The sequence below is a fragment of the Xenopus laevis genome, chromosome 2S (genome assembly GCF_017654675.1).
Source record: "Xenopus laevis strain J_2021 chromosome 2S, Xenopus_laevis_v10.1, whole genome shotgun sequence".
Classification (NCBI taxonomy): Eukaryota; Metazoa; Chordata; class Amphibia; order Anura; family Pipidae; genus Xenopus; species Xenopus laevis.
In genome coordinates this window covers 152,582,212-152,713,814 of record NC_054374.1, presented here as the reverse complement: position 1 = coordinate 152,713,814, position 131,603 = coordinate 152,582,212, and the positions used below count along the sequence as shown (strand labels likewise).

At 40.3% G+C, this 131,603-nt stretch overlaps 2 protein-coding genes across 4 annotated transcripts; one reads left to right on the top strand and one right to left on the bottom strand.

The window, feature by feature from the left end:
• Positions 1-35,201: 35,201 nt before the first annotated feature.
• Positions 35,202-46,405, top strand: LOC108709143 (sarcolipin-like). Its single transcript, XM_018248752.2, has 2 exons — positions 35,202-35,309; positions 45,830-46,405. Exon 2 carries the CDS (start codon positions 45,920-45,922, stop codon positions 46,013-46,015), a length of 96 nt encoding a protein of 31 aa, XP_018104241.1. The 5' UTR covers positions 35,202-35,309; positions 45,830-45,919; the 3' UTR covers positions 46,016-46,405.
• A 7,376-nt stretch (positions 46,406-53,781) lies between these two features.
• On the bottom strand, positions 53,782-122,227 carry elmod1.S (ELMO/CED-12 domain containing 1 S homeolog). Of its 3 annotated transcripts, none has more exons than XM_041584565.1 (12): positions 122,095-122,227; positions 103,649-103,735; positions 86,559-86,704; positions 84,794-84,822; positions 81,349-81,446; positions 78,088-78,217; positions 76,053-76,186; positions 74,976-75,044; positions 66,363-66,386; positions 61,224-61,274; positions 55,584-55,717; positions 53,782-54,622 (listed from the first exon to the last, which is right to left on the bottom strand). In XM_041584565.1, the coding sequence occupies exons 2-12, from the start codon at positions 103,663-103,665 to the stop codon at positions 54,450-54,452; spliced, it is 1,005 nt and encodes a 334-aa protein (XP_041440499.1). In that variant the 5' UTR covers positions 103,666-103,735; positions 122,095-122,227; the 3' UTR covers positions 53,782-54,449. The 3 variants fall into 3 exon arrangements, with proteins under 3 accessions (XP_041440499.1, XP_041440500.1, XP_018105812.1); XM_041584566.1 differs by lacking the exon at positions 122,095-122,227 and adding an exon at positions 114,397-114,415; XM_018250323.2 differs by lacking the exon at positions 66,363-66,386.
• Positions 122,228-131,603: the final 9,376 nt, after the last annotated feature.

The following is a 131,603-nucleotide window of genomic DNA, read 5'->3' as shown; positions in this document are numbered from 1 at the left end:
TTTTTCTGCACTTTGCGCATTGCATTCTGTTCCATGTTTTCCATTACGGAGCGCAGAGACATGCAGTTTCCCTAATGACTGCATTGGTCGTTGAAAAATTTTTTATGCAATCTTTTTGTTCAACCCACTGAATTAAAGCTGAAAGTCTGCAGTTCAACTGCATCTGAGTCGTTTCATTTAAAATTCATTGTGGTAATGTACAGAACCAAAATTAGAAAAAAAAAGTTGTCTGTCCAAATATTTATGGACCTAACTGTATATTGGTAAGGAGAGGCATGTATGATAAGGTGCACATGTTTCTTAATTATATTTTTTTATGTAGACTAGCTTTTTAAATTGTTCCCAGCCAATATTAAAAAAAACCCAGAGTAAATAAATATGCATAAAAAAACAACATGTTCCATCTATCTGTATGTAGCCATATCTGATTGGACACAGTACATGCATTAATAGATGACAGCAGATACAGTCACAGGAATGTATATGTTACCCATCTGCTTTCTGACCTTCAGCCAGTTTATTCTGATTGGAAAAGAGCTCATGATGACAGGTTGTGGGTAACTTGAACCACTTCTATTTTCTTTTTCTATGAATAGCACATTCTAGGCTTGTTGCCTCCTATGTAAGATTACAGCTGTTTACATGACAATTCTTCCACCTGTTTTAGAATGGGAAAGGTATTCTTTTTCTTTCTACAGTCTGCTGCTTACATTCAATACAGAGTGCGGGCTGCTCAATCAGACACCTGATACAGGGGAAGAAACGCCATACTGAACGACATACTAAACTCGTTTTTCGACATGAAATTGCTGTTTCTGCATGATTAACTTAAAGAGTAGTGATGGGCGAATTTATTCGCCAGGCGCGAATTCGCGGCGAATTTGCGTGATTCGCCGCCAGCGAATAAATTCGCGAAACTCCCGCGAAAATTAGCGGAAAAAATTCGCCAGCGTCAAAATTTTTTTTTCGAAAAACGGACGCCGGCGTCAAAAACGAGACGCCGGCGCCGTTTCGCGAATTTTTCGCCGTTTCGCGAATTTCGCGCGAAATTCGCGAATTTTTCGGCAAAGCAAAACGGCGCAAATTCGCCCATCACTATTAAAGAGGTTGTTCACCTTTGAGAAAACTTTTAGTATGATGTAGAGAGTGATATTCTGAGACGATTTGCAATTGGGTTTTCCTTTTTATTATTTGTGGTTTTTGAGTTATTTAGCTTTTTATTCAGCAGCTCTCCAGTTTGCAATTTCTGTAATCTGGTTGCTGTGGTCCAAATGACCCTAGCAGCCATTCATTGATTTGAATAAAAGACCGGTACACGAATAGGGGAGGCCTAAATAGAAAGACGAGTAATTAAAAGTAGCAATAACAATACATTTGTAGTAGGGATGCACCGAATCCACTATTTTGGATTCGGTCGAACCCCCGAATCCTTCACAAAGGATTCGGCCGAATACCGAACCCTAATTTGCATATGCAAATTAGGGGTGGGAAGGGGAAATTTTTTTTACTTCCTTGTTTTGTGACAAAAAGTCACGCGATTTCCCTCTCCACCCCTAATTTGCATATGCAAATTAGGGTTCGAATTCGGTTCAGCCAGGCACAAGGATTCGGCCGAATCCGAATCCTGCTGAAAAAGGCCGAATCCTGTCTGAATCCCGAACCGAATCCTGGATTCGGTGCATCCCTAATTTGTAGCCTTAAAGAGCATTCGTTTTTTTTAGATGGGGTCACTGATTCCCATTTGAAAGAGTCAGAAGAAAATAAAAAGATATAAAAAAATAAATAATGAAGACCAATTGAAAAGTTGCTTAGAATGAGACATTCTATAACATACTATAAGTTCATGGAAAGGTGAACCACTCCTTTACAACAATCAGTTGTTTTAGGGTAGGGGCCCACTGGGTGATTCGGGGAGATTTAGTTGCCCGGTGACTAATCGCCTCGTCTTTGCAGTGACCAATCTCCCCAAACGAAGCGCCACGTGTGCTTCAGCGCAGACGATTATACATTTTAGCTGGCGCAAGACAGAGGGAAGGCGTTCGGGGAGATTGGTCGCTGAAAAAATTAGGCAATTAGTCGCCAGGTGACTAGTCGCCTGAGATAATTTTGGTGAAATGTAATAGAAGTTGGTAAGGGAAAAATGTTCACAATGTGATCAACAAATTTTCCTTTGCACACATTTAATAAAGCTTTTGCAAGCCCAGGATATTTTCCAACAGTGCAAGAAAGATTGGGAATTTTATAGTTTGCACCAGTGCTCAGTGTATGTAATAAAACTTCTTATAGAAAAAGTTATGTTTGCTCCAAAAGATTACAACACCTTCAAGCACTTCGTAAGGGTGTGCAATTAAAACTCACAATGCAATAACAGTCTAATGAATATTACATGATGAAATGCAAATTTCTATTGTTATTTGTCCAAACTTTTATTACATTTCCTCTTTGAATTGAGACTGAGTAAGAGGGGCATAAGCCACCCCCCTCCTGTCTCTATTCCTTGCTGTTATCCTGCATAAAAACAGTAAATATGAAACATGGAACTTGCTTTCAAAAAGGCCTGGGTTAGATAACAGTAAAACAGTGATAAAGCACGTGTAGGCAGTGTTATTTTTGCACTTTTGCATCTCTAATTATGTTTAGAATGCCTTCTATGGACAGCCCACTAGGGCAATGAGAAGCTTTATAGATGTTTTACATCCTACACACTATTATTAGCATGCGTCCAGCCGCTTTGTGGGGAGCACTGGGGACGTGCAGCTCCCCAGTGCTCCTGCGCTTGCAATGCTGGGTGAAAAGTTGCTAGCGTTAGCCACTTCGCTCTTTATTAAATCTGCCCCCAAGTGTTCTAGGAAATTAAAGGGCATGTAAAGTCTAAAATAGAATTAGGCTATAAATGCTACTAAATATAAACATGATCTTACTGCACCACAAAGTTGGCTACAGGGGGTCACCTTCTTGTAACTTTGTTAAGCATCTTTGCAAGACCAAGACTGTACACATGCTCAGTGTGGTCTGGGCTGCTTAGGGATCGTCATGAACAAAGCTGCTTGAGTTCTGCATGGCTGGGAAGTAAGGTGGGGGCTCCCCCTGCTGTTCATAAGTATGATTGTTTCCCTGCTCAGCAGTTAGGGACCGTCTGACAATTCCTATCCACAGCAATAAATGAAGGGAGATTTTCACTGCATACAGTCAGGTTTCTTATAAAAACGGTACATATTTTTAAATTAAATTATATTGGAGATAGGTTTCTTTTTCATTAAAGAAAGTAAAAATGGGATTTTATTTTTTTGCCTTTATATGCCCTTTAAGCATTATATTTGTGTTGCATTTAACTTGTCAATGTGATCTGGTGTATTTTATATAAAACTGGCACAATATTAATGCTGGAGTGTGTTCTAGGTGGTATTATGCATTTAAGTCGCCACTGCAATTCTCATGCCATGTGTTCCAGGGTGTTATAAATGTAATCCGCCGCAAATTGAATCCCTCACAGCCTGATTGAGCATTTGTTACACACTAATGTGTAATGGTGTTATATGACATAGGACTCACTGAAGAGACTGCAAAAGGAGCAGTCACTTATAAATATGACAGGGACATTTAGCTAGAGTACCTCTTTTTTATTCAGTTACTGCTCCAGACCCCACCAGGAAGGACATTTTATAATCAGATTCCATTATATTATCCTGTTCATCTAACTATTCGATATATTAGAAGGGAACCATTTTCACTATGGATTTTATAGGGGTCATTTCAAAATAGAAATGTGTTTTTATTGGGCATCTGACAGTGTTAAATCCCAAGGGCACTGAACTAGAAGTCTGTTGAATTCAGACCAAGTCAGCACTAAATCCTCTGTAGGCTGGAAACCTTTTAATTAATTCAGCTTTGACTTACGATGTGGGCTTTAAACATTTTCATCAAGGATTGAATGGTATGTGTGCACTTCCATTGGGCAAAATTCCTCCGTTATAGTCCTGCCAACCCTGCCCATTTCAGCAGAAAGCAACTGCTCATTTGGTTACCTGTTTAATCCCTTCAGAGATTTGGGAAACAAATGGCAGTACAATTGTTTTACAAGAAGCAAGAAGAGATACAGAAGAGATACAGCATGCAAAGCTATTTTGAATCCATATCAAGCCCGTCAAACGTCCTTTCAAACATTCATTGGTTTACTAATAGAGTATCAGTGTCAGCAATAACAGTAGTACTGCCTTGTGATATATATATACAGATTTATATTTATATAAATGGATTTTGAACATACTTCTTTTATAACAAAGACCATGAGAAAGTTTTCATAAGAATTCCAAAGCCAAATGGCATAAGTCAAAAGCAATAACCTAATCAAGGAACATTTATTTCCCAGTTCCTCATGAGATATCATGCTTTTATTTTATTGAACTTGATGAGGATTTATGAATTATAATGTATCGATAGATTGGATATCCTTTATCTTTTGAATAGTAATGGATGGTATACATTGTTGCTTTAATGATAACAACCTGAACTTAATGTATCAATAAAAGTATTTTAGCAACATTGTGTGGTTCCTATTACCTTTAATGGGTTGGAGGTAACAGTCTTCCATTTTTCTTATTGAGTCAAATATCTATATATTTTTTAAAGTTCTGTATATTTTAGCATGGTGTTAATTATCCTGCCATTGAAGGGTCATATGTTTTGGATTATTTCGTAAGGGAATGTAAAGGTTAATGTGTTTTATGGGCGGAGTGGTGCCTTTTTAAGGAAAATGGAGGTATGCTACATTTAGCTTCTGAGGAATTGGCGTGTTAAGCGAGCAGCCTATGATATGTCCGAGGCATGCGATTCATGACTTTTAATGATTTTGAAATAAACTTCATTTTTTAACTGACAAATATCGGCTTTCCTGGTGCTCCGCTAATTGAACAGTTCCTCAATGGACATCTGTCCTGTGCCCAGGGGTGTAACCACAGAGGAAGCAGACCCTGCGGCTGCAGGGGGGCCCAGGAGGTATAAGGATCCCAGGCAGGGTCGGACTGGCCTGCCGGAAAACCAGGAAAAACCCGCTGGGCCCCAGAACCAGTGGGCCCTCTTTGCCTTTTGTTCTGCTGATGTCAATATCCGTTATGTTTTTCATTATCATCGCTACATTTTACAAGTAAAGTGGGCACACAGATGTTAGTTTAGGGCTGGGCTCAGCTGCCTCCACTCGCAATCTCTCCTCCTGCTTTGGAGCAGGCCCCCTCTGTACTGAAAGGATCCTTACCAGTTTGCCCTCCTGACTTCAACGTTTCTACTTGTAGGACGGTTGCTCTGGCTGAAGGTGCTGGAAGGTGGAATTTGTGCAAATATTTCAGGTACATAAAGAAGCGACAGATCTACTGAGAGTAGCGTTTTCTAACGGAGACAGTCAACGACTGCACAAATTGTATTCATTGCACAGAGGTCACTCTCCTGCCTTGCAACTCAGATAACCTATTGCCCTAATTATTTAGCTATGATTATTATTAGCTGTGATTATATTAGTTAGCCAATAAAGGTATCACCTTTATACCACTTTGTTATTTTTTTATTTCAAAAGGGTTGACTTGTAATATTTTTACTGGCTAACACCAGTGTCGGACTGGCCCGGCGGGACACTGGGAAAAAACCCGGTGGGCCCCGACCCTCGTGGGCCCCCCGCCAGGCCAGACCCCCTCTACCAATATAAAAATTTTGAAAAAAAAAGTTTCCGCGCATGCGCACCGAGAAGCACCGCTCGCGCATGCGCACCGAGAAGTGCCGCTCGCGCATGCGCATGGTGCCGTTAGAGCGGCGCATACACACAGTCGCGCCGTTTTCGGCACATCGCAGTAGGGGGGCGGGGGGCCCTGGACCAGCAGTCCCGGTGGGCCCCTAGCCCCCCAGTCCGACCCTGGCTAACACAGTACAGCAACTTTACCTAATTATTTACAAGCCAAACTTTAGCAATATATCTGTCTTAACTGACCATTTGCACACCATCCCCTACAGCTCTTTTACAGGTTGTCTGTAGTTTATTGTCGGCATTTGGATCAAACAAATTCCCCATCCACTAGGATCTTACATTTAACTATATAAATTACATTAAAAATTCCTTAAGTTGCCAAAACACAGACACACAAATTTCCACTACCATCGATTAAACTAGGCAGCCCAAGATGGGAGTGCCAGAGAGATAAAGGGAACTTCTTCATCTAAAAGTACCGGATTCCACAGGATATATCAGCCTAAAGGGAAAAATAGTACCTATAGGGTAAATGACACATAGAGTTTGACTATGTTTAGCTTTTGTGAGTATGCCAGAAAAAATCCTGGTGGGCCCTTTGGGGGTAGGGGAGTATTGCCCAGATGGGGGGGGGGGGTTTGGAGGATCTATAAGCAGCAGGTCCCTGGGGTCACGCTTCCCAGTGGGCCCCAGGTACCCCAGTCCAGCACTGATCCCAGGAGGTATCGGGGCCCCATTGAGGTCCTACTTTATATACAATTTCAATAAATATTGGTAAAACAGATCAACCTCTAGACATTTTGGGGGCCTGAAAAAATAATTTGCTGTAGGGCTCAGTAATATCTAGTTATCCCACTGCCTGTGCCCACCTTAGTTTTCCAATTGGTCTTCTGTGCTGTTGCCACCTCTTTCAGCCATCTTGTATCTCTTTCTGACTTCCCATGAAGAAAATACAATCTATGCAAAGAAAAGAATAAAGGGAACCTACCAATACATGTTTCCAATGAATATGCACAAGTGGATGCCCTTCATACATTTACTGGATCCTTAGTGATGTGACTAAGTGCCCTGAATGGGTGCGAAATGCGTAGGGTGGATGGAGATGCAGATTTATATACTTTTAACTTTGTATAAATAAATTATTCTTTTAATTCAATTTCTCCGGTCCTGTGGATCCGCAGATTTATCAAGGGTCGAATAGTAAATTAGAATTTTTGAGTTTCAAAATTCACACATTCAAATTTTAATCCCCCTATTCGACATTCGGCATTTTTATTTTGCCGCCCCCCGCCTCCCCCATGGCACTCACCTTCAGCGCCGGACGGGGGTCGGGGGGTCCACGTCGCTAGTGTGCAATTGCGCTCTCTGCACTAGAAGAGCCGAATTTCCGGAAATTCGGCTCTTAGTTACCAGGAGCAGCATTTTTGCCCTGGGCAGAGGTCTGTTGAGCCATTTGAAAATGTTAATAGCCTTCCTGACAATCGAGTTTCTTTTTCAAGAGAAAAATTAGATTCGTACAAATCGAACACAATTAGAATTTTCAGGTCGGAACCATTTGATCGAATATTAGACATTCTAATTTTTTCTTAAATAACCTCCCAGTCGAATTGTGAGTATATTCGAATTAATAAAAATTCATATGAATTTGAAATTTGACCCTCGATTAATGGGCCTCCCAAGTGTAGGTATAAAGGTGCAAAGAGAGATTACATCAGTACCCAGGGCAGTCATTAGGGGGTACTGTTCACTTTGTTTCAAAGTGCCACAGTTATTTCCCTTGAATCGGAAACCCAGATTAAATAGAGGGGTTTTGATATGCAATTCCTACCAGTGTCATGTATTAGCTGAACTTCAATGTTAGGCTTATGATAATAATATCATAGGATTTATTATATCTATATACTATATAGTTGGGGTACAAGGTAATGTTTTGGTATCACAGAGAAAAAGAAAATACGTTTTACAATTTGTAATTATTTGATTAAAATGGAGTCTATAGTAGATGACCTTCCTGGATAAGGGGTTTCTGGATAATGGATCCCATACCTGTAAAATTATAAGGATATTGGCAGTCACAGCTGAGTTGCGTGATCATATAAAGGCAAGAGGCAGCAGACTGAGTGCTTTCATAGAGGTCATAAAATTCAAAGTTGACTTTTAACAGTGTCATATTATTATTATTATTATATTGCTACATTTATAAGAACTGTTTATATGGATATATATATGTTACAGGTTATTCTTGTTTTGTGTAAAATATATATTCAAATATTATTGGTATATCAGTGTTTTGACATCAGAGTGAATGAACAATTTAAACTTGAATAACCTAGAATTCACACTGCCTTTTCAAAAACACCCCTCCAAATGGTACATTCCACTAAAGCAGCAGCTACGACTTCTATTGATATCCAAACACCCAACTTCTGGGGCTGTAGAAGTATCTGTAGGGGAACTTTGTTTAGGGGGACATAAAGGGAAAAATAATATTGCACTAAACAGATTAATAAAAGAGTTGAGGTTGAAAACAATGTTGAGATTCCTATTAAGGCGATAACAGCTGCTCCTGCAGTTTATTAATACACATCTATTTATAGGTACGATCATCAGCTTCAGAGTGCCCTTAGCAATAAACACATGTCATATTTTCATATTATTTGATTAAAGGCTCACCCTGTCCTTCAAGTCCAGTAAGCTGAGTTAAAAGCCCCAGACACGGCAAGTGCCGATTATTAAAGTCTAATCTGTTAATGCCATATATGCATTCTTCAGCACTAATGGGAACAGCGATGGGCACAAAAAACTAACTTGAAAGGAAAAAAATCATAGCAATGTTCAAATTACAGTGGATTATGGGAGATGTAGTGTAGCGTCAGGTTAGGGATGTCCTTTTTCTTCAATCCACTTTGTCATTGATCTGCCCTCGGCTCAATACCTGGCACCACTGGGGTACCCAACGTTCCCTTGCAAGAACTGGGAGATAAGCTTGGACTCCATCCCATTTAAGGTCATTATACAGTATATATCTTGTCTTCTATTCTAACAAAAATAGCAACATGCCAATTTTGACATTGTCCATTTTATGGCCACACCCCTAATTATCATGTTCATTTTATAAAATTTGCCCTTTAGCAGTAAAGATCTGTGTCTCCAAAGATGCCCCAGTAGCTCCCCATCTTCTTTTCTGCTGATTCACTGCACATGCTCTGTGCTGCTGTCACTTACTGAGCTTAGGGACCCACTCACAATATACAGTACACATAGAATAGACATGTCACAATATAAGGCTGATTAGTAATTAATACAGATAATTACTACATGGCAGAACAGAAACCAGTGCAATTAGCATCAGAATTTAATAATCAGCCCTGTAGCATCAGCTTATATTACAGGGGAAGCTCATTTTCTGCTGGATAATTAGTGACGACCCCTAAGCTTAGCTTCTCAACAGCCAATCAGAGCCCACTGAGCATGTGAGTGTCACAGACACTTTCCAAGATGGTGACCCCCTGTGACAAGTTTGGAGTCCTGGATCATTGCTGCTATTGACAAGCTGAAACTTTAGCCTCGTGCAATAAGTTCATTATATAAAACATGGCATTTTTAGCCCTATTCATTTTTAGGGTTTAGTTCTCCTTTAAGCAATTTACCCAAGAGACCTGCTTATCTTAAATAGTTATAATTGTTTCTTTGCTTATCGTAAAGTGTTACAAATGTATCTAAGTGCAGCCACTCAAGTGGTCCGGGCTCTCTGCCAAAAAGCTTCTTATTTTAATTACGTTTCAGAAACTTTGTACCTTTTCTGGCATCAGTGCAGGAGATCAAAGACAAAATCAGAACATTTCAGTGAGAAACCCAGGACTGCAGGCTGAGCTTTCAAAATCAGGACTGTCCCGCAGAAAACAGGACAGTTGGGATGTACATCAAAGTCCTGTGCATCACTAATTACTCCTCATCTCAGCCATTCCTTTTACTGGGGCTCTGGGCTCACATGTAACAGTCTGTCATTCTCCTTCAATGTCCCCACTAACAATCTTCTCATCTACAAATACTCTCCCAATTGTTCCTCCAATGTCCACCCCTCGCCTTGTCTCTAACCAAGCCTTATCAATGGAACTTGTACCCTGTACCATCTATACATAGCATGTATCTCCCATTTCTTTTCCCTTAATACAACAAAAGGACTGCCCATATGTCATTACTGAAGTCTAAGGAGATTTCTCCTTAGTGAACAATTTTATTAAAGGGGTAAAATAGGTGAGAATAGAGAGACTTAGTAATTGGGTTACAGATAAATGTCAGCCATGATGTAAAACGAGTGCCACACACTCCAGGAAACGATCATTCGAGAGTGGCCAATCACCTTTTGAAATTAATTTCACATGTGCTGAGTTTTTAAAGTGGACCTGTCACCCAGACACAAAAATCTTTTTAATAAAAGTCCTTTTCAAATTAAACATGAAATCCAATTTCTATTTTTTATTAAAGCATTCATAGCTGTTGTAAATAGGGATGCACCGAATCCACTTTTTTGTATTCGGCTGAACCCCCGAATCCTTCGTGAAAGATTCGGCCGAATACCGAACCGAATCCGAACCCTAGTTTGCATATGCAAATTAGGAGTGGGAAGGGGAAAAAATATTTTACTGCCTTGTTTTGTGACAAAAAGTCAAGAAATTTCCCTCCCGCCCCTAATTTGCATATGCAAATTAGGATTCTGATTTGGTTCGGCCGGGCAGAAGGATTCGGCCGAATCCAAATCCTGCTGAAAAAGGCCGAATCCTGGATTCGGTGCATCCCTAGTTGTAAACCCATTTAAGAATCTCAGCTGGTGAAATTTTAGGGGCGACATGCAAGGAAATCTGTCCCTGCCCTCGATCTATATCAGGCCAAAAATCGGCCATGTATGGGGCAAGTTTGATTTTTTTCTTCTATCCAGGACCGCTCTTCTTCTGACTCTTTCCAGCTTTCAAATGGGGGTCATTGACCCCATCTAAAAACAAATGCTCTGTAAGGCGACAGATTTATTGTTATTGCTACTTTTTATAACTCTTCTGTCTGTCCGGTCTCTCCTATTCATATTCCAGTCTCTTATTTAAACCAGTGCATGGTTGCTGCGGCAATGTGGACCCTAGCAACCAGATTGATAAAATTGCAAACTGGAGAGCTGCTGAATAAAAAGCTAAATAACTCAAAATAATAAAAATGAAGACCAACTGCAAATCATATATCATCCTACTTAGTTAATTAGATAATAACATTATCTCAAATGCGAACAACCTATTTAACTATAAGAGGATTTATTTGTGAAGTTATGTATTTGTGAGTAACACAGGAGAAGTTGAATGTTTTCCAGAAGAACGGAAGAATCAAGTAACAGGATGAATGACGATGACTGTGCCAGAAGTTGGGATTAGAAAGTGAAGACTGCTAGGCAGGAGATGGAAAGTCTAAAGGTCCAGGGTTTGGAAACATATTAAAAAAAAGTCTTTGCTTTTCCAAACTGCCACACAAGCATAGGAGGTGTCATATTAAGCACCGGCAGGTGTAAAAGCTCAATATAGGCTGTAGCATTCTCCTGGGCCGAAGGGAATGGCAACAGATGTAGCAATTTACATAGGATATCTCATTAATTCCGTGCGGGGTCATGGTGTGCACTATATAGATTCACTTTTCCTCCTCTGTGTCAAGTAGGGTAAACACACTATCTGGTGAAGCAATGTCACGGGCACACGAGTGCCACCAAATGGAGCAATTAACACTTTAGGGGACACTGTGGCAGATCAATTTCACATTCCATCTGTGTAAAGCAAAGCCGTTTTATCTAAGAGGAGCTCTGTAAGGACACGACAATATCAACATAAATGGCAAATATTTGGATCTAAATGATTGCACAGGGTGTAGAAACATACTACCCTTCCCAGCTCCCACCAAAGAAACCTTAATAAACACAATATGTTTGCTGCCGTACCCTGGTCACAGCATTCTTCTTCCAACTACTGTATAGGAGTATAGTTCAGTTATGATCCCATCCACTTATCACTACTTGTGGCTAAATCTGGTGTCGGAACTGGGAAGGGAGTAGGATACCATTATTGGGTACATACTGGGACTGTGATGAAATCCAGTGCCTAGGGCAGCATCCAACCTAAATACACTAGTGTCATAACTGTACTGAGAGTTAATTAATTTTACACTTACTAAAATGGCATCTAACACTTTCTTCTATTATCTAATGTAACTTCCAATTTCACAACTAAACACTTTAAAACCTCTCTTAACCAAGATGTTTTCCTTTTTTAATTTAAATGATTATATAATTTAAACACTTGTAGTTCCTTTCCTAACTCTCCCTCGCTCTTTTTTCTCCTTCTTTTTCTCTCACACTCTGAGCTCTCACCACACTTATTTTTTACTCTCTACAAACCCTCAACAACTTTATTAACTCATCACACTTGCAAGAATAATAATAATGTAGCGCTATAGTAAATTGAGTGCACCTTGCTCTATTATGGGCTTCACTCCTAGTAAATATGCTCCGGATGAGACCTTAAACCTTAGGGAGTGAGCCTTCGCATCAAGGTGGAAGCAGGGTGTAGTGCAACTGTAACAGTAATCAGGGTGCAAAGAATTGGGCGCCAGTGGTTCTTATAACTTAACCAAATAACAGATTTATTGAGCACAGTATACAATCCTCAGTGGAGTGTACATAAATCAGAACATTGCAGGTTCATACAGTACATTGAATAGGCAGTACTCACAACACCTTTGGTCAGTATGATTCTCCTCAGAGATAGGAACAATACAAGCAGCTTTGAGGAGGTACACCCAGCTTTCAGCCTTTTCCCTAAGTGGAACCTGAGGGGAATCTATCTACCCTAGGTCTGTACACTTAGTCCCTACTTCTGGGCAATGAGTACCCTGGGATCTTAATCCCACTACAATCCTCGTAGGAGCCTCAGACTGCTCAACTAAATAATCTAACTGTCTGTCACTCCTAGAGGATATAAACTACACTGACTAGACTCTATTTAAGTTTAGGTTCCACAGGGGTCCTGTCTACTTACTCAGACCAGGACTAACACAAAATGGACGACTCAAAGCATGGCTTCGGAGCCTTTTATATCCCAGCACAGTGCCATCTGCTGGTCACTGTTAGAAGTAGCAGGGGCCTAGCTTAGAGCAGAAAGAGCAAAACAGTACCCCTCCCAACTGTATTTTAGGACCCAATTAGGTGTCCATAACATGGAGGGACTGCCTGCACAAAATACTAGGGGTGGCTATTTACACATCCCTACAATAATAACATTAGTAATCCCCAGCATTCCTCTTCCCAGTAGACTGCATTGAAGCATGTGGCACACAATGTGTATATTACACTATTGATTTCAAAGGGATAAAGTGTGTGGCCGTGGCTGTCAAATACTTCAAGAAAGACTGGTCTGTAAGGTATCTATGGTGGCAACTTTGAGTGGATTCCCTTTTTCTCTCTTTTTTAGATCCCAACTGGTCTGTCAATGTTATCTATTCCATAAATCGTAACTAATCTGAGTTTAGTGGCAAGTTTACATCAGTCCCCCCATCTTTGCTCCTCCTAGGGGTGATTTTATGCCTCTTGCCACCTGAGGTGACTCCTCTGTTTTTGCTCAGGCGCGGGTCCATGGGAGCACCTCCCCCATCCTGATTATTGATGGTGATGTTTCTGGCATGTATCAAGTACCAAAGCAACATCACACATCTAGAGAAGGGACAGGAGGCTTGCCCTGGTGCAGTTGAACCCCAAGTCCACCCCTGTACTGGATTGGGCATCAGTAAGTCATGGAAACAACATGGCCACATCACCCTGACACTTCCTTTCTTACCCTCTCGTTGAGGCCATTAGTCAAAGAACCAGATCATTGGTATCTGTCCAAATATCTGGCAGTCTCTTACCTCTGACATAGAAGGCTTAGATTTTACTTACTTAATTTCCCATTACAGCTGGCCTTTAGGTTTGATTGTAACCCCTACGTTCTATTGAAAAATAAATTCTGTGTATAGCTTATAATTAGCCCTATATACAGTAAGGGGCACATTTACTAAGGGTCAAATATCGAGGGTTAATAAACCCTCGAATTCGACCCTCGAGGTAAAATCCGCAAATACTGCGATCGATCGATCAAAGGAAAAATCGCTCGATCGAACAATGAAATCCTTTGAATCGAATGATTCAAAAGATTTTAATCCATCGATCAAAGGATTTTCCTTCGATCAAAAAACCCTTAGAAAAGTAATGGGGAAGGTCCCCATAGGCTAACATTGTAGCTCAGTAGGTTTAAAGTGGCGAAGTATGTAGTCGAAGTTTTTTTTAAAGAGACAGTACTTCGACTATCGAATGGTCGAATAGTCGAACGATTTTTAGTTCGAATCGAAGTCGTAGTCGAAGGCCATAGTAGCCTATTCGATGGTCAAAGTACCCTAAAAAAACCTTTGAATTTTGAAGTTTAGCTTACTAAATGACAGTATTTTAATAAATAATGATTGTGTACTAAAAGTGCTACCATCTATTTCTCTTTATCGTTACTAGATCTCTTTAAAACAGAGGCCTCCTTATGTTATCAAGCTATTTTTCTTGTATTCTTTTTCTATGTTGTTTTTTATTTTTTCCTCTGTATATATGGAAATGGCTATTGCCCACGTACATAACAGTCGGCCTATAACAAAAGGGCACCCAGTGTTTTATTGCCTTTAAATAATGTAATGTGTTGCTTTGTTTAACAATGTTGTTGTCTCGACAGTTAGTCAGACAGTATCGGCTTGTCAACTTAAAATAGACCAAGTTCGGCACCAGGGTTGCTCCCATAACAATAAATAAAGTGGAATGACCGGTAAAGAGCCTTGTCAAACATGTTCAACGTCCTACAAGCCAAAGAACAGTGGTCTGCATTCAATAAAGGTTAGTAATGTCCAGAATGTAAAATGATCCATATGAGTTTATGTCAATACCTCCCACTGATTTATTGGCTTTCAATAAATATTTTTTTCCAAGCTGTGTTTATAGGGAGGTAAGCACTTAAATAACTGTTTTTCTCCCACTGAAGAGGCAAAACGAGATTCCAGTGTTTACTTGTTGCTCATGCCAGTGGCTGCTACGTGCTTCTTCTTCTCAAGTCTTGGAACCATATTTGACCGTCAGCAGTGTTATAAATATAGAGCAAACACACCAGCCGTGGATATGTAAGGGATGGGCAGGAAATTCTGCAGCAGCATCTGTGAAAGGTTAGAACATCAACATGAGTGCAGGAATGATAAGCCTTGCCAGAGAATACCCAGCACATATTATAAGCATTTAGGTAGCTCCAAGTGTGGGGTTTAAACGAGGCCTGACATGATTTCCTTTGCCATTTGTCTTGTGGTATAAATAAAGCACATTTGTTTGGTGGGTATGGGAAACTAACATATTGATAAATCTAAGCTTATTTATGATGATGGTGATAGATGAGCTCTACGACTCATTTATGTCCACACTCAGGCCCGGATTTGCGGCAAGGCCGTATAGGCCCGAGCCTAGGGCGGCAAAAAAATAGGGGCGGCATGCTGCCCAGCCGCATAATGGGGACGTGTGTGTCCCCATTCAATTACAGCAGCTGCGCCGGCGTTTTTTCGCCAGCGCGCTGGGAAGGGGAGGTGTAGGTGGGCGCTAGGACAGTGCGGCCGCCTGGTCGGACCTAGGGGCGGCCGTCAATGAAATCCGGCGCTGTCCACACTCCACAGCGAATTGCATCTAAACCCACTTTCATGCGTCAAAATGTGCTCTTCACACTTCCATATACTATAGTTGTGCTCGGCAAAACTCAGTCCTGCTGCACTTATTGACGCAAACCTGGAGTTACCACCTGGTCAGAAGATGGGGGAAGCTTCAGGGTTCCCCTAGTGCCCTGTGTCAATTTCCGCAGCGCAACTGAGCCTACAGAATCAGGTTTATGCCGAATGCCAGAAATGATGCCAGACAGACTTTAAAAATATTTGGTGCAACTGTTTCTGATCTGTGATGAAGTGCATCTGGAGTGGACACACTTGCGCCAAGCAAGTAAATGTAGCTTTTTGCCATAATACTGTAGAAGTTATAGGCACTTTTCTGCTTGTGTGAAGCGCAGTCGTGGGTCGGCCTGAGATGTGTGGAAATACTATGGCATGTGTGACTGACTGCCAGTGGTTCCCGGACACTCTTGTGCTGTGGGCAACTCCCAGCAGTTTAGTGGCCCCTTTACGTGTTATTACAGTTTTACTAATGAAGGTAAATTGCCCTTTAGGGTGGTGGCACACGTAGCGTTCCAGGGAGATTAGTGTTATGTTTTGGTAACCGAGGATGAGTAAAGTATAACAGTGCTTTATTAATGTCATGCAGCCATTACACAACAGTAAGCAACTCTAACACCACAAGCTGTATAGTTGTCCAGCAACAAATCTCCTCTTCTTTGGGCGACTAATCTCCCCAAAATCCGAGTGCCATCCCGCTGGCAATTCACATTCTGGCCAGTGGAAAGGCATTTTTGGGAGATTAATCACCTGAAGAAGAGGAGATTTGTCGCTGACCAACACTGTGTGTACCACCACCCTAAAGCTGCAAGTCACAGTTTCCCCAAGAGACCTGCTTATCTTAAATACTTACAATTGCTTCTTTGCTTATCTTAAATTGTTACAAAAGTATCTAAGTGCACCTGCTACATATTCTGGGCTCTCTGCCAAAAGCCAATTAAGTTTCAGAAACTTTGTATCTTTTCTGGCTGTTCAGTGTAGGAGATCAAAGAGAAAGTCGGGACATTTCAGCAGGGCCAGACTGGATCTTAGGGGGCCCACCAGAGCTGCAAAACAAGGGCCCTCCTGGCAGTCCCGGGGGCCCTTTCCTACCTGTAAACCTGTCGGCACTGGCACGCTCATCCACAAATGTACGGCAAATGACGTTCGGCGCACATGCACAGAAGATGCGCCGCTCCAACACTGCCGCGGCTAAGTTCTTTTTTGGGAAAGCCAATGGAGCAGGTCGGGGACGGTGGACGCCCACTGGATTTTTTCCCAGTGTCCTGCCGGTCAAGTTGGACTCTGCATTTTAGTAACAATCCGGGAGGGTTGAGCTGTCAAAATCGGGACTGTCCCATGAAAAATGGGAGAGTTTGGAGGTATGATTCCAGATATTATCTTGTTGATAGCTTTTTCTCTTATTGAAGAGTAGTGCAGGCCTCTGATATTCTGCTGGTGATGTATGATTTCATTTTCATCCTCTTTAGCCAAGTAATTATGTGACTGAAAGAAGACCACAAGAAGAAACTGTAATACTTAACTAAGATGCTGAACTCCATATACAGTTCCACTCTATGTACATGTATGTATATAAAGGTGCTTATAGACTAACTGAGGGCACCCGTCATGCTTTTCTTAAATTAAATGAAACACCAAAAAACACAATTATTATTTATTTATATTTTGTAGTTAGTAGACACATTCATTTTTGTATCCCTAATAAAAACTGACCACTGTTAGTGCCCCCAAATTTGTAAAACAAAAGAATAGCTTATCAATCAGGACGAGGCTTCTCTGGAGTTAGATGTTGCCCACAACACACATGTAATATTAAATCACTTTACACAAATTATTAAATTTCTTGTAGATTCCATGGCATTAGCCGTTGTTCAGGGTTGCCCTCAGCTGATCTGTTCAGGTAGGGTCAGACAGAAGGGCAAGCCTCATTTATCGATACAGGAAGCATCTCCTGATACACATTAAGACAAAAAAAAATAAACAGAAAAAAATGCAAATTGCAAAAGTGCTGAGCAATTTTACATTTAAGGGCCGATTCACTAACTTCGAGTGAAGGATTCGAAGTAAAAAAACTTCGAATTTCTAAGTTATTTTTTGGGCTACTTCGACCATTGAATGGGCTACTTCGACCTTCGACTACGACTACGACTTCGAATCAAAGGATTCGAAGTAAAAATCGTTCGACTATTCGACCATTCGATAGTCGAAGTACTGTCTCTTTAAAAAAAACTTCGACCCCCTAGTTCGCCATCTAAAAGCTACCGAAGTCAATGTTAGCCTATGGGGAAGGTCCCGATAGGCTTGGCTAACTTTTTTTGATCGAAGGATATTCCTTCGATCGTTGGATTCGAAGGATTTTACAGTTTGATCGAAGGAATAATCCTTCGATCGTTCGATCGTACTATCTGTGCTAAATCCTTCGACTTCGATATTCGAAGTCGAAGGATTTCAATTCCCAGTCGAATATCGAGGGTTAATTAACCCTCGATATTCGACCCTTAGTGAATCAACCCCCTAGTTGGCTATAGGTACTGCATGCCAAAAATGATGCCAGACAGACTTTTAAAAAACATTTGGTGCTTCTGCCACAGTAAAATTGTATCAGATTCAATGTCCCTTTGTGCAATGACGCTGGAAATTTGGAAAAAATGTTGCATTGGGAGGAAGAACATGGCGATTGCGATCAGAATTGCACTTTGCTCACTGCACTTGCCGATGTAATGTGGCTGCTTCCCAGAATCGTATTCTGGGAATTATATAACATCCAAACTGCACATGAGTGGGGGGCAACCTGATAATGTGTTTACACACATAATGCCGCCACTTGATCCTGCTGAGATATTTACTAAGGGAAACCGACTACTGACCAGATTTGTTGCAGAATGCCACAAACATACTGACATAGGGTAACCCCCATTTTCAGCATTAGTTCAATGCCTATTGTTAGCAATTTGCTCAAAAAAAGAAACTTTGGTCGCCGCAATCCGGGGTTTTAAAACTCACGGCAGTGAAATAAGGAGCAAATATAGAGGGTTATTCAGTGCACTGGTGGTGTTTTTACCTTATTATTATTATTACTGTATTAATATTAAAGCGGTTGTTCACCTTTGAGATACCTTTTAATATGATGGAGAGAGTGATATTCTGAGACAATTTGCAATTGGTTTTCATTATCATTTTTTATTAGGGATGCATCGAATCCAGGATTTGGTTTGGGATTCGGCCAGGATTCGGCCTTTTTCAGCAGGATTCGGATTCGGCTAAATCCTGTCCGGCTGAACCGAATATGAATCCTAATTTGCATGTGCAAATTAGGGGCGGGGAGGGAAATTGCATGACTTTTTGTCACAAAAACAAGGAAGTAAAAAATGTTTTCCCCTTCCGACTCTTAGGATTTGGGTTCGGTATTCGGCCGAATCTTTCATGAAGGATTCGGGGGTTCGGCCAAAATGGTGGATTCGGTGCATCCCTATTTTTTATTATTTGTGGTTTTTGAGTGGCCATACACGGGCAGATTTTTTACTTCCAACCGATTCCAGAACGTTGCGATAATATCGATAACCTATCGGATGGTTGATGGTGTACGAACGATCTTCGAACGAAAGATCGTCTCGACATTATCGTTCGCAAAATTGATTGGATAAGTTTAAAAATTATAGACGTTCAGGGATAAAATCGGTCAGTGCATTTGAATTGCAGATATTTGTCGTAGAATTTGTCGTAGAATGATCGTTCTTTGCACATGTCAGGATTGTAGAACACGCCAACGAATATATACGGAAGGACCCGAAATGTTCTTTGCTCAAAACTTCATTTGTAACTATATGAACTATGTAAAGAAATAAATTGGTGCTGACTGCAGGGATATCACCCTATCACCTCATATGTGAAGGAAGTTTATTATGCCATAGCAAGACATAAATCCATATATCTGCATGGAGCAGGGAAGAGAAACTGACTATATACTACAGATAGTGACACAATGCTGCACCACTCCTCATTTGTTGAACAACGTTCGCCCGTACACAAAGGAACTTTCGGCCGGCCACAAACCATCCACCGACGACTAATGTTTTACATCACTTCCTGTATGCTGTTTATATCGCATTGTGCGTCGATGTATAATCTTTAGTTTCTTTTGGCAAACAATACAATTATATCTGTTCATATAATCATTCTCCGTGGATGGCATATCGTATGGTAAAATAATCATCAGACGATCGTGTAACGATACGATCGTTCATCGCAGAACGATAAAAGTATGCCCGTGTATGGCCACCTTTATTTAGCTTTTTATTCAGCAGCTCTTTAATTTGCACCTTAAGCAATCTGGTAACTAGGGTCCAAATTACCCTAGCAACCATGCATTGATTTGAATAAGAGACTGGAATACGATCAGTAATAAAAAGTAACAATAACAATACATTTGTAGCCTTACAGAGCATTTGTGTTTAAGGGTAAGGGCACACCTGGCGATTCGGGGAGATTTAGTCGCCTGGCGACTAATCTCCTCTTCTTTGGGGCGAATAATCTCCCCGAATGGCTTCCCCCTGTCTTCTGCCGGCTATAATGAAAAAACGCCTGTGGCATGGCATGCCTCACGAGGAAACTTCGAAATACAAAGCGCTACGTGTGCCATGCCTCACAGGCCAGGATTTATGGAAAGGCCACCTAGGCCCGGGCCTCGGGCGGCAGGATTTTAGGGGGGCAGCATGCTGGCCAATCACACCCACATTGGTTCAAAAACACTGGGGATGCGCTGGAGATACGATCATTTTTTAAATTTACTATGCGCCAATCCCCATTGATGATGAAAACTTGCACGAATAAAGAGGAGGGGACAGGGGCGACGAACGGCAGTGGGCCTAGGGGCTCCCACTATGTAAATCCGGCTCTGATGCCGCAGGCGATTTTTCATTATAGCCGGCGGAAGACAGGGGGAAGCCATTCGGGAAGATAAGTCGCCCCAGGCGACTAAATCTCCCCGGATCGCCAGGTGTGCCCTTATCCTTAGAAGGAAGTCAGTGACACCCAATTAACAGCTGCAAAGAGTCATAATAAAAATATTTCTAAATATAAAAAATGAATAATGAAAACCAATTGAAAAGTTGCTTAGCATTGGCCATTCTATAACATAATATTAAAGGTGAACTGTATCCCATAGACTCCATAATAATGAAATAATCCAAATTTTTTAAATAGGTTTCCATTTTCTCTGTAATAATAAAACAGTAGCTTGTACTTGATCCAAACTAAGATATAATTAATCCTTATTGGAAGCAAAACCAGCCTATTGGGTTTATTTAATGTTTAAATGATTTTCTAGTAGACTTAAGGTAAGAAGATGCAAATTACGGAAAGATCCGTTATCTGGAAAACCCCAGGTCCTGAGCATTCTGGATAACAGGTCCCATACCTGTATTTCCTTTGGAAAGGTTCAGCATTCAGTAAAGGATCGTTTGATATGGTTCCATCCACCCAGTAGAAAAGGAACCAATAGCACACAGGACTGGTGAAATCTTCCAATTATTTTATTGTGCAAGCGGAGTGCAATGCAACGTTTCGGGGAACAATACCCCTTTGTCAAGCTTGACAAAGGGGTATTGTTCCCCGAAACGTTGCATTGCACTCCGCTTGCACAATAAAATAATTGGAAGATTTCACCAGTCCTGTGTGCTATTGGTTCCTTTTCTACTAAGAAGTCTGTGAGGTTGCCGAGCCTCTACCTTTGTGCACCAGGCATCTCTGTTTGAATTGAAGGGTGTGCGTAGTCCTACATTGTTGTATCCATCCACCCAGGTCATGATATAAATTATCTAGTAAAACACTTTGCCACTCATCCGAGCAGGTTCTTCAGGTCACCCTAGTAGGATAGAATTCATTCACATATCAAATTCTTTTTAATAGTCACTGCTTAATACAATCCTAATACAATCACTGTAATGCAGTCTCAATGGTCTCGTGGAATCTCTTAGTTGCATTGAGCCAATGATCCTTGAGGTTCCTCAGCTTTTCCCCACTGTCTATTAAAGAAAAATTCAACCCTAACGTTAAAAAAAACCCTACCCCAATACCCTACATAGACCCCCTTCCCTCCCCCCCCCAGCCTAAGTGTTACCCTGGGCAAATGCCCCTAATGTTTTACTTACCCCTTGGTGCAGATTCTGGCATCGGAGTTCACGGGCGCCATATTCTTCTCTTTGGAAATCTTCCGAAGAGACTGGCGTGGCGGCACATGTGCAGTTGGAGCAACTTTCTGTTTTTTGCAACAACTGCGCATGTGTCGAGACTCATGAAAATTGACGAATTGTCGGTCTCATTCCGAAGATTATCGAAGCGGCTGAAGATGGCGCCCGTGAACTCCGATGCCTGAATCTGCACCAGGGGGTAAGTAAAGAGTTTGGGGCATTTGCTGAGGTAGCAGCGAGGCTGAGGGGGAGGAGGGAGGGGAGTCTATGGGGCAAATTCACTAAACGACGAAGCGCCTAACGCTAGTGTGAATGCGCCAGCGTATCGCATTTTCGTTAATTTGCCGATTCACTAACTGACGCTGGTGTAACTTCGCTAGTGTTACTTCGCACCCTTGCGAATTTGCACAACGGACGTAACTATGCACATTCACTGACGTGCGAATTATTCTGAACGCTACCTTTTACGCCAGACTTCTTTCGCCACCTCAGACCAGGCGAAGTGCAATAGAGTAGATAGGGATTGCTTCAAAAAAAGTTAAACATTTTTCTAAGTCCCAAAAAATGCTGGCGTTTTTTCATTTTTTATGGGTGATAGGCTGAAAAAGATCGAAATTTTTTTTGGGGCTCCCCTCCTTCCCCCCTACATTTCCTAACTCATGGCACCTTAACTATACAGTGGGCACATGTATAGGGCAAAATAAAAATTTTATTTGCTGTTTTGAAGGTTTCCCAGGCTTGTGTAGTGATGCTACATATACCTCCATTGTAACTTCAATTTGGTGCCATATGCAAATTAACTATCGCTATCGTAACTTTGCTTTGCGAATTAACGCTAGCGCAACTTCGCAATCTCACGCTTCCCCTGAGCGCAACTTCGGATTTTTGTGAATTTGCGTAGCGCTGGCGAAAATACGCCTGGCGAAGTGCAGCGAAGCGGACGCTGGTGCAACAATGAATGTAGGATGGGGGTAGGAGTTTTTTAACTTTTGGTTTAGTTCTCCTTGAAGTAGTGAGTTTGCACTGGACTAGTAAATATCTCAGGGTCATTGTCCACAGTGAATCTGGTCAAGCTTGGATTCATTCCTAAAGATAAGTGCTGAGAGACCTTAAACCAGCGATGAAGGGAATTTGTGTAATTTGATGTTAAAGCCTACAGGAAGATTCAGGGTGAACAACATTATTGTTAAAGGTTTAAGGGCACATAATCCATTTGACTGAGTAGCAATACTGTAAACTTGTCGCTTGCTCTCTCTTAGGTTACATGAGAGGAAACTGGAGAGGCCCTGGAGTCTATTAAAGGAACTGATGACAGCAACAGGTGCCGGAGAAGTGCTGCTTTTTGTGCCTTTACTGTACACAGATAGTGGGAAACATAACAAATCCTTGTTTTGTTGCTTTTTTTAATCTCAGTTTTCTTTAATGCACGCCATGAATTGTGATAACACCTTACATTATCAGCCTTTAGGTCATTTGGATCTGTTGGACATTGCTAGATTAGTTGTGGTCATTAAAATGCTAGGAATAAGCTAAGCATCGATTGCAATCCATACACAATGATGATAAGTGCTACAGCTCCTGGTTTTTAAATATTTATATGATGTGCACTATTCTCAAATGTTCACATTTAGTGCAACCTAGATCAAAAACGGAACTAGAGGGGGGCGGGCCCTGGCGCAGGACGCGCAGCCGGGCCCCCGCCCCCCTCCGTAATCCCGGAACTGGCTGCCCCCTGAGGGGGTGCGGGCCCTGGCCCGCTCGCACCCCCTGCTCCCCTGGTAGTTCCGCCCCTGACCTAGATAAAGTTTTGATCAGGAAGTGATTGCTTCCTAGTAAACATCAATGAAAAACACACCCCAAAGATAGGGGCATAACTACAGAGGAAGCAGACCCTGTGGCTGCAGGGGTGCCCAGGAGGTATAGGGGCCCCATGAGGCCCTAATTCATTTACAATTTCAATGAATATTGGTAAAACAGGTCAACTTCTAGACCTTTTGGGGGCCTGAAAAGTAATTTTCTATGGGCCCCAGTAATATCTAGTTACGCCACTGCCCGAAGAACTTTCTTGTCTTGTGATGGAAGCTATCCATTGTTCCAGAGTGGTGGATTCTTTTTGTGGCCTTACTTCCTGGCCACTTCTCGTGAGCCCACTTGGTTGCAATTGGTCTTTCTAGACAGGACAGACTATATGCCTGTATGATGCAGATCTGAAATTGAGCCACAGTTTTCAGTTTATTTCATGCGGACCAATTGCTCTGGAACCCTTAATATTGGCTCGTCTATTGCCTTTACAACTGCCACATTGCCAAAGGTAGACATATTTGTCATCATCATTTTTATTTATTATTGGAAAGCTGCTGTCTCAGGTAGCATGTATTTGGCCCAACACATGGGTCCCCAAATTGGGCAAATTTCAAAGCTGATCATTCTGTGTATGGTCAGATTTATAGTAGTTACAGGGTCACCATAAAAGCTCTGCAGAAAAGCATATATATCATAAATAACTCTACACACAGATGTGGAATGGCAACACATCATGATATATGACTCTTACATATGACATTAAGCCATCTCACCCATTGGCCATAGCTGTCATTGCACCTCTAAGATTTTTTAGTAGCTCCAGCAGCACAAAAGCTGGATTTTCATTAAAATAGGCCTGCCCCAACCTGCCACTTACACAGGCAACAAATACTCTAAAAATTCCGCAAACTGCTCATTTATGCTAATAGGCAATCATTTTACATGAATGAAAGCCCATTAATATTAATGGTTAAGAGTAACCACCAAGCCATTATAGTTAAAGACACCTTAGGGGTCATTTACACACACAAGTGCAGTTGTAATTTTAATTGCTTGCCTCTAACAGCCAAACTGTTCTTAGTGGGGGAAGGATAGTAAATAAAAATATATTCCTCATCCCCAAACAGGGTGCACACAAAAGCCTTTGTTCCATCACAGCAAGCATTTTAATCTCCATATGAATAATACTTAAACTTCTCAAACTATTTTTTTCCCATTTGGAATCCAGGATGAGGCCATTAATATTCAATTGATAATCTCAAACATTGTGAAATAAGATGATAACCTAAATTATTTAGTATCCATTTAGTATCCAGTATCCCGTCAGCCAATTACAAGACATGCCATGCGGATCATGTGATTTGGCTGCATACTCCAATGAAAGGTCCAATACCAGCTTAAATAAAGTAGGACACCTGTCCCCTTCAGCTATTCTTGGGAGGCAGGAGAAAGATAATCTCTTGGTCATTTTTATATTAGGACCCAGGGTTGTACTTGACTACACAAATAGAAGTGCAACAGGTACATTTTTATTGAATTTAATATTTAAATAGGCACAGTGGACCATTGTTTACTCTAGGTTTATGTAGAGAGTGAGAGTTACATCATGAATGCCCATATACTACCAGCAAGTAAGGTGGGTGAGGAGTCATAGGATAGTGGGTTGTTTAAAATACAGAATCCTCAACGTTTTGTTAATTAGATGGCAAAGGTGAAAGATGGCCTACAATTTTATTTATAACCTCACCTTCCCCCTGTCATTCTTTAGTAAACATGGATGCCTTCCCCCAAAGTATTGAGCTATGAGTGGAATCCTGGGAGTTGTAATTTAACTGTGTCTGGAAGACTGCCCTTTCTTATCTTTGTTCCCGCCAATCTACAAATGTTTACAAATCAAGAAATGATTTGATATTTGCTACCTGATTCTAAAAAACCAGATAAGGGACATAAGAGAAAGAGTCAACCCAGTAGTACCATGCGCTGGTCAAGGTACCCATGGAATACCCGCAAAGTGGTTGGGTTTTTGGAGGTAAAGTCCTGATTTCCCAAAGTTATAGACAGCCCTCTGGGACCATGCGTGTTGGCCCTTTCCCCCTTTTTGGGAGAGAGACGTTTAGTGGTTTGGATCTTGGTAAAACCCCCTGCAAGTTGAGTAGTTGGTTCATGTGGGTTATCATTAAGAAATGGGCATGTGGGTCAGACCTGGGTGTCCCTAACTCGACACTAGACCAGTGATCCCCAACCAGTGGCTCGCGAGCAACATGTTGCTCACCCCTTGGATGTTGCTCTCAGGGGTCTCAAAACAGGTGCTTATTTTTAAAATTTCTGGCTTGGAGGCAAGTTGTATTTGCATGAAAACCAGGTGTTGTGACAGATAGAGCCTCCTGTAGTTTGCCAGTCCATATAGGTGCTACCAAATAGCCGACCACAGCCTTTATTTGACATCCCCGGGAAAATGTTTCATGGTTGTTTTGCTCCCCAACTCTTTTTACATCTGAATGTTGCTCACGGGTAAAAAAAGGTTGGGGACCCCTGCACTATACTATGCCTAACATGCTGGATTTATTCGATTCAGAAGATGCAATGACGCAATGTGCTTATTATTTGGCTTAAGAATAGAGGACCTACCATGATTTCCAACTAGTGACGTGTGCTGGTGGGATGGGAATAACTATGTATTTATTAGAAGAGTAGCCATGACCTGATGGTCTAATGTTTGTAAAAGGACAATGACTCAGATAAAGAGGATAAGAGTCACTTTAGGAATTTTTCTTCTCCAAACAACACTCAGAAATAAAATACTGTTTAGGGTCCCTTTACTGCTACTGTAAATATAAAAAAGATATAAAAGATAAATTTCCATAAAGTGGGGTCGGCCAAGCTATGAAGTTAAAAAAATTGCCATATATATATATATATATATATATATATATATATATATATATATATATATATATATCTGACATCGTGACATCATCAGATTCCCTGCCAGTTCACTCCCTCCTTGTACTTTAATTCCTCCACGGAGGCTTGTGAATCATATTGCACAGGGAGGTGGGAAGAGCAGCCTCTGAGAAGGGATTGATACCCTCTGTTACCTAAAGGCTAAGGCTTTCTGTCTCACTAGTTCAGGTAATTCCATCATGGGAATTCTCTCTCTATATATCTTAGTATAAATTCAACTTTCTCCTTTTATACTAGGAGAGATAGTAATGAGCATGCATATTTAACTTTATCTTATTCCACATATCTATTGTGTGTATGGTGTCTCTGTTATAATTACATTTACTGCATTTTGGGGGGATTGGTTGCATGAATGAGGCATGCTGGGTCAGTGCATAATCACAGGCCTCTGGAAAGAACACTCTTCTATTGTAGCCCTGTTGATGGAGTTGATTGATAAGTATGCAGTAATAGTTACACTGTGGGTATCTGGGAAAGGAATTACTTTAATAAAGGTTCTATTGCCAATAAAGGATCCACATTATAGACTAGGGAACCAAGAAGGCAGTAATGCTGCCAGGATGGATAAATTGCATGTATGGTACCGGCCGGGATGGATAAATTGCATGTATGCTGCCAGGATCGATAAATTGCAAGTATGCTGCCTGCCGGGATGGATAAATTGCGTGTATGCTGTTGGGATGGATAAATTGCATGTCTGTTGCCAGGATGAATAAATAGCATATATGCTGCTGGAATGGATAAATTGCATGTATGCTGCTGGGATGGATAAATTGCAAGTATGCTGCCGGGATGGATAAATTGCATGTATGCTGCCGGGATGGACAATGCTTAGATGGAATATCTGTAAGCACAGTGCTTGCATGCATTAGTTGCACGTACACTGGGATGGGTTCAGTGTTTGCCTAAAATTGGGATGCATTAGTTGCATGCACAATGCTGGGATGGATAATAATTCACATGCAAAGTGCTGCAAGGGTTACAAATTCAATCTCTGAGCACAGTAAATTGCATTATTTAAAGCTCTTGCTGCCTTGTGATGTTTTCTAAAGTTTATATACCTATGTCCTTGTATTAGAAACTTGTACAATAACTAATAGATACCAGGGGACCTTGTTCCCACTTGATAAAATATCAGTGTGGAACTGCAATACTTGTCTTGCAATTGGGATTTAGATGCATAAGTAACCCTTGTACTTATGCCACAATGGGAGATTACTACAGGTATAGGATCCTTTATCCGGAAACCCATTATCCAGGAAGCTCAGAATTACGGGAAGGCCATCATCTGTAGACCCCATTTTAATAAAATAATTCACATTTTTAAAAATAATTTCCTTTTTCTCTGTAATAATAAAACCATACTTGAACTTGATCCAAATCGTAATCCTTGTTCGAGGCAAGACACTCTTATTGGGTTTAATGAATGTTTATATGATTATTATAGTTGACTAAAGGTATGGAGATCCAAATTATGGAAAGGCCCCTTTACTGGAAACCCCCAGGTTTCAAACATTCTTGAAGTCCCATACATGTAACCGTGATTATAAGCATTATGTAAGCATTGGGGTGGTCATAGTTTGGTTATATTTTTTGTGTCGACTTGTTAGTCTAGTGGAGAACAAGTGTAGCCAAACACCAACTTCTGAAACTCTAAAATTATATTTAAATCTTTGTGCACTATTTTAAAGTTCAACTGTTTTTTTCGAGGGACTAGTCCGATTGCCATATTGGAGTCAGGAAGGGTTTTTTCCCCCTCTCTGAGGCAAATTGGAAAGGCTTCAGATGAGTTTTTTTACCTTCCACTGGATCAACTGACAGTTAGGCAGCTTATATACAGACTTAAATGGTTGAACTTGATGGACGTGTGTCTTTTTTCAACCTCACTTACTATGTTACTATGTTATTATATTATAGTGTATCCCTGTTAATACTGAGAACAGAGCCTACTACTAGTATCAGGCAGGGTGTGTTACCCTTATTTCTGAGATGAAAGCATTCTCTTAACATAAAGTTTCTAGCACAGATACAGTCTAATGGTTCAGAGCCATGTATCCAAACTTGCAGACAGAATGTTTCGATCTTGTTAGATCTCATCAGTGCAAGATATTGGAACATAATATAAAAACTGGGGCAATTATTATAACATAGTACCTGAATACACGGCCAGATGAAATATTTACTGTATGTGTAGACAATGATGTTAGATTCCTAAATTCTAAACATGCTTTTAAAATAATCATTGTGCAGTATAGACCATGTTGTACTTCCTATATATCATATTCATATGGTGTAATGTTTATAAGAGTGAGAGTGATGTACCGAATCCACTTTTTTGTATTCAGCCGAAACCCTGAATCCTTTGTGAAAGATTCGGGCAATACCGAACCGAATCCAATCCCTAATTTGCATATGCAGTGGGGAAGGGAAAAGAGCCATGCACGAAGTGCGCAGCTAAAACTGTTTTTACTTCCTTGTTTTGTGACGAAAAGTCACATGATTTTAAGGATTCCCCCAAATTGAATCCTGCTGAAAATGGTCAAATACTGGCCAAATACCGAATCGAATCCTGGATTCGGTGCATCCCTAGTACTTATCATATTGTGCATGCAACTATAGCATGTCCTACATTACCCAGAATGTTAATCGAGGTCCCCAAACTTTTATACCTGTGAGCCACATTGAGATGTAAAAAGAGTCGAGGGGCAACACAAGCATGAAAAAATGGGTTGTCAATAAATGCTGTGGTTGGCCATTTGGTAATGTGGACTGGCAGCCTACAGGAGGCTCTTTTTGGCAGTATATCTAGTTTTATGCAACCAAAACTTGCCTCCAAGCCTGGAATTCAAAAATAAACTCCTGCTTTGAGGCCACTGGGAGCAACATCCAAGATGATGAGCAGCATGTTGCCTATGAGCTACTGGTTGGGGATCACTTATGTATATGAGCATGGTACAATGCATATAATACAGCATACTGTATATACCATACAGAGCAGAGATTCCTCATTTATGGCTCAGTCCTTGCTTGCTCATAACTCTTTCTGCAGTGCTTGTAACTCCTGAGCACCTGTCCTCCTTCCACTCTGGACTTTCCATTCTCTTGAACTTTAGTACCACATATCCTTGGCAGCCAAGTTCATTTATGACAAACCGAGTGCATTTGCTCTAGGTTTCCAGTCTCAGGGAGTCTCAGTAAATCTAAATCAATCAAGGATTCACTACTTGAGCTTTTTTATGGGCATTACCTATGCCTGCATTGTTTCATTGGGGGATTTTAATGAAGTCTTGGAGAGGCTAAAGGTGGCCACACAAAGGCCTGTTATGTGTTCTGGCATGTATGAAATTGCAGCTATGTTTTGGGTTATTATATATGAAACTAGTGGCACAATTATACAGTAAGTTGTTGTGAATGGCATTTTCCTATGAGTTCGATCGCAGCTAGTGCCATAAAAAGACTTTACAAGAGTTTGAGGGCTGACGTATAACCCTATCCCTGTTTCAAACAAAAGGATTTTGATGTTCTTCACACGGAATTGTTTTAGAATTGCAACATCTGTCAGGGAAGAGGAAGTTCCTCTAAGGGGCACATTTACTTAGTTCGTATGACGGAATAGAATAAAATAAACTTCAAATTTAGAATTATTTTTTTGGCTACTTCGACCATCGAATTGGCTACTTCGACCTTTGACTACGACTTCAACTCGAACGATTCGAACTAAAAATCGTATGACTGTTCGACCATACGATAGTTAAAACCTACCGAGGTGCAATGTTAGCCTACGGGGAAGGTCCCCATAGGCTTCCTAAACTTTTTTTGGTCGTAGAAAAATCGTTCGATCGATGGATTAAAATCCTTCGAATCGTTCGATTCTAAGGATTTAATCGTACGATTTTTAGTTCGATCGAACTAATTGCGGTAAATCCTTCGACTTTGACATTCGAAGTCGAAAAGATTTACCTTCGGCAGTTGAATATCGAGGGTTAATTAACCTTCGATATTTGACCCTATGTAAATCTGCCCCTAAATGTGGAGATGCCTGTTAACATTTGTTTGAAATGTTTGAATAGAATTGACAAATCATCTATCTTTCTTTCCTCTGCAGGAGACTGGTCAGATCTGAAGACACTGCAGTGGATTTCTAGGTGTCTCTTTCTTGTGACTCACCACATCCTAACACTTGAAAATGGAGCGGTCCACACAAGAGCTCTTCCTTAACTTCATGATTGTGCTGATCACTGTGCTTCTGATGTGGCTTCTTGTGAAATCTTACCTAGAGTAAAAGACAAAAAGGACTTGATTTGATGTAGCCAACCATGATATTAGCCCCTTCAATGCTGAGGCCTTCAGCACGGAAGGGGCTTTGTACATAAGCCGTCGGCACTCAAGCAATTTTTTTTACATATCAACATCCAAGTACACAATAGTGTTCTGCTCATGACCTGCTTCTGGAGCCAATGAGATTTGCCTTCTCATTTTGAACATCATCATAAAAGATGCTTTCTGCTAAAATGGTGTCAAAAAAGTTTTATTTGAGTCCTTTCTGAGCAGTCACACCTTGTTTCCTAGAAATCTGTATTAAAAATTCCTTCCTGATAAAAAACACACGTTGAAGCAAATTGGGACACAATAAGATGTCAGCTGAATAAAAAAAAAGTTCTCATATCCAAACTTGGTTTTTATTGTTTATTGTTTTGATTTCACTAAGGAAATGAACTTAAAGAGCATGTGAGTTTCTAGTGGTCCGTGGGTATCATACCTAGGTACCTGGGCCAATTGCAGGTTTATCTCTCCCACCTCCCAAAGTTAAAAGTAAAGTTTTCACCCTGACCTGGTTGATCTGCCTCCAGAGTGACATCTCTTCCAGTTTGCTTGGGCTCAGGTAGGGTTGCCATCTGCTCGGTATTTTACTGACTGGGCCGGTAAAAGTGATGGTAGATCCCAATGTTATTAATAGGGAAAAAAGATAAATATATAGGAAGGCCGGTATCCAGAAAAGGTGCAAACCCTAGGTCCAGTTTAGGTTGGACCTAGGGTTGATCATTGGATAACATGGAGTCTATGGGAGCCATTCTGTAATTCAGATATTTCTGGATAACGAGGTTTTGGGTAACGGATCCCATACCTGTACCTGGATTCAGAGGGATAGGGAAAAAAGGAGGTGATGGGTTTAAATTAAGTTTTAAAGGAAAACGAAATCCCCAATGATGTTAAGTCCCTACTGGCCCCCCTCCCTGCCTCCCCTCTGCACAGTCATACCCCAGAATTCTGTCCCTTCTTGAAATAGTGACCGCACATGCATAGTGAGCGCGGTGGAGCTCACGGGTCGGGCGCAAAGGAGTTGGTGAACAACATGTTGCTCACTGGTTGGGGATCCCTGCTATAGACTATAGGCAAATTTGGGGCAAGTTTAATTAGTAGGAGGTTACAGTTATCCAGACAGGCCCGGATTTGTGGAAAGGCCACCTAGGCCCGGGCCTGGGGCAGCAGGATTTTAGGGGGGCAGCATGCTGGCCAATCACACCCAGATTGGTTCAAAAACACTGGGGATGCGATAGAGATACAATAATTTTGTACATTTCACATGCGCCAATCCCCATTGTTCTGGTCCAGATGATGAAAATTTGCACGAATAAAGGGGAGGGGACAGGGGCGACGAATGGCAGTGGGCCAAGGGGCGTCCACTATGTAAATCCAGCCCCGTATCCAGACATTGACTGGAGGAATATTACGGGTGGCACAGGTAATGGCAAACATTTTACAAATGTTCTCTATAACAAATTCATGTCACTAGTTGTCGAGGACTAAACCAGAAAGGACTCTATTTTGGATCTAGTGATCTCTAACAACCCAGAATGGATAACAAATGTACAAGTACTGGAACATCTGGGTAACAGTGTCCATTATACAACATGTAGACTCATTTACTGTTTGTTGCAAAAAACAAAAAAACACACACATTGGGTCAACAACAGATCTTCAAATTTCAGGAAAGCAAACTTTAGCGCCCTAAAAATCCTTACTTTAGTGGATGGTTTGGGAAAGGAGCGTTTTAGCTCAAAACACAGAACAGAAATGGCTGTCATTTAAAACTATATTAAATGTATTCCCCTAAGGAAGAAATAGTGTTTAGGACCACCTGTAGTGTTTGTCTCTTACTTACAGGTCATTTGACATGGGGTGCCAAAACTTTTGCATTCAACTGTAATAAGACAAGGCAGACAGGGGTCTGTGAAAAATATTACACTGGCTGCTAATTGGGGCTCATTTATCAACACTGGGCAAATTTGCCCATGGGCTGTTACCTATAGCAACCAATCAGATTGCTGCATTCATTGTTCTTCTTGCAGCTGGCTTTAAAAAGCTAATCACTGATTGGTTGCTATAGGTAACAGCCCATGGGCAAATTTGCCCAGTGTTGATAAATGAGCCCCAATTGGGGCTAAATCCCATTCTTAAAGTGTATACTAGTACTGTTATACAGGGGTGGGAACAGTTATCCAGAATGCTAGGGCCGTGGGGCTTTCCGGGGCTACAAATCTTTCCGTAATTTGGATCTTCATACCTTAAGTCTAGTAGAAAATCATGTAAACATTAAATAAACCCAATAGGCTGGTTTTGCTTTCAATAAGGGTTAATTATATCTTAGTTTGGATCAAGTACAAGCTACTGTTTTATTATTACAGTGAAAAAGAAAATAATTTTTAAAAATTTGGATTGTTAGGATAAAATAGAGTCTACGGGAGACAACCTTTCTGTAATTTGGAGTTTTCCGGATAACCGATCCCATACCTGTACAAATACAAATATATACAGGTAGTGCTATATTAGATATAATAAATATATATATATATATATATATATATACTGTATATGTTCCAAATGCACAGGCTGATACTTTACCAAAGCCCATCAGCAAATTTCTTCTACCCAAAATTAAAACCCACACTTACTATGAATCTCCTTGTTCTTTCTAGATCATTGGAGTGCAGATTCTCTGCTGACGAAGGCAGGCAGGGTTATTATATTTGGAGTGCTGGACAGCACAGAAGATATGGTCAGCCCTGACTTCATTGGAGACATTTGTGCAATACCCGAATAGCTTCAGATTAAAATGACCATCTGCCATCAAGGGTTGTATTGTACTTTAGGCTCTGCCTTGATAACTGCTCTTCCCCTAATTGTGTGTCCTTCTAAATTACTTGTGTATACATTGTCACTGGGACACCTAATGTTAGGATCTACTCAACGAGCCCTTGGAAGTCCTTGGCAAGTCGTTCAGGTGTCAAATGAATAACTGAATCTTTGTTGTCTTTTTAGTTGTTCTGAACATGGTACAGCGAAAAATTCAGTTAGAAACGGAGCACCAGGGAGGCCGATGTTTGTCAATTAAAAGGTGAAATTTATTGAAAGATTATTAAAAGTCACAATCACTCGGACATATCGTAGGCTGCTTCACGCTTAACGCGTTTCGTGGCTACCAGCCACTTCCTCAGAAGCTAACAGCAGCCTACCTTTATCTTCCTTAAGAAGGCACAACCCTGCCCATAAAACATATTAACTCCTACATTCCCTTAAAAATAGTCCAATCTATATGACCCATCATTGACAAACATCGGCTTCCCTGGTGCTCCGTTTCTAACTGAACTTTTCATTGAATCTGGGATCACAGTGGATGTGAAGCACGTTGGAGCCGAACAGTGACCGGCAAGTGCTCCCACTAATATACTTTGCTGACCAAACATGGTACAGGTATGGGAATCCGTTATCTATAAACCCATTATCCATAAGCTCTGAATTACAGAAAAGCCATCTTCCTTAGGCTTTTATACAAATAATCCAATTTTTTAAAAATGATTTCCTATTTCTCTGTAATAATAAAACAGTACCTTGTACTTGAGAACTAGAATTTAATCACCCTTTATTGGAAGCAAAACCAGCATATTGGGTTTAATGTTTACATGATTTTCTAGAAGACATAAGCTATGGAGATCCAAATTATGGAAAGATCCATTATCTGGAAAACCCCAGGTCCCGAGCTTTCGGGATAACAGGTCCCATACCTGGACTGAATTATGAGTTCTCTTCATTTTATGGCCTCCTATGGTCTTCCTATTATTTTATGGGATAAAATGACCTGCAAACTGTTCTAACTGGGACATTTATAAGCAGAGACACCCCATGTGATTCGCTCCGGTCCAGATTATGAAAATTTGCACAAATAAAGGGGAGGGGACAGGGACGATGAAAAGCAGTGGGCCTAGGGGCGCCCACTATGTAAATCAAGTGATTCGGGAAAAAACTCAGTTTTATAGAGTTTGTTCCCAATCCGATTAAATCGTGCTTTTTTAATAATAAATAAGGTCCAATCGTGGATTCTAGTTTGTTATTGACTTTTTTATATACATACATTGGAAAAATTCTGATTTTGATAAATAAAAAAAGTCTGTATCTCATACGCTGGGAGTCCAAAAGTGGAAGCCAGAATATTATTTCCCAGTAGCAGAACTAAAGAAAAGGATTGTCCCATCATCTATGAAACTGGCCAAAGAGCAACTTTACTGAGCAGAGAATAGAAACATGAGCTGACAAGAGATAAAGCCCAATCGTATTGCACATCCGACACAAGGGTGCACCAAAATACATGCCTTTCTGATATACTGTCTGTGACATCATAACCAATTAGCTTAATGCCCTCCTCCTTCCAACTATTTTAGTTCTAACACAGGGATTAGGATTCCACAGAATCAGCAGAGCCTTTGCGGAGAAGGAACAATAACCACCACTCATCTCCAAACTTCCAAAGCCCAACAGGCAAGTCCAAGGTAAAACTAGCAGCTCCCTTTCTATTCTTACCCATTGTTCTAACACTGCCCATTATTGGGGCCCACGGTATATATATATATCTCTTGGCTAAAATATTTCTCCTGATGATGCAGCACATTATTAAGCAGCTTTTTTGGAATTGTTCTTCCTACCTTCGTTTCTAGGAGTAGGAGAGGCAGTCACTGCAGCTTTGATCTTGGGAGCCATGGAAAATCATGATTATGAGATGTTATCAAACAGCTTTTGGCTGTCGGTGAGATGCTGGAAGTTGTAGTTACCAAGATTTGGGGGACGGCCAGGTTTTTATTGCTGCTATAGTGCATGCTGACAGATTTAGCTGTGATGTTTTCTTGCCCTTTGTGCATAATACTGAGCGGTTAGTTTACAAGGATGTTATGTTCTAGTATTCTTTCATCACAATAACTCTACTCAACTTCTTGACATCTACACTTTAACTGACTCAAAGATGGATATGTTTAGTGACCAGTATTATGTTACTGAAAGCAGGGGAGCATTCTCTTAACAGCACCCACACAATGCTTTACTGAAATACAAGTATAAGTGAAGCAGGAGTGCAGGTTGCTGAGAAATCATAACTGACAGTTAGCTAATGAGCTGACAACAAGGATTTGCTGTATCCTTTTTATTACCTGGGTGGAGCAAAAGATGCAGCAGACACATAGGGGCAGATTTATGAAAGGACGAAGTGAAAATTAGAATTTAAAAAAAAAAAAAGTTTTTTTTTTTTGCCCAAATAGGTCAGTTTTCAACCAAGTTCGAATCCTACGAATTCGAATTTTTCCAAAAAAAAACTTTGATTTTCCACCAATTGACTCCAGATATGTTCTAGGAGCTCCCTAGAGCTATTTGTTTTGTGTACTTCGACTAGGGAATAGTCCAAATTCGAATTTCGAAATGTATCATGTACTGTCTCTTTAATATTCAGCTTCGACTATTCGCCATCTAAAACCTGCCGAATTGCTGTTTTAGTCTACGGCGGACTACCTAGAACCTTTTTGGAGTCAATTGCTGGACTCTGAAAAAGCTAAGGGTTTTTTTTGGAAAAATTAAATTTAGTACGATTCAAACTTGATTGAAAACGGACCTATTCGATCGAAAATGGACCTATTTGGCCAAAAAAACTTTGATTTTTGATAAATTGATTTTTATTCGAGTTTGAAAAAAATTACAAAATTTAAATTTCTAAATTCATCATGTACTGTCTCGTTAAAAATTCAACTTCGAACATTTTCCATCTAAAACCTGCCAAATTGCTGTTTTAGCCTATGGGGAACCTCCTAGAATCCATTTGGAGGCGATTGGTGGACTTTGAAAAACCAAAGTTTTTTTTTTTGAAAATTTTCATTTTTGAAAACGGACCTTGAAAACAGACCTATTCGACCAAAAATATAAAACTTCGATTTTTGGATAGATTTCGATTGGAGATCAAAAATGAAAGCTTATTTTATCCAGGAAAGCTCTTACATATGTTGTCAGATAGAGTTTAAACTATTGGCATATGGAGTATTCCTAAAGCATCCAGGCAGCAAATGAATTTTAGGGGTACACTAGTATTTTTGACAATAATCAAACATTTTAACCCTAGTAGACAAAACTGCATCTTTTTTAACCTCTAAAGCTGGTAAAGGTGTGGGACCTATTATACAGAATGCTCGGGACCTGGGGTTTTCTGGATAACGGATCTTTACAAAATTTGGATCTTCATGCCTTAAGTCTACTAGAAAATCATATATATATATTAAATAAACCCAATAGGCTGGTTTTGCTTCCAATAAGGATTAATTATATCTTAGTTGGGATCAAGTGCAAGCTATTGTTTTATTATTAAAGAGAAAAAAGAAATATATATTTTTTAAAATTTGGATTATTTGAGTAAAATTGAGCCTATGGGAGATGGCCATTCTGTAATTCGGAGCTTTCTGGATAACGGATCTTTACGGAATTTGGATCTTCATACCTTAAGTCTACTAGAAAATCTTGTAAACATTAAATAAACCCAATAGGCTGGCTTTGTTTCCAATAAGGATTAATTATATCTTAGTTGGGATCAAGTACAAGCTACTGTTATTTAGATAGAACTCTGTTATTTGTAGCGTTGCGCTGAATACTGGAGTTGGTCTGTGATTTGGGCAGAATCCAAAGCTATTTTTACCAGGATTCGGCCCAACCAAATCGGAACCCTTTATAAAAAAATATATGTTAAAAATTGGTGATTGTGTGCCTCAGGTTTTTCCACCCATGCAATGGCTTTTACGACGCAGATGAAGGGTTCTGCTTTGGTTTGGTATTCGGGCGAATCCGTAACCCTAGATTTGAGGATTCAACTGAACCCTAAAAAGCAGGTTTGGTACATCCCTAGTTATTAGTTATTAGATAATGTGAAATTAAGATTCTAGATGAAGATATTTGCCTCTATTACTGCGAGATCAGACAGATGTCTCTAAAATACTGCTTTTACTGCTGAGATATACAGGCCATAGATCATGCTATAATATTCTTTGGTCATTTTAAGGGGTATCTTTATTTTAATTCATAAAAAGGCAAATGTTCTGCAGAAGGAAGGCAGGTATGATGAGTATAGTCGCCTGCCTAGTAGTGATGGGCGAATCTGACCTCTTTCTGTTCACATAAAAATTGCCGAACACATTTAAGTCAATGGACTTTTTTTTGCACAACAATCTCTCAAACTGTGCAACATTTTTTAAAATCAATCAACATTATTTTACCATTAGAGTCTATGGGGCAAATTCACCGAAGGGCAAATTTTCACCAAAGAAGGATCCACCGCACTTCGCACCACTTCGCCAGGCGAAAAATTCGTTACCACTACTCTAATTCACTAAAATGCGACGTTGCGTCACCACAACGCTAAGGGGCAGATTTATCAAGGGTCGAATTTCGAAGTTGAAAATACTTCGAAATCCGACCATTGAATTGAATTACTTCGACTTCGAATATCGAGGTTGAAGTTTTTTTTAATCGAATTTGGCCATTTGCGGTCGAAGTAAAATCGTAAAGATCGAACGATTGAATCGAACGATTCGAAGGATTTCTGCGATTGATCGAACGATTTTTCGTAGACTACAAAAAACTTAGAAAACTGCTCTAGAAGGTCCCCATAGGCTAACATAGCACTTCAGCAGGTTTAATTTGGCGAAGTATTGAAGTCAAAGTTTTTTTAAAGAGACAGTACTACGATTATCGAATGGTCGAATAATCGAACTATTTTACTTCGAAACGAATTCGAAGTCGTAGTATCCTTTTCGATGGTCGTAGTATCCAAAAAATTACTTCGAATTTAGAATTTATTTACTTCGAAAATTTCCCTCGAATTCACTTCGACCCTTGATAAATCTGCGCCTTAGTCACTAAAATGCAAAGTTGCTTCTCTGTAGGCGAAGTTTCACTAGAGTTAATTCATCAGTGCGAGCATTTCATAGCGAACTTTCGCTAACATTCACGAAACTTTATTAGTATTCTTACACTTAGGTCAATATGAATAGGGCGGGTACATATAGGTCATATATATGAGAGATGTTGGTGCAAATACTTGAAGTGGCCGCTTATTATTACAAATGTCCAAGGAAGCAAAATAAAGACCAAAGAGATCCTCTAATGTCCTAGACATGAGCCCACCCTAAAACAAATGTGGTTAAAAAAAATGTTAACACAAAAATCTTTAATAGTTAGGACTTTTGAAGGCAACGCCAGCGTTTTTTACGACTTTTATGACTTTTGGGCCTACAGGATATGATGAGCTTGAGGAGGGTGTAGCTGCATCCATGGGTATCCGCAGAAATGATGCTAATAATATCATATAGGGGAGCATCCCACTCATGGCAATGCAGTAGATAAACTAATTAGGACTTGCCTTGGGAGGGAAGTATCACAGACATTCTGTGTTGTCGGGAATTAAATTTACAAACAATTTTTTGGAACTGGCTAGTTCGCCAGGTCTAAGGGTAGGACTCCACGAGCGATTTTGTCGCGATCCGACGCGCTTGCAAGGCAAGAGATAGAATTGTCGCATGGTGTTGCAGCGTTGATCCGACGTGATCCGACTGTCGGACTGCGTGCTGCCTCTGCATCCGACAGTCGGATCGCATCGCGTTAGGATCGCGACAAAATCACTCGTGGAGTCCTACCCTAAGGTGCAGAAGGAAACTCTGGTGAAAGAGGTAACATTCTGTAATTTTCGCAATTTAGTGGATTTGTGGTGTAACGATTGTTTGCCTGAGCGAAAATTCGCCTGGTTATAGGACGCAAAGACTGTCTCTTTCGCTAGCGAATTGTTCTCTATGCCGGTAAGCAAATTGCCAATGTCCCTGTGGATGGGATTAATGTGAATCTTCGCTTGCGACGGCCACTTCGCCCTTTAGTAAATCTGCCCCTTTGGGTATTTATTGTTTTCTTGGAAAAACAGGTTGAAATATTTCACTCATCCTACTGCCTAGCGTTGGAACTGTTGAGATACATCTTGGCATCATGGTGGGCTTATATACACACTCTTATATACACACACTCACACTGATGCCAAACCGAGAATTTGTGTTAATGAAAATACATTTAATTTATTATAAACATTGATCCCAGTAAGGGGCCAATTCACCAAGCTCGAGTGAAGGATTCGAAGTAAAAAAACTTCGAATTTCGAGTGTTTTTTTGTGCTCCTTGACTATCGAATTGGCGTAAATTCGCCTGAGTAGAATGATTCGAATAGATTGAGCGCAAAAACGCTGCGACTATTCGCCATTCGATAGTCAAAGTGCTGTCTCTTTTAAAAATACTTCGACTGCCTACTTCGCCACCTAAAACCTACCGAATTGCTTTAAAAGCTTATGGGAAAGTCCCATAGGCTTGTTTTCCAAGTTTTTGATCGAATAAAAAGGCATTCGATCGAATGAAAATCCTTCGAGCGAATATTCGATCGAGCACCTATTCGCCTGGCGAATATTCGCCAATTCGACTATTCGCCAGCACGTAAATTCGCCCGAATTGCCTATTCGATTCTATTCGATTCTATTCCCCATTCGAATTTCGAGGGATTTAACCCCTCGAAATTCGACCCTTGATGAATTTGCCCCTAAGTTGTGCCCCATGTCAATGAGGAAGAGTCCCTGCGTTGTAGTTTGATACTGAGCACCCTGAACGTTAGATAAGGGCAGGTGCACCTGCAGGATCATTAGGAGGAATGGAGTCTGTTAATAAAAGGGACACAGTAAATAGGCCTGGACGATAATAAAAGGTCCCTGCTTGGCTTTCCACAGCTAATGTTACACATGGTTAAACAGCATAATGTGCGGTATTATGGGTGACCTTTCTTTTATTTCTGTTGGATTACTGTTATACTGCTCACCCTTTAAATGGGCTCATTGCAGTACAGGGATGGAATTCCGTTTGCAGTGATATAATGGCTGCTCCAGCCTCTCACATTACTGTAGAACGGTGACAAATGGTGAGTATTAGAAATAAACATAGGGAAGGAAGTTCTGGACTGAAGGACTTGTTATATTGGGCACTGGTTTTATTTTTTAAAAGTTTTTTTTTTTTGCATTCATAAACAGCCATGCTTTAAAATTCAATCCTTTTAAAAAACATAGGAATATACAACATGTAGTTTTATAATTAGATAGCTCATAGTACAAGTTGATCCAAGGACTGGTCCGATTGCCATATTGGAGTCAGGAAGGAATATTTCCCCCTCTGAGGCAAATTGGAGAGGGTTCAAATAGGGTTTTTTTGCCTTCCTCTGGATCAACTGGCAGTTAGGCAGGTTATATATAGACTTAAGGTTGAACTTGATGGATGTAACTTACTATGTTACTATAAATGGTGACATTCTCATATCACCATTAATGTAAATACATTAAAAAACATTGGAATTTTAATATATATGCAGCAAGGGTCGAATATCAAGGGTTAATTAACCCTCGATATTCGACTGGGGAATGAAAATCCTTCGGCTTCGAAGTCGAAGGATTTTGCGCAAATACTTCGATCGAACGAGCGAAGGAATAATCGTTGATCGAACGATTAAATCCTTCGAATCGAACGTTTCGAAGGATTTTAATCCAACGATCGAAGGATTATCCTTCGACCAAAAAAAGTTAGGCAAGCCTATGGGGACCTTCCCTAACATTGAGTACGGTAGCTTTTAGGTGGCGAACTAGGGGGTCGAAGTTTTTTCTTAAAGAGACAGTACTTCGACTATCGAATGGTCGAATAGTTGAACGATTTTTAGTTCGAAGTCGTAGTCGAAGGTCGAAGTAGCCCATTCGATGGTCGAAGTAGCCAAAAAAAACACTTCGAAATTCGAAGTTTTTTGTTCTTCTATTCCTTCACTCGAACTTAATGAATGGGCCCCTAAAGGTGATATGAGAATTCAATGCATGCACTATAATATCAATGATCCCTGCATACTTGCAATTGGACAAATAAATTGTCCATGAAATACACAACATGCTATGAAAACCAATAAAACCTAATCTAAAAATAAATAAATAAATACATTAAAATACATTGACGCCCTGGATTGCGACCAGAAATTACTTTCCTTTGCCCTACTGCAGTTGATTGATCAGAGCTCTATGCTGATTGGTTACTGTTCAGAAGTAAAATGACACCAGTTTTGGGAATTGTGCCCCGTGATAGAGGCACTTAGAAAGTTTTTCCTGGTGACCTTTAACAGACGGAGGTGAACAAAGTTTGTTTTGTGCCAAGGAGCTGCATTATTGAGAGCGCTCCCTGTCTGAGCAGAGATGGATGGCTCAGTTGCTCAGTTGCTCAGGCTTGATGACAGATAGGGGCCCATTTACTTAGCTCGAGTGAAGGAATAGAATAAAAAAAAACTTCAAATTTCGAATGTTTTTTTGGCTACTTCGACCATCGCATTGGCTACTTCGACCTTCGATTCAAACTAAAAATCGTTCGAATAATCGACCATTAGATAGTTGAAGTACTGTCTCTTTAAAAAAAACTTCGACCCCCTACTTCGCCACCTAAAACCTACCGAGGTGCAATGTTAGCCTATGGGGAAGGAATAGAATAAAAAAAAACTTCGAATTTCGAATGTTTTTTTGGCTACTTCGATCATCGAATTGGCTACTTCGACCTTCCACTTCGAATCGAACAATTCAAACTAAAAATCGTTCCAATATTCGACCATTCGATAGTCGAAGTACTGTCTCATTAAAAAAAAACTTCGACCCCCTACTTCGCCACCTAAAACCTACCGAGGTGCAATGTTAGCCTATGGGGAACGTCCCCATAGGCTTTCCTATGTTTTTTTGGTCGAAGAAAAATCGTTCGATCGATGGATTAAAATCCTTCGAATCGAACGATTCGAAGGATTTAATCGTTCGATCGAACGGTTTTTCGTTTGATCGCTCGATCTAACTATTTGCGGTAAAACCTTCGACTCCGATATTCGAAGTCGAAGGATTTACATTCGGCAGTCGAATATCGAGGGTTAATTAACCCTCGATATTCGACCCTATGTAAATCTGCCCCATAGACTTGTGCTAATGTTGGTCTCACTTGTACTCGGCAGGGAAACCACTGAAACTCTGACTTTTATGACCCTTGACTGCTCCTGCTCTAGCCCACACAAGACATGCCTTGGTGCAATGTAAACTTACACAACCAGACTCCCCCATTCTATGTTAGCCAGCATAATGACAACACAGATCTGTGCATTCAAGTTTTCTGGTGCTCGAGTGATTAGCAGCTCTGTGGATGGGGGACACAATGCTCGATTTTGTCTCTACTGTCCTAGGGGGTCACAGGGGGGACACTCACATGCTCAGTGGGCTCTGAGCAGCTGTTGAGAAGCTAAGCTTAGGGCTCGTCACTAATTATCCAACAGAAAATGAGCTTCCCCTGTAATATAAGCTGATGCTACAGGGCTGATTTTAAATTCTGATGCTAATTGCACTGGTTTCTGTGCTGCCATGTAGTAATTATCTGTATTAATTACTAATCAGCCTTATATTGTGACATTTCTATTCTATGTGTACTGTATATTGTGAGTGGGTCCCTAAGCTCAGTAAGTGACAGCAGCACAGAGCATGTGCAGTGAATCAGCAGAAAAGAAGATGGGGAGCTACTGGGGCATCTTTGGAGACACAGATCTTTACTGCTAAAGGGCTGTGGTTGCCTTGGGCTGGTACAGAAGCACAAAACATCATGTACAACATTTCTAGCTACTTCTTTACTTAAGCTTTAGTTCTCCTTTAACAAGAAATATAGTGCGCTCAGGACTGGTTTGGATCTCTAAATCTTATGTCTACTAAAAAATCATATAAACAAGTATAATATATAATTAAACCCAACAGGGTTGTTCTGTCCGCAGTCAGGATTCATTATATCTTAATTAGGATCAAGTGCAAGGTACAGTTTTATTATTACAGAGAAAAAAGGAAATAATTTTTAAAAATGTGAATTATTTGACTAAAATGGAGTCTATGGGGGATGGACTTTCTTTTGTTCTGAGCTCTCTGGATAACGGATTTCCACCTATACCCCATGATCAGTGCCCTGACAATCAGTAATGACATCTGATGGGTCTAATGCTCTAAGGGAAATAAAAGTGCTAAATGGTGTAACGTAGTTATTATCATAGAGGCCCAACCTGAGGCACCTAACGTTAAAGGATTCTTTGTTGACCTTGGCATTTCACTTAACATTATTAAAAAAGGATCTCTCGTGTGGCACTTTGATGGTCACGCCAACATGTATAAATAGAGGAACAGCAGCTCTCTGATATCATGTCACTTCTGTAAAAGAAAGATGATCCAAGCCTTCTGTGTTCTGCTATCACAAGCCTCTCCATAGATATGTAAGTCTCCTCAATCAGCCACTTAGCAAGAAGAACAATTCGGCGCTGGGTCAGAGCTCACTCATCACCAGACACAAGCCCTTGTGGGAAATAGTGTGAGCAGAGAGGCTCCCGTGAGATAAAACAGCTGCACTTGTTTCCTTGTACCCATGAACAATTGATAGGGGGCCTCATTCCTCTCTAATATCTCTCATCACAGCATTTGTGCCTTTAGATCTGGAACTGACGGAGAAGCTCCCATTAAGCCGCTACAGCTTTGAATGTCAGCTTCCAGCATTCAGCGCCTGCACTGCTGTGAAATACAGTAAAATGCTGAATTTATGTACGCCTATTTTAGGTTTTCCCGGATTTTAATTTTTTTTCATGTTCTAATGTATTTCAGTGGAAGGAATTCCTGGATTTTCGGTATGTTTCCCAGAATTTTAATGCATTATTATGCGCTAGCGTTGGCTAATTTGCATATGGCGGGAAGTTAAAGTTGAATGGACGTATATGTTGCAGCAAATACATTACACTACACAAGCCCGGAGAACCTTAATATGAGCCCAGTGTATAGTTTAGGTGCCATATATTAGGAAATGTAGGGGGGAAGCCGGTTACCCTAAAAAAAAATTACGATCTTTTGCAGCCTATCACCCTGAAAAACTGAAAAGTCGACCAGCGTTTTTTTATTTATTTTTTAACAATTTTTTGAGGAAGTCCTATCTACTCTATTGCACTTCATCTGGTCTGAGGTGGCGAAGGCAAGTCTGGCGCAGGAGGTAACGTTCAGTAAAATCCGCATCTTAGTGAAAGTCCATCAAGTTTAACCCCTCCAAATGAAACCCAGCATCCATACATACACAGGAGATATATAAACCGCTCCGACTCGCCGCAGATTTTGTAAATTCAAAAGCCGGCAAAATATTGCGTAAGTCCGGGTGCAGGAACTTCGGCGTCCCACGCCATATGCAAGCAGAAATGAGAAGGAAGGTAAATTCCGCACACCAAATCGTCAGTTAAAAATCACCATCTTTATTCGACCATGTTAAAACACACGCTGCTTGACGTGTGTATCCATACATACACACACTGACCCCTCAATGCACTCACATAAACTATATAGGACTGGGAGATTATATTTGCTGCTCTGTGATGTCAATGACAAACTGAAATTATACATAAAAAATTGTAAATGTAGATGCAACTGAAAGCAATCCTAGTTTCTGCACTACTGGTTCTGACTATTGAAACAAGTCAGCTCTCCTTCAGCATAGACTCAGTTTCCCCACTTGCATAGACAAATAACTAAAAACATTTACCATTTTTTTTATTGTACTGCTGAAAGCAACAGTTTCAGTGAGTAACCACCCAATACTAATTGCTGTTGTAGTTGATATATAGTGGAAGGTCAGTAAACCATTAGGCAGGGGGTGCAATGAGGAAGTTATGCATTGGATTCAAAATATAAAAAATAATAAAAATAATATAATCAGTGTAAATGCAAACGTGATTCAGAGTTTTTGTCCCTTTCTAGAGATCTGCTGGTAGCTAAAGAAGTATAAACAAATCAAGGGCTGAATTTGTCTTATGATTGACTCAACTAATAACTATAAGTCTTAGCAAATGGTCAAACAGAAGTGAGTTTAGCTCTGTCTTCATGAACCATAATTCTGCTTTCAGATTTCAAAGAACCACCTCTACTCTCTCTACTGAGAAAAGATCCAAGACTCTCCTGTCCGGAACCCCAAGGTCTGACTCTCCTTCTGTAGGATGGAGCGTTCAACACGGGAGCTCTTCCTCAACTTCATGGTTGTCTTCATCACTGTCCTGCTAATGTGGATTATCGTCAAGTCTTATCAAAGCTAATGAAGGTCCCTGCAGACATGGATGAAAGTTACTGTGAGAGTCTCTGCGAGCACCGGAGAGTATTATCTGCACAGCAGCAAGATGTACCTTCTCCCGGCTTGTGTCCTTCACCTGCTCAATGAACATCAAGATCAACTTTCACATGTTTGTCCTTTATTCTGTGTGCGCTGAGAATTCACTGTTAATGTGCACGAGGGTGTCTGTGAATAAATGAATGGAAGTTATGTTAATGATATTTAAATAGAAAAGCTGTGTTTAGTCTGTGAATACAGAGTGAAGACTGGAACCTGCATTTCAACTGTAGAAACAACGTATATGTCTTGATTAGAAGCAGAATGGGATCTTTCACATTTCTGCGGAGTCTGTGCAAATAAATATTTCTACTGGAAACTGCTATGATGTGCTTGTTCTTAATGTTTATATGACATTAATGAGAAGCCCTATCCAGCCAAATAACCCTAATAATATAGGTACAGGAAACGTTATTCTTATTTATAGATATTAGGGCTCATTTACAATGTACAAGGTGAATAAAACAGGCACAAATCTTGTCCCATGCTTAGCACCACAGGGCGTAGACCTACATCACCCCCGTTTAACAGCAATGTATTCATGAGGGACAGGCTGGAGCAGCACCTGGACATCTCCTATCCCACTCCATTCAGACATCCAAGTTAAGGAGCAATGGTGGGTTCCAGGTGCAGTAGAATCCTGAAATGAAGGGCTGTCTTGTGCCTGAGTTTGTGACAGGAGTCCTATCTGCCCCCTGATGGTGGCCTTGATTGTTCCCTTGGATTATAACTAGTGTGGTCATGGAAATGAGTAGGCTCCAGTTTTAGTACCTGGGTCTCTGCTTCTTATGGACAGTTTCATGTTCTCAGGTAATCATCGGGGAAAAGTGACACACACACCGAGTTCCAATTGAATTGCTTTGTTTGGTTAATTGCTCCCTACAGCAGGCCTGCTAAACATTCGATTCCATCCAGTCCATTGGTACAAGCTAAGTAGCCATTACAATTACTGCAGGTATGGGATCTCTAGAAATCTCTGAATTATGGGAAGCCCATCTCCCATAGAGACCATTTTAGGAAATAATTAAAATTTTTCAAAATGATTCCCTGTAATAATAAAACAGTAGCTCATACTTTGATGGTAACTAAGCAGCAGGAATCCATATTGGTGGCAAAACAATCCTATTGGGTTTATTTCATGTTAATTTATTTTTTTCAGTAGCCATTAGATATGATGATCCAAATTACAGAAAAATCTCATATCAGGCTCCATACATTCTGGATAATATCATTTAGTTTGAGCCATGCTGAGTGATTCACAGTGTGGATTGACAGGAGCCCTGCTTTTATACCATTATAATCCTTGTCAACTTATTTTTTATGTTTTCCCTTATCTCTGTGTATGGAGTTTTAATGGGAGGTTTTAGTACTAAATATATGTACTTTTATGAACCCTAATTTGGTTTAAAAAGGCAAATACCAACTAGAGGGCTAGAGCATGGGCTACATTGGACCCCCTGATCACAGGATAAGCTTTCGCTAAGTGGAAAGAGCGCGTAAGGGTGTTGTTGAACTACACCTTCATACTGCTAAAAGTGTAAAATAATATAAAAAGGTACAGTCACAGGTGTAGCAGATAGAATGGCACCACTGAAGAAATAGCAGGGGAGTTGAAGTATACACTGTCCAGGTTGTCTGTACCTCATATGGTCCGAATACCCTACAGTTGATGTGGAACAGGGATAGAACAATAAACTAATTCCCTTGTCAGTACTGGGGTCCCTTCACTACAGGCAAAGTAGGGCCTGTGGGAGAGATACTCCTATCTATCCTCCTTGGTGGAGCTCAAAGCTGCTTTTGCTAACTAAGCCTCACTGACTCACTTCTCCTAGAGAGTGCTATAACAGTGGCTATCCTGCACACTAACCAACATCTTTCAACATCCCTAAAGGGGAAACTTCTCTCTAAAGGAGTTGTCCCTTTAGGGCCTAATACTGGGCTGCTCAATGGACACCTCCACCCAGATCAACTGCTCCAGGCCAAAGAGGAAGGTCCTCCCCCAGCAAAGCACTTTGTTACAGTGAGGCAGGAAATGGTCATCAACCTACGGACCAATGAACTGGAAATACAAAATAAGTTGAAATGATCACATGGGTTTGAACCCAGCAACAAGGAAATGAAACACTGGTAGGAATGAAGCCATGTTCCTTTGAGTCCCTACACATCCATACCTTTGGGTGCAATTGGCATTTTTGTTATTATTAATATTATATAAACATAATGTTATATATTAAGCCAAAACTACAGAGCTCACTCTACCAGTATTTATGTGTAATCAGTGTGTTTTGCCGTATACATCCTTGAATGGTACAGAAGTGTGGAATATGTTGGCACTTTATAAATACTTGTTAATTATAATAATAAGCAAGGGAAGAGGGTGGGAAATCAAAGGAACTGAGTTTAAAGGGAAAGTAAAGTCTAAAATAGAATAAGGCTAGAAAAGCTGTATTTTGTATACTAATTATAAACATGAACTTACTGCACCACAAGCCTAATCAAACGAATGATTTATGCTTTCAAAGTTGGCCACAGGGGGTCACCATCTTGTAACTTTGTTAAACATCTTTGCAAGATCAACACTACGCACATGCTCAGTGTGGTCTGGGCTGCTTAGGAATTGTCATAAATTATAAAAACAGGGAATCAAACAAAGCTGCTTGAATTCTGCATGGCTGGGAAGTAAGGCGGGGGCTCCCCCTGCTGTTCATAAGTATGATTGTTTCCCTGCTCAGCAGTTAGGGACCATCTGACAATTCCTATCCACAGCTAAAAATTAATGGAGAATTTCACTGCATACAGTCAGGTTTCTTATAAAAACGGTGCACATTTTTTTAATTAAAGTATATTGGAGATGGGTTTCTTTTTCATTAAAGAAAGTAAAAATGGGATTTCATTTTTTTGCCCTTACATGCCCTTTAAAGAAAAGCTGTAATTAAACGGGTATGACAACAGGGAAAATTGTCATGACAAGTCACTCTGCTATAGTGTTTCATGAGATTCCACCCCACGTCTCTCTCTCTGGTAGATATTCTGTGGCAGATATTTAGTCTGCAGCCCCCCAACCATTCATTACCTTTAAACTGTGTGTATTATAAATGCACATATATTCCATAAGTCTACAGAGGGCACAGTGCATTTGAGCAAATAAACCCTGGATCCTGCTCCATTCCAACCACATCTTCTCCACTTTCAAGACTTTGTATCAGCCAGGGCAAGAGATCCCTAACTACTTCTGGCATCATATGTATTGTAAATGAGAACAGGTATGGGATAGGTTATTCGGAAAGCTCGAAATGAAGCAAATAATTCACATTATTATAAAATATCTTTTTTCTCTGTATTAATAAAACAGTAGCTTGAACTTGATCCTAACGAAGATATAATTAATCCTGGAAGCAACACATACTTAATGTTTAAAGGACGTCAACCCAAAAAATTAACGGGGTTATTTACTAAAATCCAAATTATTCTGATTGATTTGAAAAAATCTGACCAAACTAAAATCCACGATTTACCCTCATCATTAAAAAAACACCAAAAAATGGGATTAACAAAAATGCAATTTTTTCGGATTGTCGCACAAAAACCGATACTTTTTCAGATTGAAAATCATTTTTTTTTTTACTTGACGTTTGAAAAGTGAGAATTTGTCGTGACATTGGCAGAAAAGCACGAAATGTTCGGATTATTACGAAACCCAGCACAGACAAAAATTTGCAAAAAGGACAAAAAATTGCAAAAAGGACCTCTGCCATTGACTTCTACAGGCCCTCGACAGGTTGAAGATGGATAATTTTCGGATTGTGACTTTCTGCAGCCTCAAGGTATAATAAAAAAAGTTTTGCCTAATAAAAAAAAAATTATTCTAAGCAACTTTGCAATATACAATTGTTTAGCAGACTTTAGCATGGAGATCCAAACTATGGAAAGATCCCTTATGGGGAAAACCCAAGGCCCAGAGCGTTCTGGATAACAGGTCTCATACCCATGGCAGGTAAATCCCAAGCATGCAATTCACATACATTAGAGCATGCTGCCATCTAGTGACAACATTAGAAAAACTAACATATCACCAACATATTTACATATATATATATATAATAACGCAGACCAATTGAAAGGTTGCTTAGAATGAGCCATTCTAAAAGTTAACTTAAAGGTGAACCACCCCTTTAACAAAGAATTAGAACTACAGAGCAAAGACTGATTAAGGAGCTACCGGTATACAATATCATTGGAAAAATAGCGAATGTTGGGATTCGGGAATTGTATGGAACATGCCAGACAAGGACAGCAGGAGAAACAGAGAAGGTTGGCAGGAGAGACATTTTTTAAAAATAAGTTGAACATGATCCAACAAATCTCTTTTTCATCTTTAAAACCAAAACAGTATTTTAAAAATTGGAATATTAAATGTAAACTTCTGTACTGATTCAACGTAAAAGAACCGACAGCAGATTTATTGGAATGTCATGAAATTTATTCAAGTGATTTCACAGTAGATTGAAATTCTAGTCTCATGAGATCATACACAGCATAAGGGCAGCAGATTCAGATTGACCAACGTTCAATAGGAAAGGCATGGATAGTTTCCAAATAAGATCCCAGTGTTCAGAGAAACCAATGTTTGGTTTTGAGCCCAGCCCCCATCCAAGGTTTATTGCGACAGTTGGAAAAGCAAAGTCCATGTAGTACAACCGTATTCCCTGCCAATGATATTGAGCATTAATGACTGGAACTGCCGGGCTTAGAGTAGCGTTAGAAATTCTGCATCATGTGAACAAAACACCTTTTTCAAAACATGTTGCTTTAAACATTAGTATAAAATAACCTTGATATTCCCAAGGAAAAGTGACTTATTGGACAATGGGGGTGCCAGTATGTTAGACACCCTCCCAATAAGCAAAACCATTAACGCTTTTGCCTCAGGCTAATGTACCTCTTCTATAAAATAAAACTAAATACTAAGGAGAGTGGCGAAATACTTTTTCCTGTGCTCCTATTTATTCCTTGTGTCGGAACCGGGTGGCCCATGTACAGAACACTTTAAGGGGGACCCATCACCCTAAGAAATAATTACAATTTCTTATCTATTGTGCTTGTTAAGCAAAATAAACTTACAATATATAAATTATTTAAATCTTGGTTGCAGTCAGCCTTGAAATTCACCACCACAGCAAGCAGGCAGAAGTCTTGTCCCCCCCGGCAAATGCCCCTAACTTGTTACTCATCCCTCTGCGCAGGTTCTGTCCACGGAGTTCACAGGCGCCATCTTCTCCCGAGCGGTCTTCTTCCTGGATTAATCGACATCTTCTGGCGCATGCACAGTAGGAGCATTTACCGGTGCGGATCTACTGCGCATGCGCCAAAAGTCACAAAGTGAAATCGGAAAACTTTGTGACTTTCGACTCAGTAGATCCGTACCGGTAAATGCTCCAACTGCGCATGTGCCAAAAACGCTGGTCAAAGCAGGAAGAAGACCACTCAGGAGAAGATGGCGACTGTGAACTCCGTGGACTGGACCTGCGCAGAGGGGTGAGTAACAAGTTAGGGGCATTTGCCCGGGGGGACAGGTAGGCCAGGGGGGAGGAGGGCAACATAGGAGAGGGGGAGGGATTTTTGCGCCCAGGGGGTTTCCTTCTCCTTTAAATATACTGTGCATAGGGCACAGCAGAAATAAAATGGCACCACTGCACTCTCCTGAACAGTACCCCAGGCCTGGCTTAACCCTAATAGAACAAGCACCCTGGCCTGGGGAAAAAAGTTAATGATTTTGTTGTCTTGGTTGGGGTGCCTAAAATATTGGGACCCACAGTGTTTTTTAACTTTCCCTGTCAACTTAATCAACTTAAACATGTTGTTGTGTCTAAGGGTGACCATACACTATAAGATCCGCTCATTTGGTGAGGATCTTTCCCAGATATGCCCACCAAAGGCAGGGAGATATCGAGCTAGGGCCGAACGACTGGATGACAGCGATGGCAATGGGCGCTGACATGATGAGGACTGATTCAACTAGTCAATGCAATACTCGATTGCAAAGCAAAATCAAACCTGCCCAGTCGATATCAGGACAATTTTTGGACCCAATTTATGCCCCATCCATAGGCAGCTAAATCGAAATGACCGATATCGGCAGTTTAAATCTGCCCGTGTATGGCCATCCTTATTATTATTTTTAATAAAGGTTCTGAAAGAAATTATTGAGCAGATTAACCAATAAGCAGAGGACCAAAAGTAAATTCATTGAAATCAATTTTTTTTAAAGACACTGGCACCGATCCTAGCACCAAGTTACCAGGTTAAATGGCTGGTTGGGATGAAGCAGAACATACAGTTCCAACACGTAAAACAAAGTCAAAGTACAATTACGTTCACTACTGTCTATGACATAATTCATATGCATTTTTGTAATATTTTGTACTAAATGTAAAAAAAAATCTTGAATCTTTTTCTTGTTTTAGTTCACCAACAGTAAAGAGAAACTAGAATGTAAAGACTCAAAGAGAAATGCCCAAAGATTAGTTAATTTGGTACACCAGGGTGGCCACATTCTTACATCCAAATATACTTGAAAATGAGGCCCAAACCCAACGGCATTCCTCTCTGAATATATATATATATATATCGAAAGGCCCAACAGGTAGGATGTGTTCAGAGAGGAATGCCGTTGGGTTTGGGCCTCATTTTCAAGTCATACATATATATATATATTATATATATATATATATATATATATATATATATATATATATATATATATTAATAAGTGCTGACAACTATTGGGAAATCAAATAAGTGTTCAACCCCAAATTTAAAGAGAAAGTGGCTGCTCTGATGTTCTTCTGGTTATGAAAAAATTAGAAACCTTTCTCACATCTTTCCTAAGCAGAAGAACATCAGCGCAGCCTCTTTCTTTCTCCTGACAACTTCCTTGACTACTTGTAGTCAGAAACTGACCAGCAGGTGGCACTGTTGTAACATTCATTCATATTAACAGTACATGTATCCCTTAATATCTTGGCATTAAAAATAAATAAATAATGAATGTACATTGCCAAAGTGCTTAGACTAGCCCCCCTCATCCAATTTATATTCACTTATTTTTAAGGTTTACTTATCCTGATGCTTCTTCTGTGACTCCCATGGTTTATTCTCATGTTCGACAGGCCCAACAGGTAGGATGTGTTCAGAGAGGAATGCCTTTGGGTTTGGGCCTCATTTTCAAGTCATACATTTGACTGGGACCCCTTGACTTGTAACAAGGTAACATATATAAAAACATTCATCCATTTGTCACTTTGGTGTATCCAGTTGGACCATTTGTCATATTCACCACAAATTCCACCCCTATCTGACTTTTAGGTTAGACAGCCCCTATAAATTAACTCCAAAGAGGGGCAAGCTTATAGTTGAGGGACCTATTATAGAGACGTATTACTACCTATCCAAGCCATTACTTCTATGGATTCCAGAATCCTATGTGGCACTTTATCATATTAAGGTTCTGTTGGTTAGAATTTCCAATAAGTTGGGCGGTATCTATGTCTTCATTAAAGTTTCTACAATATCAATGACCATGTATTAGGATACAAAATCCAAAAACACTATAATTCCTGGATATACTAAGGTCTAGCCCAAATACAGCCAATATCAAAGTTGCCTGCAGAAGATTAAAGAACACTGACCCTTTAATAACACTCAATAGCCACTTTAGTAAAAGAGGTTAAGTTACAAAATAGCAACATTTTATAAAAAACGGACTAGCTTTTTAACATTTTGCCAAATACGAAGGGACATCTCATTATGATCAACCCAATAATAATATCATACTTGGATAAGATGCTGCTTCATGCATTTGGTACATTATACAGCGAGAAACACTGCCTATTACTATATAATATTCTTTCAGAAAACTTTTATATCTGAGACATCGTTTACCAATGGAATATAAGAGAAATATCCAAAAATACATTAAACTCCGGAGACCTTAGTAAGGTCACAAGAATACGTTGAAGATCATAAAATGTCTACAATACAAGCGCTGGCTGCTCGGAACGTCAATCTAAACGAGACAAATACAACTTTTTAACTCGTCAACTGTGAGAAAAATCTAAAAAAATAGAAAACTTTCATGTCAGATGAAAGTATAACACTGTGTAAGTGGCAAATATGTCTACCCACAGAATGATAGATATCCCAAGGATATCCAGGGATTTGTTGTACAAGAAAATAAAGGGATGAATACTTGTAGCCAAAAACATGCATACAATCGCTGTGGTCATACAGCATGAGCCATGATCGAAGCTGTGGTCTAAACACAATAGTGAGGCAGTGATTTCCGAATCGAACAATGTAGATCTTTACAGGTTGATTAGGCTTTCCGAGGCAGCAAAGTGAGGACACAATGCCATATCTGTGTTCTGGAGCTGCTTCAAGATGCGCTTGTGAAACTTGTTGCGGACGCGGTTGAACTCCATGATGTCCAAAGGGTCTTCTTCAATCCAGAATTTATGAAACTCGTGCATCAGAAAACCTGTAGGCAGAAATGATCAGATGGGGGGGATTATTTATCAGAGTCTGAAAATTTTTCTGAAAAATTAAAAACACATGGGGTTTTTCCTCTTATCAAACAATTTCCTGTGCAGGAAAAAACTTGATAAAATCATGAAAAAATTTGAATTGTACAATTCGACACCACATTTTTTGGATTTTAGGCCAAAAACCTTCGGATTATTACACAAAACCCAGCGCAGATCATGATTTCTTCAGGACTTCTCCCATTGACTTCTACATGAACTCGGCAGGTCTGAGTTGGAGTACTTTTTTATTCAGACTTTTAACACCCTCGGGGTCTAATAAATTCCAAAAAATTTGAGTTCTTTTTTTCCACTATAAATTAATATTTTATAGTATTGAAAAAAAAAACTTGAATTTATTGAGTTTTTGGCTTTCCGACTGATAAATAAACCCCATAATATACGTTTTCTAAAATGAGAGAGGGGAAACCAGAATTGAATGATCTGCAGCAGATGTCCCCAACTTTTTTTTACCCGTAAGTCACATTCAGATGTAAAAAGATGTTTCTTGGTGGAGCTGAGTACTGTGATTGGTCTTTTGGAAGCCTCTATGTGGACTGGCAGCCTACAGGAGACTCTGTGTAGCAGTACCCCTGTTTTTTATGCAACCGAAATGTGCCTCCAAAGCAGGAATTCAAAAACTGCATTCTGGTGGTCACTGAGAGGAACATATAAGGTGTTGGTGAGCAACATGTTGCTCAAGAGCTAGTAGTTGGGGATTGCTTTTATAGAGGTACCCTCATCCTATCCTTGCTTCATCTGTATCTGACTAACTGATCCTCATTCTAGCTGTATGCTGCTCACAAGCCACACATTGGGGATCACTGATCTGCAGCAATGGAAAAAGAGTGCAGGGGACTGTACTCCCATGGGTGTCACGTAGGTGCCACAAAACATGAGCGTGCCTAGGATACTTACAGAAGGTCTGCTGGAAATGGTGCAATGCGGGGGCTTCCGGTGCCACATTGTAGAGATGAGTTTTCAGAGCCCCACTTATCAGCAGGTTGTAGGCAAGGTCAGTGATATTGATTCCAACAATGGCAAATGAGTAACTGGATGAAAATAGAAGTGATTGATTATAAAAAAAAAAAAGGACAGCAATCCAAGAGCATATATAATATATATATATATATATATATATATATATATATATATATATATACACACATATACATACATACATAATAGACAGGTAAACAGGTAATATGTGGAGGCTAGAGTTATACAGGGGACAGCGGTTGCTTCGTCTCCACTGCCTCATCTTCTGTTTGACAATAGCAGATACAAGATGGCCGAACACACCAGGACTGTCAGCGAACAATAACAGCACAAACTTTTACTCCACAAAAAACATTTTACATCTATAATAGAAATAAGTAATTGGCGTATCAACCCAAATAAATGCTTTTCCTTTTTTCATATTTTAAGATATTATGTATATAATTGAGCATCTACTGGAGACATGCCATTATCTGGCTTAGGTTCCTTATAGGTCAAAAAAATAAAAGACCAAATGCATAAATGGACCCTCTGTGGTTTAATGTGTTGAAAATTGATTGATTGATGTGTGGGTGGGGGCTTACTGTGCTCAATAGTACAATACAATAAAACCTGCTTTCTTTCTGAAGGCTCAGCACAGTAAGGTTCTTCAAGGTTCTGCACCATACACACCTTAAGGTGGCCATAAGTGTTCAAAATTTCTCTCCCTAATGACCAATTTTAGTGCGATCAGACAGATCCGTCAAATTATCGTGAAGTTAATGGGCACCAAACAATCGTGCATCTAACGAGCGGTCAGGTTAGAAAATTTTCATAGTTCACAGTGAAATGTATCCATTGTCCAATTTTTTGCAGGATCAAGCAGGCGGCTAGCCACAGTTTTCCTGGCTTTAACTAGACGGTATCGATTAAAATGGTCTTTTTTCGTTGATGGACAAATTGTTCATTTAAACGATCGTTGGTCTTAGGATAATGAAAAGATCTTTTAAAAATCTTAACGTCTATGGCCACCTTTACAGAGAATAGGTTGGCTTTGTGTCCCTCTGGGATTTAAGTCTCAGAAAATGTGTTCAATATCTCACCAGGTTCTCTAACTCCTCTAATAAATTCACCGCTGCCAAGAACCTTTTCTGACACATTTGTTGCCACTCACAATTACATGTCTATTTTGGGCATAATTCTGTGAAGCAGTACTCATTATATACTCTTTGCTTATTAATGTTTCATTCGTTTGTGGCTGTTGCTGGCGAAGTGGAAATACATTACCCTGAGTTACACAATACTTTTTTTTTGTCTTTTTTAAAATGTGCGCATCAGCTTGCTCCTGAATTAGCTGAACTCACATTCCATTCAACAGAAGGCAATGGATGTATTTTCTTAATGATCTATAAATGTTGGATCCAATTTCACAAATGACAACTGGTGGGACAAGAATAAGAACAAAGGGTTCTCTGTCTAAGACTTAGGAATGTGTCACCAAACAATACATGCAGCAGGTCCACTGAGCAGTGATTATTATTGCCCTTTACTTATGACATATTGTCCCTGGCCTAGTGGAGCTTACAGTCTACTCACATTTCAACTTGCCATGTGCATTTTTTCTTACATTGTCTGGCTTATACAGGTATTTTATAAATTTAACATATGAAATATCATAATTTTTTGTACATTTTTACATACAGAAGGCTCCGGTGGGCAACTAAGGATTTTTGTAAAGTATTAAAGGTTATCTACCATATACCAATAATGTTTTCAGTTGAACATTAAATGCCTATGCTGGCAGCTCTGACAAACCTGTTGAAACTATGGTTGGATAAAACCATTGGTGGCTGGGGCCTCTGTTAGTTTCTAATAGGCTGAATATGCCTGGGACAATGGGATAGTAAGCAAGATTTAAAGGCGAAGTAAAGTCTAAAATAGAATAAGGCTAGAAATGCTGTATTTTGTATACTAAACATAAACATGAACTTACTGCACCACAAAGCCTAATCAAACAAACAATTTATGCTTTAAAGTTGGCCACAGGGGGTCACCATCTTGTAACTTTGTTACACATCTTTGCAAGACTAAGACTGTGCACATGCTCAGTGTGGTCTGGGCTGCATAGGAATCAACAAAAATTATCAAAACAGCACAAGTCAAATAATATCTGCCAGAAGCCAATACAGCAATACTGATTAATAATCAGAATATACAGACTGCACTGGGTCCTGTGTTGTCAATTTAATGTGGATTTTACAGTTTTTGTATTGTTTAATACAAACTTTCTCCAACTCTGCAGAACCAGTGGCTGCAGCAAAATCATCCTCCAAATAGAATCCCAGTTTATCTGTTTAAATCTGGCTCCATGATCTTTGTCCCTGGAGCTGGAGTTGGAAACAGTACAGGGGATGCAAAGGCAAAAATAAAATCCAATATAAATCTCTACACAGTTGCCGACTGCTCTACAGGAAAACAAACAAAGCTGCTTGAGTTCTGCAGGGCTGGTAAGTAAGGCGGGGGCTCCCCCTGCTGTTCATAAGTATAATTGTTTCCCTGTTAGGGACAGTCTGACAATTCCTATCCATAGCAGTAAATGAAGGGAGAATTTCACTGCATACAGTCAGGTTTCTTATAAAAATGGTAGACTTTTTCTAATTAAAGTATTTTCTTTTACTTTTTCAAAAAGTAAAAATGGGATTTTATTTTTTTGCCTTTACATGCTCTTTAAGCTTCCCAAACATGGGCCAATATAAGCTGCCAACAGTTCAAATCAGCAGCTTATTGGGCAGTGTATGGAGCCCTCTGACAGTCTTCCCCCTGATCAATATCTGTTTGAAAATCTGCCAGAAGTCGATTGACCAATTTTAAATTAAAAATTTTAAAAAGATCGAGGGCTGTATCTGTTCATTGATGTGGTCCTTGGTCCGACCTCCTGTATTTTCATCATTGTTATACGATCATTGGGCCCTAGGATCCACAATCGGATCAACCCAATATCGCCCACCTCAAAGTGGGCAAATTGGGGAGAGATCTGCTAATTTGGCAACCTTTCCAAAATAGGATCTCTGCATGGCCACATTTAAGATGGTCATACAGGGCAGGTTTAAACCCTTCATGTCAAATTGCTATCTTACCTGCCCAAATTAATCCCAGACAGAGATCTGGCTGAAAATCAAACCGATATCTACTTGGTCAGGCATAGGTGCTTGTTTTGATCTGATCATTGGTCCAGAGGCCAAATGATAAGAAGAGTCTGATTTGGTCCAGCATGTACTTGGTAAAGAATGTCCCATCTAGGCAACTGTACCTATTCAGACAGTTTCCTTCCTGTATCTTTTTTGTTATTTCCTTGTAATACCACATAACTACATAATCTATTTCCTGCCAGACTATAATAATGTTTTTTTTTTCTGCTGACAGAGAGAAAACAGAAAATAGGACAGCAGCAAAGCTTCAAGATCAAAATGATTCAGATTAAATAATTATAGATTCCCATCAATAAGACTCAGTGGTAAAATGAAAACATGAAGCTGTGGTTGCCCTCTAAAAGCACATTTACATTTCTGATCTGTCTCATTTTACAGATTCTCACTGTTCCAACCTTAATGAAAAGCTTTCTAAGCCATCAATTTCTCATGCGCTGAATCTACTTAATTAGATATTGACTGTGCAATTTTCATTACAAGCAGGAGTAGAGCCAACTCCCTTCCTAATGGCATGTTAGTAGTCAGTTCTATCCCCAGGGGGCTCTTTTGCAATCGGCGGGCCTGTCAATTTGCCAACATACAGACATGTAACGGCTCAGGTATGATTCTTGCCAGAATTTTAATCAGATATGAAATCAATAAAATCAGACAGTATTCTATTATACTATTATTTTGGAACCTATATTAAGTTATACCTTCATTGTTTATTCCAATTATTTGTATTAATATTAATTTACTTATACCTTAGAGGCAAGTGCAAGAACAGATTTACTTAGGGTCGAATATCGAGGGTTAATTAACCCTCGATATTCGACTGTCGAAGTTAAATCCTTCAACTTCGAATATTGAAGTCGAAGGATTTAGAGCTATTCGTTCGTTCGAACAATCAAATGAAAAATTGTTCCATCGAACGATTAAATCCTTCGAATTGTTCGATTTTTCTTCGACCAAAAAATGCTTAGGAAGCCTATGGGGACCTTCCCCATAGGCTAACATTGACCTCGGCAGCTTTTAGGTGGCGAACTAGGGGGTCGAAGTTTTTTCTTAAACAGACAGTACTTCGACTATCGAATGGTCAAACGATTTTTAGTTCGAAACGTTCGTTTCGAAGTCGAAGGTCAAAGCAGCCCATTCGATGGTCGAAGTAGCCAAAAAAAAACATTCGAAATTCAAAGTTTTTTTCCTCTATTCCTTCACTCAAGCTAAGTAAATGGGCCCCTAAGTGTGCAAAAGCAGGAAATTTCTGCACTCAGAACCTCACATTGGATTAAAAATCAAATGGAAGGAGCATAGTGCTCTTGGCAGCCCTGAATGTCTGAAGTTTAAAGGTGGGATTGGCTATACGCCTTAATATTTATCTTATGTATGTACAGTATATTTAGAACAATGGGGTATTTTCTGGTTCCTAGGATCTGGCTTATTCTTATCCAACTACCGGCATAGCACTTGTTACTTGGGTCGCTCTCTTTCAGAAGGGCCTGGAGGACGGTTAACCTCACTAATTTCACATTAGTGATTTTGTACTGCTCTGCCTGATTGGTATCGACTGGCCTGTCCCTGGACCACGTTCCTTGTTCCCCATTCTTCTAGTTCACTTTTGGTTCCCTTGCCTGCCCACAACTCTCTCCTTGCTCCTCTCACTATAAAACATGGTGGCATCAGAGTAGCGGAAGGCTCCTCCCAAATCGAAAGGCAGCTGTTATAGGCGGAAGCGTGAGTCGAGACCGGGCCCTTGGGGTTTGGGATACCTTACGTAAAACAAATACTCACACATTGTGTGGACCTCACACAATCTCTTAGGTGGAACTGCTCAGACAGTACAATAACCTTTTACTACATCGATACACCAGACTTTCATCCACGTTATGATGTTGCACAGACATAGCGTTGGCAACAACCCAGAGGTGGTACCTTAGTAGCACTGATCAGTGAAATAATCCCAAGCTTGTGAACGCTCACATCGGTGAATTTCTCCAGGAATCCCCTATTTCTGAGCTGACAGCTGGCATTGTGGGGTACTAACCCTTCTGCCCTCTTAGTTGGAGCCTCTGACTAACTACCCTGATTCGGCCACTTATTTCTAGAGCAAGCCATTACAGATCTTTCCTGACAATTACTTCTCCTACCACCACTTCAGGCTCTTCTGGCCCCAACCAACCTGACACCAACAAATTCTCACTTTAAATTAAGATTCTCAGAAGATGGGCAATAGCTACATTTTGAACCTCTAGGAACAAGGGTGATAATTGTTTTTAAAACAATATCATTTTTTGACATTACTGTAACTTTAAATCATGAATCCATTTATGCTGAAAACCATAAATTCTTATTATATTACCTTGACTCATATATAAAAACAAAATGCACATACCCTATAGCTTTGTCAAACTTTTTCATCTCCCATTCTGTGTTGCTGATCTTGCTGTAAAAGAGATAAAACAAAGGAAATACTTTCAGTGCTCTTGAGTGTTTTTCATTATTAATAAAACAAAAACATTTTAAAAATCAAACCTACCACCCCTTTGGTATATTCTGCCCTTTGTTCAAACTCTCAGAGCCTGGGTGAGCATGGCCTCATGGCAGATACACATGTGGGTTCATGATAAATAAACGTGCATCTATCTGCCTCTCACAATGAGATGATTATTTTATTTGCATCTTACCAGCAGGGTCAAGTAGTATTGCCCCCAAAGATATATATACTACTTGGCCTGAGGTTTCCACACATATCTCTGCCCACTGCCACCACCAACCCGCTGATCCCACCGTCCTTACTGACACTTGCTCACTCTCTCTCCTCTAGTACCTCACTTTGAAACTCTGACCTGCACCCCCAAGCAATGCACCCTGGGTAGTTGCCTATCCTCAATGTCTTAAATATATTGATGGGTTAAATGCAGAGGACCTCTTGTATTTGTCTGTATAAAGTTTGTGGTCACAGCCTCCTTGCACCCCCGCTTAAAGGGCACCTATCACACCCAAAATCAAACACATATTAACAATCTGACCAGTACAACATAAACACGTTTAATCAAACTACATATATAGTTTTTTGAAAAAAACTGCAGGTTTTAAAAAAATTCCTTACTTTGTCAAATGGGTTCTTTCACTGAGGGAGGCCATACTGTGACTATAACAGAGACTATAATATGCAATTTTCAGGAGTATGCTCATATTATAGCACTGCTTTGAGTATTCTACCCAGAATGCCTTGTTTTAGTAAACTCCTCCACTAGAAGTATCAGGAGATTTCCCTATCTTGTCCCCTGCTGGTGATGTTATTATGCAAATGAAGGACACACGCTAACTTCCAGCAGGTGGCAGCACTACTGAACAGCAGCTAACACACAGGTTTGGCTGATTTGAAAATAGCTTAGAAGGGTTGATAAGCAACAAGGAATTTCAACTGAGCATGTGCAAGATTTCAGAGCTACAGTTGGCTGTGAAGATATAGATAGGAGGAGCCAGTGAAATCCAAGATGGCTGCCTCAGCTAGAACTGCAGGGGAGATAGGGGAGATCTTGCAGAAGGAATAGTGAGCTGATCATTTACATTATACAAACAATTCTAACTGCTTTCTTGAACTTTCACATAGTGTATTTACTTAGGAAATGATTCACATGGTGTATTTAATTAGTTATGATTGGTGCCCTTTAATGTTATTATTGGTGAGCACAACTTTCTCTTGTTTGTTATACAGTGGTCCCCTGAAAAATGTAAAATGGGGGTTCTACTGTAGTTTATATAGGAGCAGTGACCAGCTCCATGTTGTAGCTCCCACCCTTTCCAGCTATAGTCAGGTGATCCCACTGGTGGCCAATAAAAGGGCAACCAAGCTTGGGAGGTTTAACCTTTAAACCAAGCAAATTGCAGGTAAAACTTGGTCCCTGTGTAAAATGTGTAAAGAAATAATAGAATTCTTAATGGATCAGATAAAAGTTGAGTGTAGGACTGGCAAGACCAGGGATGACTTTAGTTGGCCAGCTTGAATGTATTGCAATATATGGACAAACAATTCCTGTTTTGTTTAAAGGGTAAGGCATTTTTTGGTAGCTTAAGGCACAAAATGTCTTAATTGATGATGGGTTGAGTGAAGAAGACTTGTCTGTATTAATTTTGTGATCACAGCCTCATTGAACCCCCGCTTAATGGTTTAAAAATTATTTGGGCACAACTACCTATCCTGCCTACTAACCCTGTATCTTATAAAGCGGGGGTCCCCAACCTACTTTTTAGCCTTGAGCTACATTCAGATGTAAAAAAAGGAGAGCGGCCCAAGCATGAAAAAATGCTCCTGGGTAGTGCAAATAAAGGCTGTGATTGGCCAATTTGTAGCCCCTATGTGAACTGGCAGCATCACAGAGGTTCTATTTGGAGGCACACGTGTCTCCTAACCTGGAATTTAAAAATAAGCACCTGCTTTGAGGCCACTGGGAGCAACATCCAAGGGGTTGGTGAGAAACATGTTGGTTTGGGATCACTTTTACAGAGGTACCTTCATCCTATTTGCATGCTGAGGTCCTTTGCCCTACCTGTACCTCACTGAGATATCCTTGCTTTGTCTGCATCTGACTAATCTATCCTCATTCGAGCTGCATTTTAGCCAAGGAGACAGCAAAATAGACAATAGACAATAGACAAGGAAAGTCAGGAGGCAAAGAATAGCAAGGGGCAATGAACAACAGTATAAAACAGTTTAACCTGACACTGCCAACACAGAAAGCTGCCATGGCCTGAACATGCAAGAGGCTAAACTATATAAACTCCAGAACAGTATGTACATGAGTGGCACAATAAAAGCCAAAATGTTCTTGCTTGCCAGGCAACAGTGGGGTCTTCCCATTGAATACTTTTGTCATATAACAGGAACAAACAAGAGACCTGTGGTTTTCAATTCTGCTGCTGAAAATGAGTCAGTCTGGAGTCAATCTTTGACCACATGGTGGCTTCCAGGGACAAAATGGTGCAATACAAATTCTTGCACAGAGCGTATCTTACCCCAACGGTACTGGCCAAAATGTCCCCAACCCAGGTAGACGAATGTCCCCGATGTCATCTCTCCCCAGCCAATTTCATACACATGGTATGGTCATGTACCAAGATACAACGGTTTTGGAGGGCGGTAGCACAGTATGTCTCTGATATGATGGATATTCCAGTTGGGGTAGAACCTCTGAGTATGTTACTAAATCAAGTAACTGACCTAGCACCGACGGTAGCGGAGAAAGCTCTAATATCTATTATGTTCGCCTATGCCCGTAAATCCATCACCATGAGATGGAAAGCACAGTTAGCCCCAAGTCTACAGTTCTGGGAAACTCAGATTATGCATGCGGTACCAATATACAAACTTCTATATGCAAGAAGGGGCTGCCTGGCTAAATTTGATAAAATCTGGTCCCCGTGGCTGGACATCCATGATGGGGGTAATTGATACCTGACCACAAACTCTAAATGTATCCTAAGGGTATGCAAAGGGACTAATCGACTACCCCTCCTAAACTTTACACTGTAGTGAGTAGAATGTAATGTAAGTTTCATGAGGCAGTGCACAAGTTAGGTTAGATTAGATTTATTGGAGTTAATTTTGCAAAATAACACTGAGAACAAGTAAAAGGAATAACTGTACATGTATGTAATACAACTGTAACAAGCTGATGTAATATATGACTATTGTAATGTTGCAGTAAATGGACATATGGATAAGCTGTGTACATCTATATATCAATAATGTTAATGTACTTTATTCAAATAAAGCATTGTTAAAAAAAAAAAAAAAAAAAGAAAATGAGTCAGTAATGCATGAATAGATTTGCAGTAACCGGGGCTTTCTCAACAATATAAGTACCAATCTAAAGTCGATGCCGACCTAGATCATCGTGTTCCCACCAGAAAAAGCATTTACACCTGGAGATATACCGCTGTGATATTGTTCGGATACAGTTAAATACAAAAAAAGAGAGAGATAGAAACTAGGGGAATAATGGGCCCATAATTTGCAATAAAATACCTCAATATTTTGTTGGGAACATAAACAGCACACAGATGGAAATACATTTCATTGCACCACACATTATGATTGTCACACCACCTCATGCCGGTCACCATACAGTCACAGTGTCCCTTTATTTACCATCTCTTTCTATGGTCACTTTAATAACAACGGAACAAAAAGCTACAATTCCAACAAATACACCGCACAAAATAAAGCCAACGTCATCAAAAGTTGCACTCCTGTTCAGAATAAAATGTTTGTACTCTTGAAAAATGAAAATAGCCAAATTTTCTCTTTTATTCTTATTTGCTTTGATACTAAACATTAGTGACCCTAGCAACAGATTGCTAGCATGGCCGTTAAAATGCTTTCCTGTTGATCAAGTCGCTGGGGGTCATTTGCTATGTGCAGAGCAAGGTGCAATAAATGGGCATAGTCTGCCATGTTTTTGTGCATTTTCCGCTCTGTCCAGCTATATCCCAATTTATACGATACGACCTGGTTCAGGGATGTATTTGCGCTGTAACGTGTGCGTTATTCAGTCATGCATGTTATGGAGCACTGGTGGTGTGTTCTGGAACTCATGAGATGTACTTTTGCACCTTTTCTATATGGGGTCCAGGTAAACAAACCCTACTGATCTTACCTATAAAAAAGAGCATTTTAAACTTTCAAGCTGCATTTTTTTCATATTACCAGTGAACCGTTATTTCACATGCGTCACTGGTCATCCATGATTTCAGACATACGGAGGGTGAAGGCCTGGGGAAAAGCTTTTACAGTGGGGCAATAGTATAGTTACGCCACTATACATACATATACATATATTTATATAAAATACACAAAAGCCATGAATGTCTTGTAAATTATATCCTTATATATGATGAGTTCTGATGTCATCAGTTATAAACAGTGAGTTCTGATGTCATTTCTGTCACATGACTCACTGAAACTTGTGTATTATAATAAATAAAGTACCCCAGTTGCAAAATATGAGGATATTAGTAGTTACCTCGGAGTTCCATGACCTTCGGCCTCGCGTTTTTATACGGTCATGGAACTCCTTGGTTACTTATAATATCCTTATATTTTACAAGAGGGGGTACTTTATTCACTATATATATTCCCTTGAGAAAGGTCACAGACAGTGACCAAAATGTCAGGTTTTTAAACTACATTAAAAATTTTTTATTTATTATATTTGTTGAGTGCTGTACTTTGTGGGCAGGGGAGGGCTAAGCCAACCAAGTGACCTAGGCAACCCACTGGCCACCTTGCTCCCCCTCCAGGAAGACGAGCAGAATAGTGGGAAAAGTGTCCTGCCCAGCGCAGCCTCATTGTTGCGCCCTAGGCAGGTGCCTCTTCTGCCTACTCCTAATTCCTGCCCTGTTCGTGGGACTATATTGAACAAAAATAAATCCTTGAACTTAGTGCAGATCTAGCTGAATGGGAGTGCACCTTTTAATACAGACATCATCAATTTTAATACAAATAACACAACAGAAACAAATATACCTGAATTCTTCCTTATTGGCATCCCTTTTAATGTAAAAAAAATAAATAAATAAAGGAAAGGCAGATGTCATGCTGTCAATGGGCCCCATTGATATTCCCTTTTAAAGGAAAACGATACCCCCAAACAATGTAGGTCTTTACAAAAAGATATTGCATAAAAAAGCTCATAGGTAAAAACCTGCTTCATGTAAATAAACCATTGTCATAATAATATACTTTTCTAGTAGTATGTGCCATTGGGTAATCCTAAATAGAAAATTGCCATTTTAAAAAATAAGGGCCGCCCCCTGGTATCGTACGATTCACGGTGCACACAAACAAACTATACTTGTTAGGTCACATGAGCCAATTAACAGACAGAGTTGTGTCTTTTGCTTCCTCACTTCTTCCTGTTACAGTTAGAGTTGTAGTATTTCTGGTCAGGTGATCTCTGAGACAGCACACAGACCATCACAAAATGGTGGCTCAAGGCAAGAGATGTAAAAGGGCAATATTTACTTAAATATATGTTCCAGTTTGATACGATTCTTTAATATGCCACTTTCTGTTGCTCAAGTATTCATTTTGGGGGTATAGTTTACCTTTAACCCTTTGCCTGCCAAGCACGTACACCGTACGTTCTGGCAGGCAAGGGCTTTAACTGCCAAGCACGTACATTGTACGTGCTTGCAGTTTTACATGCTGTACTCTGCATCAGCGGCTTTAGCCGCCTCTGCAGAGGTTTAGCAGCATTGACAGCCCCCTGGGCAACGAGGCTGGGGGGCTGTCATGTCGGTCCTGCGACTGGATTGTCGCAGGGCCGACCTAAAAGAGGCAGACACAGCAAATCGCGTGTCTGCCTTGCTGCTCTGCTTCCTCCTGCTCACCTCGTGTTCCAGCGACGCCCACACACTTCCTGCTTGCTGTAACTCTGCAGATCTCTCTTCTCCAGCTCTTAGATCAGCCAAAAACGGTAAGTGCCCTTTATTTTACACACTTGCATACACCTACCTACCTTATACACACATACACACATATTTTAGTAGTAAAAAAAAAAAAAAAAAAAAACGTTTTTTTTAATTTTTCATTTTCCACTTATATGCACTTATATGCATTTATATACACTTATATGGACTTATATACACACTTATACACACTTATACACTGTCACACAATTCTTGGAAGTGTACACACATGTATACACATTTTATTTTTTTTACTTTTTCATTTCACCAATTTGTGTTTTTTTACCCATAAAAACTGTTTATTTCAGCAGCGTGACTATTGGATAATCGATTTCGGCCACTAATTATGCTGTCGGTGCAGTTATTTTGTTATTTCATTGATTTGCACAATTTTTGTGGTTTTATTGCAATTTTATCCCTGGATTATTGTTCCTTATGTATCTTTAGTATAGTTTTGCTGTTTGGTGCTTTGGTATATTATTTTACTTAGATTGATCCGTCAGAATATATGCTTTCCAAAAATATATGGTTTTCTGGGGTCTTTTTACAGTTTGGGGGTCTTACGGCACATAACGCACAGTTGGGGTTCTCTTTTCAGCAGCTTAGTTGGCCAGTGTGAAAATTCATATGCACATTTTTCATTTGCGGCCGTACACACCATATACTTTGGTAAATCTATACATATTGGGCATCAAACTATTCAGTAGACCTCTGATGTCCATATTTGGGGTGATTTTTCTTTGTACGTAAAACATTGTGTGAGATAAATGTGGCATACTTCAACATTTTTAGGCGATTTTCAGAAATGTAAAAATCTCTATGTTTATAAAAGTTTTGCAGTTTGGTACTTTGCTGTAGAAAGACGTCTTTATCTTGGTTGTTTTCGTCAGAATGTGTACTTTCCAAAAACATATGGTTTTGGGGGGTCTTTGCTGTTAGGAGGGTCTTGAGGCACATAATATGAAGTCAATGGTCTATGTTTACAGAAGGCGAATCGGCAGCAGAGAAAACTCATATTCACTATTTACATTTGGGGTCCGCACATGCCAGCTGCCTTGGTATATCAATGCATATTGGGCATAAAACTGTTCAGTAGACCCTTGGCATCAGTATTTATGGTGTTTTACAATTGTATGTAAGAAGTTGGGTGAGATAAATGCGGCCAATTGCAATATTTTTAGGCGATTTTCAGAAATGTAAAAACCGTTGCTTTTATCGCCAAATTTAGGAAAGGCTTGCGACTTGGTACTTTGGAGTACAAAGACATGCATACCCAATTTGGATTCGCGGGAATGTGTAATTTCCAAAAATATATGGTTTTCTGGGGCGAACATACTTTTTTCTACCTTTGCCCCCCCCCAAAACTATGTAAATGTGTTGATTTTGCAGTACCTGAAATGACAGACCATATGGGGGTCTTCCTTTTGGGGCCCTATATGCCACGTGCTTGGGTACACCTATACATATTGGGCATCAAACTGTTCAGAGGACCCTAGGCTTTCATATTTGGGGTGATATCTCTTGATACCTAAAAGTATGTGGCTTATACGATGCTGCAGGGTAGAAATTTTGAGGTGATTTTTGGAAATGTCGCCAAAATCATCAAATTTAGGAATGGTTTGCGGCTTGGTACTTTGGAGTACAAAGACATCCATACCCAATTTAGATTCGTCGGAATGTGTACTTTCCGAAAAATATATGGTTTTCTGGGTTGAAATTACTTTTTTCTGCCTTTGCCCCCCCCAAAACGATGTAAATGTGTTGATTTTGCAGTATCTGAATTGACAGACCATATGGGGGTCTTCCTTTTGGGGCCCCTATATGCCACGTGCTTGGGTACACCTATACATATTGGGCATCAAACTGTTCAGAGGACCCTAGGCTTTCATATTTGGGGTGATTTATCTTGATACCTAAAAGTATGTGGGAAATATGATGCTGCAGGTTGGAAATTTTGAGGTGATTTTTGGAAATGTCACCAAAATCCCCAAATTTAGGAATGATTTGCGGCATTGTACTTTGGAGTACAAAGACATGCATACCCAATTTAGATTCGTGGGAATGTGTACTTTCCGAAAATATATGGTTTTCTTGGGTGAACTTACTTTTTTCTACTTTTGCCCCCCCCCAAAACAAGGTAAATGTGTTGATTTTGCAGTACCTGAAATGACAGACCATATGGGGGGGGGTCTTCATTTTAGGGCCCCTATATGTCACGTGTTTGGGTACACCTATACATGTTTGGCATAAAACTGTTCAGAGGACCCTAGGCTTTCATATTTGGGGTGATTTGTCTTGATACCTAAAAGTATGTGGGTAATACGATGCTGCAGGGTGGAAATTTGAGGTGATTTTTGGAAATGTCACCAAAATCACCACATTTAGGAATGGTTTGTGGCTTGGTACTTTGGAGTAGAAAGACATGCATACCCAAATTGGATTCAGGGGAATGTGTACTTTACGAAAATATATGGTTTTCTGGGGTGAACTTACTTTTTTCTACCTTTGTCCCCCCCCCCAAACAATGTAAATGTGTTGATTTTGCAGTATCTGAAATGACAGACCAAATGGGGGTCTTCCTTTTGGGGCCCCTGTCTGCCACGTGCTTGGGTACACCTATACATATTGGGCATCAAACTGTTCAGAGGACCCTAGGCTTTCATATTTGGGGTGATATCTCTTGATACCTAAAAGTATGTGGCTTATACGATGCTGCAGGGTAGAAATTTTGAGGTGATTTTTGGAAATGTCGCCAAAATCATCAAATTTAGGAATGGTTTGCGGCTTGGTACTTTGGAGTACAAAGACATCCATACCCAATTTAGATTCGTCGGAATGTGTACTTTCCGAAAATATATGGTTTTCTGGGTTGAAATTACTTTTTTCTGCCTTTGCCCCCCCCAAAACGATGTAAATGTGTTGATTTTGCAGTATCTGAATTGACAGACCATATGGGGGTCTTCCTTTTGGGGCCCCTATATGCCACGTGCTTGGGTACACCTATACATATTGGGCATCAAACTGTTCAGAGGACCCTAGGCTTTCATATTTGGGGTGATTTATCTTGATACCTAAAAGTATGTGGGAAATATGATGCTGCAGGTTGGAAATTTTGAGGTGATTTTTGGAAATGTCACCAAAATCCCCAAATTTAGGAATGATTTGCGGCATTGTACTTTGGAGTACAAAGACATGCATACCCAATTTAGATTCGTGGGAATGTGTACTTTCCGAAAATATATGGTTTTCTTGGGTGAACTTACTTTTTTCTACTTTTGCCCCCCCCAAAACAAGGTAAATGTGTTGATTTTGCAGTACCTGAAATGACAGACCATATGGGGGGGGGTCTTCATTTTAGGGCCCCTATATGTCACGTGTTTGGGTACACCTATACATGTTTGGCATAAAACTGTTCAGAGGACCCTAGGCTTTCATATTTGGGGTGATTTGTCTTGATACCTAAAAGTATGTGGGTAATACGATGCTGCAGGGTGGAAATTTTGAGGTGATTTTTGGAAATGTCACCAAAATCACCACATTTAGGAATGGTTTGTGGCTTGGTACTTTGGAGTAGAAAGACATGCATACCCAAATTGGATTCAGGGGAATGTGTACTTTACGAAAATATATGGTTTTCTGGGGTGAACTTACTTTTTTCTACCTTTGTCCCCCCCCCCAAACAATGTAAATGTGTTGATTTTGCAGTATCTGAAATGACAGACCAAATGGGGGTCTTCCTTTTGGGGCCCCTGTCTGCCACGTGCTTGGGTACACCTATACATATTGGGCATCAAACTGTTCAGAGGACCCTAGGCTTTCATATTTGGGGTGATATCTCTTGATACCTAAAAGTATGTGGGTAATACGATGCTGCAGGGTAGAAATTTTGAGGTGATTTTTGGAAGTATCACCAAAATCTCCAAATTTAGGAATGATTTGTGGCTTGGTACTTTGGAGTACAAACACATGCATACCCAATTTAGATTCATGGGAATGTGTACTTTCCGAAAATATATGGTTATCTGGGGTGAACCCACTTTTTCCTACTTTTGACCCCCCCAAAACGATGTAAATGTGTTGATTTTGCAGTACCTGAAATGACAGACCATATGGGGGCCTTCCTTTTGGGGCCCCTGTATGCCACGTGCTTGGGTACACCTATACATATTGGGCATCAAACTGTTCAGAGGACCCTAGGCTTTCATATTTGGGGTGATATCTCTTGATACCTAAAAGTATGTGGGTAATACGATGCTGCAGGGTAGAAATTTTGAGGTGATTTTTGGAAATATCACCAAAATCACCAAATTTAGGAATGGTTTGCAGCTTTGTACTTTGGCGTAGAAAGACATGCATACCCAATTTAGATTCGTGGGAATGTGTACTTTCCAAAAATATATGGTTTTCTGGGGTGAACTTGCTTTTTTCTACTTTTGACCCCCCCAAAACGATGTAAATGTGTTGATTTTGCAGTACCTGAAATGACAGACCATATGGGGGCCTTCCTTTTGGGGCCCCTGTATGCCACGTGCTTGGGTACACCTATACATATTGGGCATCAAACTGTTCAGAGGACCCTAGGCTTTCATATTTGGGGTGATATCTCTTGATACCTAAAAGTATGTGGGTAATACGATGCTGCAGGGTAGAAATTTTGAGGTGATTTTTGGAAGTATCACCAAAATCACCAAATTTAGGAATGATTTGTGGCTTGGTACTTTGGAGTACAAACACATGCATACCCAATTTAGATTCATGGGAATGTGTACTTTCCGAAAATATATGGTTATCTGGGGTGAACCCACTTTTTCCTACTTTTGACCCCCCCAAAACGATGTAAATGTGTTGATTTTGCAGTACCTGAAATGACAGACCATATGGGGGCCTTCCTTTTGGGGCCCCTGTATGCCACGTGCTTGGGTACACCTATACATATTGGGCATCAAACTGTTCAGAGGACCCTAGGCTTTCATATTTGGGGTGATATCTCTTGATACCTAAAAGTATGTGGGTAATACGATGCTGCAGAGTAGAAATTTTGAGGTGATTTTTGGAAATATCACCAAAATCACCAAATTTAGGAATGGTTTGCAGCTTTGTACTTTGGCGTAAAAAGACATGCATACCCAATTTAGATTCGTGGGAATGTGTACTTTCCAAAAATATATGGTTTGCTGGGGTGAACTTGCTTTTTTCTACTTTTGACCCCCCCAAAACGATGTAAATGTGTTGCTTTTGCTGTACCTGAAATGACAGACCATATGGGGGTCTTCCTTTTGGGGCCCCTGTATGCCACATGCTTGGGTACACCTATACATATTGGGCATCAAACTGTTCAGAGGACCCTAGGCTTTCATATTTGGGGTGATTTTGCTTGATACCTAAAAGTATGTGGGTAATACGATGCTGCAGGGTAGAAATTTTGAGGTGATTTTTGGAAGTATCACCAAAATCACCAAATTTAGGAATGATTTGCGGCTTGGTACTTTGGAGTACAAACACATGCATACCCAATTTAGATTCATGGGAATGTGTACTTTCCGAAAATATATGGTTTTCTGGGGTGAACCCACTTTTTTCTACTTTTGACCCCCCCAAAACGATGTAAATGTGTTGATTTTGCAGTACCTGAAATGACAGACCATATGGGGGTCTTCCTTTTGGGGCCCCTGTCTGCCACGTGCTTGGGTACACCTATACATATTGGGCATCAAACTGTTCAGAGGACCCTAGGCTTTCATATTTGGGGTGATTTCTCTTGATACCTAAAAGTATGTGGGTAATACGATGCTGCAGGGTAGAAATTTTGAGGTGATTTTTGGAAATGTCGCCAAAATCACCAAATTTAGGAATCGTTTGCGGCTTGGTACTTTGTAGTACAAAGACATGCATACCCAATTTAGATTCGTGGGAATGTGTACTTTCCGAAAATATATGGTTTTCTGGGATGAACTTATTTTTTTTACTTTTACCCCACCCCAAAACGATGCAAATGTGCTGATTTTGCAGTATCTGGAATTACAGAACTGATAGCTCAAATGAGGTGTCTACAGTTTAGGGCCCCTATATGTCACGTGCTTGGGTACACCTATACATATTGGGCATCAAACTGTTCAGTGGATCCCAGGCTTTCATATTTGGGGTGTTTTACATTGATACCTAATGATGTGTGGGAGATACGATTCTGTAGATTGGAAGCTTTGAGGTCATTTTTCAAAAAATTCACCAATTTCTATAAAACATTATAACTTTAGGAAACAATTGCAACTTGGGAGTTTGGAGTACAACGATATGTTTACCCATTTTTGATTCACCAGAATCTGTTCTTTCTAATAATGGGTAGTTTTCTAGGGTAAACCTACTGTTAGTGGAATGTTTGGCCTTGAAATCAGAAGTATGCCGTTTGGGGAGCGGTGCTTTGGACATTTGCTAGTGTACTGCTTTTAGATTTTGATCTATACAAGTGAGAAATCTCCATAAAACTATATATATTTGGTATTGCCCGCGTTCAGGAGACACAGACCTTTCCAAATCAGCTGTTTTCTCATACATAAAGTAAATAATGTTTCTGATATATGTGATTGTTCTTTGTGAAACATGATTTTTTTCATTTTATTGGACACTTAGAAGCCTATATTTTTTTACAGAAGTAGAATTACACCAAAATTCTTGCATATTTTGAAAGTTCAGGTTGTCCTGAAAAAAACAATATATTGTTTTCCTGGGTAAACTAAAAGACCGCCCCAGGAAGGGGCCTAAAAGTGAAAGAGTGCAAAATATCTAAAAACTGCTTGGCAGTAGATGTTCGCATCTAGGACAAAACGGCTGGCAGGGAAAGGGTTAAGGAGGTTTTCATTCATAAGTAAACTGATCTTTTTTTTTAATGTAATGTTTTCAATTCACTTTCCCTTTACAGAGTCACTATAATTATAAATAAATATATATATATATAAAAATATTTCCTGCTGCTACTATGAAATTGTCATTTCAGTCTTGCCTGAAGATCCATTGTTTGTTACCTTCTTTATCACCTCCCATAGACGTCATAGACTACAAGAAGCCAGTGGGGCCTGGCCTGATATTATCGGTCTGACTCATTTTGACACGTAACTGGCAGTAACAGTCCCCATTGCTCATAGCTTACTATTTATTGGGTTCCCTGTACAAAGCATAATTCTGTAGAAAAAGCTTCTTGTAAAGAGACTATTTAAAATGGCCGAACAGTATGAAGGTATGGTGTGAAAATACTAGGGATGCACCGAATCCACTATTTTGGATTCAGCCCAACCCCTGAATCCTTTACCAAAGATTTGGGCGAATACAAAACCAAATTCTAATTTGCATATGCAAATTAGGAGTGGGAAGGGGAAAACATTTACTTCCTTGTTTTATGACCAAAAAAAATCCCATATGCATATCATGCATATGCAAATTATCATTTCGATTTGGTTTGGCCTAATCCGAATCCTGCTAAAAACGTCCGAATCCTGGCTGAATCCCGAACAGAATCCTGGATTGGGTGCATCCCTAGAAAACACAAACTACAAGGCAGCTTCAGTGCCTGGCACGTGTCTATTAATAATAAGTCAGATCCTGATAATGTGCTGCCTAATTTAGGGAAGATACATTGATTGAGTATAGAAAAAAATATTTAAAATTGCCCAATTACCTGGATTTTGGTTGAAGTGAGTCAGAGAGGATTTGAAGAGCTGAGGTTGGATCCTTCTCTGCAAAGTATCTGGAAATAAATATAAAAGACTGTGAGATGAGCAGTAATAACCTCTCACTGTGGAATTCCTAGTGTATGTTTTCCTTCAGCCCAATGAACATGGTGCAGCTCATGTTCTAGAAGCTTTCTATTCCCACAAGGTTCAGGGTTAGCTTGTTAAAGGAACACTTACACCAAGAAATTAAAGTTTTTATACATGATAATATATTGTATTGTTGTGCTGCACTGATACAAATGGTGTGTTTGCTTCAGAAACACAACTATAGTTTATATAAACAAGCTGCTGTGTAGCCATGGGGGCAGCCATTCAAGCACAGGAAACACAGTAGATAACAGATACGTACTACTATAGTTTATATAAACAAGCTGCTGTGTAGCCATGGGGGCAGCCATTCAAGCACAGGATACACAGTAGATTACAGATAAGTACTACTATAGTTTATATAAACAAGCTGCTGTGTAGCCATGGGGCAGCCATTCAAGCACAGGATACACAGTAGATAACAGATAAGTACTACTATAGTTTATATAAACAAGCTGCTGTGTAGCCATGGGGGCAGCCATTCAAGCACAGGATACACAGTAGATAACAGATAAGTACTACTATAGTTTATATAAACAAGCTGCTGTGTAGCCATGGGGGGCAGCCATTCAAGCACAGGATACACAGTAGATTACAGATAAGTACTACTATAATTTATATAAACAAGCTGCTGTGTAGCCATGGGGGCAGCCATTCAAGCACAGGATACCCAGTAGATAACAGATAAGAACTACTATAGTTTATATAAACAAGCTGCTGTGTAGCCATGGGGGCAGCCATTCAAGCACAGGATACACAGTAGATAACAGATAAGTACTACTATAGTTTATATAAACAATCTGCTGTGTAGCCATGGGGGCAGCCATTCAAGCACAGGGTAGACAGTAGATAACAGATAAGTACTACTATAGTTTATATAAACAAGCTGCTGTGTAGCCATGGGGGCAGCCGAATCCCAATATTCCGATACTTACACCAAATTGTACAGTCCAAGTAGGCCCATTCCTCTGAAATCTGTTTTTGGGTCATCGCCTTGGAAACCAATTTCGCACCATTGCTTAGAAACGCGAGCTTCTAGGGGAATGCCAGGCTTCAGCGTCTTCCAAAGCTGCAAGTTAGAAACCCACGTTAGTACAGGATCTTATAGCATTTAATATGGAGGGCAAATATTGGGGATATAGCAAACACTTCTGTTATCAGGAAGGAGCCTCTGTAATTTATCTCCAATACAGAAAACAATAAACTACATAGAACAGCTGCATATCAGAGGCACATCTGGGATACAATTCCTTTAATACCAGATGATTAAATAAAGTATTTTTCTATTTGGTTATTTAATGTTTACACAATTTTCTAGTAGACTAAGGGGTCTATTTATCAAGGGTCGATATTTGAATTCAAAAAGACCAACCGAAATTAAGTCGAACTCTAATAGGTCAGTTTTCGATTGAATAGGTCCGTATTCGGTCGAATTTGAATCATATGAATCGAAGAAATAGCGCCTTCGATTGAATTCGATTCAAAGTTTTCTCCCAAAAAAAATTAGATTGACACCAATTGACTCCAAATAGGTTCTAGGAGGTCCTCCATAGGCTAAAACAGCAATTCGGCAGGTTTTAGATGGCGAATGGTCGAAGTCGAATTTCTAAAGAGACAGTACATGATAAATTTCAATATTCTCATTTTTTAATTTTTTTTGGACTAATTTTTTTTTATTCGAAAATTCAACTCGACCTTTGATAAATCTGCCCCTTAAGGTACAAAGATCCAAATTGAATTGGAATTATCTGTTAAAACCCCAGGTCCCAAACATTCTGGATAATAGATCCCATATCTGTACCATCACCTTGACTCTTCAGAGCCAGATAGTTTATGGCCAAAATAATACAGTAGTACAGGTATGGGACCTGTTATCCAGAGTGCCTGGGACCTAGGGCTTTTTGGTTAACGTATCCTTCTGTAATTTTGATCTTCTTACCCTATGGGACCGATTTACTAAAATTCGAATTTCTATTCTTTTCACAAATCATATTTTTTCTCTAAAAATGTTGTTTTTCTGTATTTCTCTAAAACTCTAAAGATTTGTAGAGATTTATCAAGTGTAAAAAACACAACTCCCTGCCGAGGTCCCATAGAAATCAAACTTTTTATATTCCGATATTTTAATAAATTCCATGGCATTCATAATTTTAGAGACTAGAGTTTATTCGTTGTATTTAAAGACCTCTAAAATTCAACCTCCAATAAATAGGCCTCCACGTCTGTTAGAAAATCATGTAAACATAAAAATAAGATCAATAGGCTGGTTCTGCTTCCAATAAGGATTAATTATATCTTAGTTGGGATCAAGTACAAGTTACTTTTTTAGTATTACAGAGAAAAAGGAAATCATTTTTAAATATTTGGATTATTTGAATAAATTGGAGGTTTTGAGATAACGGATATAATTCCTGTAACAGTGCAGTAAAAGAAAGGAAAGTTCTGAATGCACAGACATTAATAATAGAGACAGAAGGCAAGTTCCACTTAGGAACCCTGCACCTACTAACACACTGGCGACCCTTTGTGCTACTGCCACCTTGGAGCAGATGTTAGTTGCTGGGTTCCCCCAGTGCGTTGCATCAGTTTCTCTGGTTTGAATACACGCTCTTGAAATACCGCCCAACTCTGAAAATGCCGGATGCAACTTACACACAATTATCATCAAGGCGCAAGTGCTAATGCATTGGTTTTGGGTGCAACTGCAGGGGACGCAGCTCCGAGTGCAATCAGATTTATGATGCAACTATTGGGGGGATTCAAGTTGCATTCATATATCACCCCTATAGTTTTTTGACGTATGACTTCGCTGCAGCTGCCTGTGGACCAGTATCACTGAGGCGACGTAATTAACGCGGATATAATTACTTGATATATGGGTTATACAACCATAACCTTAATATAGCGGCGGGGTCTGTATTCATGCATCATTCCTGACTGCAAGGAGTTTTAATCATTAGACCTTCTAACCTTTAAAAGCATTTCTTCATGTTGCGGGTTCTCGGAATCAAAAGCCTCCCGACGCAGCTTTTCAACTTCCAGTGTAAGGTTCCTGTAGCCCACGATCTGCAAGAGGCAGGCTTGAAGAGACACGGCCAACCTAGCCACAGAGAAAGGATTATGTTAGTGCTTTCCCCTACAGCCAAAAGCCCCTAACACATTTAAGCTTTAAAAGGGGCAGTTTACACCTACACACACTTTTAAACCTCTGTCTCGATTATTGACTTATTTTTACCCTTAATGACTCCCCTACACTACCCTGTAATAAGGAGAATGTATTTACAATTAGATAATGAGCTCTGTATAAACAAGACCCCTCCTTCCATAAGCTGTGGCCTGTGTCTCCGGATACAGATAAGAGGGTTAATTGTGTCTGTGTGTAGCATGGAGAACCACTTGGAGTCAAATCAAATATTTTATTCATCCATTAAAATCCGTATCAAAAATATATGTGCAGAGAATTGCTTGTAATGATAGCAACCTTTACGCTTTCTTGATATGCATAGTTGGGTACTTTTTTTTAAGCCCCAAGAATAGGTTGTGGCTATTTAAGTTAATGATTTTATGGGAGGGTATTTCCACTGATTTAAAAGTCTTGTTTGAGTGAAAACCATTAAGCTTTTGAGAAAGTGGCCGGAGAGCTACGAAATGCGTCAAGCGTAATGGTTGCTAGCATTACAAGCAATTCTCGGCACATATATTTTTGATATGGATTTTGATGGACGAATAAAATATTTGATTTTTAACATCTGACTCAGTCTGACTCCAAGTGGTGCTCCACGCTACACACCGATATTCTTGGATCGGATGCTAACCGGCTAAGTAGCTTTACATGTGCAGCACACTTAGGGGCAGATTTATCAAGGGTTGAATTTCGAAGTAAAAAATACTTTGAAATTCGACCATCGAATTAAAGTACTTCAACTTCGAATATCGAAGGATTTTTCAACGAATTTTGCAATCGAGAGATCGAAGTACTTACTTCGATGTGTAAAGACTTAGAAAATTATTGTAGAAGGTCCCCATAGGCTAACATAGCACTTCAGTGAAGTATTGAAGTTGAAGTTTTTTTAAAGAGACAGTACTTAGATCATCGAAAGGTCGAATATTTGAACGATTTTTACTTCAAATCGAAGTCGAAGTAAATTAGTAATTAGTAAGTTGTAGTATCCTATTCAGTGGTCAAAGTATCCAAAAAATGACTTTGAATTTCGAATTTTTTTACTTCGAATTCACTTCGACCCTTGATAAATATGCCCCTTAGAGTCAATTAACATGGTGCTCCCTGGTGCTATTAAGAGGGTTAATTGTGGAATTATTAATTGCAACTCCATCTTTGAAGTGCAGTCAGTAGGCATGAACCAACCTTTGCAGTAGTTAAACCCCATACCACTCTTATAAAGTGTCTGTCAATAAGTGAATTATATGAAACGTGTCCAAAGACAATTGAACATCAGGTGACACATTTCAATAACAAGTTATGCTTTATGTCAGTAGAAGAAGATGCCTATATACATTGTCTTATTTCATGTCAGCTGACTTATACAACAAACGAATAAACTGTTTTCCCAATAAATCATGTGTACTGTCGTTTCCTGGGAATGGGGGGCCGGGAATAAGCAAAAGGGGTTGTTAAAGGTCCTGTTCGCTTTGAGGCAACGGAGAAGGAAGGTGTCCGGTTAGCCATGGGGCAACCTCTACTCATGTATGTCAGTTGGTATAAAGGATAGCACACCCAGTTAGAAAAAATACATTTATTACAAAAAAAGAAGAAATATACAACAAAAATTACAAAATAATATTGGGCTCACACATATTATTTTGTAATTTTTGTTATATATTTTTTTGTAATAAATTTATTTTTTCTAACTGGGTGTGCTATCCGTTACTTATAATATTTAGCAGTTAGACTTTGAGACCCTTATGGGGAGTCTCCTATGGATTAACACCCCACATTTTGATTTTGAGGGTGTGCGCCTTCTCTCTTAATTTTGTAGTTGGTATAAAGGAACTGAGTTGTTAAAGGAGAAGGAAAGCTACGAGGAAGATTATTGCCAATAGATTAATCACAATAGGGCAATCTAGAAAACTATACTGTATGTATTCTGCAAAATGCTTTACCAAAACCAGCCTTAGAAGCTCTCTGTTAGTTTAGGATAGCAGCTGCCTTATTAGCTTGGCGTGACATCACTCCCTGCACGAGTCTCTAGGCTCAGATTACAGCAGGGAGGGGAGCAAACTGAGCATGCTCAAGCCCGTGCTCTGGAGGTTTAAGCTGAAAACAGGAAGTCTGATATAGAAGCCCATGAGTACACAATAGAAGGAAAGAAATGCTGTGTTTCTTTTGACAGAGGACTCAGAGCAGCATTACTTTGAGGGTTTACTGGTGTATTTATATAGACCTTTCCTGAGTTTTAACCTTTCCTTCAACCAACTGCCTTTTTTTGGCATTTAAGTGCTATCAGTCTCTTAGCTTGGATAAAGAGGAAACATATTAACGTCCTTTCAGCTGTAAATGGGGCCATTTCTTCTACCTGGTTCAGGATAAGGAGGGTTAAGTCCATAGGGATTATTCATTATTAATAAGATTAATGACTAATTTCCTGGAATTGTTGTATTGTTGGGCAATGCCACACCATGTGTATGTAATTGCTGGGTTCTTTAATTCCAGAATGTGGGGGGGTTCAGAATTCATTTGTACTGGAGATGCATTTGTCCACATATAACACAAACAAATCAGCTTCAAGTTGTGTATCTGAACCAATCTTGCATTGTGCTTCCCAATATCTAAAATTACATTTTATTTTACTGTGCTTCTATCTGTACAGGGTTTTATTATACCCAAAAGAGTAAGTGGGAATGAAATCCACCTTAATTTGTGCTTAACATGGAAAAATTGTTACATTTTATCATATTATTTTTCTTAATCCATGTGATTTTGCTGCAAATGTGACAAATACTACCACTGCTGTCATTTTGACAAATACTATTACACAGTATATAATTACAACCAATGCTTCTTACTGAGCACTATAATGTGAGAAACTAATCATTCCCTCACTTCCCTATAGCTCTCTAATCTCTATAAAATGACACGAAGAGACAATTTATCCTTCCCATATACCAAAGCTTTCAATTAGAATTATAGGAGAAACCCTCGGCAAAGAACATCCATACAGTGCCAGCGTTCAGTGCTGATAATACAATGCAGAGAAATAAAGAGGGGCTCACTGTGGGTTTGTGTCAAGATGAACTTTTTTCAAAGTCAGAATGTCTTCTATAGTATTCTCAATGGCATCAGGATGGACGGACGGGGCATTCTGCAGAAGCTACGGGGGAACACAAAAGAGGTTATACACAATACAATAGAATTAGAATAGAATAGGAACAATAAGGTAGAAGGAATGAACAATATGCTAGACCATATTAGCAATATGATAGAATCTACGACCAGAATAGGCTACACAGTACAAGCAATATGATAGAAAATATGGACATTATAATAGAGGCTATGAACAATATGAGGGAACCTATGAGCAATATTCTAAAAGCTATGAACAATGTGATAGAACCTAGAAACTATATGATAGAAGCTATGAACAATATTCTAGAAGCTATGAGCAATGTGATAGAACCTAGAAACTATATGATAGAAGCTATGAACAATATTCTAGAAGCTACGAACAATGTGATAGAACCTTAGAACTATATAATAGAAGCTATGAACAATAATCTAGAAGCTATGAACAATGTGATAGAACCTTGGAACTATATAATAGAAGCTATGAACAATATTCTAGAAGCTATGAACAATGTGATAGAACCTTGGAACTATATAATAGAAGCTATGAACAATATTCTAGAAGCTATGAACAATGTGATAGAATCTTGGAACTATATAATAGAAGCTATGAACAATATTCTAGAAGCTATGAACAATATTCTAGAAGCTACGAACAATGTGATAGAACCTTGGAACTATATAATAGAAGCTATGAACAATAATCTAGAAGCTATGAACAATGTGATAGAACCATGGAACTATATAATAGAAGCTATGAACAATATTCTAGAAGCTATGAACAATGTGATAGAACCTTGGAACTATATAATAGAAGCTATGAACAATATTCTAGAAGCTATGAACAATGTGATAGAATCTTGGAACTATATGATAGAAGCTATGAACAATGTGATAGAACATAGGAACTAAATGATAGAAGCTATGAACAATATTCTAGAAGCTATGAGCAATGTGATAGAACCTAAAAACTATATAATAGAAGCTATGAACAATATTCTAGAAGCTACAAACAATGTGATAGAACCTTGGAACTATATGATAGAAGCTATGAATAATGTGATAGAACCTAGGAACTATATGATAGAAGCTATGAACAATATTCTAGAAGCTATGAACAATGTGATAACAGCTATGAACAGTATGACAGAAGCTATAAGCAATATTCTATAACCTATAGGCAATATGCTAGTATCAAGGGTGATTCTGTACATTGTGCCACCCTGAGGCGGCTCCTGATATGCCACCCCCTTGCCACCGTAGCATTTACTTTTTCTGTGCCAGAGGGGGTCCAGATGGCCGCAACTGGAACTGAATTTCCAGTTTAAAAAACTGAAATTTGTCTCTTGAGGTCATTAAGAATGGCCTTTTGCCACCCCTGGTAACTCGTTTAGCGCCACTGCTTGAGGTGAGTTTCTCAACATGCCACATTGGTGTAGCGCCACTGGCTAGAATCTATGAGCAATATGATAGAACCTAGGAACTATATGAGAAAAGCTAGGAACACTATTCTAGAACCTATACAGAATATAATAGAATCTATGAACAATATGATAGAACCTAGAAAATATATGAGAGAAGCTATGAACAATATTCTAGAACCTATGCACAATATGATAGAATCTATGATCAATATGATAGCAGCTATGAATAATGTGATAGAAACTATAAACAATATGATACAAACTATGCATAATATGATAGAACCTAGAAACAATGTCATAGACACTATGATGAGTAGAGCAGAAACAGTACTATCAGGGGCAGATTAATGCACAGACTTACATATACTTACTATAGTCTAGGGTCCAGTGTGATCAGGGGGCCCCTAGCTTTGTTATTTTTAAATTCTTCTGAAACTTATAATATTTGAATTATTTGCACTGGGTCCGGGGCTTACCAGGGACTTGAAGAAGATAGAAAGCAAGCAAGGCGCGTGCGCCCGATGTGTGCAGATTGCACTTGAGCTCTCCACATGGGTCAGGGTTACTACGCACCAGTGATGTCACTGCGCACCAGTGATGTCACTGCGCACCAGTGATGTCACTGGCGTGCACTAAACCTGATTCTGTGTATAGGGCATGTGTGCCTGGATCTGCATCTGGAGACATGGGAGTAGCAGTAGCCTGGAAGGGGGGCCCTGTGGAAAGTGTAGCCTGGGGGCCTCACATATCATTAATCCGCCACTGTGTAGCAATACAATAAAAGCTGAGAACAAACCTCTGTGTATAACATTAAAGGGATCCTGTCATCGGAAAACATGTTTTTTTCAAAACGCATCACTCAGTGCTACTCCAGCAGACTTCTGCACTGACATCCATTTCTCAAAAGAGCAAATAGATTTTTTTATATTCAATTTTGAAATCTGACATGGCGCTAAACATTTTGTCAATTTCCCAGCTGCCCCCAGTCATGTGACTTGTGCCTGCACTTTAGGAGAGAAATGCTTTCTGGCAGGCTGCTGTTTTTCCTTCTCAATGTAACTGAATGTGTCTCAGTGAGACATGGGTTTTTACTATTGAGTGTTGTTCTTAGATCTACCAGGCAGCTGTTATCTTGTGTTAGGGAGCTGCTATCTGGTTACCTTCCCATTGTTCTGTTGTTTGGCTGCTGGGGGGGAAAAGAGAGGGAGGTGATATCACTCCAACTTGCAGTACAGCAGTAAAGAGTGCTTGAAATTTATCAGAGCACAAGTCATTAGTTACATGATGTAACAGGTGTGGAATGTACAGGGATCCCAAAGTGGCCATACTGAAAACATAAAACAATCTGTACATTCTGCAATGCTGCCCCCTGGTCGCTAGTTGTTTCCATCCATTACTGTATGGGGGTTATTTAGCAAAGTCAGAATTTACTGTATCTCAATTTTTTTTAAAAAAACTCAGACCAAATCCACACTGTTTTTTTTGGCTCATTTATTAATACACTTTCCTGGAAAAAAAATTTGCGGGAAAAAATCATGAAAAATACAAATTTTACAAATGTTTCGGAATTTTCACCCGAAAACTCAGATTTCTTATGCTTTTTGCCTGAAAACCGAGAGCACATCAAAAAATCATTGGGACTTCCCCCATTAACTCATATGCAACCTCAACAGTTTTCCTAAACGCCGTATTTTCTGATTCAGACTTTTCCATCTTCGGGGTTTAATAAATTCGGAATAATTTGGATCTTATACTAAAAAAAACACATATTTTTGGGGTTTTTGGCATTTGGAGTTAAGTAAATAACCCCCTATGTGTCCAGTGTAACACAACCCACTTGCAAGGTGAGCTTTGATGATGACATCATTTGGAAATATACAATGATATGGTGATGTCAGAATAAGCCAGTCACGTGATGCCGTTAATGTCACAATCTATAGAGATCACTTACCTTTCTCTTTGAAGACTTCAGGGAAGATTCTGCAAAAAGATTTTATGTGTAAATTAAATTAGTAAAGATTAAATTATTGATATAATCAGTAAATTACAAAATACATCAATGTCCTTAAAGGGATACTGTCATGGGAAAACATGTTTTTTTTCAAAACGCATCAGTTATTAGTGCTACTCCAGCAGAATTCTGCACTGAAATCCATTTGTCAAAAAAGCAAACATATTTTGTTATATTCAACTTTGAAATCTGACATGGGGCTAGACATATTGTCAGTTTCCCAGCTGCCCCCAGTCATGTGACTTGTGCTCTGATAAACTTCAGTGGCTCTTTACTGCTGTACTGCAAGTTGGAGTGATATCACCCCTCCCTTCCCCCCCCAGCAGCCTAACAAAAGAACAATGGTAAGGTAACGATATAGCAGCTCCCTAACACAAGATAACAGCTGCTTGTAAGATCTAAGAACAGCACTCAATAGTAAAAGCCAAGTCCCACTGAGACTGATTCAGTTACATTAAGTAGGAGAAATAACAGCCTGCCAGAAAGTAGTTCCATCCAAAAGACAGGCACAAGTCACATGACTGGGGCAGCTGGGAAACTGACAATATGTTTAGCCCCATGTCAACATACAGTGCAAGACAACAAGTTTTGTCCAGCTGTCATCACCTGTTGCAGGCAGGCCTTGGGGTTCCAATCTTTGCTTCCCCTATTATAATTGCACTTATATCTGGAGTTGTAGTAAATTATCCCAACTGTCATAAGTAGAACTCCCAATGTGCTGGCTCCCCTGCTTGCTCCTGGCATGCTGGTAAGGGGCATTAAAGTGTATTGCCCAGGGGTCACCACATATCTCCCCATGCTATTTTGCGCCAATCACTGTTAGGAGGCGCCTGAAAGTGATTCATTAGGGAAAACTTTACCACAACTACTTCAGATGTTAATTCCCAACACCTTCGAATATTAATCAAAATGCGAAAATTTGCATTGGCAAATGAGCACTGGAGTAAATTCGCTAGCGAGACTTCATCAGCGCAAAAGTTTCTAACCAAGTTTTCTCTAGCGTTACTTTCTTCCTAGCGAACATACTTAGGCTTACATCAATTTAAATATGGCGGGTACATATAGGTCATATATATATCTTTATTAGAGATGTTGGTGCAAATGCTTGAAGTGGCCACTTATTATTACACATGTCCAAGGAAGCAAAATAAAGACTAAAGAGATCCTCTATTGTCCTAGCCATGAGCCCACCCTAAAACAAATGTGGCATGCCCCTCAAATGGTTAAAAAAGTATAAAATTATATTCAACAGTTACAACTTTTAAACATAATCCCACATCCAAATATGAAATAGCTACAGCGTTTAAAAAAATATATATATATGACTTTTTTTTTTTAACACAGGATATAAAATCACTGACAATGTGATGTTGAGGATGTCGCTTCACCTTAACAATTCGCCAGGTAGAACCAGGCAATGTAGACTTAAAAAAAAAGGGGCGATGTATTGGAACGTTTACACTTTGATAAATTTGAGGACTAACGATCGTTAGCCAGAGCAAAAAATTGGCCTGGCGAAACGTGAAGGATCTCTAACACTGAGGATTTTCTCCAGCGAATTGTCCTCTTCGCCATTTAGTAAATAGGCGATGTCATGGTGAATTGTCCTTTTGCCGAATTTTCCCTAAAGCAACATTATGCTGATTATTACACAGTAACCATATAAGCTGACAGTCACCAATTTCACCAGAAAGATGGCACATACCTATCTTTCTTGTTCGGCCAGCGCCGGGCTTATTTTTGTAACAGATTCTCTGGAGCTCGCAGCGACCCGTCAGCTTCCTCAAGATGAATTTCAGGCAACGCCACAGGCAAATGCAGTAGAAGTATATCCACACCTTAACCACCATTCTGTAGGAGATACACAATGTTTCCTAATCAGAGTAAGGCAATGACAAAACTGTGCCAACATAAGAATATATTAATAATGGCATTAAGATGTCAAGACTTAAGCTATTAATATTTTAAAAAAAAATATTCAGGTTAATAAACCTCAACAATGTGACAGAGAATCAGAAAGCATTTATTTACTCATACTGCACTAGACCATTTAAAGGAGAAGGAAAGCTACGGAGGTATTTTATTGCCAATAGATTAGCCACAATAGTGCAAGATAGAATGCTATATTTATTCTGTAGAATATTTTACCATACCTGAGTAAAAAGCTCTAGAAACTCTCTGTTTATTTAGAATAGGAGCTGCAGTATTAATGTGGTGTGACATCACTTCCTGCCTGAGTCTCTCCCTACTCTGGGCTCAGATTACAGTAGAGAAGGGAGGGGTGTGGGGAAGAGGAGCAAACTGAGCATGCTCTTGCCCAGGGCAATGAGGTTTAAGCTGAAGGCAGGAAGTCTGATACAGAAGCCCATGTGTACACAATAGAAGGAAAGAAATGTGGTGTTTCTTTTGATAGAGGACTCAGAGCAGCATTACTTTGGGGGTTTACTGGTATATTTAGATGGACCTTTCTGATAAGGCTTACTTAGTTTTAACCTTTCCTTCTCCTTTAAAGCGAAATACTAATGGGTAAAAATTGCTACTAGACTAGTAACCCATGTCAACCAATTAGTAGCTTTATTGAGCAGCATTTATTACATGTTTGTGTCTTAAAGAGGTGCTGAGGAACATCACCAGTACTCCTGGTATAGATGGTGCAACTTTCTTGGCAGCGAATTAAACATTTCTACTGGGTGAAATTATTACAGGTATGGGACGTGTTATCCAGAAAGCGTGGGACCTGGGGTATTCCAGATATCTTTCATTAATTTGGATCTTCATAGGTCTACTAGAAAATCATGTGAACATTAAATAAACACAATAGGCTGGTTTTGCTTAAAATAAGGATTAATTATATCTTAGAATGGATCATGTACAAGGTACAGGTATGGCACCTATTATCCAGAATGCTCGGGACCTGGGGCTTTCCGGATAACGAATCTTTCCATAATTTGGATCTTTACACCTTAAATGTACTAGAAAATCATGTAAATATTAAATAAACCCAAAAGTCTGGTTTTCCTTCCAATAAGGATTAATTTTGTCTTAGTTGGGATCAAGTACAACTACTGTTTTATTATTACAGGGAAAAAAGGGGAATTCTTAAAAATTTGGATTATTTCGATAAAATGGAGTCTATGGGAAACGGTAGTGATGTGCAGGTAGAGAATTTCTCGACCCGCACCCAACCCTAACTCGCTGCTGCCCTCTATTTATAGACCCGCCCGCACTGACGTCACAAAATGGGAGGGGCGGACGGAAGTCTATAAATTCTGGCGCCGGAAGTGCTAGGTCGCGGGTGGGGAAAGCAGGAGAAGAGCTTACGACCCGAAGATTTTGTGCAGGAGTCGGCCCGAACCCACGGGTAAACCCGTGGGTTTCAGGCCAGCCTGCACATCACTAAGAGATGGTCAGCCTGCAATTGAGAGCTTTCTGGATAACAGGTTTTCGGATAATGGATCCTATACCTGTAGTAGTAGCTGATGCTTTTTCTAAAAAAGCTTTAGGCTCTGACCCAGAGAATTTCCCAAAGAGTTAAGTGTTCAGTCATGCTGCCCTTTCTATTCTGCAGCTTAGATCCAAAAAGGAAACCCTCCTGCATCTCACATCAGTGGAATGGCTGCTCCAAATCAGAAACATAATACAAGACATATATTGTGTTACCCCAACATCTAATGATCCTAATTAAACCAGGATAAGCTTTGGGGAGATTTGCAGTCCTACGTAACAACTCAAATGACTGTTTCTTTGTATTTATTTGGATGTATAACTGCAACTTTGCCACTGTGTCCCCACCGTCTGTGTCCCTTATAAATTGCATTTCCATGCCCTAGATTTGCCGATTAGCAAATTAACCAATGAATGGACAATATGCTGAAATGAACGCTAACATTAGCTTAACCACCATTCCCATGGAAATATTAGGAAGGCTCCTTAAAGGAGAAGGAAAGGTGAAAACTAAGTAAGTTTTATCAGAAAAGTCTCTAGTAAAACCTCAAAGTAAGTAAGTCCTCTGTCAAAAGAAACCTCATTTCTTTCCATATATTGTGTACACATGGGCTTCTGTATCAGACTTCCTGTTTTCATCTTAAATCTACAGGGCATGGGCTTGAGCATGCTCAGTTTGCTTCTTTCACCCTCCCTGCTGTAATCTGAGCCCAGTAATATTAGCAAGCAGGGAGAGACTCGGGCAGGAAGTGATGTCACACCAAACTAATATGGCAGTTGCTATCCTGAACAAACAGAGAGAGCTTCTAGATCTGTTTACTCAGGTATGGTAAAGCATTCTCCAGAATAACCATATTTTTATAGCTTGCACTATTGTGGCTAATCTGTTGGCAGCAAACGTCCTTGGTAGCTTTCTTTCTCCTTTAACTGTCCCTCCTGATGAGTACGTCATAAAATCAACCTTCTAATGTCACTTTGGTTTCTTTCTCCAGTCATGGGAACCAAAATACTGCAAAACTTGTTTATAAACCATTTGGAATAAGGTCAATAATACTAAACTCCATATCCTTAAGAACTTGTGTTGGTCCTTATTGTTCAAGCCAAGAGAGCATGATAGACCGCACTTGTCTACAGAATGCAATGGTTTAAAACATTAACTTTAATTAAAAGCAAACTAAGAGGTCTAATTTGGAGTAAAATAATAAGAAGTGGATGTATAGTACATCCCACAATATATTGAAGAACCCTAGAACTGCAATTCCGAAATGCTCTAGCCAGTCAAAATTGCAAACCTTGTCTTTCCTTTTTCTCACTTAAAGATGTGTTTCCGGTTCGCCAAATTATGTATGCATATAATGTATACATAAATGATGAAGCCACTTTGCTGCCTTAGGTCACAATTTCCCTTTTCTACAAGCTTTAATCATGGGCAACACTGTGTTTTTATCTGCGCTATTTGTAATTTGTGCTCCCCCAGCTGAGCTGATACAAAACAAAACAAACAATTCAGAATAGTCACATAACACAAATTGAGGCTCGATTTTGGCGCCCAATTTTTTTTAAGATGTTTTATTGTTAAATTAAAGGGATTTGGGTTTGGGAGTTTGTTTGAATTTTCTTTTTTAATAAAGTGAGAAAAAAAATCAGGTTTTAATTAAATAACCCCCAGCTAATGTACAGTAGTAAGATGTAATAGCTCAGAATCTGTAACTGGATTACTGAGCTGCCAGAATGGAACAACAGGAACAGAAACACTTATGGAAAACCTGTAAAATTAAAACATGGAAAGCAACCGAAAAAACTTTATTTCTGTCGAAACAATCTGAAAATAGCTGAACTGAAAAAAATGTTTGGAAGGTGAACAACCCCTTTCCCTAACTGCCATTTAGGCTGAGCCCCCTCTAGCAACTGCTCCAGGCCCGCAGAATGACAGTTAGGTTGGCTTCAATGGGGGGGTATTTATAAGGGCCCAAGAGCTCTGTACTTATTGGCAGCTTTTGGTTGGATATAGGTATATGATCTCTTTGTGAGCAAGGGCCCCGTCATCCCTTTATTAGGCTGTAAGTTCAGAGCAAAGGATAATACTACCAATAATAACATTAATTTGTATTTGCCCACTAAATAGTGCCCCTGATAGTTTTATTGTTACCTTCATTGGAAAAACCATAGGATGTTCTTTCCTGTACAAAGTGGAATAGGAGAACTGATATTAAGATGATGCTATTCCACAGCGAATAAAAAAATAAATAGAATAAAGATGAAAAAGTCCATCACAATCAATCGTAATAGGCTCTACATGCTGATAAAGAGGGAAGCAATGCAATAGGTTCAGCAAAGATGAAGATTATCAGTATAGTAAATACATCCTGGAACAAACCAGAACTTGTTGGGAAAGAACCCATTTTCTAAGAGTAGAGAGTGATAGAGTGAGGACAGAAGCTCACTACCTAATGTTACCTGCAAGTTATTGTACTGTCTCTCTTGGTCTATGGTTGTTTGCATCAAAAATGCATGAGGTCAGCACTCTATTAAAAGAAATGATCATAATATCATGAGCTTGAATACTTTTAATTGCTGTATCCTACAGTACATTACCATTAAGCACAGGTATGCCAACCTACTGAATCACCTGGGACCTCTGAAACTGGAGACCTGTTGGACAATGAATGGTTAAGTACAGCTTCAGTATGTATATAGGTAGAGATGAGAGCAGTGGAGGCAGATGTTTATCCGTGACAAATTCATTCAAACATTTGGCTATAAAAGGCCAGATTCAAATCAATGAGAAAACATAATTTTATGGTTATTAATATTATTATTAACCTGTATTTATATAGCGCCAAAATATTTAGCTGCACTGGTTTATTACCTTACAACATATAGGCCCAAATTCTCATTGAATTACCTCTGGATCTATGGGAAAATCTGGAATTACATTAGGAGGCCTTGAATTGAATCTATCCCAATATACATAATTGAAACAGACAAATGTTGTGTGTACCATAAGCCATACCTTAATATGTCACTAGTCCGAGAGAAAATAAAGAACCTGGGGGTCCCGCAAATGCACCATGCCAACCAATCAGATGATTGCTTTTAGTATTTATCCAGCAGCTAGCTAAAAACAGTAATTACTAATTGGCTGCTATGAGTTACTGCCCAGGGGTATATCCAGCTTTAGAGTGACTGCCCAGGATAAGGGGTGGGAAAGGGGACACATTTGAGAATGGGAAATCTAATTGCACGATCAAGCTATTTCAGGTTGTTCTGTCACTAAGGCCATAAGTATGAGAATTAACATATACAGTAATTAATTACAACTAAAGCTACTCTTGCTCTGTTCTGATGTCCTGTGCCTCCACTGGCCTGTTGAACTTTATGGACCTCTTGTTTCATAGAGCGAGCAATGACCATATATTTGTTGGCCAGCTTCCACCTGGTTCTTATTCATCCCACCTCAGTCTGGGTTCCCATTAATCCTAGTGGACGTCCCTGGGTGCACTAGGTCCTGCTGGCAAATAAGCAATGGAAGGCTTGGCCAAAATTAATGCTACAAACAGAAAAGGCTAAAAAATGTAAAAAGAATTAGGGAGCAACACAAACATGAAAAAAGTTCCCAAACAAGGGCTGTGATTAGTAGCCTGTGGACTGGCAGCCTTAAGGAGACTCTATTTGGCAATACACCTGGTTTTTATGCAACCAAACTTGCATTCAAGCCAAGAATTTAAAAATAAGCAGCTGCTTTGAGGCCACCGAGATCAACATTCAAGAGGGTGGTGAGCAATATGTTGCTCGCAAGTCACTGGCTGAACTAAAAGATAAACCTAAATCCAGGAACTACTTCTTGGGGCTATACTGAAATTAGGCCTGAATCAGCAACTCAAATCCAAATAAAAAATGTCCTCCTTTCTATTCCCTTCCTTCTGGGCTTAAAGGAGCACTAACCCCTAAAAATGAATATGGCTAGAAATACCATATTTTATATACTACATTTATTGCACCAGCCTACAATTTCATCTCAATAGCAGCAATAAACATAGTAACATAGCAAGTTAGGATAAAAAAAAAGACACACGTCCATGAAGTTCAACCTTTTAACTTTTTTTAACCCGCCTAACTGCCAGTTGATCCAGAGGAAGGCAAAAAACCCATTTGAAGCCTCTCCAATTTGCCTCAGAGGGGGAAAATTTCCTAACTGACTCCAAAATTGCAATGAGATCAGTCCCTGGATCAACTTGTACTATGAGCTATCTCCCATAACCCTGTATTCCCTCACTTGCTAAAATACCATCCCCTAAGTCATTAATGAACAAGTTAAATAAAAGCAGACCCAATACCAAGCCCTGAGGGACCCCAATGTTCCAGGACTCTAAACTTGTCACAGGGAGTCACCATCTTGGAAAGTGTCTGTGACACTCACATGCTCAGTGGGCTCTGATTGGCTGTTGAGAAGCTAAGCTTAGGGCTCGTCACTAATTATCCAGCAGAAAATGAGGTTGGTCTGTAATATAAACTACAGGGCTGACTATTAAATTCTGATGCTAATTGCACTGGTTTCTGTGCTGCCATGTAGTAATTATCTGTATTAATTACTAATCAGCCTTATATTGTGACATTTCTGACTATTCTATGTGTACTGTATATTGTGAGTGGGTCCCTAAGCTCAGTAAGTGACAGCAGCACAGAGCATGTGCAGTGAATCAGCAGAAAAGAAGATGGGGAGCTACTGGGGCATCTTTGGAGACACAGATCTTTACTGCTAAAGGGCTGTAGTTGCCTTGGGCTGGTATAGAAGCACAAAACATAATGTACAACATTTCTAGCTACTTCTTTAGTTAGGCTTTAGTTCTCCTTTAATCAGACTCCATCTCAGCAGCAAGCTCTCCCATGTCTAATCAATCAGAAATGGTCTAGCATCATGGTTACACTCCCTGTATAAATAGCTTTCTTAAAGGGGTTGCAGTAGCTTTTAGTATGATGAGAGTGATATTCTGAGACAATTTGCAATTGCTTTTAATTTTTTATCATTTGAGGTTTTTGAGTTATTTAGCTTTTTATTCAGCAGCTCTCCATTTTGCAATTTCAGCAGTCTGGTTGCTAGGGTCCAAATTAATCTAGCAACCATGCATAGATCTGAATAAGAGACTGGAATATGAACAGGAGAGGCCTGAATAGAAAGCTGAGCAAGAAAAAGTAGCAATAACAACAGAGTTGTAATCTTAGAGCATTTGTTTTTTAGAAGGGGTCAGTGACCCCCATTTGTTAAGCTGGAAAGAGTCAGAAAAATAAGGCAAATAATTAAAAAACTATAAAAACTAAACAATAACAACCAATTGAAAAGTTGCTTAGAATTGGAATTGGAATATGAATAGCAGAGGCCTGAATAGAAAGATGAGTAGTAAAAAGTAGCAATAAAAATACATGTGTAGCCTTACAGAGCATTTGTTTTAAGATGGGGTCAGTGACCCCCCCATTTGAAAGCTGGAAAGAGTCAGAAGAAGAAGGCAAATAATTAAAAGACTATAGAAAATAAATAATGAAAAGTTGCTTGGAATTAGCCATTCTATAACATACTAAAAGTTGACTTAAAGGTAAACCGCCCCTTTAATGGACGTGCAGTTACCTGCTGCACCCAGGGCAATGGCTTTTGCAGACTGCAGCTATTATATAATTTGTTGTTAAAACTCAATAAACAAAAAAAAAAACAATTCAGGGTCCAGCCGAGTTCTTGATTCCTGCCATAGGTAGCCGGTAAGTACAGGACTCCATAACTCCATGGATGTGCTGACACTCCCTAGCTATCACGTCACAAGATCTGCCCCATGAATACAGTGAGGCCAAAGACTATTCACTTGGTCCAGGACGTGCCGTGATGAACTGCCTACGCAGGATGATTGGGAAGAGGCAATAGAAAACCAGTATAGTTTTCTTATCTTGAGGATAACGACCTGTTAATTTCAATATAAACATTTCCCCGATTTCTATTTAACTCCTAATGGGCCATCAATGACTTTTGCCTTAGTAGTGGAGAGGCCATGCCTAACTTTTTTCACATAATCTGGCCATGCACCGATATCGTAGGACAAAACTGGTTGACCTCTTGTTCATTAAATTGGGATTTCCTAGGTTGGCTGCACACACCGCTTGCCTCCTAGAAGCCCTGGATAGCATAATAACATTGGTTCATGTTGACTTAGGTTCCATATGCTCTGATTCTATGTTATTGAGTATCTATTAGGGCTTGGGCAGAACAGCAGGTTGGGAGATGATTGGTTGTACTGTTACAACTCTGCATTCAACAGAGGCTCTTATTGGTCTGCATCAGGGCGATCCAACTAGAAGCCCATGGGGCAAATTTACTAAAGGGCAAAGTCATTTCAGGACTTCGCCGATTTACTGACGGGCGCTGGAGAAAATTCGATATCGAAGGAGACAGACTCTAGCGCTAATTTGCACTCTAACGCAGGCGAATTTTTGCTCTGGCGAATGGACGTAACTACGCAAATTCACTAAGATGCGGATTTTAATGAACGTTACCTCTTGCGCCAGACTTGCCTTCACCACCTCAGACCAGGCGAAGTGCAATAGAGTAGATAAGAGTTCCTCAAAAAGTCCTAAGTCCCAAAAAACCCTGTTGACTTTTCAGTTTTTCAGGGTGATAGCCTGCAAAAGATCGTAAATTTTTTTAGGGTACCCGGCTTCCCCCCTACATTTCCTTACATAAGGCACATAAACTCTACACTGGGCTCATGTTTAGGGCAATATACACCTCTATTTTATTTTATTAAGGTTTCCCGGGCTTGTGTAATGTAATGTATTTGCTGCAACATATACGTCCATTTAATTTTAACTTCCCGCCGTATGCAAATTAGCGAACACTAGCACACCTTCGCTTCGCGTGGCGCAGTAACGCTAGCGCTACTTCGCCAGCGTTTGACGCCCTGGACGCAACTTCGGATTTTGGTGAATTAGCGTTGTCCTGGATAGGCCTGGTGAAGTGTTGTGATATGAGCGAAGCCGTCGCTGGCGAATTTTCAGAGGTTAGTGAATTTGCCCCCATATGTAGCCCTCCAAGAGATTTTTATGACCTCCAAGCATGCTCACAATCTCCATAAACCTCTTTGAATCGCCTTTTTTTAATAATCCTGCCTATAAACATGATAATATGTGAAATAACAGACCTGCAGCACTGGTCTATATAACACACACATGATCGTTGCTGAGTGTAAGAATATTTAACTTATTAGCAAATTACATGTGCCTGATTTTTTTTTCTTTCTATTATTTAACAGATATAACAGCTATAACTGTTATATACTGTATAACAGATTTCATTTCAGGAAGGGGCATCAGCATTACAATGGAAATATTGTCAGTGGCAGAGGATGAACGTGTACAAGTCATTTGGCCAAAGCCATTTCTGTGCATAATGCAATGCATCCCTCTTCTCCCTGTCATTTAATGCTGAAGCCCCTCGGCTGTATCTCTGTACTCTAAGCAAAAAGAAACCCCTTATTCATAGGCTTTCACTTCCTTCTAATTGTCTTAGTTTGGGAAAGCCATGAAAGGAGTGTGCCTGAGGCACTAAGTGCTGAGATTTATAATTCATCTCAAAGAGAAAACACTGTGTCGGTTGTGCATAGCCCTGACTCTAACTAGGCACCAACGCTAAATTGGCAGGAGGCCTATTGATCAAAGCTCAGTTTCAAAAATGTAAAGTTCAAACATGGGGGAATTCAAGCAAAACCAATACCGAATGATCGTATTTAAAGAAACAGATAAGTGCACATTGCACTAAGGCAGTTATAAATAGCAACCAATCAGTTAGCAAATAAAAGTAAGAATCTGAACGGTAGCTATAAGTAACTACAGTGGTCAATTTAGCATCTGTATTAGGAAACCAGCTGCCGAGTATGTTGCAGGTGGTCTTCATTTCTTTATTTTTGTAACTTGCGGCTCAATACAGTGAAAGTAGTATGTGTATGAGGCCAATTTTACTAGGTTGCTAAGGATATTGCGTCTAGCAAAACCAGCAGCCTAAATTCTAAACTTGAGTGATAAAGGTTCTTTAGCCTATGATTAAGTGCCCCAAAGGCACGAAATGCGTAAGGCTTTGCTTTGATGTTTTTGCTCCAATAAAACTTTTGTTACTACATCAATTTATGGAGTGTGATCTGGTATGTGCCAGCCCTTTACTATTATCTATTTGCCTCCTCAATTTGCCTCCCCAAGCTGAAGGTCTGGGGCTTGAGCACCTGGACCCCTCTTTCTTTTGGGTAAGTTAACCCCACTCATCACTGTACTAGACACTGAACGTCTTCTTTATTAGTTTATCAATGAAAAAACTAGGGATGCACCGAATCCACGATTCGGTTCGGGATTCGGCCAGGATTCAGCCTTTTTCAGCAGGATTCGGATTCGGCCGAATCCTTCTGCCCAGCCGAACCGAATCCGAATTTGCATATGCAAATTAGGGGCGGGAGGGAAATTGCATGACTTTTTGTCAGAAAACAAGGAAGTAAAAAATGTTTTCCCCTTACCACCCCTAATTTGCATATGCAAATTAGGGTTGGGATTCGGTTCGGTATTCGGCCGAATCTTTCACGAAGGATTCGGGGGTTCGGCCGAATCCAAAAAAGTGGATTCGGTGCATCCCTAAAAAAAACTAAACATTATAAATGAATGACATAGGCAATTGCAAAATGTCTCAGCTATCATTATCTACATTATAGTTTAAGGGAATTGTAAGGTTGACTTACCCCTGAAGGTCAGTTTGCTTAGGAGTAAACGGTGTGTGTGTGTGTATATATATATATATATATACATATATATATATACAGTATATAACATAACAGAATGAAAGCACTCACAGCAAGAGTCAAATGAAAGCAAATATAGTGCTTTACTGCATCACAGCAATTGTGGACATTGACGCGCTTCGATCCTCTGGGGACCATAAGGTACAAAGATTTTGGAACACTGTTATGTTCTTTTCCCTGACGAAGGTTCTAATACAGAACCGAAAAGTTGGGTTAAATAAACCTTGATTTTAATTATTCTTTTTTTGTTTTTGTTGCAATATTCCTTGGAGTGCTGTCACTTGATGATATATATATAGATATATATATATAGAATAGAAGAAGGCTCAAGTATAGGAGCCGAAACATTGAAATAAATTAATTTTTGTTTTACACCTAATAAGTCCTGTGAGTGCGGTTTTTTGGCAGTTTGGTTTACATACAGTAAATCTATAACCAACACCGTGCAGCTGTTTATTTCTATATGAGTGCAACAGTTCTACGAATGATTATGATTGGAACCGTCTCACCCAGTGCATCACTGGGTGAATACTGTTTTTTCTGGTAGCACCACCATTTTTGTTTGAGTTTCTTTTTAATGATTCAGAGTGACGGACTTTTGAGAAGATGTGGAGTACTGGTCTTTAACAATCTTCACAACACTAATATACTTGTTTTTTCTAAGTATTTTGGACAGATGATGGAAAATATATCCACAGCTATTGAAGTGGACACTACAGGCGAACCTGAGGATGCCGAGAGGATTTTGTTTGGTGAACTCCCCAGCACTTTTGCATCTGGTAGGACCCCCCGTTATATACCATAACCTATTGAATTTAAAAAAAAAGGGAGATTGATCTGCTGTTGCTTGGCACTTATCTATCTATCATAGACAGAAAATTATTCCTAGGGGCTTCAGGGTCAGAAATGTTCATACATTGGGAAGATCTAACGCAGAGTTATGCAGCAAGTGGTGTAAAATCCTAAACAAATGCTCATCTGATTTGTTACTCTAAGTAATTGAGTTTGTGGGCAATGATTTAAAACATACTCAAAATGAGATTGTAGCGTTTGAGACACACCACTTGCTGCAAATATCTCAGGACAAATCAGTGGATTGGATCAAAAATATAGAAACCAATCTTACTAAATACAATCTCAAAGAAAGGAAATTGGTGACGGTCAAAGACGACTATAAACAGAAACGAGTGTACAAGTGGCTTCTGGGCCTGTCAGATGATAATAGAAAAAGATCCTCCAGCAGATACAAACCAGTAACACTCACCACAGTTGACAGTTCAGGGGACTCGACTGACTCTGACCAAGGTTCCCTGACCAGTTTGACACAGTCTTTTTTAGGGGATACCCAGCCCCCCCCCCCACTATGCTCACCAATATAGAGAGGGGAGGAGCAAGAAAACCAGGAGGGGAGGCAAGAAACACCGCAGGCAAACCACCGAGAAGGGGGAGGAGCAAGACATAGTAGTGAATTTATCCCAACACTCACTGTCTATGGGGGAGACGAGTCTACCAAACAGGGAGTTAAAATTTGTTCCAACAAATTATTCCACACCATTTGAGGTCCACAAGGACATCCATAGATTTAAAAGACAGCTCAAGTTACAAAACTATTATAAAAAGACAAGGAATCTGCCCAACCTACACCATTCAGGGGTAAGAGCACCTTTGAACCCCTCGAATACAGCCCCCTCTATTTCTATCTTTACCCATTTATTGGCCAATGACTCTAGGGACATACATCACAAAAAGAAAAAGTTCTTTTCAAACCTCTCTACAAGTGAGAGGGAAGCCCTTCACACATTGAAAGCAGACAATACACTTATTATAAGACAAGCGGATAAAGGGGGTGCTATTGTCCTATTGGACAAAACGTACTACGTAAAGGAACTCAGTGAACAATTGTCTGATACTAAAACCTATACTACCTTAAAAGGGGATCCCACTATAACATACAAAAACAAATTAAATTCTTTGATAAAGACGGCCCTAGCAGCGGGTTGGATTGATGTAAATACAAGCAATTTTCTAACCACTGAGTCCTTGTCTGCACCCCCAGGTCGACCTATCATCTCAGCAATAGGTTCTTTATTCCAACCGGTTGCCCAATATTTAGATTCCTTTCTGCAACCTCTGGTACAAGAGACATGCTCCTACGTAAAAGACACCACACATTTACTATCTTTATTGAAAGGGGTGAACATCCCAGATGGATGCTTACTAGTGACAATGGACATTTCGAGCCTATACACTGTCATTCCACATAACAGTGGGATTGCAGTGTGTAGAGATGCCTTGAGAAGATCCCACCAGGGACTACCACCCACCAAATTCCTGATAGCCTTACTTGACCTGGTTCTCACACACAACTATTTTTCCTACAATGATGCCTTCTTTCTACAAGTTTCTGGGACAGCAATGGGTTCCAATGTAGCTCCCTTTTTATTCAAGAATATGAGACACAACACTTACTCCCCTTGGTTGGAGAAAAAACATATTTTACAAACGCTACATTGATGACCTGTTGTTACTGTGGAAGGGAACAGCGGGGGAACTCATTGAGTTTGCCTGGATGACCTATTGCAAAAACAGGTGACACCATCCAAGGAGGGATTGGACTCCATTTTGTAACAGAATGGACTGATGCCAGTTTACAGGTTAAGAGGGCTCTAAAGGACTGATGGGAAATAGTCAATACTGATGTCAACTTACCCTTTTACAGTAAAAAGGAACCTCTGGTAGCCTATAGAAGAGGACACAATCTGAGTGATATGCTAGTGGTCAAAAACCTGACTAAGGACTCTAAAAAAGGCACCACCTGGTTAGACCGACCATTAAAACATGGATGCTACAAATGTGCCAATTGCCTCACTTGTGGAGGAATGTCACAAGGCACCCAGTTTACACATCCAAGGACGGCTGTTAAATACAAGATCCAACATAGAGTCACTTGCACTTCTGACCACGTTGTATATATGGCGTTGGACCCGTGCGGACTGCAGTACATAGGAAAAGCCTCTACCACATACCGGGAGCGAATGAATAACCATTGCAGCGCGATTAGAAGTGTGTTGGCAACAGGGAAGGCGGAACAACCTGTTTCCAGGCATTGGCTTAAAATGAAGCACACGCTCCCTCAATTCAGGCATATGATAATAGATCATGTGCCAGCCCCCAGAAGAGGAGGCAATAGGGACCTTCTATTATTGAAGAGAGCATGTGGATTTTTACTTTGGACACATTAGCCCCAAAGCGGTTAAATTTTTACTTTGGACACATTAGCCCCAAAGGGGTTAAATGAGACTTTACCCATGTAAGATATAGGGGGTCCCAGGGCAACCTTCAGAGACTCTATTCATAATGGAGATAATTCAAAATCATCTGCCTAAGACGGCTGCCTACCTACTGACATAGGGGTCACCATTTCACAATGGCCATTATAAGTATATAGAGACAATTTGGTTACTTTGCAGCATAGTGTCCAAGTGGTAATATTTCCACATCCAGGAAGGCTAGAATGATACATAGTTACCAGTGGGCTGTTAACACATGGTTGTTTTGTTTTTACAGAATCAGATCGCAAACAGGGAACATGAACTGATGTACATTAGTGACATGCTCCGATGACCCGGAGGGACTGGATGAGCAGCAGAACTTGAAGGCCCGGGGCAGGGAAGACGTATCCAGACGCTGGACACCCCAAAGAAAGCAAGGGTTAATGGCTATTGTTAGTGGTGTTGCTCCCTCCTTGGTCCGAGTTCAGGTCAGTGCGTGGTATAAGTAGCGAGTTAACTCAATATCTTACTACACTGCTACACGCCCATTCTTCTATCAGATGTTGTGTGGAAACACGCAGATGCGCAACTGGGTGCGAGCAGGGTGGGTGGTACTGTATACTACACTCTGTCTCCAGCACAGTGCAAAAGACTATTGGGGCGCATGATTAGCAGTTGTACAGAGCAAATAGACGATATGCTGACGCTAATGTGCTCACGGACGACGTGAGCAATACCTGATCCGCACGAATCAGAGGGCGTGGCCTTGAACCGGGACTGACATGAAGGTCAGTGTATACTGGCAGAGAACTTGTGCATATCTGGCCAAAGTTGCGAGTTTATGAAAGGGGTTACTGGCATTTCTTTGGCCTACGCCTCCTGCTAAAAGGGCGATACATCGAGCATTCCATCCATCTGTTGAATGCGTTCCCCTGGGTAAGTTGCGATTATCTTTTATTTACCACATGCACGGATTGTATTTAGTAACAAGTTTGAGCACAAAGCACCACAGAGATCACCACATCAGCTCACTATATGCGCATATGTGCACGATATGGGCACTTGAGACACATAATTCTTTAGGATGAGCTGCTGTTGGTTGAGATATATTTATACACCCCCCACTTATTGACGTACACATGAAATTATGACGCGTTTGCGCGCATGCGCAGGAGCGCAAAAACATGCAGAAAGCACATCGAGTCGGGCAGGTAGGGGACCGGACTGTGGGTAGGAGACAGAGGAGGTACATGCCTGGCGCCCCCCCCCAGCTTTGTGCCCTAGGGACGTGCCTACTCTGCCTACCCCTTTGGCCCGGGCCTGATGTGAATATATATATTTTTTTTTATTTAGCATATGCTGCTCCTACCTGCAAAATTGTACATATTTCTTGAAAGTGCACTGCGAACAAAAAGTAGCCATAGAGTGAAAACACTTTTTTCAGATGGTGGGGATGTGGTGCAATGGGGACGGTATGGTGACTCTGCAAGGGCGGGTCGGGACATCAGGGGCGGGACCATGAAGTGGCCAATCGCAGAGTCAATCATAGGAGATCCTGCTCGGTTTTCCTAATCTGGGGACCAGGGCAGCCCTTCAAAAAAACGGGTTGTCCGGGTCAAAACTGGACAGGTGGCAACCCTAAGCAGAGCATTAAAAATATGCTTGAGTAAAGGACTAATTGCATACAGGCTCCCTGATGCTGCCCCTGGTAACTGGCCGCTCCGTGCCATCTGAGGTAAGATTCTCACTTTGCCTCATGGCCGGAGTGGCCCTGATTACATACAAAAAGGGGTAGTAGCATGCTCAAGTAATGAACTAAGAGAATGCTTACAGTAAAGGACTAATAGTGTGCTTGGAATAATAGGTTAATATAATGCTAAAAATAAATGGCTGATAGCATGTTTAGTGTAACAGGCTACTAGTATTTTCAGAATAAAGGGTTAATATGCAAAGAGTAACGGGTTAATCGCATGTTTAATGTAAATGGCTTTCAAGAATAAGGAGCTAAATATGCAAAATAAAATGGGCTAATAGTATGCTTGAGTACATTACTATAATGGTGAAAGACTCAAAATATGCTTAAAGGGGAACTAAAGCTAACTAAAAAAGTATCTAGAAATGTTGTACATTATGTTTTGTGCTTCTGTACCAGCCCAAGGCAACCACAGCCCTTTGGTAGTAATGATCTGTATCTCCAAAGATGCCCCAGTAGCTTTCCATCTTCTTTTCTGCTGATTCACTGCACATGCTCTGTGCTGCTGTCACTTACTGAGCTTAGGGGCCGACTCAAAATATAATGTAATAAAATTTGCAAACAGCAAAACTCTGCGAATAAAAATTTGCCTGTCGAAATTTAATATTCTTTGCTAAGCATACATTGCATTGCGAATCTTAATTGCGCATTGCAAACCTTTAACACCTCCTCTGGAGTTTCATTAAATATTTTGTTGCGAAAAATGGTTTGCGATGAAAAAGTGAAATTTTATTATATACACTGAGAACATTCGCAAAAGCAATTTGGTCTTTAATTAGTCAAAAACTAAGCAAATATGGTCGCGAACATTCGCAAAGGTGCTTATGAAGGTTTTTTGTGCTAACAAAACATATTCCATTCCCCCAATAGAATATAAATGTCAAAATATAAGGCTGATTAGTAATTAATAATACATAATTACTACATGGCAGCACAGAAACCAGTGCAATTAGCATCAGAATTTAATAATCAGCCCTGTAGCATCAGCTTATATTGCAGACCAACCTCATTTTCTGCTGGATAATTAGTGACGAGCCCTAAGTTTAGCTTCTCAACAGCTGCTCAGAGCCCACTGAGCATGTGAGTGTCACAGACACTTTTCAAGATGGTGACTCCCTCCAGCTTCCAGACCCCTGAAAGTCTCAATAGGAACGCGGCTCCCAACAACCCCAAGACTTTATGCAGAGTTTAACATTATATAACATCACACATGTGAGACCTGTACCCCTTCAGATTTAGTTGTATGTCAACTTGTATATGCTAGGAGCTGGAGGTGAAGTTCTACAACATTTGGGGGTCCCAAGTTGCCCTGGTTTATTCCTTTCAGTTACTTTAGTCCTCATCATCACTTTTATCAGATAATAACCCAGCTCTTTGCCATGTAGGCCTTATTCTATAGCAAACAACAAACCCTTCAATGGCAACCCGGCCTGGATTATTCTCTTTACTAAAGAAGTGAGTTTAGCCGGTATCTCTGTTTGCTATTAACACTCCATAGAGTACTCACCGCATGAAATGCTTCATTTTTGGTTCCTCAACAATCCAAGCAGAGAATACTTAGTGACTTTAGCAGTTAGATTTGTCCCAACAGAACCTAAAACGAGAAAAGAAAGGTTTAAATCCTGCCCAAAATTAGCTTCTTCATATCTCACCATTTATAATACATATCTATGTAACATGCTGGTGAGGCTCTTTCGTTTCCTTTGTATCTAAAATGTTATCATCGTTATTGAAGTTCTGCAAAAATATTGGAATTTAGGTAACTTTTTGTCTTTAATTTTTGTTCTGAAACTGACCACCATTTTACATTCCTTTAATTTTGATGTCTTCTGAAAACCCTAAAGTCCACCAAAAAAAATAAGAAATGTGTTCTATTTTAAAGTATAAAATAGGTCACATGAACCCAGCACCCATAGAAATATTTTGGAAAAGAGGGTGAAAACAGCTGATCATTATCCCTTTTAGTTCAGACTTCAGTATGGGGAATGGGATAAGTAGATTAGTTTTAGAAACACTTCAGGGAATAAGAATAAATCACATGTGTGAGGAATGATGTGTTTTATGGTCATTTACTGTTGGCTGAGGACTTAGGAGCCCTCCACATTGATTGGTTCCTTTGTGTTCTGTTCACTAATGGAAATAACTGAATCATCAGTCAGTTTCAATTAAATCAGTCAGCTCACATTAGAAAACGTTAGATCTTTGGTTACATGTAGAGCATGAAAGGTTTCCACTTGCTGTTGGGACCACTAAAAGGTCAGTCAATTCATTTCTTACCAACTGTACTTCACTGTGGTCATTTTATTTCCTTTTTAAGTTATTTTCTAACATGACAACCCAATAACAAATCTGCAAAGTCGTTTCTGGGGATCCAGGAACACAGACATCCCAGCTGTGGGTCATTTTGTGACCAATTTACCTTCCCAAAGGATTTTGACATAAAACAGGTTGCCATTTTGGGGTCCTTTCTGTCAGTGTCATTCCATATAATCTGTATCTTGTGGTACAACCAATCTAGGTGGTTAGTAGTATCCCTACAGACATCCCAATTTCCCATATTAACACGAACAAGACATCCACATGCCATGAAATGGTGACTGTTCCCTATAAAGTGGTTCCATTTGAGTATCAACGTGCATTGAGCTGGCAATGGGAATAAGGTAAGATTGGGAAGAAGGATCCGATTCTGAAGAAAACTCTTGCAGTACAGTTTTACATGGTGTGCGCCAAAGCCTCCAAAATGGTACACATCTCACTGCCTACAAACGACCATATTGTATTTGAACAGTGTGAAAGGATCAAGAATTACTCCTGTTAGCTTGATAGCTATTATGTAAACCAATGTCTCTTCTGATAGGTAAGTGTTCTTCTAGACAAGTTCAGATGACTGAAGAAGGGTAACTGAGAAAACCAGCTAGTGCTGTAGAGTCCCACAATATACCTGAATAGTGAAGTGATGGATACTACCAAGTGAAGGTGGAAAATATCAGAGATGGTTTATTTATTTATATCATGATAAAAACAGGCCTGCTCCCTTTTAACTAGAAAAATCATTACATTTGATTTATGATAGGGATTATCAGCCCATTAGATATGTATGTAGCTTACATACACAGACACCATTAAATTAATTGTTCAGTATAAAAATAAAAAGTGGGTAAATAGATAGGCTGCACAAAATGAAAATTGTTTATTTTATAGTTAGTTCGGCAAAAATATAATGTATAAAGGCTGGAGTGACTGGATGTGTAACATAACAGAACAGAACACTACTTCCTGCTTTGCAGCTTTCTTGTTTACACTGATTGGTTACCAGGCAGTAACCAATCAGTGACTTGAATGGGGGGCACATGGGTCATAACTGTTGCTTCTGAATCTGAGCTGAATGCTGAGGATCAATTACAAACCGACATTAAAGTTATGTCCCATGTGGCCCCCCTTCAAGCCGCTGACTACAGGTGGCCATACACGGGCCGATAAAAGCAGACCAAGTCGGCAGCTTATTGGCCCGTATATGGGGCCCCCCGACGGGCTTCCCCGATCGAGATCTGGCCAAAAGTCGGGCAGATCTCGATCGGATGGGACTAAAAATCCTGTCGGATCGCGGCCGCATCTGTTGATGCGGTCCCGCAATCCGACCGCCCATTCCCGTTCGTTAGGATCCAATAGTTGGGCCCTAGGGCCCACGATCGGATCAGCCCGATATTGCCCACCTCAAGGTGGGCATATCGGAGAGAGATCCGCTCATTTGGCGACATTGACAAACGAGCGGATCTCTCCGTGTATGGCAACCTTAACTCAGAGTTAGAGAGCTGCAAAGCCGGAAGTAGTGTTCTGTTCTGTTCTGTTAGATATCCAGTCACTCCAGCCTTTATACATTACATTTGTGCCTAACTAACTATATTAGAAACATTTTTATTTTGCACAGCCTATCTATTTACCCAGTTTTTTTTAACACTGTTTCTTTAAGGTTCCCTTGGTGGCCAGTCAGACAAATTAGGTAAAATAAAAAAGCTATAAAAAAATATATTTGTATTGCTTCATAAAATCGAACAATCGGAATCTCTGGATGAAAAGTGTTCTCTGTGCAATTACCTAAGGTGACCCAAATTCCATCCCGAGGGATTGTCATGCAATAAAAGCATTTCTGTGACATTAAATGGACAGATTTAGATTAGCTAGATCATTTTCCATGCAAATTCTCCACGGACCCAGGCACTTACTTACTCAGCTATGGTGAATTGCTTTAAAATGACTGTGATTTCTGTACAATGGCACATGCATTATTTATCGGAATAAAAATGACCTGAAGATTAGAAGAACCCACGCACTTGTTATTCTCTAATAAAGAAAGGAAAATATTAAATTGAATGGTTACTGGGAGCTATTCCAAGTAAAGTACATATTGATGCATTTATATAGTCCCCATATTGAATGCATGACTAGCTGCCTAATTGTCCAGATTTCTGAGCTGCACTACTTCCAGTCAGGGTGTGGAGTAGCCCTCGTCAGTCCTAACGATTTTAAGTCTGGGTGACTGAATTGGGTGGATTTGGAGGAATTAATGATGGCAGTACTGCTAACCTAATGGTTAAATAAATTAAATACACCGCCATCCACAAATCTTATGATACATGGTCCTTTACCCACAGAAGCCTTGTCATTGAAGTGGGTGGTTATTTTTTAAGTGATATGTTATATGGGTTTGGTTTTAATGGTTGAACACAAGTACATTTGAAATAGACCTCACTTCACCTAATTTAAAGGGGAAGGAAACCTAGTCGGCGCAAACCCCCCACCCCCCCTCCCGTGTGTTGCCCACCCTCCCTCCTCCCCCCTGGCCTAACCGTCCCGCTGGGCAAATGCCCCTAACTTGTTACTTACCCTTCTGCGCAGGTCCAGTCCAGGGAGTTCACAGACGACATCTTCTTCCACGCGATCTTCTTCCTGCTGTGAACGGCGTTTTGTCGCATGCGCAGTAGGATCAGTTCGCCGGCATGGATCTACTGCGCATGCGCAGTAGATCGTACCGGCGAAATGATCCTACTGCGCATGCGCCGTTTATAGCAGGAAGAAGATCGCGTGGAAGAAGATGTCGTCTGTGAACTCCCTGGACTGGACCTGCGCAGAAGGGTAAGTAACAAGTTAGGGGCATTTGCCCAGCGGGACGGGTAGGCCAGGGGGGAGGAGGGAGGGTGGGCAACAAACAGGAGGGGGGTGGGGGGTTTGCGCCGACTAGGTTTCCTTCCCCTTTAAGGATTAACTGTATATTGTGAGCTGGTCCACTTATTAGATGCAATCGAAGGGTGAGATGGTATTGGTTCCTTAGAATGCAATCCTATTTTCTTTAGTCACTTGAAAGGGTGCATACACTGCACATACAGATTATATAGTGAATAAACTACCCCCTTTTGTAAAATATAAGGATATTATAAGTCACGAGGAGTTCCATGACCATATAAAAGCACGAGGCCAAAGGCCGAGTGATTTTGTACAGGTCATGGAACTCCGAGGTTACTTCTAATATCCTCATATTTTCCAACAAGGTGTACTATATTTATTATAATACACACGTTTCAGTTAGTCATGTGACAAAAATGACATCACTATTCACCATTTATAACTGATGACATCACTAGTCACCGTTTATAAGGATATTATTTACAAGATATTCATGGCTTTTGTGTTTTATAAACAAATATACAACCACATCAACATCTTAGACCTACCAAAGGAGTCCCACAGGTTCTGTCACTAGAATAGAAGAATTTATAGAAACCATACGGACTTCCCACATAAATTCAGTAATATTGGTATGGACTTTTGGACCTTGGATCTTGGAACAGGCAACACAACATGTAGCAAGTGTTGGCTCCATGGTTAAAAGGCTTATTAACAGTGTTGCAGTGGTTCCATAGTATGAACTGGCACAAACATATAGGAGCCAATGTTGCAGCTGATAAAACATGCAGCCTAACAGTACCCAACTAGATGATTAGATCCTATGAAGAAAATACAAGGAAGCTCTCATAGATATGTGAGGCCAAATCTAAACATTCATGAAGAGTTCACAAGAAAGAAAAATCATGGATGAAGGTTAGAAGACTCAATGTGATGGCCTCCTGATGGGCAAGGAACTCTTTATGGTAGTAGTCTAGGCTGGGAGAGATATGGTTGGTATACCAAGCGAATGCAGTGCCCCCTCACAAAAAACATTTTGGAGGGGCCCAGCACAGTGCAAACTGCTTTGGGCTACGCCAAATACCCCTGGTAACTCAAATATTAAAAAATAGAGCCTGGTTCTGCGACTGCATGATAATATTTAAACAAGGGGGAATTTTAAAGCTTTATGACTACGGGGTCTCCTCTATCGTTACACCACTGGTTGCCAACTTTTGCCGGATCCTTACCTGCTGATGACATCGAAAGGGGGGGGGGTGTTTATGACGCAGGGAGGCAGAATTAGGGTGGATCAGAGGCAGGAAATACAAGTTTACTTACAGATATTGAAAGGTGACAGGTGATCTATGGGCCTCATTCAACGGACCAAAGATCACTCCTGCCATAAGGTGGCAGCTACACGCAGCTTTTTCTGCCCTTGGTAACTTGAAGAGATAAGTGGAATGTCGGCTCTTCTAATTCTGTACTAGAGATTTTGCCCTCCCTCACCCCTGCAGGAGTGCAAAAAGGTAAATGGCATTGGGTAGAATGTCTCAGAGTGGAAATGAGGGCAGAATCAACCCTAAATGAACCTGTAACAAACCAAACCTGCAAATCTTCTTTCAGCGGGTTTGTTCAAACACCTTCACCTGTGCAGTCGTGCTCACTCTCCAGTCAGGCCACACCAGGAAGCCCAAAGGCAAATTCAATAAACAAGGGTATGGATGGAGCACATCAAACGCAGTCTCTGCCGCAAAACATTCTTTATTGCATCATATTGACGCAATAAAGAATGTTTTGCGGCAGAGACTGCGTTTGATGTGCTCCATCCATACCCTTGTTTATTGCAAATCTTCTTCTGTTCCACAACAGACTCCCAACCATAACCTGTACCTGTTGCCCACCATTCACCAGGCCATGATGTCACAAGGGAGCGAGAAGCAATCAAGAAAATAATGGTCTGGGAGAAGATAGCAAAGCAGAATGTTCTGGAATATCTGACCCAGACTTGCTGGTAAATAAATGTACCCTCAACTGAAGTTCTGCAATACCAACACTAGTTACCAGCCATCACATTTACACTCCTGGACAAGGGCAAGAATATGATGGTCTGAGACAGTTTTTTTCAGTTCATTTGGCTCCATGAACATGACATTATTTATATTCATTACACACCAATAACACACAGCTGAATGTGCTCCGCGCTGGATGTAATTGATGTGACAAAGAAAGATGAACACAAGGACATGTTCCTACTGCAATGCAAGAGTGACGGATAGCGAGAGAAAAGCAGGACTCATCTGTCTGAACAGATCAACCTAGTCCCAATGCAGATACTTTCAAAGCTAGACAGTTTTTAAACACGTGGAAGGATGCTCTTCACACTACTGAAACCTGTGGCTCGGGACCTCAAATGGGTCCTTCTGCTGTTTACAGTGCATGACCATAATTCCCTTCCTTACAGTCAAACTTACTTCTAGAGAAATGCAATATATACATGGTTACAAATAGGGATACACCGAATCCAGGATTCGGTTCAGGATTCAGCCAGGATTCTGCCTTTTTCAGCAGGATTCAGCCGATTCCTTCTGCCTGGCCGAACCAAATCCAAATTTGAATATGCAAATTAGGGACAGGGAGGGAAACCATGTGACCATGTTTCTCCTTCCCACCCCTAATTTGCATAAGCAAATTAGGATTCAGTTCGGTATTCGGCCGAATCTTTCGCAAAGGATTCAGGGATTTGGCCAACTCTGAAATAGGAGATTCGGTGCATCCCTAGTTACAATATACTTTTTCTACCTTTATCTGTTCTTCTTCTCAACTCTCCTTTGTGTGCTTTCTCTCTCTCTCTCTCTCTCTCTCTTATGTTTCTATATATATATATATATATATATATATATATATATATATATATATATATACATATATATATATATACGTATATATATATATATATATATATATATATATATATATATATATATATATATATATATAAAGAAAAAATAATATAATTATCAAAAATAATGTACTCCCCTGTTGTAAAATCTAAGGATATGAGTGCCATCACCTGCATAATACCGTTTTTATGGTGATGAAATTCCTCAGTGACCTCTAATATCCTTATATGTTAAAATTATAAATTATTGTACATTCTACCATATACAGGTATGGGACTTGTTATTCAGAATGCTCGGGACCTGTCGTTTTCCGGATAATGGACCTTTCCGTTATTTGTATCTTCATACCTTAAGTCCGCTAGAAAATCATGTAAACATTAAATTAACCCAGTACACTGATTTTACTTCCAATAAGAATTAATTATATCTTAGTTTGGATCAAGTACATGTTACTGTTTTATTATTACAGAGAAAAAGGAAATTCATTGGTAAAAATTGGATTATTTGATTATAATGTAGTCTATGGGAAATGGCCATTCTGTAATTCTGAGCTTTCTGGATAATGGGTTTCCGGATTATGGATCCCATACCTGTATAATATTTATTTTAGGTTTAGTCTTGCCTTAAAGGACAAGTCAAGCTTTCTTATGAAATTTTGGGATTTGCTATGGCAACAACATTTAACAATGTGGGGTGCTAATGGCCACATCCTTACTTCCTACGGTGTCTGGTATAACCATAATCCATTATAAGAGGACACCAAAAACATTAAAGGAGAACTAACCCCTAAAAATTAATATGGCTGCAAATTACATTTTTTATGTACTGAATTTATTAAACCAGCCTTAAAGTTCAGCATCTCTATAGTAGTAATGATCCAGGCCTTCAACATTGTCACAATAGTTTCCCATTTTGGATTTTGTAAGGAGTGTCAATGGCACTGCACACGCTCAGTGTTCTTTGAGCAATTGTTGAAAAACTAAATTTAGGGGTGGTCGCCAATCATCAAGCAGAAAATGAGGTTGGTCTGTAATATAAGCTGATGCTACAGGGCTGATTATTAAATGCTGATGCTAATTGCACTGGTTTCTGTGCTGCCATGTAGTAATTATCTGTATGAATTACTAATCAGCCTTATATTGTGACATTTATATTATATACATTTAATATATTGTGTGTCTTTGCAGCACAGAGCATGTGCAGTGAATCAACAAAAAAGAAGATGGGGAGCTACTAGGGCATATTTGGAGACACAGATCTTTACTGCTAAAGGGCTCTGGTTGCCTTGAGCTGGTACAGAAGCACAAAACATAATGTACGACATTTCTAGATACTTCTTTACGTAAGCTTATCCTTTAAGGGATTTCAAAACCTGTTAAATTTAGCTGCTGTATTGCAGAGCCATCATTTATAACAATGTACAGTGTGACACAATGAATTACAGTAGAACCCCCATTTTACATTTTTGAGGGGACCAGGAAAAAATTATGACAAATCCGGGAAAATGTAAAATCAGGGAAATGTGTTAAAGTAACTTTTTCTTCAAGTACTGAAAGGATATATGCACAGGTTTTACTTTGAGATACAATATTTACTGTGTTAATAACAAGGGGAGTTGTTCACCTTTGAGATAAGTATGATGTATTCTGAGACAATTTGCAATTTGTTTTCATTTTTTATTATTGAAGGTTTTTGAGTTATTTAGCTTTTTATTCAGCAGCTCTTCAATTTGCATATTAACCAATCTGGTTACTAGGGTCCAAATTACCCTAGCAACCATGCATTGATTTGAATAATAGACTGGAATATGAATAGGAGAGGTCTGAATAGAAAGATGAGTAATAAAAAGTAGCAATAACTATACATTTGTAGCCTTACACAGCATTTATTTTTTAGAATGGAGTCAGCGACGCCCAATTGAAAGCTGCATAGAGTCAGAAGAAAAAGCCAAATAACTATAAAAAATAAATAATGAAAACCAATTGAAAATTTGCTTAGAATTGGCCATTTTATAACATAATAAAAATGACCTTAAAGGTGAACCACCCCTTTAATGTTACACAATGGGGGCATGTGCAAGACTCTCTGCCAGTCACATACACAACCTAAAGCAATAAGTGATTGGTGCAGGACTGTATAAGGGGCAGACTAATTGGAATTGACCATTTACAGGCAGAACCTTAGCAAAATAAATACTTGGTTAGTAGTGATGTGTGGGCCGACCCGAAGCCCGCGGGTCGGGCGGGTTCGGGCCGACCCCTGGATGAAATGTGCGGGTCACGGGCGGGTGAGGGTCGAGCTCTTCTCCTGTTCGACCTAGTACTGCTGGCTTCCAGCGCCGGAATATATAGACTTCCGCCTGCCCCGCCCCTTTTGTGACATCACTGCGGGGCAGGCGCAGGTCTATCTATAAATAAAGAGGAGCAACGGGCCTGGGTCGGATGCGGGTAGGGAGCGGGCGAGTTAGGGTCGGGTGCGGGTCGAGAAATTCTCGACCCGCACATCGCTATTGGTTAGTATTTTAAACCTCTTTATTTCACAAATAATAACATTCATAGAGGGAAAAAACAGGTTTTGGGAACATCAGGACAAAATTTTGATGCAAAATCCGGGAAAACATTACTTAAAATCAGGGAAATGCATTATAAATTGGTGGGACCACAAATAAAAAACGTAAAATGTGGGAAAACTTAAAATTTAGGGGACTTAAAATCGAGGTTTCACTGTAGTAAGTTCCCTTTATTGTCACTTTAAAATCTTCATTGGGTTCACTGCTACTGTAATACTAGGAAACTAGGACACGCTATTTGTGGAAATTGCAGTGAATGGCTCCTAATACAAGTTTTTTTTTTTTTACAGCAGTCTAGAAAAATATCATCACATGCAACGTCGCTTAAAGAGAGAGACCCTAGGGTCCCCATTAAATATGTAGGTTGTATACTCCTGGGAGACACACAGGCCTGATGAAGAACTGAAACATAATCACAGGTGACAGGTACATGTAAAGAGTGTTCTAGATACACGGCTAGTGATATATAGCTATCCGCTATTGTGACATTGTTGTTGAAAAACAAAATAATCATGCACCTGTTAACCATTTAAATACTCCTGTCATCACCAACCATTCACTGAAAAGGAAGTTCTGTAGTAAATAAAGTACAGGTATAGGACCTGTTATCCAGAATGCTTGCTTGTCAGATAACAGATCTTTCCTTAATTTAGATCTTCATACCTTAAGTCTACTAGAAAATCATGTAGACATTAAAAAAAAACATTAGGCTGGTTTTGCTTCCAATAAGGATTAATTATATCTTAGTTGGGATCAAGTACAAGCTACTGTTTTATGATTACACAGAAAAAGGAAATCATTTTTAAAAATTTGATAAAATGGAAGATGGCCTTTCCGTAATTCTGAGCTTTCTGGATAATGGGTTTCCAGATAACGGATTCCATACCTGTAAAAATAAAATAAACTTTTGCCCAGGCTTAGCATCTTACAATGGCCGGTAGCTTTTACCGATTTACTGCTGGTAGAATAATGAAAGCAAGCGCAGAATTGGTTGTTGAATACATTCCGTTGGACTATATAAACATTATCACATTGTTGACAAATATCACTAGTGATGCTGCCCATACATTAACGTGCAGGTTGACTAAGTACTATGTCTTCAGAGGCAAACAAGTTTTTTTTTCATATAGGCCACTCTCCAAATATTGCCACTAGTGATGGGCAAATCTGTCCCATTTCGCAGAATAATTCGCTAAACGGAGAAAACATTTGCAAAACGCATTGAAGTCAATGGACGTCAAAATAATTTTGACATGCGCCAATTTTTGACGCAATCGTAAATTTTTAGAGGCACGACTATTTTGTCCAAATGCATTAAAGTCAATGGGCCGTACGAATAAATTTGACGCGCAGCAATTTTTTTTGTCGTGGCAGATTTAGACGCAGTTTAGCGAAAACATTTGCAACTGGCGAAATGCGGAATTTTGCTGCAACTATTTTGTTCGAAATGCATTAAAGTCGATGGGCATCCGAATAATTTTGACGCACATTTTTATGCGCGCGCCAATTTTGATGCAAGACAAATCCATGCCTGCCGAATAAATTCGCCCATCACTATTTATGACAGGCTGCAGAAGAAAAGTGATCTGATGTATCTTCTGGTTTAGCTTTAAAAAAACTTACATTTTAATGTCAAATATACACCTGCAGATAAATGATATTCCTTATATGTTTCTCATCCATGGGGAAATCTATTGCAGAGGGTCAGCCATTGCAGGGAGGCATGGGACTGGCAGGAGCAGGGCTGACAGTTTGATGGAGCGTGTCCTGTTCCCATGGAGCCATTCTTTGTCTCCCTGTAGGTAATTATCAATGTGTGCTATGTGGAGCCCTGTATCAGAATGAAGCCTGGACGGTGCGCAATTCCAAACACAGGGACAGCAGCCTGCGTCGCCCTCTCTGCATTCACATCACGAAGCCCTCGCCCAGCAATAATGATCATTCCCTGCATTCTACGCAAACCCTCTCTCTGTTCCATTTACCTGTGTTTAACATACACTGAACTACACACTTTCCATGTGTTTGTCTCCCCCGCTATAATTTGCTCCACCGGCAGCATATGTTTAATGGATTCCCTGTTGCTTAGCAACGTGGGCTCAGGCCACATGTAATGAATATTAAAGGAAAACAATGTAGGTCTCTATGAAAATATACTACATAAAACAGCTCATATGTAAAACCCTGTTTCATGGAAATAAAGCATTTTCAGAATGATATACTTTTTTTTAGTAGTATGTGCCACTGGGTAATCAGAAATAGAAAACTGCCATTTAAAACTACCTGGGATCCTACGATTCACGGTGCAAGCAAACAAACCAAACATGTTAGGTCACATGAGCCATTTAACAGACAGTATGGGATCCGTTATCCGGAAACTCGTTATCCAGAAAGCTCAGAATTACGGAATGGCCATCTCCTGTAGACTCCATGTCTTTGTAATAATAAGTGATCCAAACTAAGATATAATTAATCCTTACTGGAAGCAAAACCAGCCTATTGTGTTTAATTAATGTTTAAGTGCTTTTCTCGTAGATTTAACGTATGAAGATCCAAATTACAGAAAGATCCTTTATCTGGAAAACCCCAGGACCTGAGCATTCTGGATAACAGGCCCCATACCTGTATATATATGGGTACCTGAACAAAAACAGGCAGGAATTATTGAGACATATAGACCTCCACCAACAGAAAACCCTGGCATTTACATAATGTTGTGCCCCGTGTAAAGGAATCCACCAATTAGAGTCCTGCGTATCCTTACCCGATTGGACCCGCTACCCGACCCACAAGTACCTTATCCTCAACCTGCACCCGCGACCCCCTGACCGTCAAGAATCAGGAAGTGCTGTCATTGCAAACTGGAAGTGACATCATCGGAAGTAGGCATGATCGGGAAAATGTAGTTAAACAGGAAGTACTATCAGTGTAAACCGGAAGTGACGTCATCGGAAGTAGGCATGATCAGGAAAAAAGGAGTAAAAATCGCTATTGAGAAGACCCGCAGCTGGACCCACGACCCGCAAACCCACAGAACCACCGAACCACATATAAACCCGCACCCGGAACTTCTAGCCGCAACCCGCAGGGTACCGCAGATGTTTGCGGGTAACTCGCGGGTACCTGACCCGCTGCAGGACTCTACCACCAATATTGTAAATGCTATGGAATCCATATATATTGCTCTGAACCATTCGGCTGTATCTTTGCTATAAACCAGCGGTTCTGGATGCATAGTTGCCAAAGGGTCATAAAGGAGTTATTTGCATGTCTCCGCCCATGATGCCTTATGGGAGAATTAAAACTCTCATTTTTGGTATCTAGGCAGTGCTGTGTGTTATGGCATGAGACAAGTAAATACCTTCTGATTTCAGAAAGCTTCACTTTGCATGTAATTGCTTGTGAAGGGCTTTTTGGCTCCTTTTAGTCCTTCTCACCCTAACCAGGTTTGGTTTCCATGGAGTTCATATGTAAGAAATATGAATAAAACAAGCACCTGCAAACGTGTTTTTACAGAAATACATTTAATTTAAAATTGATGTATTAAAGGGGCTGTTCGCGATTACTTTTTAGTATGACATAGACATTGATATTGTGGGCCAACTGGGTTTTATTTTTTATATTTTTTCCAGTTATTTAGGTTTAGCAGCTCTCCAGTTTGGAATTTTAGCAGTTTTCTGGTTGCTAGAGTCTTATATACCTTAGCAACGTGCCAGTGCTTTCAATAGAAGACTAGAATATGAATAGGAGGAACTGAATAGAAAGACAAGAAATAAAAAGAAACAATAATAGGAAGGAACAATAATAATAAAACTGTAGCAGAGAAATAGCTTTTTGCTATCAGTGACCCCCTACTTGAAAGCTGGAAAGATGTAGCAGAGGACGGCAAATAATTCAAAATCCGTAACAAAATAATAATGAAGATTGATTGCAAAGTCGCTAGGAATATGACATTCTATAACATACTAAAAGTTAATTAAGCCTTTACTTGTAATTTACAACTTCCATGGGCAAAGGAAGAGAATTTGGTGCCTTTGGGAGAACAGCTGATTGGTGGGGTACATTTGGCCAAAGCTACAGAGAGGTTGCCCTGCTAAGTAAGTAACTAAGTACAAGGCGTTTTAGGGCCTGTGGTTCTATCTTTATACAGGCACAGAACTTAGTGACTTCTAACATACTCATAGTTATCAATAGTTGCTACAAGTTTCAATTTAAAACTTAATTTAAAGGTGAACAACCCCTTTAAATGACTTGATCGAAAGAAAAATAACCGTTCCAATTTTAGATTTGAGATAAGATTGTCAACTAACACAATTGTTGTATCACCATAATTTGCTTGCCATTGGTTGTGGTCTTGGGTATGGTCAAGATACTATACAACTTCCAGGGTTAGTATCTGCAGTACTGCTGGTACTGTATAGTACTCAGCTGCATAAAAGAGTCTTGGCCATCTTAGAACTGGCTATAAACTGGGATATCCTTAGAGGCAACTGCCCTAGGCTCCACAGAGTATCAGTTGTGGAAGAGTGGAGCACAGTATGTGTAGCAGAGCAAAATGGGGCCAATAGGACAGCAGCTCATGAAGTCCAAATCCCAGTTGCCCTGGCCAACAACTAAAGGTGACTCTGCTGCAAATCCACTCAAGTGCACACTAGCACCCCTTAATGCTCTGTGATGCAGATACAGTGAATGGCGGACCTCTACAAGGGGTTTTAATATACAAGCAATATAAGAGGATGGTAGGGGTTTGGGAGGACTGAAAGCCTGTCTGGATGTAAATGGAATGGTCCAGGGCAAATCAAGGGAATGACCTGTATTGTTCTTTTGATCAAGCCATATAGTCAGTGGCAAGGAAGGTTGGTGTAGAAGATGGCATCATTATTAAGGATGGGCCATGGGATACTCAGCACTCAGTATTCCCCCAGCACATCCCTCTGTTTCAGTGGATATGGTATGCAGCAACCTGGAGTCCATAAGACAAGTACTGCTTTTCCATTAAAGCTTTGTACTGAGTGACCCGGGCAAGCGGCTCTACTGCAGTGCTGAGCTTGGCAGCTCCCGGGGAAGTGACTCACCGCTAAATGAGCTCTGCATCTACGTTCTATCAGCAGATTGATAAAATAGCAGCCACTGTGATTTCCCTTTTATTGCAGTTGACAAATGTGGCAGAAAAGGTTGTCTGCCTTGTGCTTAGACATTACCCAGCTTGGCGCAGAGCAGCCTTACAGAACCTGACACTTACACTGGCAACAATGTGTGTGCTGTCCCAGTCCCTCCAAACACACCCAAATGGTCCCCGAAATTATGTACATTCTACTTCAGGGAGGGGGACATAAAACAACAGAACTTTGGAACCTCCAGTAGTAAGCAGAACCTCACTTCTGCACAGGACACCTCAAGATAACAAGTAACTCCATAAAGATGGCAGATTTTTAGAAAGTGCACCCCTCTCCCAGCCTAATCCCCGTTTCTGGGGATATACATCATTACAATGCAGGGGGTAAAAACAGGGGAGACAATAGTATTTTTCCAAGAAAAATCTCCTAATTAGCATTCTGGGCAGAGCAGCCATGTTGGAGCTTACACTTATGCATAATGAGCGACATAAATTGGTCAGTGCCCCCCGATCTTCCCCTGACGCTACATCACACACACCCTACACATAAACTAGGTTTTCTGGCTGTTGCTTTCAGTGGGTTCTGGGAGCAACAAATAGTTCCATAAGCTGAATGTTCCTATCTTGTACACATATGGGGTTGTTTTAGCAAGTGCAAGAGCATTAAGCGGTAGAAGAGTCCCTTCTAGGAGCACCTGTGCCCCCGGACACTGTGTTTTGCAGCTACTCCTACATCCTCAGATGTTAAAGTAGGGGCAGGTAGGGGTGGGAGGATGTCTACATGCCCCCCGCACACCACTCACAAATACAGCACTAACGCAATGAGAGCTTTATTAGCAAAGGGAGAGACAGGTTTTTGCACTCTGAAATGGATCACAGAGGCCTGCAACAATTTGCACAATGCCCCTCGCAGTGGACAAAGTGCAAAAAAGTGTCAGATTGCAGCCCTATATATTTTGCAAAGTCTTTTTTTCTGGCCCCTGCTAATATTTAAAGGGCACCTGTTGCTAAAATATATAATCTCCAACCAAAAGTGGGGGCAATTAGAAAAAAAAAACACTACTTGTACCCCATACCCTTTAAGCTGTACCCTGAAGAGCCAACTGCCCTTTGTTTTCCCTACTGTTATGTCCCAGGTACCTCATACAAACAGCAGCATGGTATACTGAAAGGCAACATACAGTATGTAAGCGACAAGTAAAACATCTGTGCATGTAGAAAACATCCCGTTGCACCCATATATTTAGCGGTCTCTTTAAGAGAGAGCTGTCTGAGCCATGGCAATGTATAACTGCAAATGCTTGTGCATCAGTGAATAGATTCCATTGCTTTCCCGCATCATTTCATCTAACATCCCGTAAACATCTGTGCTTACCAGCTTTCTGCTCATTCTCAACTGATTTACCTGCAATCCTACCCACATTGAGTGTGACCACTAGCAACACAGACTGACTGCAACTGAAGCACGCGATGTTTGCATGCAAAAACGAAAGGCTACAACGGGGACATTTAGTGAGACACTGGCATAAATTAACATTTTCTATAAACTGCAGTCTGTGATTAATAATTCCTTTACTATTATTTTTTTTCCTTAACCCAACATGTTTTTTCTCATACTGCAAACAATCCTTCAAATGTGTGTGTCAGCAGGTCACTGCAAGTTGCTGTCTGGAATCAGCCAATTAGAGAAGGAGAAATCTGTCACTGACTGGCAGCATTACTGTATTGCTTGGTTGTAGCCAGGAAAAAAAACATGTTAGGTTGAGCAACTCACATATAAATAGTTAAATAAATAATAAAACCTATTGGGGAAATAGATTTATTAAGCGCTGACTGAAGTTTTGAAGGGAGTACAAACCCTCAAAATACTTTAATTAATAATGACAATGCTAGTACAGGTTTTGGGATCCGTTATCCGGAAACCCGTTATCCAGAAAGCTCCGAATTACAGAAAGGCAGTCTCCCATAGACTCCATTTTATCCAAATGATCCAAATATTTTAAAATAATTTCTTTTTTCTCTGTAATAATGAAACAGTACCTTGTACTTGATCCCAACTCAGAAATAATCAATCCTTAATCCTTATAGGAAGATAAACCAGCCAATTGGGTTTATTTAATGTTTACATGATTTTCTAGTAGAAGGTATGAAGATCCAAATTCCTGAAAGATCTGTTATCCAGAAAACCCCATGTCCCAAGCATCCTGGATACCAGGTCCTGTACCTGTATTATGAATTTGAATCAACAGCGTGGCCAGCTCACCAGCCACAGTCAGCAGAAATGCAGTTGGAAAGCTTTTGTCCTGTTCTGATAATTAAATTTGTGAGCTGAGAAGAGTCCTTAACTAATTTAATAATGAACAGCAGGTGGCCCTGTTGTTTCAAATGCATTATATTAGTAGTGACAAAACTGTTAATATCTTGATAACTAGTGATCACATCACTGCAGAACTGGCAGCCCTTATACCAGCATTCATTAGCAGAGTAGTTAGATACCCCCCCCCCCAATGACTCTAAGCAGTAACCTCCCACCTCTGTGCTCCTCTTCTTTAAAAAACACAATGGTCTGGGCACTTTAGTGAAGAGCAGACCACCGCCATCTTGTTGCAGGCTCCACGGTATTCCCAGCACTGGCCCGAATATGCCACAAACAAATCTATTCATGCACCCTCCGGCCTCATACACATGTTTTTCTCTGCAATTAGCAGGTGACTGATTGGAACACTAGCTACGGTTACCGCATTTTCCACAAGGGCAGTCCAGGGACACTTAACAGGTAGAATCCATGTGCAGCCGGATCAGTCAGGTATCAGCTCAAGTGCAAGCCCATAAGCCCATTGGCATAAGAAAATTAGGATTCGGTTCGGTATTTGGCCGAATCTTTCGCGAGGGATTTGGGGTTTCGGCCGAATCCAAAATAGTGAATTCGGTGCATTCTGAATTTGCATACATGCACCAATTTATATTATATTATTATCTTTGTCAAGATGTATTTATAAAATGCCAACATATTTCACAGCGTTGTACAATAACTGGGTGTACACATTAATAAGGGGAAAACACACAAAAACTACCAGTGTCAGACTGGGTTGCCCAGGGCTCATTGGGGCCCACACCCCAGTCCTGCTCCTCCAGAAGGCAAAGCTGATGCCAATCTGCCCCCTTGTGCGCCCACCCACCTGCTTGCGCACCTTTTATCTTCTACTTGCATAGCGTAGTGGGGTGGAGGGGGATCCACAGTTTCCGGGAACAGGCCTGGGTTGGCAGGACCCACCAGGTTTTTTTCCTGGCCCAGTCCGACCCTGAAAGCTACCAATAACTAATACAACAGGTAAATAGGACCCTGCCCAAAGGTGCTTATGTTCCATAACTGAGCAGTTATGACAATTAATAACAATTAGTCTTTATTCCATATGATACAAGAAAGAAAGATTCTCTCCCAGTAAACGTGTCAAGCAATAAAGCAGAAGAGAGGTAGGTACGCATACAAATGGCCAGAGGGAAATGGTAGTGCCACTTGTTGCTCCCTCTGCCAATAGCCACTGCCATTTTCAGCACTAATGATTATATTCACTCTGCCTTTAATGCAATTATGTGTTTAGTGGAACCTGAGTCAGTACGGTACACACATTGGCCTGGGAGGGGAGGGTGCCCAACTGGAGGCGGCATCAACATCTCTGATCCATGTAAACAGACCCGGGCATTACTGTATGAACCCACATGGCAGACATTCCCATAGTAGCCGGGGCACCTACCTGAATATTAACATGAATACTGGCAGCTAGAGTTGCCTAAGCCAGACACAGCCCAGTGACAGTATCATAGCAATCTCCTGCCCCTGATCACTGCTCTATACACAGCCTCTTAACTACAGCTCCCAGCATTCTCCAACAGCCTTCAGGGTGCTGAACCTGATACCCCCTAGCCATGAAACTACCAATGAAACATGATTACAGGTTGCTGTACCTACCCTAGAAATCTTCACTCTCACTACAACTCCCATCATGCCCCGCAGAACATACGCTTCACATTTATGGTACAGCAAATTGCATTGGTGTGTCAGTGTGATGTGTGCATGCACCTTAGCCTGATGGAATGGCAGAACTGATATTATAGTGGAGCCCCTGGTACCTACAGTAGGGATGCGCTACAATGACCCCCGAGGGTCGCTATTATGCAGCCATGCGTGGGTGTAGCCCAGATCTCACCTGCAGGAGGTGCAATACCCTGTTGCCCGGGCTCCGCTCTCACTCCCTGGCTCTCATGCTCAATCTACTGCTGCTTCTACTGTCACTGCATCCAAGCGGCTCTACTGCACGGACAAGCGCGCCTTTGGCAGAGAACAACACACGCGCGCTCCCGCAACCTGCAGCCAATCTACCAGCGCTTATCAAGCCCCGCCCGCTGATCAGCTTCTTGTGCTGGAGATAAATTGGGAGCTTGGAGAAGTGGAGGGTGCTGGCTTGGATGGAGCTGTTCAACACAACTGGGCTCTGTTATATCTGTGTGGCTTATCTATGCTTTGTAAAGGCAATATTTTTCATTTTGTAAATAAAAACTGCTACAGCGTTAGCAAGTATCAGTGCAGCGCCCACTGCACCCATCACTTTGACTTAGGGTGAAAAGCACTGTAAGCAGCTGCCAAGGGTAGTAGGGACACTTGCATGTATGGCACATAGCAGGCAGTTAGTCTGGAGTCCTGTATGTATGCCACCTAGCAGGCAGTTAGTCTGGAGTCCTGTATTTATGTTTCTGAACAGGGAGTTAGTCTGGAGCCCTGTATGTATGGCACTGAACAGGCAGTTAATCTGGAGCCCTGGATGTATGGCACTGAACAGGCAGTTAGTCTGGACTCAGGAGCCCTGTATGTATGGCACTGAACAGGCAGTTGGTCTGGAGCCCTGCATGTACAGCACTGAACTGACAGTTAGTCTGGAGCCCTGTATGTATGGCACTGAGCAGGCAGTAAGTATGGAGCCCTGTATGTATGGCACTGAACAGGCAGTTAGTCTGGAGCCCTGTATGTATGGCACTGAACAGGCAGTTAATCTGGAGCCCTGTATTTATGGCACTGAACAGGCAGTTCGTCTGGACTCAGGAGCTCTGTATGTATGGCACTGAACAGGCAGTTGGTCTGGAGCCCTGAACTGATTTATGTGCTGCCATGCATCATGAATCAAAATGAATTGCTAATTAGCCATGCAGGCTGGGGATTCCATATGTGTTTAGTTTTAAAGGGGTGAGGTGGCAACCCTATTTATGAGGCTGTATATGTAAACTTCCTGTCTATAGTGGATATAAATATGTTGTACTCTTTGCCATGGGCAATTCCTGCTATTCCATTCTTTGACAGGCACCGTTACTTTATTGATTTGGGGCCACAACTAATTAAGAACAGGTTCAAGCCTGGGCCCAGATGATCTTTGCAAACACCTTGCAAAAAAAGTCAGATTATCAGTTGTTCATTTTTACTTGGGCATCTCATCTACTTACTAGACACCCGGGCTCAGGAGAAAACTGGACTGGCCCGGGGTTATTCCAGCAAGCACAGCAGAGCGATCCTCTTCCTGCTTCTTCTTTCTTCAAATTCCCAAGGGCCAGTGCCGGGCCAAGTACTACGTCACCCCCCACCGCTTGCGCATGTGCAGAAGAGCGCAAGTGCCTAGGACGTGTGAGTGCGCATGCGCAGAGGATGTGCACACTCACATGAGGGAAAAACTGCTGCAACAAATTCTGGAACTAGGGGAGTATGTAGAAAATAATCGTAGCAGGGGATGCAGGTATATATGGCCCTGGCCTAGCCACACGCCAGTATAAATCTCAGAAAAGAAAGTATTGCCAATACCTGTATTTGATTTCAACGGGGTGCTCCCACTTTTATTCAAGGTGCTTCCAGACACTTAACAATGGATCAAACGTTTCGGGACCGCATGGCCCTTCCTAGGGGAGTATGTGCCTGGCGCCCCTCTACCTTTGAGCCCTAGGCACGTGCCTCTTCTGCCTACCCCTAGTTCTGGCCCCTGGCATGTGCATTAGAACAAAATAGCCGGCTTTTTTTCTTAAGGGCTCTTACAGACTAGCGTTTTTAGCTGTGCTCCCCTGGGAGAGCAGGAGTAGACACACTGAATTCTTTTCAGTGGGGCTGTACTCACACAGACGCATGTAAGCGCAGAACGCAGGAAAAATGCGTCATGCATTCGGCACTTACATGCGTCTGTGTGAGTACAGCCTCATTGCACATCCTAGGCGCTTGCTCTCTTCTGCAAAAACGCTCGTCTGTAAGAGCCCTAAAGTTTGGCTTTTTGCTCTACTGCACATACACAGCTGCGAGAAGAAAAGAGAAGCCAGAAGACTATCGCTCCATGGAGCTGCTGGATGGCTCCTGTGCACATCAGCCATGAACTGTTGTGATAGCTCTAGGCTGCTGCTTAGTGCTGATCCATGAATAAAAGCTGCTGTGTGGCACAAAGTGTGTTAGTGTTCATGTCTTTGTTTTCAGGCTAGGAGCATGAGCTTATGACCAGCGTAAGATTTCAAGGGGACCTTCTTTATCAAGGTAATTGGAGCCTGCTGACATCTCATTGGCCAAGTATTACAGTTATCCCCCAGACAAGTGTTCCAAATTAGGAATAATGCAAAAAAAAAAAAAGTGGGACATATGTAGAAATGGTCAGTCATCATTTGGGCCCAATTTCATTCTAAAAATGTATCATTAAACTTAAAGGGGGTTGTTTAGCTTTAATTTAAGTTTTAGTATGATCTAGAGAGTGATATTCTGAAACAAATTGCAATTGGTTTCCATTTTTTATTATTTGCAGTCATTGAGTTATTCAGCTTTTTATTCAGCAATTCTCCAGTTTGCAATGTCAGCAATCTGGTTGCTAGGGTCCAGCTCACCTTAGCAACCATACATTGATTTGAATAAGGGACTGGAATATGAATAGGAGAGGGCCTGAATAGAAAGATGAGTGATACAATGTGGCAAATACAATACATTCTATAATATACTAAAAGTTAACTTAAAGGTGAACCCCCCTTTTCAGCTAACCCAAATTAGACCCTTAGGGGCCCATTCACTAAGTTCGAGTGAAGGAATAGAATAAAAACTACTTCGAATTTCGAAGTGTTTTTTTGGCTACTTCGACCATCGAATGGGCTACTTCGACCTTCGACTACGACTTCGAATCGAATGCTTCGAACTAAAAATCGTTCGACTATTCGCCCATTCGATAGTCGAAGTACTGTCTCTTTAAGAAAAAACTTCGACCCCCTAGTTCGCCACCTACCAAAGTCGATGTTAGCCTATGGGGAAGGTCCCCATAGGCTTTCCAAGTTTTTTGTGATCGAAGGATAATCCTTCGATCGATGGATTAAAATCCTTCGAATCGTTCGATTCGAAGGATTTAATCGTTCAATCGAACGATTATTCCTTCGATCGTTCAAACGAACGAATTGTGCAAAATCCTTCGACTTCAATATTCGAAGTCGAAGGATTTTATTTCGCCAGTCGAATATCGAGGGTTAATTAACCCTCAATATTCGACCATAAGTAAATTTGCCCGTAAGTAAATTTGCCCCTATATGCACGCTACACACTAAAATGAACTGCAGTAAATTCTTTGTAATTATTATTACTGGGCCATAGTCTTGAGCTTTGAGTTGAGTTAATACATCTGCCCCTTAATGTATGCCTTTTATATAAGCTCATGACAAATCTGAGACTTTGACATACAAAGAGTGCTGTCTGCACTGTAGTGTGTCAGAGGGGCAGGACTCAGGTAGAACTCAAGTTTATCAAAGAATTCGGCTAAAATTCAGATTAACAAAGAATTGGGCTCCTATACCAGCCTAAAGCCACCAGAGTCCTTCAGCAGGGAAGATATGTGCCTCTAATAATGCCTCAAATAGCTCCACTATCTTTTTTCTAACTCACAGCACATGCTCTGGGCTGCTGTCACTTACCTGAGCCCAGGGGCTGACACAATACATTCTGCATTTCCCTGCGGCATCAGCTTCTCCACAGCTGCCTAGAGGACACCGAGCATGTGCAGTGTCACTGACTCCAAGACCCAAGATGGTGAGCTACTGTGGACAACAGTGAAATCCTGGATCATTACTGTAAGTACAGTAAGGTCAGTATATCAATTACAGCATTTCTAGCCCTATTCATTTTAGCAGGTTCTCTTTTAACCTGCTGAATTGAGTTATGGCAGGTTGGAGGAAACAACAGTTAGGCAGAACTGAACAGAATACAAGTTGATCCAGGGACTAATCCATGTTGGAGTCAGGAAGGAATATTTTCCCCCTCTGAGGAAAATTGGAGAGGCTTCAAATGGTTTTTTTTTTTGCCTTCCTCTGGATCAAATGGCAGTTAGGCAGATTATATATATAGACTAAAAAGGTTGAACTTAATGGATGTGTGTCTTTTTTCAACCTAACTTACTATGTTACTAATATTCTACAACTAGAACTGTAGTCAGAATAAATCAACCTGCATCAGTCGATGATGGAAAAATGTTTTTAAATACCTTGTGGAACTTTGTGGAACATATCAGCCTCTCATTGTACTGGAACCCACCAGCTCCATCTCAGCCAGTGGCCCATTTAAAACACTGAGCTTCAATATAACTTGTTTAACCCCTCATGAATACAATAAACAAAACCAGCATCTATTACTGCATTTGCTTTCTATAGCAACCAGAGATCTTTGCTGTCATTTTCTATTCTCTATCAGACAGTTCAGTATTAACTGCTGGCTGATTGCTATGGTTAACAGTCCGACCCTGAATATTAGTGGGGTGGCTTAAAAATGATTTGATCAGATTCGTTAGCATGCAAGTAAAACCCCAGATTTTACTAATAAAATATGGGATTAGGGAATGTGCATTGTTTAATTCTGGCAGAATATTTTATTACAACTATAGTAATTAATTAGCTTTGCACTGCTCCAATAACGTCATTTAAATGTTATATTGTAGCAGAGTTATTCTGCTGTAAAGAAGGGCAAACTTCCATGCAGCTTTGGCACCCCCCAAACCTGTCTCCTTTATGGTGGTCTTTGCCTTTAGTTTAGGGCAATTGAACATAATTCTGGGCACTTAGGCACCTATAATTGTTAGCTGCCTCCATACCCGTCTGTATCAATCACATGTAGCCTTTGTGTAACAGTTGGCAGGAGGTCATTGTTTTGACTGCGTTCAAAGTGTTTGCAGAAGTACATTTGGTCAATCGCCACAGCAGGCATTGTGGCATCCCATGAACTTCTACTTCTCATGAAAAGAAGGAGGAAGAGGTTCACTCTGTGGTGCATATATAGCCAGAGAGAAATATTAAAGGAACAGTTCAGTGTAAAAATAAAAACTGGGTAAATAGATAGGCTGTGCAAAATAAAAAAAAATGTTTCTGATATAGTTGTTAGCCAAAAATGTAATGTATAAAGGCTGGAGTGACTGGATGTCTAACATAATAGCCAGAACACTACTTCCTGCTTGCAGCTCTCTAACTCTGAGTTAGTCAGTGACTTGAAGGGGGGGGGGCACATGGGACATGTTCAGTGAGTTTGCAATTGATCCTCAGCATTCAGCTCAGATTCAAAAGAAACAGTTATGACCCATGTGCCCCCCCCCTCAAGTCACTGATTGGTTACTGCCTGGAAACCAAACAGTGGAAACCAAGAGAGCTGAAAAGCAGGAAGTAGTGTTCTGGCTATTATGTTACACATCCAGTCACTCCAGCTTTTATACATTACATTTTTGCCTAACTAAGTATATTAGAAACATTTTTTTATTTTGTACAGCCTATTTATTTACCCAGTATTTCTTTTTATACTGAACAATTCCTGAAGAATTCAACCGCTTATTAAAAAACCCTACCCCCCTACCGTACATAGACCCCCCCTCCTCCCCCCCAGCCTTGCTGCTACCCCAGGTAAATGCCCCTAACTTTTAACTTACCCCCCAGTGCAGATTCAGGCATCAGAGTTCATGGGCGCAATATGTTTGCGCTATATAAATACATGTTAATAATAATAATAATAATAATAATGGGCGCCATCTTTTTCTCTTCAGTCTTCTTCAGAAAGTAAGTGCCATATCGGCGCATGTGCAGTTGGAGCAGTCTTCGGGTTTTTGACAACTGCGCATGCACCGAAAGTCACGGAAATTGCAGAAGCACAGAAGAAGACCTGAAGATTACCGAAGAAGATGGCTCCCGTGAACTCAGATGCCCTGAACCCGCACTTTTCTTTGTGTAACATTGTTATTTTACCCTGTAAATCTATTTACCAGCCAGGTTCCTTTTGGGTAATTATTCACAGCAACCGAGCGATAGAAACATGGGTGCAAGTCACTTGCTATTGTAACAGTTGGCTGATAACTGTGCCCAGGGTGCAAATGCCACATTTAAATTTGCGTCATGTTGTAGCCACTGAGATTCTGCAATGGGAAAAGTGAATTGTTTTGTGCATTTCTAGAGCACTGTCAGTATTATTCATTACTTTAGAATAGTGTGGCTTCTTATTTACCAGCCAATGTCTGACTAATTAAAATCACAATTTTAAAGGCACCTTGTTTCCCCTACCATTTCTTACTTTGGGGCACATATACTGAAGTGTGAATTTTCTCCTTGTCTACCATCCAAGAAATGTGGTGATTTTTTTTCTTGTCCTTAATTCTCTAAAAAGTCACCATATTATTTTTCTTCTGTGGCCCCATAAAAGTATATTATTTGGGGATGCCATAGAGAAGAAAGTTTCTGCATTTTTTTTCAGCCAGCTAGACCTGTCCCCCTGTATTCCCCAATGGATGGATGACCCCCGCAATGAGCCTATGTTGCGTTAGCCATCCTCCAATTCTAACCCAGCTCACTCTACTGCAACTATGGCCTTTCTTCACAATTAGGGGCGGATTCCATGCCATAAGGCGACTTTGGGCCCCTCCACATTATGTTACCAAAGCTCTCAACTGTCCCTGCTTTCCATGAGACCGTCCTGATTTCTAGCCCCCATCCATTCCAGTTAGTTAAATGCCCTGTTGCTCACAGACCCCCTGCAGAGAGTCTCATGACAAATAAATCTGTGATTGATATATATATATATAGTGCTGATAGCCTGGTGATGAGTATTTATTGACGTGGAGTGTTTGCTGAGCTCTTGGGTGGGATTGGAAACGTAGATGCCATGAAATTCAGGTTCACACTGTGTCTCTTATGAAATACTGGGGGCAACACATTGTGCCAGTTATGAAATGCAGATACCGCAGTGTGTCATGAAATGCTGGGGGCACAAAATATCATAACATGGTGGAGGCCACAGGGTAACTACCATAAACTGCTGGAGCACCTTGTGTTTCTTTACATGTGATATTGCCATTACAAGCATGTTAAACAGGTGTGTTTTTGTTAACTGGTGGTATTTGGGGGGGATGGTGAGTCCAAACACATTGCCTTATTCAACATGTTACAGTCCATGTTTTATCCAATGTTGGGAGGTGTGTGTTACCTGCAACCCCCCCCCCACCTGCTTGCATGTATTAGATGGCACAGGCTCAGGGCAGAGAGAGGGTGCATGTGGGGGGGATGTGGGTCCTTACGGAACAGTAGTGATGTGCGGGTCAAGAAAAACTCAACCTGCACCAACCCTAACCTGCAAAACCTTTACTCGCACTCAGCCCTACCCTGCAAAATGTTGCCGCTGTAAAACCAGCACCCAACCCATACCAATGTTTTCTCGTTCTATTCGCTACTTCCGTTTACACCTCTCGTTCCAAGACATGGAATCTTTGGGAGCAGTAAAGGAGTGTACTTCTTTGGTGTCTGACCCACACCGAGGGTCAGACTGGGTAAAAAACCCAGTGAGCCCCGGCCCTCATGGTCCCCCACCTTCCCAAACTCACTCCCCCATTGGCTACCCCCTTAAAGAAAAATATGATGTGCCGCAATGCGCGGCAGTCTGGCGTTCACGCATGCATGTGGTGCACCAACGTGAGTGCAGGGGAGCACCGTGGCACGTAGAGGTTTGGAAGTCGGGAGGGGGCCCCGGGGACTGCTAGAAGGGCCCTTGGTGTCGCAGCCCTGATGGGCTCCCAATGCTCCAGGCCAACCCTGCCCACACCCCAACCCACCCAACATTTTGGGTCAACCTGTGGGTTGCTACTAGGTATGCACCAAATGCACTATTTGGGGATTTTTCCAAACGCTGAATCCTCTGTCAAAGATTCTGCTGAATAACGAAACGAATCTGAACCCTAGTTTGTATACGTAAATTAGGCCCAGGAAGGATTAAAGAGAACCGCACACAGCATGTGATAAAAGAAGGTTCTACTTCCTTGTTTGTGTGACGAAAAGTCATGTAATTTAAAGGATTCAGTTGGGCGAGTCACTTGAATTTGACTGAATCCGAAATCTGCTGAAAAAGGTCAAATCTTGGATTTGGTGCATCCCTAGTCACTACTGTAAATTAGTTACTCCACTGTGCTGAATTACTAACATTTGTAAAATTATGTGCTAAACCTCAACATTTCCCATGTTAGTGTAGAGGAAAACAAATAGTTTTTACTACTATTTGTGGACCCTGCAAGGCTTTCCCAAAGCCAACAATGTTCCTTCTCAGCTATGTGATCAAAAAAATACTTATTTGCACACATTTTAAACTTGCGTACAGTTTTTAATAACCGTGTATTCAAGTCTAAATTGATGCAAAATGTGTTTTTACACAAAATGATTTGTTCGCAGCACAATTTATGTGCGCTGGCCTCATGCTCACGAGTGCACACCTTAGACGGAACTTTGCAGGACAACAATAGGAATTTTGTGTGCAATATCTTAAAGGAGAAGGAAAGCTACCGAAGCAGTATATTGCCACTAGATTAGCCACAATAGTTCAAGCTATAACACTATATTTATTCTGTAGAATGCTTTACCATACCTGAGTAAACAGCTCTAGAAGCTCTCTCTGTTTGTTTCAGATAGCAGCTGCCATATTAGCTTGCTGTGAGATCACTTCCTGCCTGAGTCTCTCCCTACTCACTCATAGCTCTTGGCTCAGATTACAGCAGGGAGGGGGGGAAGGGAGGGGGAGAGGGGAGCAAACTGAGCATGCTCAAGCCCTAGCCCTGGAGGTTTAAGCTGAAAACAGGAAGTCTGATACAGAAGCCCATGAGTACACAATAGAAGGAAAGAAATGTGGTGTTTCTTTTGACAGAGGACTCAGAGCAGCATTACTTTGAGGGTTTACTGGTGTATTTATATAGACCTTTCTGATAAAGCTTACTTAGTTTTAGCCTTTCCTTCTCCTTTAAAGGTGTTGTTTACCTTTAGTTAATTTCTAGTAGATATAGAGAGCGCTTTTCTGAGACAATTTGCAATTGGTTTTCCTTTTTTATTATTTGTGGTTTTTGAGTTATTTAGCTTTTTATTTAGTAGCTCTCCAGTCTGCAGTTTCCACAAGCTGGTTGCTAGGGTCCTAATTAACACAGCAACCAGGCATTGATTTGAAAAAGAAACTGTAATATGAACAGGAGAGGCCTGAATAGAAAGACAAGTAATACATTAGAAATAATAATACATTTGTAGCCTTCCAGTCGATTCGGGTTTAGATGGAGTCAGTGACCCCCTATTTGAAAGCTGGTAAAAGCCAATAGCCAAAAGTTTCTTGCAATTGGCCATAACTAAAGGTGAACTAAAAGAGTAAACAAACCTTAAATTGAATATGGGCAAAAGC

Excerpts from the sequence above, each read along its gene's own strand:
- elmod1.S (XM_041584565.1), bottom strand. Across the intron at positions 61,275-66,362 it reads GCCAATAAGGAAGAATTCAG|CAAGATCAGCAACACAGAAT; the intron begins GTATATTTGTTT and ends TCTCTTTTACAG. Across the intron at positions 55,718-61,223 it reads AAGTTTGACAAAGCTATAGG|TTACTCATTTGCCATTGTTG; the intron begins GTATGTGCATTT and ends ATTTTCATCCAG.
- LOC108709143 (XM_018248752.2), top strand. The coding sequence starts at position 45,920 with ATGGAGCGTTCAACACGGGAGCTCTTCCTCAACTTCATGGTTGTCTTC.